This window comes from Plectropomus leopardus, chromosome 16, assembly GCF_008729295.1.
Source record: "Plectropomus leopardus isolate mb chromosome 16, YSFRI_Pleo_2.0, whole genome shotgun sequence".
Classification (NCBI taxonomy): Eukaryota; Metazoa; Chordata; class Actinopteri; order Perciformes; family Serranidae; genus Plectropomus; species Plectropomus leopardus.
The window spans coordinates 8,069,108-8,213,286 of NC_056478.1; the positions used below are offsets into that span (position 1 = coordinate 8,069,108).

Consider the following 144,179-nt stretch of genomic DNA (forward strand, 5'->3'; position numbering starts at 1 on the left):
TATATATGTATATCTGTATATATATATATACACACATATATACAATGGTGAGCTGCACATGAAATGCATATATGATAAATTCCACACATGTTTATTAATAAAAAAGAACTGGTGATTAGGGTAAGTTGAGTACTTAGGTTACATTAAGACATTTTTTTTTTTGTTGTACAACTTACAAATTTTATGGTTTAAATATGCAAATGAGGCATTGAATTTAATTTTATGTATAGAAAAATTGCCCAAAATCTAAAACTTGAACAATGCATTCATAAACTATGGTTTTGCCATAGACTGTATAAATAACTCATTAACTTTTAAAAATAAATAAATTAAATAACCAGGCATAAAATGAAATCAGAGACAATATCAGTAACATATCTAGTCGCCTTTTGGTATGGGTACAATGCAAAAAAGGTGAAGAAATGTTTCTCAAAATTATGCACAGAATGAACATTTATTTTTATTATTATTATTTTTTTTTTCCCCAAATTTTTTTGTCAACCTAACAGTGTAAAGATAAACTGGGTAAAATCTGTGTATAATTTTAAACCTCCACCACTAGGCTTCCCCTCGGCCTATCGCTGCGCTCCGTCCTGCTGACGACGACACCCGGAAGCACCGAGCTGCCGCGGCTTTGTTTTGTTTTGGTAGTGGGAGTTCAGCGGCAGACAGGCAGAGGTCCGCCCGGCAGAGACCCGCTCACTAAATGGGGAGAGCCGTAACGGGGATGGAAGATGACGAACCGATAGCTGACGCCTGTAAAATGCCGAGTTTTATCAGCAGTTTCGAGGAGGGGAGGGTGAGACTGTCCCGCAACCTGCCGACGGAAACTTCCTTCACGGACGGTAAAGTTGAGCGGCCGGTGAGAGATTTGAGCCGCCGCGTCAGCGCGTCAAACTCCCGGTTATCTCTGGACGGAGGGGAGTCAGAGGAGAGGAGCACCGAGGAGGAGGACAAGGATGCGAAGGGCAACAACAACAACAACTGCAACAGCGGAGGAGGGGAGAGGAGGAGGGCGAGCGCGGTGGAGATTTTGAGGAGGAATTTCGGGGTTTCAAAATCTCCATCTTTGTGTTTGGACCCGGACAGCGGCGGAGCCGGGCTTGACAGCCGAGAGGGGACCGTTAATAACGACGTCTCTCACGGTCACGGGAGCGAATGTGGCGAGTGTGAAAAGTCGGAGAGAGAAACGGGCGACGCCGGGACGAAAAACGAGCACACCCCGAGCGACTTGACTTCGGATGTACAAGATTTTGTAGCCGTTACATGTCAGCGCCGTCATACATGTGACGGTGACACGGTCACTGCAGACGACTCTTTTAACGGCAAAGAGCACGTGTACTGCACTGTTTACTGCGTCGCTAACGACAGTCACCGAACACAAATCACAGACGATGAAACGGTCACGTTTGACGCACCAGAAATGGACCCGGAGGTCGGACGGGACGCGAGTTCGAGTCCCGGACCGGCCTTGTATACGCTGGACGATTTGGTGGATCCTTTCGGGGACATGGCCCACCGGGTGTCCGTGGAGCAGGCCGGTGCAGAGACTACGATGCAGAGTTGCCGGGTGTGCCTGGAGGAGGAAACCATCGCACCCCTGCCCTGCTGCAGGAAGACCGTGTGCGACGAGTGTTTGAAGCTCTACGTCAGCTCCCAGGTTTGTAGGAGGGAGGGAGGGGATGGTTTCGTGCTGCAGCCTGTCCCAGAACCGGGCTATGCTGGGTCAGTCAGCAGCTGGTTGAAGTGTCCTTACACACACACACACACACACACACACACTCACACACACACACACTCACACACTCAGAGTTTCAGTTTTCTCTGTCACACTTTTTAAGTGTTATGTTTGCAGTCTTATCTCCTCAAGGGAGGGGTGTGGTTCAGATTTCTGGGAACTATTGAAGCTGGCGTTCAGTAATCTGCCACATGTTTTGATTAAGGGCCTAAACAGGCTCTCTGTTGTATATTAAAGGAATACTACTTCCCAAAATGATCATAAGCATTATATGATGCATGTTACCGTACATGGTTGGCGATAAAAGAGGGATATGAGCTCATTTAGATCAATACGATATGATCTGATTCAGTTACTAGAAATCAGTATAGGAGTTGACTGATATTGGTTTTTCAGGTCTGATACAGATTATTTGTAGTTAAGGAGACCGATAACGGCTATTTGGAACCGATATGCATTTAAATTAAATTGAAAATCCTTCTGTCAGTATTTAAAATTTTGAATACAACAAACTCCAGCATAAAACTTTGTTTAAATGCCTTTAGTAAATCTTTGATCAAAACTGAAACTTTCAACATCATATACAGCAAGCTCCCAGCAACTTTTTTATAAGGTCAAGTGGAAATTTAAATGACAAATAAATAAATAAAAAGAGCTCCCTGAGCTTTTAAACAGTAAAAGTTCCTGCCGTGATTACACTTTTTTTGCACTTTTTAATTAATTGATTTTATCAGTGATCATGAAAATAAAGCGCCAATACAGATAATCATCAAAATCCTGACTATCAGCCCCGATATTTGGCCAGGCCGATAAGCAATGGATAAACAGAGTAAGAGCAAGAAAAAGAATAGAGGAAGAGAGATAAAAAATGAATGAATAAATAAGTAAAGGTGACATTGCATAAAAGCAAGTCTGTAAAAGTGAGTTTTAAAGAGTGATTTAAAAGATTTCACTGATTCTGCAAACCTTATCTCATCAGGCAGGTCCTTCCAAAGTTGAGGGGCCCTGATGGCAAAAGCACGGTTACCTTTAGATTTTATCCTTGACTCTGGATCAACCAGGAGGCCCCAATCTGGGGATCTGAGGCTGCGCGTTGGCTCATAAGGGGTCAGCATTTCAGAAATGTAAGTTAGGGCATGAATTTTAAAGTCAACTCTAAAACAGACAAGACTAAAAACCTCTCTCCCTCGTTGACCCGGTGTTCGATGATGATCCACCAAATTCTGAGGCAATGCTGATTTATGATTCATATGATAACATCGTGAGAACAATCTTCGTGTACACGGATTCGTAAAAACAACCGAAAACACAGTAGTATGCATGGCAGGCCAGTAGTTGGTGGTGTAACTTTGTAATGACACACCATCGAAGAACACCGTGTGCAACTGCGATGTCACCGTTCGCACGGTAACAGCACATTGCCAGTTAACACGGCGACAAAGGCCAAAATGCAACAAAAAGTTAAACGTTTCATGCAAGAACTTTTCAAAGTTTGATGAAATTGTTTATGTCACAACTAGCCAATATCTGCAGGTGTGCTCTGTTTTTCTGTGAATCCATGTCAACGACACGTGCTGCACTGAAATTGGGATGGTTTGAGAAGTGCTTGCATTTTGCTCTGTTTGGCTTTTTCAACAGATTTCCCCGTGTTTTTGGAAGCACATATTTAAGGAAGATTTCCTCATCGAACAAAGCAAAAGTGTGTCCTTCACCTTGGCTCATTTTTTTTTACATTATTTCCTTCACTTCCTTCCCCAAAATGCCTCTTGTTGATGTCAGAAACTTTGCGGGAGCATCCCAGCGGTGTGTTTTTGAGCGGTGTGTTTTAGGTGTACGCAGACATCATCACCATGGCAAAGTAATTCTTTAACTTAGTCACAATATGTTGCAATAGGGGCACAAAATATTTTGTGGCTACAGTGTTTTCTGTAGACACAATAAGAGCTCCTGCTCAGTGATACTGGTGATGATTTACACCTATAAATTAAGGAACTGAATAATAGATGGATGAAACATTTACTTCACTGTAGCTGCTGTGGAAACAGGTACTCCGAGCTAAAAGGCACATCGATAATCGCTGCTCCCTAACAAAGCTTAAGTGTTTAGGGGTGGATTTGTCTTTAAGTGCCTTGAACTGGTACCATCCTCTGATCACTTTTAATAAACTGGTATGCTTCCCCTGTTTCTGTTTGTTCAATTTTGGGAGAGGCTACTATCTGAGGTCCTTCCTACTGCTACTATAATATGCTTTAATCTGTTAAGACAAAACAGTTTTTATCAGCCTTTCACTCTGCTTTTTATCTACAATTATCTTGCTTTGATAACAAGGCGTGAATAATCGCATAAACACAGAGACAAGCAGACTCTCCGATAAGCGCTCGGAGAATGAGATAAGGGTCATGTAAACTATCCTGCAGAGGCGGATTATATTTTTTTCCATCAATGTACTGCAAACCTTATTTTAGCACACATGCTTGGTGTTAACCCTCAGTGGGAACAGTAAGTGTTATGCCAGAGAGATCAGAGTATATGGTAACAGATAAAGACCCCTGGAGGGGATTTAGTAGATACAGTAGATGCAGCAGGAGAGTGAACGCACTGGTTTGGTGCTAACAGTGTTGTTGTGCTGTGGATTAAACCAGTAACTCAGTTGTTGTTGTTGTTGTTAACCTGCCTCCTCAGATCAAGGCAATAGTTTTAATCTTATTTTAAAAGTTGTAAACGGGAATATAGTAGCTGACGATCTAGAATTTTTTCTGCCTCAACATAAGATATAAGGTGTTTATATGTTTAAATTCACTGGGAAAAATGAGCTTCTCTACACTAAAGTCCTGTCAGATGAGCCCGAGCGCCCCTTCATTGACACCACCTGTCATGTTCCAAATGTTGGTTGTTTGAATGGATTATAAACAACATGTTATTAAAAATATTATGTCTAGAGTCTTAACCATTTATCTATTACTTTTAGCTAACAAATTTAACTGCTTAAACTTAAAGGCGCACTTAGTCCAAAAATCAAAAATATGTATTTTTTCTCTTGTAGTGATAATCAGTAATCTAGATTTTTAGTGTGAGTTTCCGAGTGTTGGAGATATCGGCCATAGAGATGTCTGCCCTCTCTGAAATATTATGGAACGAGATAGCACTCGGCTTATGGAGCTCAAGGTGCCCAAAAAATTTATTTGAAAAGCTCAGCAGTAAGCATGGGCAGCATCGCAGTATTACTTTATACCAGGGTAGTAAGAAATCTCGACAGTGTGATTTTAAACACCTGGAGAGGTTGTATTTAGGATGTTTTGGATGCAGTGTACCACGCTGCATGCATGAGCAGTGGCAGTGTTTGTTGTCGCAGCTGCTGCAGAGCTTCCTACTGTTATTACTACTCTATTGCCTCAATAAAAGGCACATACTTCACTCATCTTTGAAGCCGTGCAGCTACTGCATGGTCAACAACATGGACATGCAGATGTTTCGCAGTAAAATGCCTTGAGTCAGCAACTGAAGGGATGCTTTCAACAGAAACATTGTCAGAGGGCTTTTATCTTGAAACAGAAACAGGAAAGGTTGAGTAAAACAGGTAAATTTGTATTTTGTCATGCCTGTGACAGATAATCAAAACTGCAGTGAAAGGCAGTATAAAGTTGATATAATTATCAAAAGACCGTTTCCATGGTGTATTTCTGCTGGAAAACAACGTGCGTTATGCAGAAAAAATCAGCGAGACTCTGTTTCTCTTGGGAAAAAAAGGTATGTGACACGGAAGCCTGTGTTTCAGTAAAAGAGAGAAACATGAAATCAGAAAGTGTATGTTTGTCTTTCTCGGTTTAATAGGAATAATGTGTAAGAATATTACCTTTTGTTAATATCTCATGTACATGAAGGTATGAAAATATAAACTGTCCAACAGCAATGTCTCTTTCCAGAAATCATGACCCAGCTACTCGAGATAATCCACAGACCTTTTTGTGAGCAGTTTCATGTAGGAACTATTTCTTTTGTAGTGAACTATTCCCCCCAACCAACCATATCACGGCACAGAAGAAAAACTTTTTTTTGGGCGTTTTGAGCTCCACAAGCTGAGTGCCATCTAGATCCATTATACTTGAGAGAAGGCCGACATCTCTGTGGCCGATATCTCCAACACTCGGCAACTCACACCAAAACAATCTAGACTGATAAATAGCACTACAGGCAAGAGGAAAAATATATATTTTTGATTTGATAACTATTTCAGTTTATGCTACTTGTTGCTAATGAATTAAATTGCTTATCAATGACATTAAGGTAAATATGCTTTCAAATACCTTCAGCTAACTCACTTGTAAGTTGCTCACTTGTAAACTACTTTTAAATCGCTCTCAATGGGCGATTCTCACAGCAGACACTTTGACATGTCAAAAAAGCACAGGTGCAACTGATAACATTAGCGATGGCTCAGTTCCATTAAGTTTCCCAGTAAGAAGTTCCAGTTAGCTAGCATGCACAGCACCAGGGCCTCCCCTGAGTGGAATGCAGCTTCTATTATACAACATCTATTGCAACATGTGGCGTTAAGCCGGTACAACTTACAAAGGTTGATGGGCAGCTTACTGATTATATGGTCAAATATAACCACCAGTTTGCAATCAAATCAGGCTTTTTAGTTTTATCCCCATTACAAATATGCAGTAAGCAACAAAAGAAGAAATGACCCTTCCAAAAAATGAATAGAAAAGTACAAGAAAAGTACCTGAAAATTTGTTTAAAAAAATCCCAATAAGAAAATGATCTGAAAAAAAGTGCTTAAAATTCTAGTAAATTCATAACAAAATTTTAGATATGTAATGATTATAATTAGAGATATAGTTATTCCCCTGTTTGTTTGTTTGTTTTCCCAAGACATTTTTGCTTAGCTAATTAAAATATTTCACTAAATCTACTATTTCATGCAATTTATAGAACATTTTTTACCAAGCTCCCCATAAACCCTTTTTCCTCATGTTTTTGAAAGAAAACGCACCAATTTGCTCAGGGCTTAAAGGTTTAAATACCTGAGTGATGGCACTCCATGTTTCAATCGAAGGGTTAATCAAGTCAAAATTTTCTTTTTTGTTTTTCAGTTCTGTTTAGCTGAAGGTCACTGAGGTGCAAATACTCCTGGTTAGGGTTCACTGCTGCAAGAGTTGCAGCACCACAGTGTGCACAAACCAGACGTGCTTTAACTACACTATATCGTCTTTATTTTGCAACTGTTTGTTTGCTTGTTTACTGTAAAAATGAGTTCCCCCTGCATAGTTCCTGCTTGGTGCATGTCTGAAAGGAAAGAAAATGCAAATTGATCTTTTTTGATTAACAAATATTGTGTGCTGGGACACATAGTGTGTTTGAAATTGGTTCACAGGCCATGATTGGCCCCCAGGCCAGACTTTGGACATGCTTTTTCTTTGCTGCTTTAATTGTGCAATGGCTTTATTTTGGCTTATATTTCCACATTTTAAAACACCACACACACACACACACACACACACACACACACACACACACACACACAATGACAAAATGCCTTATCATGTGTCAGTGCAACTGGTCTCACTGGCTTTGATGGACTGAACATGTGGGGAGGAAGAGAAGGTGACAAAGAATATGTGAAATGGGGAAGATAGAGTGAGAAGAAACTAAAGAGAAAGAGATGCCCTGAGAGGAAACAGACAGAAAGAGAGCAGGATGTTGAGAATGAAGTTTGATATGTACTCCTTGTATCCAAGGTCACGATGGATGAGATCTGAACACACACATTGTTTTTTATTGAGCCCAGGTGACAACTTAAAGGGATACCTCTGATTTTTTCATTGGTACTTATTTATAGTCAGTTACGTAGAGTAGATGGCGGTTGGCACGCCCCCAGTTTGGAGAAGCAGGCAGGAGTCCGACACAGACGCTAAGCAATGTACTGTTGAGGAACATGCTGAACCTTTTGAAACCTGAGCAAATTGGCTTGATTTTTTTTTCAAAAGCATGGGAAGAGGGCAATGAGAACCTTAACAAGGAATGACCATAAAGTTAGAAAATTCCCTGAAAATTAGCACACAAAAAATAATGAAAAGTAACACAACAAAACAGAAAATTACCTGAAAGAAGTGCTAAAATAAAACAAAATAATAAACATAAATAAATAAATTAGAAATTATTAAACTTTTTTTTTTGTAATCTAGTTCTAAATGTATGATTTTAGTAATTATAAATACGTTTTTCTTGATATTTTCCCCTCCTCATCTGATCATTTTCAAAAAATTTTTAGTCAAGTTTAAGGTCATTTTCTTGTCACCTTTTAATTTTTTTTTCAATTTGTGGGACACAATATGAAAGAAACCCATCGTAGAAAGATCCAAACTGTGGAGCGGCTAAAATTGCAGGATATGTTGTGTTACTTTCACTTGAACATGTATTCAAAATCTTTAATGTGCTTGATTCGAGTTAAAATCAGATTTTTGTGGTGTTTTTTCTAGGTGCGAGTAGCCAAATCCTACATCAGCTGTCCAATCCCAGAGTGCAGTGGCTACCTGGAGGAGGGAGTGGTGATTTCCCATTTAACCAGTGATGACGTGGCAAAATACCGTTACTTTTTGGAGCTAAGCCAGCTGGACTCGAGCACCAAACCCTGTCCTCAGTGCAGTCAGTTCACGTCTCTGAAGAGCCACAGTTCCAACCGCACTGAGCACAAGTACAAGGTAAGATAACCAAACAAAACAGAAGGTAATACATGACAAAATTTAATTCCACCTTCAGCTGATATATACCTTTAAAGATCCGGTGAAATTAAAAATACATTTCTCAGATTTAATCCTGTTTCCCTTTGTTAACTGATTATTCGTCTCTTTATATTTGCAAAAATATATGCACGACAATCAATATCAGAGTATTTTTTACATCAAAATCTCTTCAAACACTTTGAAATGTTTGAAGACTTATTCTGCACTCAGAGGCGTTGATAAAAGTTTAGCCAATCATGTGATACTTGAGGCAACTAGTAGCTAGCCACAGCAGTTATACAAAACCAAACTTCACCATTTGTGGATGTAGTAGCTACCTGAGCAATGTGGAGAGGAATGGGAAGAAATGTGTTTGGAAATCAGTGTCCAAAATCTTTGTTTTCTTTTCAAAAACAGTGTGGCTGAGATCTAATTCATTTATCTAACAAAAATGTTACACTGGTCTAGTCATTTTCATACATTTTGTTGCAAAAAAAATCTTTAAATGGAAACAGCAGTTGAGCCCTTTAATACATTTGCTTTTACACGTCCCTGCTGATTTGATAATACCTTTGACACACCCATCACCCACGAGAAGACATATCTCAAAGCCCATACGCACACCCTTTTGAGGAAAGATGTCGTTTATCGCAGTTCAGCTTCTCTGTAGCCTCGTATTGCTCCTTTTTAGTGTACTGAACAAATGCAAAGTATTTGATTTAAATTTATCTCGTAACTGTACGTAGCTCAAATATCTCCGTTCAATGGGAAATACATCACAGTACAGAAGCTCTCCTTCACTGGGACTTTAAAAGTAATGTTAGCATGGTTGTCCTGTCTTCTGTCCCTTCTGTAGATCCAGTGTAGCAATTGCCAGTTTGTGTGGTGCTTTAAATGCCACGCACCGTGGCACAACGGGGTCAAATGCCGCGACTACAGGAAAGGAGACAAGCTGCTTCGAAGCTGGGCCAGTGTCATAGAGCACGGCCAAAGAAACGCCCAGAAATGTCCACAGTGCAAGGTAAGAATACGAGTTATTATGAACAGCTCGGGCCGAGGAATGCTTGAATGTGGCCGCCTTGTGAGACGGGTGTGGGTGAATGGAAAGAGGTCTGACTGATGGAGGGCTGAATCAATATAGATGAATAAATCAATGGAGGCTAAGAAGCATGAGAGCAAGGACAGATGATGGATGGGGAGCTGTAGAAGAAGTAGATGGACGCTCAGAGTTTAAGTGCATGTAGAACAGCAGGACAAAGACGCATAGACAGCGAACATATTGAAAAACTAATGATGCCTCTGCTGCTGCACAGAACCGAATCTGGTAGACTCGCTGGCATCTCTCTCACAGTCATAAAACAAGCCTGCTCTCATTGCGACCAAGTTAGTCCACACAATATCTAATTTGACTGTCAGAAGATGACTAAAGCAAGACGTAGATTAAGCTAATTACCGGTATATGGGAACTGTTCGCTCGCAGCAGCAAACACTTTCCATCTGTGTTCATCACACTGATGTCCCTGAATTTGTGCTCTGGAAGCCGGGAGAGAGGATCGTGTTTGACTGTGACGCCAACAAATTGGTGTCATGCTGCGTTTAGCTGGAAAAGAGGCTGAGAGCAGCTGAACTTAATGCCCAGTTTATAGTAGTGCTGGCTGCTACAGCAGCCAAACAGCAAAGATCCATTAAGTGAACTGCTGCATGCATATTGCAGCGCAGCTCAATAGAAGCTGAAGCATATGCTTATAGTTTACAGATTGCATTTTAGTGCAGCAAAGACTGGACTGTTTTACAATGAACTGACCTGATCTTGAGTCTGTAAGGAGAACATAATGATCTATTCAAGCTAAAAGAGTGAAAGATATTCTCATAATTCCTTTTATCAATATATGCATCTTGTTCTTGCCTGTAGATCCATATTCAGCGCACAGAGGGATGTGACCACATGACATGTACGCAATGTAACACGAACTTCTGTTACCGCTGTGGAGAACGCTACCGACACCTGAGGTTAGAATCTTTATTCTCTCTATCTGCCTTCTACTCCTTTTTCTATATGATGATCTGATTTAATAATAACGCTTTTTTGTTGTCAGGTTTTTTGGGGACCATACATCCAACCTCAGCGTGTTCGGATGCAAGTATCGTTATCTACCTGATAAACCTCACCTGAGACGGCTGATCAGGGGGTCGGTCTGTGGTAAGTTGGTGTGAGAGGAATCTTGATCTGTTCTTTCTTTAACAGTGAGAAACTTCTTAACCTCAATTGTTTGAGAGTGTTTTAGCCGTGCTAGCTGCCGCCCCTGCTTAAGAGAACATTATTGATCCGAGACAAAACTGACTGAAAGGTGGGAATGCGTACTAGTTTTGAATTGGCTGTGAAGAAAATGAACATATGAAAGCATAATTGATTATAAAAGCTTTTCCCGTCTCTCATCTCTTCTCTCTCCTGTGTGTGTGTCTCACACACCGACTCGAGTCCTCATGCTTATCTGAATGCACAGATTTGATTGGTTGAGTGGTAGGGCTGTACCCGACTCAGAATTATTCCAGTCAAATAGGATTTGGCTGTTCAATACAAATATGTGATGATTAGTTTTGTTTTCCATGCAAAGTTTTAAAGTTTGAACAGTCTCCTCAGGACGTTCAGTGTGACAGCGGCATTCATGTCATTTAGTAAACAAGCAAACGGCGCAAAAGAGAGATCAAAAACATGCAAAAAAAATTTTGCCGACACTAGATATCAACAAAAGTCAAAGACTGTATCTTATTAACTTCTCGTGAACTGTAAGTTTACCACTTTTTCTGCTGCTGCAGCATGTCTGCAGCTGCAAAGAGTAAGAGTCAAGAGCACTCACTGTGCAGCAAAATCTGGGTACCAAATCGTCCCCACAAGTACACTGCACACAAAAAAAGACTGCTAGACTTGAAGCAATCTTAGTCGACTGACGGTCTCTGACTGATGATTTGAGTATCCAACTTTCAAGGGGCAGCCCTACTGAGTAGTATCTTATAAGATGATTTACAGTGTGTGCAACTGGTCAGTGAGTTTCCTGGTTGCTAAACTAGTGCTGTGAAGACTACAAATGCTATGGCTGTTTGAATAGAAACACACCGTCAAATTTTGATAGCTTTCAGTAGTTTAATCATTACAGTTCCTGGTTCAGATAAATGGCATCTGGCCATTTTAAATCACCTACTGGCTTGGACATCGTAGAGGGTCTGCAAAATGTGTGACATAACCATCATCAGCCACAGCTATAATTTGTTTTCAGTGCGATTAGGCACCGATTTGTCAATGCCAAATTAGACACATTGATTAAATTGGCAATAAACTATTGCTGAACTTTCTGATGTATCCAAAGTGCCTCAGCGTGCTTTATTTTTTATCAGTGATTTCCTGAGTTGTCCAGAATGACCCAAAATAAATCAGTGATATCATGTTGTCCTCATATTTAGATTATAATTGTAGAACAAAGAAAACAATTCCCATAGAAGTAGCAGTGGAATAGTTTTTTTCTTAAAGCATTGGATAAAATCCTTAAATCAAAATGTGTTGTTGCCAGCCATGTCGAATCAGTGACGGACATGAGTAAACACTTCCATATTTAACTCTGTGCTGGCACTGAGCGAAAGCTTTATAATGAAGTATGAAAGCAGCGCATATCAGATTACGTTCGTTATAATTATCCATTCGCAGTTATGAAATTTATGCACCAGCAAGCCTGCAGGAAGCTGAACTCTGATAGATTTGTTTGACTCTGCTCTCCATGACAGCTACAGCGAGTTACATCAGCAGGGTGCCTGTTGAACTGAGAGCTAATTTGTCCCTTAACGAGAACCACTTAGCCGTTACAGCTCTTGTCGCTGTCTTCATGCCACGGATTGTTGGCAGCACATATTTTGCATGTAATAAGGGGCATCTTAATGTGGATGGAGAATTTTCCCTAAAATCTGCTCGGCAATCAGCGTCCTTCACAGCCAAATCAGTGCACTGATGGCCAAACATCTTGAATTTTTTTTTCTTTTGTAGCGGTGCACATTAATTTTGGATCATGCAATTTCTACTCCATCAGAAAGGAACATTTATTCATTAATATTGATCATTAATTGGCTCCCCTCTCTGTTTGTTTTCTTCTGCAGCCACCAAGGTGCTGATAGCTCCAGTGGTCATTTTGCTGGTCGTGGTGCTCGGAGCTCTCGCACTGGTGATAGGTAACACAATTACACACATGAACACACACATGCACATCAGTCACACTGCAGCCTCAGAGAGAGCAGTAAACAGATAGCAGCTAAATGGTTTGACGATATGACAGATATGTTCTCCCACACAGCAAAGCAGGTGCACTGTCTATGCAACAAAACTAGGTCAAAACCTTGTATATATCTATACCCCTGTAGCGTTTATTTAACGCTACAGGGGTTTTAATTTGAGGCAGGAAGAGGCAGTATTCAATCAGACACCGACTGTGCCTCGCTGTAGCGGTCCAGCCCAAAAATTCATGTAAATACATCTTAAAATGAAGAGCAGTATACTTAGAGACACTCATAGCTGCTTTCGTCTGCAGCTCTTCAGCTCCTGTTGGTGATGTACATCATCGCGTCTCGGTGGAGGCTGCGCAGCCATTGGCCACAACTCGAGCCAAATACTGCCAAAAAAGATAGTTTGTAAAACGTGCTGTTGGTGCTGATAAGTCGGTCAAACCAAAGAATTGCTCCTCCTCTATTTCCAGGTTGTTACTGAGGTGGCGGGACAAGTTCTGTCATTTTATTTCCTCGACATAACAGAAGCAGCAACTGTTCCAACGTTGTTTGACATAATATTCAATAACTTTACTATTTAGGGCTGCAACTTAAAAATTGTTTTATCAAATAATCTGCCCAAATTGACGTCTGAAGTTGTTTCTTTTGTACAACCAAAAGTCCAAGACTTAATTTACTATCATAACTGACAAAGAAGCAAATTCTCACATTTAATTAGCTGCAAATGTTTGACATTTTCGCTCAAAAATGAACGAAAATGATCATTTGATTCTCAAAGTAGTTGTCAATTAATTTCCTTTTGATTAACTGATTGAATAATAGACTAATCATTATTGCTCTATTACGCATACATTTTAAGGCTTGTGAGTCACACAGACACAGCTGTTCCTCTAAAAAATGATTGAGGTGATCCTCTCTTTCTTCCATCCAAAACACTGATTTCGACTGCGGCTGACTAGTTAGCAAGCTAACCTCACTCACAGACTTTTACTTTGATAGAACTACCCTTGCATGCTGTGATCGAGTCAAAAAAACAAATTTTTGTGACATGAGAAGTAGGATTTTATAAACCGTTGTCTTCTGATTTTGCTTCATAAAATCTCAAAATATGTAAAAAATCTCCTTTTGATGGTTAAATAATCTCCTAAATTCCTCCTCTTAAATTCATCATGATAGGAATCCAGGTCGTGGATCTCACATGCAGTGAAACCACAAAATGTACAAGAAAGCCATCCAGAAAATGCCATATATTCCCACTTCAGTTTGTAAACCAAAAAGATTATCATGTTGTAATATTTTCATTGTTTTCCATGTATTCCACTCTATTTTTTTCAACACTTGGTATAGCTAATCTGATGTTTTCACAGGACAAAAAAAAGTCTTAAATTTAATTTGCCTTAAGCTGTATGAACCCTGTTATATTAACATGCATTTTCAGTGATAAATCCTCACATAAGAGAAGTAAACTCTTCTTGTTTTCAAAATGCCAAAGCCGTAGATCCAGATTATCACTCCTCCTGGGCTTTTTACTTCCTGGAACTACATTTACTAGTAATATCATGCAGCTGCACTCTGCGAGCACTCTGTCAGCCCGTACTGTGAACTACTGATGCCTCGGCTGAACTGTAATTAGTGTTAATCTCTTTCCCGTGTCTGTGCGTCTGACAGATGATCCGCTGCGGGCTAACATGCCGTGATGGCAGATTCACATTTATTTTCACCGTTATTAGAATCAGTGTTGTGCTGCTGCTGCTTTCTGTTTCCGCTCAATTTATTTCACGTATGCCAAATCTATGTGCTTTAAAACAGAATAATCTTATCATCTCTGTACAGAAAACTCATCAGAGCTTAACGTTAACAGATAATTCAAGATTTACATTATTGAATAGTTAAAATTAGTATGATTAGAAACACGGATAGTTCGCTTAAATCCACCTTTCCTCTTTTTCCTCTTCATTTCTACAACCTCCTCTCTTGGCTGCAGGTTTGGTCGTTTTCCCAGTGTACTATGTGTGTAAGCGGAGGAAGAAGCAGCGCACACAAGGATCCGGACGCTGGATCTGAAACCTGCCCTGCACTTCATCTCGACCACACACACACACACACACACACACACAGCTTGAAAGACGACGCCCACATCTCCTCAGGGACAAACACGCCAGCCTGAGTCATTGCAAATGTCTGAGGGGAACATCACAAAATTAACAATTAGTGACGACCTTTCAGTTGGAAGGAAGTTCATAAACAAATAAAGCGAGGCCTGGATAATCACACGTCATCGCGCCGAGAATATTTGTGTCTCAGCGGCGCATTGCTGCAAGAAGAATGCTGCATATTCAAGAGAAGAAAAATGTTAATTTAAATAGTGTTGGAATCACCTTAAAGGGACAGTTCACCCCAAAATAAAAAGTCCATCTTATCTTTTCTGTAGTGCTGTTTATCACTCTAGATTGTTTTGGTGTGAGTTGCAGAGTGTTGGAGATATCGGCCGTAGATATCTGCCTTCTCTCCAATATAACAAAACGTGATGGCACTGGAGCTCAAAGTGTCAAAAAAAACAAACTCTCACCAAAACAATCTGGACACATAGAAAGCATTGAAGTTGAGGAAATATATGCATTTTGCAGTGAACTGTCCCTTTAAATCTCAATTAAATTCAACAGCAGAGAACTTCCTGCTGGCCACCTCTTGTCCCGGACACAGAACAGGGAGTTTCAGGAGTGTATATTTCAAGCTTTTCATTCTTCTGTCACACATTTAACAAATCTAAAAACATAAAACAGACGGATTCAGTTTTGTTTACACGTGCGCTTTTTGAGAACGTGTTAAAAGAGCGAACTTGGAGCTCGTTTTTTGGCCCGATACGATGACATGCTTTTGTGTGGATGGAAGATTTTAAATGTGTCGACAGTGTCGGATACTGGAATTTTGAATACTGACAACAGGAGGAGCTCACAGATGAGTAACGGATACTTGTGAGGAAAGAAAAAAGCTAAAAGCGCAATATGGAATTTAAGGGCCAAGCCATGATGGAAAAATTTGTTCTCACGGATGCAACAAAGCAGGACGCCGAATTTGTTCAATCTTTATCTGTTGGAAACTCAATTTTCATTGGATATTGAAAATTCCCACTGCAATTCGGAGTGTTTAACAAGCACAAACGAGTCAGAATAATATGAAAAGACTTAACTTGACGGGATGGAAGGATGATACCTAAATATTTTTCAACCTGGACGACTCTGCCTGATATCAAGTTTTCCGAGAAGTTTTGAAAGCTGAGTCGTGCATCTTAGAGTGACACAAAGGTCACACCCACATTAGCTTTAAAAAGGGGTCTTGTTTGCAAACACATATTGTAGGGATGTCCCGATCACGTTTTTTTCCCCTGATCCCGATCCGAGTAATTTGATATTAAGCGTTTGTGATACTTGTATTTACCTGGATAATACAGCTGCACGATGCACAGTTCAAGTACTTACATAATTCATAAAATCAATCCAGTGTGCTTGACAGTTTAATAGCTCTGCAATGCAATACAAAAAATATGCGCGTCCAAACAGTTCAATAATATTTTTATTTTAAATTTTTGCGAAAAAAAAGTAAAAGAAATATATTTGTATGACTCTTATCACAATTCCACACTGAACATAAACAAAGGGTCGGGTGGGACACATGCTCAAAATAACCGATCCCGAGCAATTAAGAAATGGATTGATACAATACGGATCCTTCCAATCTGACCGGGACATCCCTAACATGTTCATCCCTGTGACCCCTAAATGAAATATTGGAAAGTGAAATTTTTAGCCTTCATTATTTTCTGTTCTCCATCAGCTCCTCTATCTATCTTCCTCACTTTTTTCGTCTCCTCTCCTCTCTGCCTGGTTGAACAGTGGCTCACACACCCGCTCTGCCAGGCAGGTTGTCTCTGCTGTGCCCACACTGTATGCCAGTATCTGCATCATCAAAAAAAAAAAAAAAAAAAAGCTGCTGTGCGGCAATTGTGCCAAAACAAAACGCTGAATGTGGCAGGACAGACGGTTGACCCTGTCCCTTTGTTGGATTGTTTTGTTATTGTTTTTAGGGGCTGCCTGTTGCAGAGGTTTTGGGTGGTAATGCTGTCGGTGTGTAGTGGAGTCAGTATAAAGAACCAGAGGCTCTGAAAGATTGTAGGATCATGCAGAAGATAGTTGAAAGCTGCTCAGAATTAAAATGACTGAACATGCGAATTGTACCTGTTGCTAAACAGGACGAAGTATTGAAGGTTGTATTTTTCATATGTAGCCTGGGTGGTGGTTTGCTTTAAAGCTGAACAGGGTGTTAAGATATATTTTTTTTAGGAATGAGTTTTCATCAGGCTGCTGTGCACTGAATATGTGGTAGATTAAATTTGGAGTTTAAAGGACCAGTGTGTATAATTAAGAGGGATTTATTGATAGAAATTGAATGTTAATATAATAAGTATGTTTTCTTCAGTGTATAGTCCCCTGAAAAGCATCGTGTTCTCGTAACCTTAGAATGAGACATTTATATCTACATAGGGAGCGGGTCCTCAAATATGGAGCCTGTCATGTTGCACTGCCATGTTTCTATGGTAGCCCAGAAAGAACAAACCAAACGCCGGCTGTAAATGGGGTCGTCTGCATTTTGCATCGGTCAACATAGGTAGCAGCCTCTCCATGCTGAACCAAAAGACATTCGAAAAACGAAGATTAAAGTTAAAGAGAAACTGCTTCTTTCTGTGTTTTGGCCGGTTTAAATAATTGGGCTTGTTTGTTTTGGAAAGGAAGAGACCTCTGCCCATACTTTGACTCCTGGTTAAAAACCTCTTGAATGTCTTGATCTTAACTTTTCAGAGATAAAAAGGTGTGCAAACATTTTCAGGTGCTGGGCTAGCCTGTCCGTGACGAGCCGTAAACGCCGGAGCAACACTGATTTGTAACGAGAAGCTGCCTCATTCAGTGTTTTTATGGGTTTTAATAACGAGGCGGTTTGTTTTGGAGAGGAAGAGACCTCTGAGGACAATTTGGCTCCTGGTAAAAACCCTTCTGAACAGTGAACACTGAGGGAATTTTAACCAAAGGTTGCGATTGGCACTCGCTAGAGCTTAAAGCTAGATGCCTCTAAATCCTACACAGTGTTCCTTGAAGTGTTAGGTGACCAGGTTTAAAGAATTGAAGCAGAGTTTGGTTTTGTGTCTGATTTTTGCAGTGATAAGAGGACGCCTGTCTGTCTGCCTTGAGAGTTTGGATATTGGCTTTTAACATGCACATAATTCTCTTATGCACACTGGCACATTCTGCAAGAAAGCACACACTCGGCACGCTGCCAGGAAACAAGAGATTTTCAAGAGCTTTAAAGGTCGTCACCTGGCAGCAGCCAGCTCGCTGTCCTTCACTTATCCCTCTATCTTCTCCTCCCTGCTGTCAGCCCTTAGGTTGGAAAATGAGTGTACTCCACTGGAGCTGCATCTGCCGCTAGTTAGACACAAAAATGTCCAGATTGGATGATTTGAAGCCTCTGATACGTGAGAGTGACACCTGCGGTGCTTGCTGCAGTCAAGTACAAGTGGTTTCAGCATCACTCTGATTACTTGTTGTGTGTTCATCTCAACACTTCATGGAGCAATCTTTCTTTTGCACCATCATGAGACATTTAAAGAAAAGAAAAAGACAAGAAGAAGCACAAAATATCTGCACATGAGATGCAACAGCAAGAAAAATATGCGAAATGATAAAAAAGTTGTGGCCTCCATTGGAAACAAAATCTGTAGAGGTTACCAGTGGAATATATCCTGATTGTCACAGCACAGTTCATCACTGAATCGTCGTAAGGCATGAAGGAAAAGCAGGGTTGATGTTCATGCATGTTGGACATCATAAGCTTGTCTTTATCCCAGGGATCTGACATGTTTTCTACATCTGGGAGTTAAATAATACTGTCAAGTACAGTCAAACTGTACCTAATTCTTTAAGGACAATATATTGTTACACACTGCTTTCAGTAGGTCCTGACTCTGGGTTTGAATCCGCTCTCAGGGAGTTTGTTTTTTGTTCACTGTACCCAGAGCCCTGCATCCACATGAGCTGCGCCACAGAAATCTCAGAGTCAAAATGCTTCCTGATGTGTTTGCCCAGAGCTGCTTTGCAAACATTTCTGGAAGTAAAAAAGTAAAATTAATGTCAAAAGAGATCCAAATATCTCAGCCATGCAAACACAGTCTGTGTTTCAGAGCATGACTAGGCTGTTTTGTGAACGCTGCTTAGGGGTCAAAAAAGTGTAACAAGAAAATGTGTATTAGTAATACAGCACTGGGAAATTAAATGTGTAATTTATGCGCCAAACAAAAACACTGAAACTGTCTAGTTTAAGGAATACCACAGCCCCCAAATGATAATTTTTATATCAATTACTGACCTCATGTTACATTGCATTCTTGAAGAAAACTTTGCTTTTCTTGCATGTCTCCACAGTGAACAAAGAATCCAAAAAACAGGAAATTCTTCATGAATCAGTCATAAAACAATAGCAAAACTATTTTTCTGTTAACAGACTCTCACACAACTCATGCAGTTTGATCCAAGTCTGATTCATCCAGTCGTTTGCTCAGCGCTTCCCAAACAGACAGCCCTTTCTGACAGGGAACTGAACTAAAAGTGATCGTTTTCTGTTCTTTCTTCAGAGCCAGACTTCATTGACAAAAACAGTAATTTTACCTCACTGAACACAGGAGCTGCTGGTCTACTGCTGCCTCCATTAGTTAGTTTCTTTGTTTTATTGTGTGACTTTGGTGAATCTGGACTAACCCTTGAAAACACTGAAGTCACACAATAAAACAAACTGACTAATAAACAGATCAAGGCGGTAGACCAGCAGTTCTTGTGTTCAGCAAAGTAAAATGACTGTTTTTGTCAATGGAGTCTGGCTTTACGATTCAGTTCTCCGTCAGAAAGAGCTGCCTGTTTGGGAAGTACTGAGCATATAACTGGATAAATGAGATTTGAACCATGCTGTACGAGTTGTGAGAGTGTTTTTATGTACGTTTTGATGTAGTTTGTTAAACTTAGACCCCTGTGACTTCAATTCATCACAAATTTTCTCTGTTTTTGGATTCTTCGTCACAGGCATGCGAGAAAAAAAAGGTTTTCTTGACGTTAACATAAAATAGGGTTAATAATTGATATACTAATGACCATTTTGTGGGTGAAGTATTTCTTAAACATTTTTTCCCAGGCAATATATGTGTACATTATCTAACTGCTCAGCTAGTACTACACTGACATGTTGAACTGCTGCATTTTTGTTGCTTTGTTTGAAATATGACTGAGTGTGTGATGGACGTTTGTACTTACCGTTGTCTTCGGCACAGAGATGAAATGCTTTTGATCTACTGCGGCACATAAAGTACATTTTATTATTTCCATGGCATTTTATCAGAAACCCCGCTGGAGTTTGCTGAACTGATTACTCGATTAATAAGTCCATCTCCAGAGAATTTACAAATTGCATTTTTAAAAACTGACTAATAATTTACATAAATAATTAAGTAAGATTTAGCAATATTCGCTCAAACAAAATAAGCAGCTTCTTAGGATTTAAAGTCAGATGTATTTGTCAGTTTTGCTGTCAGACAGTAAATTTAACCCTTTGGCACCTGAAATGACAGCAGTTTTTTTGTGCTGCATTCAGAAGCCTTTTACCAGCATTTAAAACTATGAAACCTGAGAAATTTTGTTCGATTTCTTGTAGAAACACATGAAGAAAAATGTAATGAGAGACTTGGCAAGAAATGTTTCACAAATTGCAAAAAAAAAAAAGAATAAAATAAAAGTTAAAGGTGACAAGGATATTATTTGAAAATTGGCTGGGGGAATTATTAGACATGATCAAACAAAAAAATGCGAGGAGAAACTATATTTATAATTCTCTTAGTTATATATTTCAGATGATATTGAATGAAAAAAAGAAAAACTTTCTTGAGGTCATTTTTTGTTTGATATACTTTTCTTCCTTTTTGTGCTTTTTTTGGTAACTTTCTTGTAACTTTTTATTTCTTGCTAATTTTTGGACTATTTCTTGTAAATTTGCTCATCGCCTCATCCCATGTTTTTTTTTTATTTTAAGAAATCAAGCCAATTTTCTCAGGTTTCAAAGGGTTAAATATGAACTTGTTCCACTTGCTCAGCAACAGGAAAAAATGTAAATTAATAAGGGACATTTCAAACCCACTTGTGGGTTCTGGGGTTCTTATGGTATTTAAAATAAATACAAATTACAACTATTTAAAGTTGGATGTCGCTAATTTGAAAAACCCAACTCTCTCCCCAATGCTTAAAAAAATTTGAGCAAAGTGCCCCCCTCCTTTTTTATCACCCCCTCCCCTCTGATAAATAACCAACAGTCCCTTAGGCTCCCTAACATGATCATGGCAACCCCAAATATCTGATTTCTTTCGCTTTATTTGTGTATCAATCGTGTCAATCCACAGATTCACTGTTGAGATGCCATGTGGAAATGCCATCATTGTTTTGTTTTGTTGTATTTTTACAGATCACTGTCTTGATCACATTTCTGGAAACACTACGCAACATTTTTGGGTAAAGCTTGACATGCAAAAAAAAGTGTTGCTCTATATTTTGGCCAATGATTTTCCTGTGCAGGGGCGTATCGGCTGGCTGATGCCCCCCGGCCTTTTTGTTTGTGTGACAATCCCAGTGATTTCGGCATAAACATGCAATAGTGCCTTCACAGCCATTATAGATCAGGGTTTGCCAACATGCGGTTCAGGGCCCCTGTGTGACTTTAAAGATTACAAAAGGGGTAGAAATCCATCACAGCCTCTCCAAGTTATGCATTAAGTGTTGCAACCAATGTTATCTGTGAATCTGTTGCCCCAAAAACACAGGCCCTTGATTGAGAATTTGTGTGTTAAAAAGCAGAAATGAAATCAAACCTGTAACATTTTTCAGGTAACCACAATACAGGGTGTCAGCTACATCCCAAATACTCTTATAGTTTTGCACAAGTTTAACTATCACTTTATTTTGGCTTATATAAACCTCACTCTTTGGACTCTGAAGATTAAAACGAGGGATCAGCCACGCTGGTTCCGAACATTCGATGGCAAATCGACGCAAATGATTATATTTAAAAAAGGTGTGTCATTTTCCTCAAATCAGATATGTAGATAGGGACAAAATGTCATAGGTTAATTTCAACTCAGGAGGCCTCTAAATATTTGTTCAACAGTAAAGTCAGGATGTAAACTTGTTGGGAGAAGGGGAACATTTTATGTCTGTACGCCACTTTATTTTGAAGGGTATTTTCATTCAAAGAAATGTCTTAAATTTGATTACTGTGCTCCTTGTTTGCACTAAAACAGATTCTTCCACCTGCTGCCACCATTAAAAATGTCTGTTGATATTATTATTATTGCTCACCTAGCCAGGCACAACCATTGTTTTCATCTGAGGATCTGATGAAGAATAAACTAAACTGGGTCAAATGCCAAAAAAATGTCCTGTGTTGACTGTTTTATATGACATTGACATATTATTACACTTGACATATTTGTTAATTTTTGATTTATTTGATGTTTTGTAGTCACCGACAGTCTATATATCTGTATATTGATTAACCTCTCCTCTCGTTTGAAGTCACCGTTGTCACTACAGGTTTACGTCAGCAGGGGTCATACATGCTCTGCAGGATGCAAATCACTAAAAGGTTAATTTTTTTGTATAAGCAATTCAAATGCAAAATTACATGTATAGTCAGGGAAACAAATAATATCATTGTATCAATTAAGATTAACTTGCAGATTGATAATGTAAACATAAATAAATAAACACTAATGATATATTTTGATTAAATAATGAAGATACCAATTCCAATTTAATTTCTTCAGCTTTATTTCTGAGAACACTATTATTATTATTATTGTTATCATTATTATTATTTTTATTATTATTATTATTATTATTATTATTATTATTATTATTAATAATAATAATATTATTAATATTATTATTATTACATTCACCATCAATACATCAGTACTGTGCTAAAGTACAACTTTGGGCCATCTTGCACATGTTGTCAAAAATGATCAAGCAACAAACTAAAAATTAAGGAAATTTAAAAAGATAACAGCATTTAGAAGGTCTAGACTGATCCTTATGTTATGGTGATGTATGCAAGACAAAATTATCTTATTATTTAGCTGGCATTGCATTAAAATAAACACAAATACTAGAGAAAAACTTTTAAACAGGTATGATTGGGTACATTTTAATTTGTTTATATACATTTTACCAAGCAGGATCTTGAGATTTTCTTTTTTTATCATAAATTGTATTTAAAGATCGGTGAATTAATTTTGGTTTCAAAATAAACAAAATGATAATAATAATAATAATAATGAAGAAGAAGAAGAAGAAGAAGAAGAAGAACTTCATCAAGCATGCAGAGAAAAGTCCATAGCGCACTAAATTAAAAAACAAGCAAAACAAACAAACAAAAAACAAAACAGTCTATGTACATTAATACAATAGATACATAAATACATTTTAAAAAAGGAAATATACAACAATAGTGTAAGTTCATCTTTCGCATTAATTTCGACAGTTTGACCAACATTCAATATGTTATATATTTCCAGATTGTAAATAAATACATCCGGTAGGTGAATCAAGCAAATTGAAAATGCGCGAGCCCATTGGCTCGAGCTCCAAGCTCCGCCCGGGAGCTGGCCGGCGCGTGACATCCAAGGAAACCGGAGTTAAGGAAACACAAACTGACCTAACGGCCGGTGCTGCGCGTGCTGCCGTGTCTCGTCTCGTGTCGTCTCAGGAGGATATTTGGGAAGCTCACCTGGCTGTCGCAGATGGAGACCAGACAACAAGGTGAGTCCGTGTCGCTTCATGCTGAAGAAACGCGCTCATTTCTCAGGCAGAAGTTAAAAACGGGCGCTGCGTTACTTTGCTGTTTGCTGTTGATCTGATAATGAGGCTGCACACGTCACTGTGTGAGACAGAAGCAGAGGAGAGAAAACAAAAAGTAAACTGCGGGGACAATTTGGGGCGATAATTTATTGCTTGATACGGCACGTGCTCTGAAATTACAGCCAGATATTTAAACTGGCACGTGTCATTCCTTCAGTTCAGTGTGTCTACTACATTTACAAACGTGCCATTCACGCGCTGCTTTCTTGGCTCTTTCTGAGGACATTTCTGATGCCGTCAGGGTCCAATAAACAAATATCCAGACATGAAGCCTGAACAGGGGGCCAGTGTGCTGCAGGTTTGTGTTGCTGTTTATTCAAGACATCATGGAAACTGACCGGTTTCCTGTCTCAGTGATGTCTAATGCATGAGTTTTCAGGTATTTTATTTTATTACAAGATCAAAAAAGCACACATTTTCTATTGATTTGCTTTGATTTTCGTTCCCAGGAGGTCAACTGTTTCACATATACAAAAACAAAACAACATTTAACAAACCAACAAAACTAGGGATGCACATTAATATCAGCACGTATCAACAGATAATGAAATATTGGCCCCAGCCCAAAATGAACATTTAAGCAGATATGACAGGCTGATAAGATGATCTTTTAATTATGCAACACAATTAGTTGAAATTAGGGTTGCAACGATACAAAATTTTAACGGTATGATAATTGACTCAGGAAATATCATGTATACAGTATAACACAATTCATTTTATTATCAGCAGCAGCAAAAGTTTTTTATTTGGTGCAACAGATGCCTTATATTAATTGAAGAACCATATAACCATGTTTAAAATTTTTTTAGTATGTGTATAAACTCTGACAAGCAGTGGAGAAGAACAGCAGATGTGATGCGCAAGTGAGATTCTCCATCCGATTGCATATTTTATCCCTACTGTAATATGATAACCATCAATTTTAAATGAAATTGTGGTTCGTTGTAGTCGCTCTGATGCCAGCATAGAAATAGAAATAGAAAATTTAAGATATTTTTGTCCTTTTGCTTTATCTGGCTGTGAAGGACGTGAAGTCTCTTATGTTGTTGGATTTTATTTGACCATTAATAGATAATGTGATAATTTTGATGTTTTGAGGCTGACAGTCTGCACTGCATATTATTCTGATGTGTAAACTGAAATATTTTCAATTTGATGATGCTTAATTTATATTCAGAGCAGATTTCACCTGCAGATGTTTGGTACAGGTGGTATTTTAACTTTTCTTTCAAGCATGTTGCTGTTAAATTCTTTAAAAAGTGGATAGACTTTTTTTTTTGTGGTGCCTTTCACAAGTACTCTCGCTTTCTTTCAAAACCATGGGAAAAAGGCAAGGAACAACTTGGCACGAACTTTAAAATATATAAATTTTATTTATATATTTAAATTATTTTACAGAATTACTATAATTATTAAGCACCTTTTTTCAGGTAATTCCCTTATTCATTTTTTTCCCTTCGTTTTTTTTTTGATTGCCAGGTAAATTTCTTGTACATCTTACTTTTTCTTTTTTTTTTTTTTTTTTTGCCATTTTTTTTATAATTTCTTTAGTTGCTCCTTGCTTCTTCCCTTTTTTTTTTTTTTTTTAATTTGCTCCCGTTTTAAAGGGTTGATTCAACCAAGTTTTCTCTGAGGGATGGGAATTTGAATGTGAAAAAATGAGACATGAACCTGTCCGGTAGAGCCATGACTCCCACATCCGTGAAGTGGGATAAAGGTGATGTTTGTTTATGCAGGTAGTTAACTGCATTCCTCAGCAAATGTTCACCTGTGGCTAACTGGGTGTCGGCCGGGCTTTGAGTCCAGAGTTGGAGGTCAAAAGGCTCTTTGATGATGATTTGTATTTATAACGAAAATGAATGCTCCCCAAAATACACAAGATGTTTATAATCCACTTATTTAAATTATAGTGCATAAAGCATGGACTGAAATGAGTTTATATACATTATGTAAAGTATTGCTGCTGTTTGTCCGGACTGCAGGTAACTTGGCCTCTAGTTAGCTTCAGTCGATTTTGCAGCCATATGACCATCCCCAGGCCTCTGATTTAACACGACCACATGACCAGCGGGCCGAATGGGAGTCTTGTGACTGAAGGTATTTCACCCCAACAACAGGAAGGGGGGAGAGAAACGGAGGAAAGAGAAAAACGAAGGGGAGTGTTCAAATATATATGAATCAGATTAAAGGCAGGACAGCCTGTTAAATCAGATTTGCCACACGAGTGCGACGTTATTAGAGTTTTTATTATGCTTTTTTATATCATATTTTGCTCAATGTGGCCGACTGCTATAAATCTTCAAGATGTTAGGGAAGAGCTTTGAAAACATGGCAGCACAGGCTAAAGATTTCAGGGAGACACAGGGGACATAATGCCCTCAATATTTAGGACATGTGTCCCCGCAAATAAAAACATGAAAGTAGCAGAGAACGTTTATTTTGACAAAATTAAAATTTTCCATCATAAAATGATGCCAAAAAGGGCTACCTCGGTGATGGAGCCTGTATGTGTATTAACTTTAAGCTTTTGTTGTTTATTATTTTGTTTAGGCTGCTCACGCTCTTTTGGTTACTTGTGTTTCCGGCAGGCGTAAATGGCACCACGTGTGTGTGGTTTCACATTATTTACCTGCTTATTCACCGGCGTGGTGGCACTTTGATATAGAGAGTGATTTGGCTCTGATATTTCCTGTTGGCAGTCACGTCAGTATTACGTTTCATCTTGTTTTGCTTTAGTTATTCCAGTTGAGTCTTTTATTTAAAAAAAAATCTTTCAAAGGGTCACAGTTACGAGCCTCAGAGGAGCTTTTTTATGCCTCTGTGCCGGCTATAGCTGAAGCCAGAGCCGTCGTGTTTTCGGGTCGTCCGTCCATCCATAGATCTGTCCGTGCGGCACATTATTGTAAACCTGATATCTCAAGAACACCTGAGACAATTTCTTCAAATTTAGCACAAACGTCCACTTTGATTCAAGAGTGAAGTGATTAGAAACTGGTGATCAGAGGTCAAAGGTAACTGTGACCTCGCATGACATGTTTTTGACCGTAACTCAAGAGCCTTGGGTGTCCGTTTTGAAACTGTGCTGATGATTGTATAGATTGTCTGTGTGTGTGAAGCATCTTTTTTTTTTTTTTTTTTTTTTTTTTTTTTTTTTTTTTTTACAGATATGGATGTAAACTGTAAGTGCAACTTGACCGGTCATAAAACCACGTGGCTGTGAATCTAGTCATTGATAGTCGCTATATTTGATGCAAAAAATATCACCAGAATGCAACAAATTAAGTGTTCATGTTCAAAATTCCCTGCAGGAGAATGCCAACCCCCCAGTTTCATATGCACCCCCCCAAAAAAAATGTTGAAACAAACATACTACCTCACATTAGCGACGTTTTAAAGATGCTTTTTCTTTAAATCAATCTAATGCAGACTTGAATGATATTGTATGCCACATGTCATGTTTATGTTTTACGCTGAAATCTGTGACCTTTCCTCCTTTGAAACGCAGAAGTTAACCAGAGGAAGTCATTGTTAGTGAAAAAACACTGGCCTTATGCCGCTCGGCTTCCTCCTGCAGCGTCCGTGTGTGAGTGTGTGTGTGTGTGTGTGTGTGTGTGTGTGTGTGTGTGTGTGTGTGTGTGTGTGTGTGTGTTGTGTGTGTGTGTGTGTGTGTGTGTGTGTGTGTGTGTGTGTGTGTGTGTGTGTGTGTGTGTGTGTGTGTGGCGTAATGAGACTTCATCAGCAACCAGAGAACTCGGATTGCTCAATAACGTTGGTTATTGTTGCTTAATTGTCACAAAAGATCTCATTGTTATCTCTGTGTGGCACAGATTTGCTCCCCGGCTTTTTAAAATCGCAAAAATCAGCTAAATCCTGTTGAAACAGCTCCGAGAAGTTCACATCTGAGCCACAGAGGGTCAGAAGTCAGACTTCCTGTTCCTGTGCAAATGCAGACTCAGATAATCTGCCTGTAACGAAACAGAACTCACTGTTATCAAGTTACCGACTGGGCCGAGACGGACACTGGAGAGACACAAAATCCATTAACAGTGGTGTGTGTGTGTGTGTGTGTGTGTGTGTGTGTGTGTGTGTGTGTGTGTGTGTGTGTGTGTGTGTGTGTGTGTGTGTGTACAGTTTATAACCAGTTTTCTTGTCTCCTCTCGCCCTGCTGCCTTGCTCTGCTGCAGAGTTGTACTCTGATGTTCTGAGTGACGCAGTGGTGGACTGGGGCAGCATGGGTCCTGGAGAGGAATGGGTTAACTCAGCCACACACGAGGGAGAGCAGGGTAAGACTCAACTCTCCCAAATGAAAAATAAAAAAAAGACATAAATCCACACTGAATCACAGGCTGGTAAAGTGCTGCTGTACGTCACAGGAAGTGACATCACAGCACGTGTTCAGCGTGTGACATCAGAAGGAAAAATGACGTCGCCAGAAAAAAAAAAACACTTTTGATTTTGGGTTAAACCAATTAACGTGCCACAAACATATTGGCAGTTGCCTGGTTGTGAATCCAGCCTGGATTTGAGGGTTAATATAAAGTATGAATGGCACAATGGAGACACTGTGTGTACACAAATACATGTAAACAGACAATAAAAGAATGTGAAACAGCATAAAATAAATAAAATAAAATTAGCATATTGTAAATGATTCACTAATGACTTCTCCAGGAGCTCAGACTTCCTTAAAACTCACTAACAGCATGATATTCCTGTATTATTTTCATTATTTTTGTCAGTTCAGCTTTAATGTCATTATAAAAGGACTTTCAAAATAAGATGAATCAAGCACTTTCTGTCAACTGAGATCGTCTTCAACTGTGACTTCGCTCAGGTGTGAATCAGAGCACGTTTAACCCCTCTGGCGAGAAGTCGGTTAGAAGGAGCTCACATGGTGACGACTTGGCTCCAGTGGCCCAAAATGGGGAAAACGTGACAGAATGGGGTAAAAGCTCACCATCAGGGGACGATCGGTGGGATCAGACATCAGTGTCCCACTCTGACAACTGGGTCATGTCCACCACCTGGGACATGCAGCTGAACAGCACAGGTGAAGAGGGATGTAGAGTAGAGCCCGTAGACAATCTTCGGTTGAACATTTACTCTCAACATAATTGACCTCTAGAAACCTGTAGCCACTCTATAGATACAGCTGAGGACACTGAGGTCATTGTGTTTTACAGGGTAATTTGGGTTTTCGCAGCCTAGACGAATTAAATGCTACAATTTTTAAATTTTTAAAGGCAGATTCATGTATTTTTTTGGCTCCATTTTTTTCATTTTGACTACTTTTATCCAGTAAATAAGCAGGTGAAAGGGCACTTAGAGTGCAGATCTCCGCCAAGGATTCATTATTCATTATTTCCCCGACAGGATGTCAGTCTTGGTAGTGCGGATTGGGCTTCAAACCAACATGTACACCATGTTGGGCCTGAATGAAACAAAACAATTAACACACAGTCAACTAAATAAAGAAAAAAGAGACAAATCCAGATTTTGAGATTTTTTTTTAATTTTTAGAAATTTGAGACTTTTTAAAATGTATTTTTTTATATGATTATTTATTTATTGTAATTTTATATTGTTTATATTGTTATATTGTAATTGCATTTTATTATTATAATATTTTTTTTAATTTAATTTTAGAGGCTTTTTTTGTGTGGTAAACATTTTTTGTGTTTTGGAGGAGACTTATGACCTCAGTATCTGAAATCCTGGCTTTTCTGTATAAATGTCCTAGACCTAAACATGTTAGCTGCTACAGGAAGTTGACACATAAGCAAGTTTTGAAGCAATGTGACAAACTCAATCAAGAATAATTAAAAAGAGAACAAAAGCACAAGATGATATTTAACAAACTGACAAAGTTGCCTGTTCACATTGCTTTTAAATGTTGCCTGTGTGTAACGTGACCTGAACATGCTTGTTGATACTCCCTCCCCCAGAGTTCAGTATACAGAGCTCGGGATCTGAGCTCACTCTGTACCTGATTTTATGCAGTGAACCTTGACTGGGATCATTAACTTATTTCAGCATTCTTCACATTCCTGACTCTTGGCAGCGCTGCAGCAGTTTATCAAAGTAAAATGCGAGGGCTAATCTTTCGAAACTGTATTTATGTTACATGAGACTCTCACAAACAGTTCTTATAAACATCTCTCAGACCAGAACCACAAGAAGTGAGCTGGACTTTGAAGCAAATTTGACTTATTGGCCAAATCGTGTAACCAAAACTTCCAGGTTCATCACATGATGCAATTGAGCCCAAAAACATTTTTTCCCATAGACTTACACTGGAAAAAAAAGTAGTTGAGTTTTTGTTTTTGAGCACATCAACTCTAAATGACTAATTTCATTTTTGACATTTGATTCATCTGGTCTGATAAAACTTTGAAAGTCTAAAAGATGAGAATTCACTATTTTTTCATTAAAATAAATTTTAAACATTTTTTTCTGTACACTAATAAAAAAAATAGACATTTACCACATTTATTTCAACACATTCCTTTTTTTTCAATGTTTGTGAAATAGGTTTTGCTATGGGGGCATGTTGATTAATTCAACACATCTATTAAATGTCAAATTGACCCATTAAATATGAATTTACATCTTAAAAATACATTTTAAATTTTATTTACAATTTTTACAACAGGAAACCTGAAAAAGGAGAGAAAATTTTGCTAAATTTAGCTCCAATATGGTTATAAAATAGCAGTTGGAGTAAAAAACCTAACAGTGTTGATGGTTATTGTTGTGTTGTGGATTTGTGAGTTATTAGCATGTTCATCTCTGACGTGCATTTCATGTCTGCGCTTTACTGAAACTGCCTTCCTCCAATTAATAGTGAATTCACACCGGTAGAAAATATTTAAAATAGTGCTCTTCCCTGCATTTTTAAGATCTTCTCGTGTGTGTGTGAATGTGCTCTGAGTTCCCGCTGCACTTTAACAGACTTGAAAGGATTTCATCTTAGCCACAGGGGGTCTAAAAATCTGATTGTCCTGCTGCTGCGTGTTGTATGCAGAAATAGCTCCCTGCTATAGAAAGGCCTTGTACTGGTGTGTAGTGCTGCAAGCTACACTTGTGTGAAATGTGCATGTGTTTGCTGCATGTGGTGCTGAGCCGCTGTTATAGCACCTGTCAGTATGTCTTTTTTGTCACTAACCTTTTCCTCACCTGTCTTATAATGCTGCCTCATCAAGAGAGAGGGCACCTCACGGCAGGTACAGTACTCCTTCAAGTACATTTTATGTGCAAAATGTGCAAAAGACGAACATATCGGCATAATAACCTGCATGTATTTGCATTTCTCTGGTTGTGTGTACACTGTCGTCCTGCTGTTGCCTGGTGCTGCTTGGTACCTGTCTGTCCTGATTTGCCCTTCTCAGATATTCTGCAAAAAATGCAAGACCGCAGAGCCTGTAATCACAGATTGAGGAAAGAAAGGAAGTCCTAAAAGCTGGAAATGAGTTAGCATTTCAGCATCTCCAGTTCCCTTGTCAATGGTTTTTTTGAATGGGTTTTATTTAGATGCAATAAGGTAAGAACATCTCCTAAAGACTGTTTTCTGAATCTATCAAAGGTATTTTCTATATAAAACTGTCCACAGTCTTTATTTCCTCTGGGAGTATTTTGTACATACTGTGCCTATTATTTTAGAAACTGTTTTAATGGGAATATACATTCAAAGCAAAAAACACAATTTGTTTAATTTTGTCTCCACTGAAATCCAATATTGCAACTTTTAAAGTCAATCTGCTCTCAGAAACTGCATCTTGTTTGTTTGTGTGTGTGAGGCAGTCTGTAGTGTCCATCAGCAAGATAATCCTCATCACTTAATCCAGATTAGAGCTCTGCAGCCGGTCGCCACAGATTACATAACTGTCAGACAGAGACAGACAGACAGATACTGTGTGTGTGGACTCAGACGTCACACAAACAACAAAAGGCAAAAAGGGCACATGCATTTTTTCTGAAATATCTTTAGTAGATCTAACTCGGAGAAACAAAACAGCGAAGGTGTGACGCATCCTCAGAGGAATTCCTCTGAAGATCTTTGAGATTAAATTTAAAGTTGAAACAGTTAAAGCAGGTGTAGGCAGACATCTGGAAAAGACAAAAAAGGCTAAATTTGACAGTACCGATCCTCCTGCAGCTCTCCTCTCTCTGAAGCAGAGAACACACTGTAATTTGAACAATTTAAACATTAACGACATAAACGTGAACTCAGAAATAATGACAAATGATGGTGTTTGATTCCAGGAGCAGATGCATATTTTTGATTAAATGATGGGAACCAGAATATTTTAAAAACACATCAGACAAAATATATATATATATTTTTCAATTACTGTGGATATTAATGTTAGCTCAATTTTAGTGGAATCAGTTAAAGATTTGAACTTTTTTGTTATGTTTTGCCTTTATTAGACAGACAAAGCGTGACAGGGAGAGAGAGGGGATGACACAGCAAAGAGCTGCAGGTTTGAGTCAAATCTGCGGCTGAAACGGCGAGAATATAGCTTTAGCTAATTCATTTCATTCACAGATCTCTATTTCTCGTTTGTCTGTCTGTGTGTGCTCGTAACTGTTTCACAGGTCACACCGAGGTGTGAATGATCATTTCAGCATCCTTATGTGTTTTTGTATGTCATTCAGGTTTCCTCGACTCTGAGCCGTTGAGAGAAGCTGACGAAGATTTGGCGTCAGAGGTGAACTTAAACAACCCCAGCATGACGGAGGAGGAGAGAGAGGAGATCCAGCAAGAATTAATTAAAGTATGTACACACACTCTCAATCACACACTCGGAGGAAGAGTTGATGGTGTGAAAACAAGTCAAGTCAATTTTATTTATAGAGCCCTTTATCACAAAACATGGTTTTCCTCAGAGGGCTTTACAGTGTACGACATCCCTCTGCCCTTAGACCCTCACATCACTCAAGGAAAAACTCCCGAAAAAGAAACCCTGTAACGGGGAAAAAAAGGAAGAAACCTCAGGAAGTGATCCCTCTTCCAGGACGGACAGACGTGCGATAGATGTCGTAAATAACAAATGAAAGAAAATCGTGGCAAAAAAGAAAGAGAAAGAGAGAGGGAAGGAGAGGGGGAGAGAGGCACAGAAATAATAGAAACAGATGCATGTCATATTACAATAACAATAGGTGAGAAATTATTAATTGCACTCTATGATGATGCTGAGGGTGATGATAAGAGTCTCATGCATGGTCACAGCAAGATCACAGCATTTGCACAACCAGGACCAGACCACGATCAGGGTGAGCGGGGGGCACAGTATCAGCACAGCCACAGCACGAGCACAACCAAAGGCAGGGTCACAGCATCAGCACAGCTATCACCACGGTCAGGCACAGCCAAGGTTACGGCCAGGATCCAGGAAAACTATAAGTTAAAACAGTTAAGTATCTCTTCGTCTTTTTGTGTTTGTCCAGCTGGAGGAGGAGATCAGCACGTTGAAGCAGGTTCTGTCGTCCAAAGAGAGGCAACATGCAGAGCTTAAACAGAAGCTGGGCATGACTTCTCTGAACGAACTCAGGAACAACCTCAGCAGAGGCTGGCACGACATGCAGACGTCCACAGCGTAAGTACAACGGATACTTCTCAGATTTCAACCGTTTTTGTATCAGAACTTTGTTGGCAGTACGTGTAGATGACCTGTAGCAAACTCCCTCCGTCTAACCAGTGCCTAGATATCCCTCCTCCCTCTGGCAAAATTCTGCTGAATGATACAAAATTCTGTATTTCAACATCTTCACATCACCCGCTGCCACCACCACGAACACAAAAAGTATAGACGTGGACCAAGAGACTTATCCAGTCCCTCCTTCTCTGAAACTCAGACTAAATCCGATCAAACTGTACAACTAGGCAGCGCTGTTTGATCGGAAACAAGATTAGGTTACTGCATTAGTTATTTGTCATTTAAAATGTTTTCAGAAGCGTATTTTAGGACCGTTTTAGCTTTGCGATATGGAAGTGGGCCCCATACAGTCAAACAAAAACTGAGATCAAACTGTAAAACTTCAAATAAAAACCAAGATTTTGTCACCACATTGTATATTTCTCACCTCAAAAGTTTTACTGTTTTAACTGTAATACGAGATTGTTTCTTGCCAGCCAGCCGCTGTTGTTTAAAACGGAAAGGGACGCATCACGTCACCTACCAGTGAGTGTGGTGCATTTTGTAGTTGTTTTCTACCTCTTGAGCAAAAGTGTCCCTTTTCTCTGGTTATGTAGCACCAATTTTAAAAGTATTTGAGTCTGTCCACTGCAGAGACGGACTCCTTTTATCAAAAGGCCGTGTTTCCAGCAGTGAAATACTTCTTTAATGTGTATGTTTCTGTGAAACAGCTAAAAGAGAAAGACAGAGTCTGCAGGTTCGACTGAGGAGCTGAGGAGTGTGAGTTTTTGTTCACGGCACATGACAGAATGGCTTTTCTGTTTGCAGTCAACACGAATGCCCTTTACAGGACACAAAGAGCATGTGGTTCTGTTTTTGAACTCCAAACTGAGTGTCTGTTATAAACGCAGATATCAGAAACCCAATTAAAAACCCATAATCCTCTGCTCGAAGCTGCACAGCATGTGCTTGTTATCCTTGCTGCCCTCACTGTAACAGACGTCGTAAACCTGATTAAAAACGCATCAAATCGCTACACAATGCTAGAGGCGATCATTGACCCCATGGAACAATTAGGTGAACATGTCCGGATGATTTTTACTGTATTATCAGCAGTGAAAAACATCAAGTTTTTCCCCAAAACAGGATATTTTGAGGGTTTTTTTTTTTAGTTTGCAGAGAAATAATTTCTTCATTAGACCGTCTGCAATAAGCTCTTACCGTAGACACCAAGAGACAGAGGAGAGCAAGGCGATCGTCTCCAGAGGCCGCGCTTCTTATCCAGTTACACTTCAACCTGAAGATCACTTTCCACACATCGCCGGTCTCATCTATAATGAACCAGTGTGGCCACAGGAGTGTAAAATCCCAGAGAAGCTCAGTGGATGTGAAGTTGTAATCTATGATGCCAGTGTCAACAAAAAAAGGTTGTGTCAAGTCAAGGGAGTTTGATTTATATAGCCCAGTATCACAAATTAATATTTGCCTCAGCGGGCTTTACAATCCAGAGTACAACATCCTCTGACCTGTTTTACCCTCAAATGGGATATTTTTAAGCCCCCCCTCAAATAAACCCCTTTAATGGTTGGTCAGACCAGTTTAATAAAATGACCATGTAGACAATCCATATGAGGAAGCTTTAACACACTTTTTTTCCAGACAATATTTAATTTAATATAATTTTATTTATTTGCACCATTAAAAACAGTAACAGAAAAAAAGGTGCCGGACAGGTTAGAAACCCAAATGTGCTTATAGAAACACCTCAATGAAGGTAATATTATAAATGAAAAGTAATGCATTAAATTAAAATACTTTGATGCAAGCAATAAACAATGGGGTCAGCAATAAACAACAGAAACATCAAGACAAATTATGAGTGTGTGTGTGCATGTGTGAGGTTATGTGTGTGTGGACATGTACGCATAATTAGACTGTAGGTTACAATATACCAATCAGCTGTATTAATATTTTTTAATTATATAAATTGTAATTAATGTAATTTTTTAGAGTGATCAGGAGAAAGAGCGTAATGTTGATCCGTAGTTTGCTCAGATAAACAGTAAAAAGCCTGTTTCTTTATTGGGCAGTTCAATGTTGGTGTGAAGGAAATGTGTTTGTGGTGGGGAAAAAAAGGGTGAAAAGCCAGACTGTTAAAAATTAAACCACTCAGTGCAATACTTTAAGTGATTATTTAAACAATGATTAAGCATTTTAAATTGAGGTGGCTTTTATCGCGTGATTAGGATGGTGATTAGTGCAAAGTGATACAATTGGTGTGGCTTATGAGTCTCAGTTGCCACCAGGAGGCGATCGAAGAGTTTTAACTTCACTTTTGGGAAGCTGCCATCCATTATTATTATACATCTTTATTAAAAAGTCTACGTCACACACACACATTCAGTGTGTGTGCAGTGTGTGTGTCCAATCATCCACCCGAAAGAAAACTTTGTCATGTGTTTGTATATTTATATTAACTTGTTTGACCTCATCATTGGCATTTGTGCACATTTCTATGAATACTGTATTAAATTCAGCTTGTGTAGGAAATAGTAATGACATACTTTAAATGCACCTTTTATGTGTCTTAGCTATAAGAAGACATCAGAGACGCTGTCCACAGCAGGACAGAAGACCTCAGCTGCTTTCAGCACACTGGGCAGCGCCATCACCAGGAAGCTCGGGGATATGAGGTACACAATGATGTCATATCTTCATTATTTAGGAAAAAAATATGTGTTGACTGATAATATATCATGCAAAGAGTGTGGACACAATTCACCCTGTCTGTTGACAATTTAGTCCTCTGTGTCCCTGTGAAGGGGGGCAAATGTGTCTTTTGCAGCTGTGATTGTATTTCACTCATCATAAAGCTCCATCATCAACACATTTGCATATCAAAACCTGTCATAACTCAACGCACCCATTCACAACTGATGCATTTCCACATTAATCTAAGTCACAGACGTGTTTTATTTGTCCCTCTTTCCGAGTTTTTGCTCTCTCCAGCTCAGGGGGAAATTGAGATTATGTAATTCCACATTAAGCTGCTTTCTGTGCGAGCTGAAGGGCCAGAGGCAAAGTCTGTCCTCCTCAGTCACTTTCTTCCTCTAGTTCTGTGTCTGTGCCTCTCTGTCGCTCTGCGCCGCTCTGTTTGAGACACCCAAAGACAACATAAGTGTGTGAGCCGGCCTGCGTTGTTGTGTGAAACAAATACAGCGTTTGTGTGTTGTGACAAGAGAGAGCTGGAGAATTTGGGTCTGTGTGACTTCATGCATGTGCAGGAAGAAAGCACAAGGAAAGCTGTTTAAGGTCAGTGAACAAAGCAGGCGGCAACACGTCAACACGCAGTATATGTCGAGCAGAAAGAGGTCAGAAGACTATGAAAGTGTAGTAAATTTAAATACAGCTCATTTGGGTGAGTACACATTTACACTTAGAGGCTTTTTTGACTTTCTCTGTTAATTCATCACAAGGCATAACAGAAAAAAGGGATTAAAAACACCATAATTCAGACTGTAATGTGTTGACAGTGGCACATACTGTAAGGACAGATGGAGTATTGTTAGGTGTGTGTCCTCTGCAGCTTACTGTGTGTTTTTGGAGTATAAAGTTCAGAACAGAAACAGTGCATTATCTTTATTCCAGCGTGGTTGGTCTCGAGTTTCTGTTCCCTCGGAGGTATGTTAGTGTGGTTTATGGTGTGCAGAGGTTTTGGTTTGTACACACATTAAGCATGTTTTTATTTATTTAACCACTTTTTTTTTTATTTTGCTGTGGATGTTGAAGTGTGTTCTTGCATGTTGTCCTTATCACATAATTGCTCATCCTCAAACAGATTTTTAAACCGAAGTTTAATTCTCAATAAATACAGCATATCATTATTCGTGTATATATCTATATTTATCTAAATCTAAATGCTTGTAATTTTTGTTCAGTGAGAAATCAGATTTTAGGACAAAATAATGCTTTGCACATCTATTGCAGAACAGGTAAATAGGAGAGGGATGAGTAGGACATTATTTGCACACAAACGTTTGCACGCTGTCTAACTTGCAAAAAATTACATATTTACTGTGATGTTTTGGTAAGTTGACCTTCATCTGGTTAAAAAACATGATGATGGTGTAGTTACTAAATGTTGACTCTTTATTTTTATATCTGCTGTGTTTGTGTATTTTCACGTAGATATTTGGTTTGTGTGCAAAATGTTTGGAAGCCATTGACTCTTACTGATTTGAGGCCTTTCTTTAAGTGAGGGTAGATAATGTTGGGTACACACACTACAGGATTATTAATACGATTTTGGGCCTGATTCCCCTCCACAATTGTTGGCAAAGCCCTAATCTTTTTTTGATGGGTTTAAAGATCATCTTGCTAGATTTTTTTTTTATATGCGGTATGTTAAGAGTGTTACTTTTACATGAGCTTGTGAGTTCATCCAGCCCGCACTGCAAATATTAAAGATGTTAACGATTTTTGATAAAATATATCCCATCATGAGGCGGGAACCTTGAGGATTGCCTGCAGTGCTACTGGTCGCAGAGGGTTTCGTCCCCTCCTGCAAGCATTTTAATATGAACAGTCCATGTTTACACCTTACTTTTCCCATATTTTGTTATTTTTTCTTTGGCATTTTTTGTAAAAGTAGTTCAAGTACCAACAGCTAGTTCTCCCTGCCTGTCATCCGTCATGTTTATTCACTCTACAGTCACGTTTGATGGTGTGATATTTCCAGTTTTAAGATTCTGGACTCAAATCATTGCTCTCCTTGTATCACTTTTCATAGACATTGGCCACAAGGTGCTTTAAAAAGGCATTTACAACAGAAAAGAAAGAAATGCTTAGAAAGTGTGTGTGGTCTCACATTTTCAACATCGGTTAAGATTTGAAAAATCTCTTTGTGTGTTTCAGGCTTAAGTTTGTGGGTTTTTTGTGTGTTCATGATGTTTAACTGTAGTAGAACATTTTTTATTTTGTTTGCATATCATGTGTACAAGTGAGATGAAGTTTTGTGTAATACAGTCTAGTTCCCCAGGTGTCACGCTTATGTACACCTCCCCTCACAGATATCAGTTGGCAGTTTACTGTCATAGTGAAAATGTTTTATACAAACATCCGTTTTCTACTGAAGTGAAGAAGTGTGACTGTCTGTGCCTGTTTGTGAAAGTATCCTAAAAAATGTTTTCCATTTTCCTCCATGCTTCCCAAGGTCCAACTCTATAGGGTAAGAATTACACCACCGATTATGTCACATTATGACATATTTGCACTGCATGGTCAAATCATCTCGACTTGCTCTTGTTTTAGTTTCTCATTAGAAAAAGTTGTGGATAGTGTCTAGTAATATTTTGGTACCACTGATTGATCAGAGAACCGTCACTAGGGCGCCACACGACATCCTGCAAAAACACACCATTTTTCTACCATCAGTAGCAACCACTCTTTTTTTTCATTACTAAACCAGATTTTAAATAAGTCAGCCTGTAAAACTATGATGTAAGCCTGATAATTTGATAGCAGTGATGCCTCCATTTGGTTGTCCGTGTTGCGTTGAAGATGATCTCATGGTAGTTTCACGCGGTGAACAGCTGAGCACCTCGTACCCAAGGTGAGTAAAGTCGAGTCCAATAAAGTGGCGCTGCCGTGCAGCGTGCAGCGTAAACGAGGCAGTGGTTGTTCTTCATTAACTCATTCGATCTCAGTGAGATCAGCTGGTGACGGGTCGGTACAGCGAGGACAGTCAGCTGAGTCTGTTGGAGTAAAAGCCGCCGTCGTGCTGAACTGCAGCACTCAGTTACGTCTCAGCTCAGATTCAGATATAATTGATTTTTAAACCAAAACAATTTGTCTTAATGAATCGTGTCAACAGGTTGTCATGAACTTTTTCAGTCCAGTAGCATCAAAGTGCTAAAACTGAGCCGGTACAGCAGAGATCCACAACTTACTTTCTTTAGGGGCCAATTTTGGGGCCAGTTGCAACAGCCCTTTACATGTTTCTGCGATTTAACGACATTTCTCAGATTTTAGGACATTTCATGGATTTTAGGACATTTCTTGGATTTTAGGATGTTTCTTGGATTTCTGGACATTCCTATTATTTTAGGATGTGTCTAGATTTTAGGACATTAAGGGCTTAGCTAGGGCCTCTGTGGGAGGGTGCTGGTGAACCTCCATTATCACATTTTTGATAAGCAAGCTCTATTTTGAAGCTTTTGTATGCACTCTGGCCCCTTATGTATACTAAAAGTACAAAAACATTTCCCAGTGTGACTCACTTTATTTTTATAGTGAATTTGAAAATGGTTGGGGGACCACAAGGCACCTTATTGGGCACCAGATTTGTCCCACTGGTCATAACTTTAGATGAGTATCACTGCAGTAACGAGACTGTTGTAGGCTGTTTTTTTAAATCTTTGAGTTGAAATGATTATTGAGCCCTTTATGATATCATACCATTGATGTAACATCATTTTGTCTGAGTCGATATTGAGCCGTTACTTGCTCAATTTCTCTTCCAGTAGAAGAATCGGCTTCCCTGAAAAACTTGTGCATATCTTTCACATTTACTGGTTCTCGTATAGACTGACTAATGAGCACAGTGTCAAAGGAAATGCATAAAAACACAGATTTCTCCAGCTAACTCAGGCTTTGCATGTGTGTGTGTGTGTGTTTAAGTGTGTAAATCTGTGCTAATCATTAACTCCTCTCTCACCACGCTCTCTGGGGACAGCTACTCTATCAGACACTCTATGAGCATGCCCACCATGAGGTAACCTCTACGCTTTCTTGCTTTTGTGTGTGTGAGAAACTTTTTTTGGTGTGTTTCATGTATCGCTTCCACATTTATTTGGTGATACTAAGAAACCTGGAAAAAAACATTAGTGATGTTTTCACATGCTCACCTGCTTACACCCCATATTGTCTTTTTCAGTGCCCTTTGCTACCTTTAAGCACATTATGCCAGTAAATATTGTTATTTTTCACAGTTAGGTTGAATAGTCTACTCTGATCGGTCATTTATGGTGTTTTGTTGTTTCTGAATAACTGGCAGATACTATGGATGCAGGTCCTAGATGCTTAGTGGAAGCAATAAAATCATTATTAAATCAGTATTTTGTGTCAAATTATTGATTTCTTTAGTTAGATTTCCTCACTGTAAGCCTCATTGTAATAAGTGAGAGGATGATTAAATAATTTATCACCTTGTCAGGGTTCGTTTTGCAATAATGACCTGCTTGCTGTGAATTATCCCGGAGTGTTTATCCCAAATAATAAGGTCAAAAACTATTGTTATAATACTGTTATTTTAGCAGAAAAAAATGAATTTGCCTGCACAGTTGTTTCAGAAAGTAGACAAGCAAATTGTTTTCTTTGTTCAGTTTTTCTAAAATAATAAAGTAAAATGTCTTTTCGTCACAGAAACTCTCCGAGCTTCAAGTCTTTTGAAGAGAAAGTGGAGACGACAGTGTCCACCATCAAGGTAAGGTGCTCGCTGTGGCCTCATTTTTCACTGTAATAAAATGAATAAATAAATATATCCTGCACCTCTGTAGAAACAACACAATCATTGCTAGAAGCAGGAAGAACTAAAATTTGGCCTTTTTATGACACACTTATGATGCCATAAATCATTAAAAAAAATGTACGTCAAATTTCTTTGATCGTTTTGAATTTACCCACTAGTGTTGGTATAAGTTTCAATTCATTATCACATGACGGCTTCCCAGATGTGCCACAGACCAGAGAATTTAACGATTAGGGTATCTGGTTTGTGCAAACTGTTTATTTTTAGCAACATTTTAAATGAGACATGTAGAATAAGGTGATTTTGGTAAAGTATCACTATTTTTGATTTGGTTACATTACCTTGCAGAAGCATTTGTCACATATGATGTATTCCTTGACTGTTGGAAATTTGAAAATCTGATCATTTCAGTTTTTACAGCTTCTGGCTATGATGAATGATGTAACTCTTTTCAAAAAGAAAACATGTCTTTCAAACTCAGCGGTGGGTTGTGGGTTACATAAAGATAAAGATAGACCAAAACACAGTATGTCAGCTTTTAAATCGTCTCACTGAAGAAGCATAGCTGCTGCTTTGGCTACACCTAGAGGGGAGCCTTATAAATGAAATGAAATATTTCAAAGCATGAAAATGTCATGCAGGGTATATTTTTTATTATGTCTACTATCAAAGAAACAAGCTTGTTAAATAATACACAGTAACTGCAGGTCGATAATTGACTATTTGCTGTTCCTGGTGACAGAAATATTGACATTAACACTACTTATAGCATGTAAGTGATGCACATTTGTAGAGGTTAGCTGTGGAGGCCACACACAGGAGCAGGTCAGGCTGCTGCCTCTTAACATTATAAATGTCAGTGGAGCAGAGCGAACCCAACACTATAATCTGGGTAATTGCCAGCTTACACTCTTGACTCTTGCTGTGAGCCTGTTAGTTATTTATGTTCACACTGATCCTGATGCCGTCTGAGCAGAAGCAGACTTCCTTTGTCTGTACGTCGCAAAGACCACCGTGCAATCCATGAATTATTTTACCACAGATCAAAACACTAAAATGCTGCAGACTTCTCTTCTACTTTAAAGTTTTAATATAATTTCATGAATAACAGGGTTCTTTTGTAGAAAATCAAACACTTCTGAGAGGGGAAAGTATTTTTCAATCTGGACCCAATTTTCACGTTTTTGTGTCTTATGTGACTAATGTGAACAGCGGTTTTTGAAATTGGTCCTTTACTGAGCGAGGGGGCTGCAGCCAGCAGCAGCAAAACAGGCTACAGTGTAACCACTTGGGACGTTTATGCAAAGTCAATGTACGTCCACTGGAAGTGCATGTTTTTGTCACTGACGGGCTCCGATTGTTTTACAAATACATTTGACGACATTACAGAAATGATCCCTACAGAGATCGTTTTCTTTTTTTGTTGAAGAGAAAGATCCTTTTTGTTTAACCAGAAACATCCCCAAAATCGCCATCACCAAACCCACCAGACTCCATTTAAATAAACATCAATTTTATCATGCTAAGACACACTACTCAAAGTCGACAGAAACAAAAACATCACAAAAACAATCTTGGTTCATTTTTCCAATGTTTCAACAGTCACCAACTTTGCTTTGGTTGAAATAAACCCTTAAAATTACGGCTTATTTAAATGGAGTCTGGTGGGTTTGGTGAAGTTGATGTCAGGCTGTCTTTGCCGCCATGTGTCTGATGTGCAGCACAACAACCTTCTGCAACGACATAGAGAGGCACCAAGGAACCATTCAACAATGATAACACATTTTATGATGCATTTTTCTGTCTTTTTCACAGACAAAGGTTGGAGGTACAGGAACAGGAGGCAGCTTTGAGGAAGTCCTTTCCTCCGCAGCAAACGCCAGCTCTCAGGACACGCCCACTAACAACTTGACGGACGACTCCGAGAGGCCGTGTTAGACCTGAGCCAACACCATGAGGTCGGACTTAAACCAGGAACTGCTGTGATGCAGCACTTTATCACATATTTACTCAAAACTCTGACTGAAATGTTACAGAATACTTTTTTTCGATCACGATTGTGATCAAGTCTCCAAACACTTGGATGGGTATTCCTGCAACTCTAAATGCTTAGATTTGGTAGAATTTGGATGTTATTTCTTGTTTGGGCCAAATTTACCCTAAATTTTCTACAGTGGCAGTTGTATATCTTCATTTTGAAAGATCAGGAAAGCTTAAATTAAAAAAAAACACATACCTTTCTCTGATGATCTCGGGACCAAGAGAGAAAGAATCTGTTGACAGACTAGATTACTTCACAAATTTTAACATGAGATTAGAGCTTGTAGATATTTTATTTTTCATTTAGTTGGATTTAACTATAAAGACAACAAATATCACCTTCCCTCCAGTTACCTCCAAAACCACAGATGGTCATTCAATGGGGTTTAAGGGGAGATGCCTTAATAACACACACAAAAACAGGAGGATGAGCAGATTCCAAACTAGCTCCAGGAGATAGACTGATCCCAAACTGTGTATTTCTTTCCCGTTTTTCTTCTGTCACTTAAGCTGAGCGTCTCGTGGTTTGGCTCGTGTCGACATAAATCACAGCTGGAATTTATCGGTTACTTATTTTGCCATGTAAAAATGTTGCTACAGCAAAACTCCAAAACTTTCATACCAAAAACTTCACTTTTATGTTAATATTAAAATTAGCTGTTTGATAAATATTGACTCTATGTTACACCTTATACTTTTTACTAATACATATAAAATATGTGTATATATAACCAACGTTCATGTGATCGACCCAGAAGTTCTGGGTAAAACAAATATTTGTAAACTTAAAATCTTATAAATGATTTTACACTAAAACACAGGATATGAAGATTTTGTTACGTCACCTGAAAAGATTTTTTTGTAGACTGACTTTTCAAATGCAGCCATTCAGATAAATTTTTGAAAATCGTAGCTGACTGTTACACACATTTTCTGCTGCTGGAGCCCTTTGAATGCTGGATCAAACTTATAGCAAGTGTAACTAGTCTGTTCATTCACACGGAAGGACATTTCTGCTGGTTGAAATCCCCATTTCATCTTTTTAAATATTTTGGCCGGACGAAGATCCAAGTAGGATCGAATCGTCTTGAATAAATTTATGTGGCATGGAGTGAGTTTGCAGACGTTACCTTTCTTCCTACTGTACTTTAATAGCCTTGCACCTATGTGATGTTCATATTACTACCCTCTTTCAACATGTATAACTAGTCTGAGCATTTACACTTAAGGACCAGCAATTCTGTTGGAAGAAATCAGACACTGTTTATTTGCGATGTTCAGTGAAATACTGACTGGCTGCCGAGAAAGATGGAAGTCACATTAAACTTTTAAAATATGGCCTGTGTGGCCACGACATAACTTTGCCATCAAAGTAATGTTCTGTTTTCAACATATGATCTGTTTTGTGTTTCTCATATTGTCTTGCTGTGGTTTTAGCAATGCCACCGGATCATTTCACACTTTGTCGTCTGTCCAAATGTATTTTTAAAAAATTAATGTCAACATTTAAGTACTGATGCATCTTATGCAGCAAGAAAAGGTTGCCAGATCTGACCCGTTACCAAAAAACTGAGATAATTTAAAATTCATTATAGTACATATATAACATTTGTACAATGTGTTTGGAAAAAAAACGAAACAATCCAGCATCAGTTAAAAGACCTCTTCACACCCAAAGACGTAACTGTGACATTCAAATACAATAACATGTTTAACGTTATAAATAACTGCTTTTATGGTTGATGGATTGATATTAAAGATCATTTAAACCAAACCAAATATCACAGATGACTGTTTTTACAATAAACACTGAAAACTGTGACTGAGCCTGTTGAAACTGAGATAAAACAAACCAGAAAAAGCAGTTGTAAATATAGTAACATGCAGCAGAAGTTCTATGCAATGTACTGAAAAGTGATTTATTTAAAAAAACATCTTCATCGGACCACTGTTTTCTCATTCATCAGCAACACTCAATTCCTGACTGCACTGTTTTTACTAACATAACTAACATTTAATGTACATTGTACAGTAAGACTACATCTGAAAATGCATTAACACTATTTTCTGATGGTTCAGCACCATTGTTCCATTTTTAGGGATAATTCTATCAGGTTATACCTGCAAAATAATATATATCATCTGTCAAAATGTATTTGTAAATAGACTGGAAATATACATTAAAGCTTGCTGTGTGCCAACCCCTGTGTTTGATTGGTTCCTCCTAAGGTGTAGTTAGCCAATCAAACACGGGGGATGGCACATTCGAATTAGCATGAAGAGAGAGCTATAAGTGAGTACGGCTGGCCGTGCTTTCCAAGGATAAGCCAAACAAATATGGGGGTTGGCACATTTAAACTAGCATAAACACAGACCTATAACTGATAGGTTGAGCAATTTTTTTTTAACCCTTTGAAACCTGGACATGCTGGCCTGATGTCTTTGAAAAACATAATAAGAAGGCAATGAGCACCAATAGAAGAAAAGAAGTAAAAAGAACAATTAGATTGCCTGAAAATTAGCAAATAAATAAAATAAAATCTGCAAAGTTAAAAAAAATTTTTAATATATTATTATGATTATTAGGGCCTGAGCACCGAACAGTGCGAGGACCCTCCTGGAATACAAGAAATTATTTTTCTGCCAGATAAATTGCATTTTTGGAGGCTGCCCCAAAAACTCATGAAACTTGGTATGCATGTCCATCCTGAAAAATTCCTTATTTTTGTGGTTTCTGTTTATCTAATCAGATGAAGTTTTTAGTCTGTTCATCTCACTTTAGTCATTTTTATTACAGTAAAATAAAGCAAACACTTTATTTTCCTCATACTGTCTGTGCTTGAACGCCTGTATTCACCCTCTGTCCGAAACACTGTTCTAGCACCAGCCCCCCTCTCAAAAAAGCCCAGTCTGCTTCATAATTTGCCTCATAATTTGAAACTTCATTTAATATGAACATCAGACACTGTAACATTTTATTAAAGACAAAAAAATGAAGGGAAGTTGATCCCCTTTAATTCAGGTATTTGTATAGATAAAAAACAGCCCTTTCTACATGGACATCTAAATGGATTTTGACAAGTTATTGCATTTGTACATTACCTGGCAAATTTTGCATTCCTAGCAAAACACCTTTATTATAGAAAGTGATGCTCTAATCTCCAAAAACAGTGAATTAAACTAATGGGCTAAAATATCTGCATGCACACAGATATCTTTGTGCCATCATCCTCGGTTCTTCTGTAGCAAATTCCTCAGAAATGAGGTGACGGAGGGAACAGATGAAACTCCCAAAAATACAGTTTCCCACTGATCCTGTGATGGTTGTGCGTCCGTCTGTACACACACATTTCGGGTCACAGTCAGGGAGTGTGTGAAGTCGTATGTGGCTGTGAAGATAGCGCGTCAGTCATCTGTGCTGTCCCAGAATTCTTTGCTTCAGGTGATTTATTCATGTGACATTGTCTTTCTTCATTCAAAGAGCCGAGGAGCTGGAGCACGTCAGGGTGGTGGAAACGACCTAAGAGAAAATAAAAAATGTAATTATATACAATGCAAGTAAAGACAACTTATTATTTTGATATACTGTATCATGCTGTATATATTACAGTATATATTATATATATTTTCATACTGGACCAATTTCAAAACTCTTGTTTCCATTAGCCTGAAGTTACCCTGTCAGTGGTGAGATCCAGTGAAGAAGAGAGAAAAGAGAGACGACATGAAGAAGAAAACTTACCGTCAGTGGAGTCAAAGAACTCCTGCAGTCTTCCCGGCGTTCCCTCCAGCTCCTCGTACTCATGAGCCTGCAGGATCATCTCCAGCAGGTCAAACTGTTTCACCAGCCGGGCCTCTGGACTGCTCTGGTTTTCATACTCCTGCAGACAAACGTGTTAAAATGAAGAGCTCTGAGTCGATTAATGATTATTCACGAGTTACAAATAGAAGAGAAATACAAAACTAAAGAGACGTACTTCCCAGAGTCCGTAAATCTCCTGTTTGAGTCCCTCCGGCAGGAGAGCAGATAGATGTCTCATCGCCTCCTGAGAGAAACGTGACGAGAGAAATTAAAAAGGCCCAAAACAGCAATATGTCATTTTTTTGTTTTTTACAAACCATCGTGATGCCACCTGACCAGGTTTAATTTTAGGAAGCGTTCACACACTGCTCACTTGCCTCTTCTCTCCTGTGTTTCTCTGCTTTACTGACGTTGTCCGATGGAGCGATATCTCCCACAATGCACTCTGCCATGTCATGAACCAGAGCCAGCTTTATACATCTAAACTCAGCAAGGGGGAAAAAATTGTGATTTATTCTTTAAGCATCTAGTTGTTAGTATTTAAGTTTTTTTGCAACTAATTATTTGGACTGTACCGCACAAGCAAAGTGAAAATCTGACGAGTATTTATGTTTTTCTGAATGTTATGCAAAAGTCCCATTCATTTCAATAGCTGAAGGCTTTAACCCTTTGAAACTTGAGCAAATCAGGTTTATTTCTTGCAAAACGTGGGGACAAAATTAACAAGAAAATTGTTTTTAAAAAGTTACAAGGATATTGCGAATAAGAAGAAGAAGAAGAAGAAAAAAGAAAGGTAAAAAACAAACAAGAACTGACTCAAAAGAGTGCTGAAAATCCTTTTTTTTTCCCTTTGATATAATTTCAAATATATAAAATATTCATTATATATGTTGTTTTCTTGACATTTTTCCTTTTCAAAAATATTTTTCACATCTTTTCTGGTCACCTTTACTATTTTCTTGCAATTTATGGGACATTTCTTGCCAAGTTGCTCCCTGCCTTTTTTTCCAATGTTTTTGAAAGAAATCGAACCAATTTGCTCAAGTTTCAAAAGGTTTAACAGCTTGTAAAAGACATCTGAATGCAGCCCAAGAAAACTAATGTTTATCCAGGTCTCAAAGGGTTAAATGAAACCACAGAGGATGGAGTTCAGAGGTCAAACTGGCTTCAGTGGAATTTTAATCTCGTGAAGTTGCGTCCAGGTCGGTCTGTAAACTACCTGTCCTTGTCCACTGTGGGGTCGGTGATGGTCAGTGACATCATGGCCATGCGGTACATGTGGTCTGACACGCTCTCTGGCTTCTTCACGCCCCTGTACACCCAGCCGGTCCGAGGGACCCTCTGCAGGCGGGTGACCACAACACGTCAGCGGCACGTGAGAGTGAGACAGTTAGTCTGTGTGTGTGGATACTGACGCTGTAAACTGATTTGTTAGGTTTTGTACTCGTGATCTCAAAGATATGTATTTGAAAACTTTATCATATGTGAAACTTTTAATAAATACTTAATTTCTTTGAACGAACAAGCAGACAGGTAAAACCGCCGCCGCTCTTAAGTTGCAAAAAAATTGTTTTAAGGTATATTTATAGTTTTTTTAATTATTATTACTATTAGTTTAATTTCAGTTACATTCAACAGTGAAATTGCTGGTTTCAGTTGAGTTTGTATTAGTTTTGGTATTATTATTATTTCCTACATTTATTATAATGTGTTTTTTTTGTGCTAAAGACAATATTTAAGAAGTTAAAAATAGGAATCACAATACAAAAACAACACATTGTTATGGTAATTGTCTCTGTGTCATCTAGATATCCTCGTTGAATTTGACTAAATGTATGTTGTTTATATAATATATATATATATATATATATATATATATATATATAATACCAACACTAATAAAAAACTCAACTAAACATGCAAATTCACTGTTGAATTTAACTGAAACTAAACTGAAATTGAAATAAAATTATGAACAGAAATTAAAGTAATAATAATAATAATAACAATAATAATAAACACAGACACTTTTTTCTAAATTTTTCCTTTTTATTTTTTATTTCAGTTAACTGCAATATTTTTTAACATATAATTTTATTTTTTTAATTTATTTTTTTAGTTTAGTATTACCTAACCACAATAACCTTGGTGTATGTGGTGAGTCACACAGCACAGTCTGAGTGTATTAACACCAGCACACCGCTGCTACCCTGCAAAACAATCCCTTCATAAAGACATAGACTGTAGTTGTTTTTGTAATCAGGACAATGAAACTACTGTTCATGTATTTTGGAAATGCCCCAGTACGGTGACATTTTGGAAAGACTTTATTCGATATGTACAATCTCATATCCTGAATAGCTTTGCTCTTATGTATGTGGATGTATTATTTGGATTCTACAATGTATGCGGCTCTAAAAAGAATGAATACTAATAATTAACCTGCTTATTATTTTAGCTAAATTTCATATCCATAAATATAAATACACTTCTAAAAAGCCATTACTTAAACTGTTTCTATTGGAGTTACAGCAATATTCAGAATCTATTCGGACCTCCTCAAGCCCCAAAGCTGTTAAGACGCTTGACTATTTAAATTTATTTAATTGTATTAACTGAAAAAAAAGTTTTATTATGTATTGATTTTTGTACCCCTGGGATATTTTCTGTATTATTATAAATTCTTTATACTGTTGAATTTTGTAAACCTGACATACTGAATGCAGTGTATATTGATGAAATTACAATAAATTGTGGTTAAAAAAAAACAAAACAAAAACACCAGCAGCAGCAAAGCAGTCTGACAGGAAAAGCTACGCACTGGGTCTTTTAATGTGTTTTGATTCTTATATTCGGTCAGGGACCAGAACCGCAGAAAATTATCCAGAGTTTGGGCGTGAGTCTTACTTTGAGCTGTCCGATAAGTTTCATAAACTGCAGCATTTTGCTCATGCCGGCTGATGTCTCCGTGGTGGTCGCCATTGCTGTCCGTTGCCCCGGAAACCACAATGATGATGTAATGATCCAAAGCAGCCGCTGGGTGGCAGCATAAACAACACAACGAGCCAGAGTGAACACTGATACCTCCACACTACACTTATATCGTCAGTGTGTTTTGTAATATTTTTATTATTATTGAGGTTTTGTTTTATGCTTAAATGTAAAGTGTCGCGTTCTCGCTTTGAACACAAAAATTTAAATTCGCTGCTTAGAAATAAACTGCAGATGGCAGTAACGGCAACAAGCGCTAATTTGAAGGCACGAAGAAGAATCTGTTTAACCGGAAGTGAGAGAAGCGGGAGATTGAAAGACGGTAACAAACTTTTTGTTGCGCTGAAGTCACCCCTAAACATTTGTCAAAATGATGAAGAAGGCGCCCAAGTTGAAATACATTATCAAAACGAAAACGAAGACCAACATAAACGTGAGGCCGACGTCAGAAGCGATGGTAAGTAGTGCTAACGAGCTAACGACGCGGTTGTTTGTGACTGTTCGCTTTGTTTATGGCTAATGCTAACTAGCATAACAGACAAAATCCGCTGATTTATACAAACGTTTTATTTCTTCGCTTTGTCTTAGATTGAACTCCTGACTCTGCTGTTTCTGAGAAGTCTCGCTGAGGAGGCGAGGGCGAAAGCTTTTGAGGAGAAATCTGCGACAGTCAGAGCTCATCATCTCAGAGCCGTCTCCAAGGTTAGTTCAAAAGCTGCTGAGCTAAAACCAGTCTGTTTTTCTCCGTATCTGACTTTTATGAACGTCAAATCAATATCAGTCAAATATAAGATAACTGGATTTATCTCTTAGGGACTAACAATGTAACCGGACAAACGTCAAACATGATTTAGGCTAGGTTAGGTTTTATTTTTGCCACAATTGAAAACACGCAAAATGACAAAAATAACACAATATACAGAGTGCAAGCAGGGGAAAAACCCGAGTAGGCTTATTTGAAGCCTGCAACCACAAAAAAGGGTTAAAATTTCACAATGTTGTAAGAAACACGGACGTTAACACACAACAATTGAAATGACAACATAAAAATAAAAGTAATGCAAACTGATAACTATATATATATATATATAAAATTATAAAGTTATTAAAATAAAAAAGAGTGAATGTGTAATTCATATAAAGATGCAAGCATGTGTTAATATACAATATAGATATTCATATATAATTAACTGTGCAAAGGGCAAAAGAAAATGGTTCAAAATTTGCATCTTAAAATCCTTAAATATGTGAGTAAATAAATAAATATGGATCAAGCACCCACAATAGTTCAAGCATCAATCTCAGATGTTATTCAGTGGCTCTACAATATTGTTTCAAATGGTCAAACATAATCACAGATTGCAAACTGTATCTTAGGTCTACATTGCAGGTTTAAATAACCTCTGATCAGTGCTGCAACTGTTGTTTTCATCTTTGATTCATCAGACAATTATTTACTTGATTAATTGTCTAGACTATAAAAAATGTCAAAAAAGACACGTGAGACAGTTTTTTTTGTAGACATGAAATAGGGAAAACATATTTTGTTATGGTTGTTTCAGTGTGGAAAAGTTTCTTATGACTGTATTGTTATATGAAAACTAAAACATATAAGAAGATAGTCCCAAGTTTTTGAATACTTTTTAAGTTAGGGTTTTGTTGCACTGTTTTATTGTCATCATCTGTATTAAAAACAGTTGAGAAATGTTGTATCTTCTGAAAATGGCCCACATCTTAATGACTATAAATAGGCAGCAGTGGCAATAATGTCTATTTTTTTCTTTTACAATTTATGTTTGAGTATCTTAATTTAGTTTTCGGGTGGCAGTAGTTTGATCTTGTCTTGGCTCAGGAACTGGGTGGCGGCTGTTTTTAGTCCGGCACAGACCGGCCAGTACGGCGTGTGGTCTGGTAAATAAAGAGGTGCCAGTTAATACCTGGACACTGCCAAGCATGGCCTAAGTATAAGACATTTGGCCCCAGCGCACAGATATAAAAAAGGCCCCACCACGTCTTCTATATAGTAGTTGTGGTTTAGCCACCTTGTAGTCTTTTTTTTGTGATGAAGAACAGAGGGGGGGCCCTGAAACTTTGGGCCCCATTTAGTAACCCATCTGTGCTGCCAATGTGTCTTTGAGCAAGGCACAGAGCAGTTAGTTTTTTAGGGGCCAATGTAGCCCCATCTACTCTAGTATCATCCCTTCACAACAACTGCATGTCTGAATAACAGCGCAGTGAGAGAAAAATATCAGAGGGATAAAATTAATAAAATTTTCTTCTGCTTCTTCTTCTTCTTAACTTACAGTAAGTCTGTTAGTCACGTTTTGGTCAGAGATGATCAAAGATCATCTCTTGTTAAAGACTACAGTGATTGTCAGGCGTTTTAAGATGCTGCCTGGAGTCTAAATAGATTTGTGTTTAAAGGCGGGTGCATCAAAAAAGTTAAATGAAAAACATAGAACGTGTTGGAAACAACTGAGCCAGTAAATAGGAGGTTGTTTAGTAGGGGTGCTCAATCAAGATCATCGAGATCTCTGTCCTTTTCAGTATGAATAAAAGTCCTAAACATTTTATTATATCACTTTAGCCAATTTCATATAACATTTCAAAACAAAAATGATTTTTGATTGAATGCATTTGTCTGAATTTAGTCAAATTCAATCCAAAATACAGAACTGAAACACACATTTTTGCATTTTTGAGATGCTAGTATTTAGTGCTGGTATTGCTTCACAATAATAATAATTTTATTTCTTGAACACTTTTTTTGATGTCTCCATTTTGAACAGGAGACTTACAGAGGTTGTTTTCTGTCTTTATAGAAAATTCTGAAAAAAGCGCGGGGATGAGGACAGCCATGTGCGTCAGCATTAATTTCATGAACATTTTTCATGAACGATTGCAGCAGTATTTTTGCTGTTTTATGATGTATATGTTTTCTTCTGAAATGTCCTTTTTTATTCTATCTCTTGTGTATCTCTTCTGTCATAAATTTTATGTTCTTAATTAAATTTCTGTGAATCTTAAAATGGCTCATATTGTAGACCTCTCAGTCCCAAAATTTACAGTGTGAAACATTATAGCTCGCTCGATAAATCACGTCATCACTGCTGCTGCCATCAGGTCAACAATCACATTAGAAAGTGTCAAAAAATACAGCAAGACAAATAATACAAGCATGGAAAACAACTGTACTGAGTATATTAAACTTTGATCTCAAAGTTGTGGACAGCTCAGCATGCGTTAGTACTTCCAGATCACTCCGGCCCCCGTCTCTCTCTCCTATCATCCGTCATGCTCAGCCTTTTAAGCTGCATGCTTCACAGCTTCTTCACTGAGCCTCCTCCCAAATTCCTCACTTCTTCACGCTACATAGATTATCTGCGTGCTGAGATGCTATCCTGCTCATACCTTGTCACTGCAGGGTTCTTCACAGACAGACTTTTACTTTCTGAGGGTGTGTGAGTGGTGAAAAGGTCAATTATATCTTATTTCTTGCCATGTCTTTTTGATTTTTATTGAAAATATTTTTTTTGGTGCATTTTCTTTTTGGTGCATTTTCTTTTTGGTGCATTTTCTGCTCCAGCAGAAGCCTGATAGCAGGTGGTGACCTAAAAGCTGTTTTTATGGTTTGTAGTAAAATGAACTGTTGACCAATGTAAAGGAATACTTTTCTCCCAAAATAAGGATTTGTATATACTCACCCCATGTTTCCTTGAATTTGTGTTATCAAAACGTTTTTTGCTCACATGCCTACATGATGAAAGAAGAATCCAAAAAGTGTGAGTATTCCTGATGAATTGGATTAAAAGGGGCCGTCTGAGGGCATAATATTTCAAACTTTTCTCAAGAGATTAATTAAACAAAGGTACAAATTACAACGGTAACTTTTTTTTAGTCTGTGGCAGAGAACAGCGGGATGACTGCAGTTAACAGTAAGAGAATTAGAAAGTGCAGCATGAGAACGGAAACTGTTTCAAATATTCAGAATCAAGAAGTATCCATAAATCCATATTTTTGACAACACTAGTATAATCCAAGTCCAGAATTGCAATTGTAAATATAAAAAGTCTTTATGCAGCGCATGTATTTGAATTTTAGATCACATGAACATTATTACAGGTGTTTGTTCATATGGTTAAAATGGTCCCTAACCTAAGTACTGTCGTGGCATTCTCACTCCTTTGCTTGCTGTCCTCCATCTTAGTCATTTTTTCTGTTTGGCAGTGAAGACATTCCTTGGCCTCCAACGGTTATTTTCTTGATGAATCTGATCCGGCGCCCCGCTGAGCGTAGCTTCGTGGTGTTTATGTTCCCAGTCAGGTTGAGGAGGTGTTACTGGGTTTGTGGAGCCCCACCCATCTCACCTTTGAACCCTGACACCTGCCCTGCTGGTCTCTCCTTGATTCACATATTTTCATGGCCGAGCCTTCTAATAGTGATAATGCATTTGCAAACATTTTAAACAATCTTCCAAGTTTCTACCTGGCAGTTAACATGTGTTAATGAGGATAGAGTTAAACTTCTTCCCATTCCCCTGTTGGAGAAATGTGCTCTGCAAGCACAATCTAATCTATAAATCTGCTGCTTGCAAATTGATGGATGATATCGCTCTGCAGCAGCTGGCTGCACCTCCAGAGGTGTTATTCTATCGTCCTCCTCTCTTGATTTTGCACTTGTTCTGGGGGGATTTGAGAAACACTCCTCTTCCTCTATCAAAATAAAGAAATAGTCGTGCCTCGCCTGTGTCTGAGCACCTGTTGACAATTTAAGCCAGCCAGCGAAGCCCCGTCCAGCTCGTCTGTCTGGCTGTGTGTAACTTTTAACTCCGTCTCTCAGATAAATCAGCTCCAGTGTAAAATCTTGCTGTAAAGCCCCCGCTGAGTCCTCCTTTGACATTTTTCCAGGCAAGCCCAAGAAAGCACGGCAGTCCGTTCTGGCAGAGATGTTATTATGATAACTGGCTGTTCCTTCCTTAATAAGGAGCACATGGTTTCAAGTGTGTCCCTGTTTCTGTTCAATCCGAGGTCTAACAACAATATGACAATGTTTAGAAATAAGCAAAAGCAACAAACCCACATTTTGATTCTATAAGATTTGACAGGCTCTGAAAGGATTATGGCGTGAAGCAAAGAATCATAAATCCCACAGGGAAACCATTTCCAGGAAGGGGAACACTGGAGAATTCAAATCTGTTTTGAGAACCACAAAGTTCCCAAAACAGCCGATAATACACACCGCGACGCCAAACAACAAATTCTCTGGAGCTTATGGCTTTTATCACCTTCCAGTGTTTTTGTGGGAATCTCACATCCTCTCTGACACCTAAAGCGCTCCAGTTTTCTTTTCTCATTGGGTGGTAGTCAAATCACCCTGTGTTTGTGGTTTACAGTTTCTAAATCCAGTCTTCACAGATAACACGAGGTGCCCATTCATGGCTTAAGTTGAACTAAATCTAAAAAGTGTGCACACTTTGGTAATTTCAGATTTTCTGCAGTGGTTGTTTTGTCTTTTTCCATCCCTGTGACTTCATCCAGCCTGTGAAAAGCTGGTGTTGATCTTGTGATGACATGCCTCAAAAACATAGCTTCACTTTTATTGTTTTAAATGGAACCAAATGAAAAGATATTTTGTTGTCATGGTCACACACACACACACTCACCCTATTTGCCTTTCGGCTGAGCGCGTATGCTTTAAAGATGGGACTAAAACAGACGTCTCTGTACTCAGTGTTTTACAATCACCTCTAAACAAGCAATGTAGTTGACTAAATGTGAAAAAAAAACTGTAGCAATTTACTCAATAATGTATAGGTCAGATATTTAATTGGTGAAAACATCAATGCACGTCTGTATACAAATTGTGAGCTACAGTCAGTAAGATAATATTGTCACACATATTTATATGTCCCAACAAAATGTTGGAATACTTCATCCACAAAATGACTGTTTGTATATCAATTATTCCTTGAACATGTGAGGAAAACTTTGTTTTTCCTTGTATACCTCCACGGTGGATAAAATAAAATCTAAATTCTGTGAAAATTCACGATGAATTTAAGTAAAAGGGCTCCACATTTAACAACAGCAAAACTATATCAAAACATTTGTTACCAAACTCTTACACAAGTTGTACAATATAAAAACATATCTACCTTTTCTTCCTCAATTAGAAAAAATCTGGAATCTATGAAAACGCAAATATTGTTTATATAAAAAGTTTAAACTACTAACTCAGGGCTGCAACTAAAATTTATTTATTATTGAATGATCTGCTCATTATTTTCTCAATTAATCAAAAATCGTGAAACGTATCCTGTGTAATTTCCCAGAGCCCAAGATGAGGACTTCAGATCGTGTCATATCCGACCAAGAAGTCCAAAAATACAAAATCTTTCATAATATATGACCAAAGAAATCATAATATTCTCACATTTAAGAAGAATTAAATCTGCAAACATTTGGTTATTTGTCTTTAAAAAATCTACTAAAATGATTAATCAATTACCAACATAGTTGCATATTAATTTTCTAGTTTATTGTTGCAGCTCTACAATATTCTAAATCATACCTAAGTAAGTTGTTTATTGGACCACCAATGGTGTCGAGTTGTGATGTCATAAATTCACGCCTCTATCTATGTGTCAAACTCAGATTTAAAATGAGCATAAATAAACTGTCTTCCTTGCGCAGCTGAATGTAAATTTTGGTGTCAAACTCTGCAAAGTGAAGGTCAAGCATCTGCGTGAAGTAACAATAAGAAAACATATTTTTAATGAAGGGGGACTTTAAAACCCCCAGACTAATAAACTTATAAATGTGCGAATAAATGTTGAGTTTGCGACATGTCAGGATACATTTCCATCAGGTTGGAATTTAAAGTGTTGCTCCATTTCTGTGAAGAGACAGTGATGTGATAAAAGATCAGGAGGAGTGTCGTAAAGGACGGCTAAGTCAAGAGAGGAGGTTGGGAGTGTGTCTGTATGTGTGTGTGAAACAGAGACAAGCCCACAGCAGCTCACCCAAACTTACAATAAATCTGGGTTGCGACTATCATGATGGTTTCTCTTCTGTTTGCGTTCTTCGTGGCGTTCTGCCGGCTTCAGTGATCTCATGGAATGCACGTTGAATTTTTCTTCAAGAAAACGTTTGCACTCGAATGCTCTCTCACCCAGACTGCAGCCTCTACATGGGTCCATTTGAGTGAACTTTATTTTAAAATGTACATCGTGGGATTTTGGATGTGATGCAAGGCATCGATGCTGCACTGAAGGAGAAGGAAAATGCGATTGCCATCAATAATTTGGATTCTGCACTTCATGAATCTTACAAAAGGCCTTGATGACGCAAGACGTGAGTATTCATGCACATCATATCTTGTTTGACATGGCTTGTGTGAAATGTACCTTATCTTTTGCTTGGTTTTCTGGTGGAAGATAGTAAACAGTAGACAGACACAACATATGGAGACAATAAATGTGCTCTTTCAGCTTTCAGGGAACAATGTGGTCATAGATTTCCATTGGTTTTACCCCCTTGCACATTATGAATTGCAGTTTGGCTCTGTCTGTTGGCTCATAAAAAAAGCTGCCCGTAAAATTTCATCCTGCACAGAGCACATGAGTTTTGCATTCTAGTTGCACGAGCTCAGAAAGAATATTAAACTCACTCAGCGTTTTTATAGGCAGAAGCACACATCTCATATCTCCTCTCCTCAGGTAGCTCCTCCGTGAGCAGACTCTGTCCGTCAGGTTGTGTGACCTGCTCTGCCCTGAACGGCTGTCTGTCCTGTAAACCTCGTCTCTTCTTTCACTTGGAGCTGGACGGGATGCGGCAAAGGGGCGCCTGTCTGTCCACTTGTCCCCGGGGTCACTATGGCAAGCGCTCTCCGCACATCAGCGCCTGCACCAGTGAGTACTGAGGGACACATAGAGGAGTGCTTAAAGGGACACTTTACCCCAAACTCAAAGATACATTTTTTTTCTCTCTTATCTGAAGAGCTATCATGGTTCCCACGGTCATGGAAAACCTGGAAAAGTCATGGAACTAGTAGAAAACTTTGTGTGTGTGTGTGTGTATATATATATATATATATATCTTTTTTCCTAAAATCTTTTAACAATTTCTGAAGAAAACGTAAAAATATGTTGCCGATTTTTAAAGAATATCACAGGTTTGGAAGGCCTTTGTCTTATTTCAAAGATTTTTTTAAAAAAATGTATTTGTGGCATTTTTTATAGAAAACTATAATTAAAAAATTTTAGGAAAAAGTTGGACATTTCTATAGCTGATGTCCTCAACTCGCACAATCTGGATCCATAAATAGCACTACAGGTAAGGAGGGAAAATGTATTTTTGATTTTTGGACAAACTGTCCATTTAAGTCAGCGGCTCTAATGTATCGGACTCTCCAGGGTCAGGCTTGAAATATCTTTTATGTAAACTGAAAACTTATTAAAGTAAATATCATTTTACGCTGACCAAAGTTTATTTTCATCGGCCTGCAGGGTGTAAGGAGGAATGCGCCTCCTGTTTCAGTGAAAGTTTCTGCACACATTGCCGCCCAGGTCACTTCCTGTTCCGCGGAAAATGTGAAAACAGCTGTCCAAATGGGCTGACGGCAAACGCAGTACTGCGAGAATGCACAGGTGAGGCACCGTGCAGCATGTTGCACAGCACAGTTTGCATGATATCAGGTAACTACAGTGAGATTTTTTTTGTCTGTTTCAGACTGTTCTCCAGGCTGCGAGTTGTGTGTGAGGAGGAACATGTGTGTGAGATGCAGAGCAGAGCTGTACTTTCTCCACGGCCAGTGCCATCAAACCTGCCCAACGGTATTCGAACCTGATGTGCAGCTGATGCAATGCGTCCTCCCCGGTGAGAGAAATTCACTTTCGTTGACTGTTTCCTCACACCTGAGACAAATACATTGCTTTACGTTTTCATCTCTCGCTACCTCTGAGTGTCTTTCTCATCATCATGTCTCTCCTCAGTGCACTGTGAGGTCGGAGGATGGACATCTTGGGGTCCATGTGTTCGGAAAAAGAGCAAGCAGGCCTTCAGGAGGGGACAGGAGACACGTATCCGACAAGTTCTGCAGCATCCAAGTGTTTACGGTGACCCCTGCCCTCATGTGTCAGAGATCAGGAAGTGTGTTGTCAAAAAGAGACTGAAGAGTCGACCCAGGTTCTAATAAGTTAAAAGGGAGCCCCTTATAGACTTTTAGTTGAAATTTCAGAGATATTCAGATTGTTATTGCACATTTTATATTGGTTGGTTAAACTATTATGTATTAAACTATTGTAAATTTTAAAGATGTAGTCATCTCAAGTAAAACAGATTTTTTTATGCAGTCCAACAGAATGAACTTTTCTGCGATAAGTTCAAGTCACTCTATTATCATGCTGTGGGTAAAAAGATGGTATGTATTGTTTGAATTTCTCTAAACCAATCAAAATTGTTGTGGGCGGTGCTAAGCCAAGGATGCAGTGACAGTGCCCTTGCAAACAGTATCAAAGTGACACACACCCAGTGACAGGGCTAACTGTTAGCATCACACGGCATACATTACCCAGCGGTTACTAACGAGTTTAATGACAGAGTCGAGCTGCTTTGATATTGGTGTGAGTTTGTTAGGATTGTTTAACAGAGGTTGTTGTTTCCTGTAGCGAAGGTGATTTTTAAAAAAAAACTATAACACCCAGATGGTGGAAGGAGGAGCACTATCTCAGTGTCATCTATATTTTTTTCCCAATGCATTGTCTACAGAGCAGCTCCACACTAAATACTTGATAAAATCAAAAATTTAAGGTTTAGCACTCTATCTTTTGGATTTGGGAGAGACTTATTCAAAGTTCATTATCTTTTTAGACTATCTTTGACCAGAAGAATAACAAGTATGAACTTTTGAAAATAGCTGTTGTTCTCCTGTACGACTATTATAATATTTTGGTTGTATAGATATTTTCTGGGGATGCATGATGTTGGATTCTTTTGCCAATATCTGATATCCTCTCATACAACAACTCATTGAGCCGATAATCAATATTGATATATCCACCTAATTTTAGTGATCATCAAGTCTATTCTGTATGGAATTAACATCATATTATGCATACTCCTACCGTAACAGCTGCAGATGAAGATATTAAATACAATGCTTTGCAGTGTATAAAATATTAATTAATTGTGCAAAATAAGAAAAATACTTCAGCTTAGGGTTGATGTCTTGTACATGTTCACTTTGTCACCTTAAAAATAAGTATGTGATAACGGCAGAAATCAGCACGTTGGTCGATTCAGACATTTAATTTAAAGCTAATATCTGCCGATATCGATGATGTGCCGTTATCGTGCATCCTTAATATTTTTAGCCTATGGTGTGGGTATTTTGCACCATAATGAGTCAAATTATCATGACACAATAATATACATGTATGGTACTTTTAATTAATATGGCCACATGCTTTGACATAACCACCGAAATAAAATAAAAAAGAAATCAATTTCCATAGAAACAGCCCGTAGACTTATAGTAATGTGATCAATACCTCCCCCAAAAAGATCTGCCTTACAAAAGAAAAACATTGCTCTTTTTAAAATGAGTGAAACTTGCATTTTTATTTTTTAACAAACACGTGGTCATAATTCATAACAGAGGTAATGCGCGTTACGTTCTGTGCGCAGATCTACAAATCATGTATACTGCACTGGAAAGGATGTGACGCCGATCCAGGAACACTGAAGTCAGTCGGACTTTGACCGGAACCCTGGTCTGACCACAGCTCAGTCCTCACTTAGCGTACATAACTTTATAACCAAAAATAAATGCAGCTTTATACATTTCTCCATCTGCGCTTCTGCTGAGGACGCTTCTACAGATATCACACTGTTCAGGTGAGTGTTTGAATACAGATGTTAATAAAATGGAAGCTCAGTGACAGCTAACATGCTAACATATGCTTACAGCAGCTGTCAAGTTAGCGTTAGCATAACGTTAGCTAGGTTAATGTTACCTTGACGTTAGCTTTACAGTATTTTAGTCGTCGTGTTACTTAACATTAAATAGACGAGTCTGTAATGCTACTGCCAGTAATATAGGCTTAATTTACAATCTAATGCAACTAGAATATTAGTGTGTTAGCTAATGTTAGCTTAGCATTGCGTTAACTGTCAAACAGCAGGAAAGAGGCCTCTGATATAACTCGTAATAAGCTGCAAAGTCACGGATGCCAGCCAGTCCGCGCTTTCGTAGTTACGTTTCCTAAATTAGCATTGTTTATAAACTGCATTTAATTTTAAAATGTTTGCGAAAAGCGTATCTTTCTGTTGTGCTTGTGCTTGAGGGTGTTTCCAAAACTATCAACAGAGCAGCGCATGTCAAGTGGGGCACCTCCAAATATGCAGTCACGGATAAACAATATGTTCACATGAACTAACACATAGGCCATGCAACACAAAGTTAGCCAGGTTGATAATAAAATATATATGTAAATTAGATATTGGATAATACAGTAAAAGCTTGTTTAAATTAAGTTTAAGTATACGAGGTACAGTTAGATGATACAGTCTAAGTGTTGCCAGGCAGACCTGTTGTGATGATGCTGTGTTTCTCTTTGCAGCATGGCAGGCTGTGGAGAAGTTGACCGCTCAGTAAGTGCTCTGGCTCCCTCTAAGCTAATAGAGGAGGTAGGAGACACTTCAGCTACAGACCCCTCAAGTTCCTCCTCCACTACCCCGGAGTGTGCCATCTGCCTGCAGAGCTGCGTCCACCCTGTTCGCCTCCCGTGTTTCCACGTCTTCTGTTTTCTTTGTGTGAAAGGTGCTTCCTGGCAGAGCAAGCGCTGCGCTCTCTGCCGACAAGAAGTCCCAGAGGACTTCCTGGAGCGGCCGGTTCTCCTCTCACCTGAAGAACTGAAAGCAGCAGCTGCAGGGGTGAGCCGCAGTGGAGGGACCGGAGGTGGTGACTATGCATGGTACTATGAGGGGCGCAACGGCTGGTGGCAGTATGATGAGAGGACAACCCGTGAGCTGGAGGAGGCCTTCGCCAAGGGCAGGAAGAGCACAGAGATGCTGATTGCAGGGTTTCTTTATGTGGCCGACCTGGAGAACATGGTGCAGTATCGGCGCAATGAGCATGGACGCAGACGCAAGATAAAGCGGGACATTGTAGATATCCCCAAGAAGGGAGTGGCAGGACTGAGGTTAGATCCCGAACATGCCCCCATCCCTGCAGCTGTCATCCCAGCTGTGGCAGAACGTGTCAGCTCAGCTGATGGATCGGACACTGACGGCCAATCACAATCTTCATCATTTGCGATTATGGCATCTCTTCCCCCTGTCAGACCTCCGACACTCCTGGGGCGCCATCTCACTAGTTCCCCTCTTCCCTCACCCTTAAGTGTGGAAGAGTCTTTCTCCCAGCTCCTCATCAGCCAGCCCGAGGGCGAAGAGGTGGAAGGAGACGATGAGCTGCACACGTATGAATATGCATCCGGCAGCAGTGAGAGTGAGGAGGAGAGGGAGTGCGACAGAGGGAGAGGAGAATCGATGCCACAGAGGAGACACATGCAAAGACCGCTAAGAGAGAGCCAGCCAGCCAGGATGCCTCCGAGGGGTGGGCCCTCCAGTTCTGCACTCAGTCTCCGCTCACGCAGTCCTGATGGTCAGTGCACTGTGACAGAAGTGTGACAGCGACAGGACAGTGGTTTCTGTTCTACAGATGACAGTGCTTAAACTTTAATCAGGTCGGCAAAAAAGTTTGAAAACCAGTATGCATCTTTAAAGGTCCCATGAAATGAAATATACCTTCTTCATGTGCTGTTTTGTCATTCTGTGTATTTTGCCCTATCAATCATGTGCCAAATACAACCCTAAAATGTATTTTACTTATTTTTATATCAAAACATTCTTGGCCTATTCAGATGTCTCCATACATTTGAGTGTATGTTTCATGTAGTATTGCTGAAATAATAAAACATTTGTCATTTCATGGGACCTTTAACACACAAATTAAAGCCTTTTGTTATAAACTTCAAAAGCGAGTTTCAGCCAGCAATATATAATGCACACAGTGATAGTTATGCATCGCTCTCAGCAGCAGGTTATGTAGTGAAGTATAACAGTCTTGAGCCCTTTTTACACCTTGTATTAATATGCGTCCTGGCTTATTTGGTCACAAGTGGACCACTCTGAGTACAGGTGTAAGTTCCACATAGCCCTTCAGTTAAATCAAATTTTACTTAAATAAAGGCAGTAAGTGTTCCTATAGTGTGACAAATCTCCCACTGGTTAAAAGCAACAACACATTTGGTCTTTGCAAACTGAAATGATTCACTGGTTTATTTGCATACAGAGTGGAGAAGTGAGATCTGAACACATGTGGTCATTTGAGACGCATGTGGAGAGGCGTCTAATGCCAGCTGTAGAATAGAGCTGTCCACTTGTGACTGGATCACCCAAGTGACATGATAATACCAGGTGTAAACAGACTGTTGTTGAAGTCAAAGAAAGTTGAGAAACTACAGCAGATTCTTGGTAAATATTGGCCAAAAACTATAATTTGTCACTGCCTTTCCATCGGTTTGTGACATGGCAATACAACCTCTTTTGAAATTATCATAATTTTTCTTGTACTGGGATCAGACACTTCAAAGGTATTTAAACCTTTGAAACGTCAGCAACTTGGCTTGCTTTCAGTTGAAATTACAAGAAAAAAAAGGCATTGGCCATCTTGGCAAGAATTGTTCCGCAAATTGCAAGAAATAAGTGGATTTGTTAAATTATTTTTAAAGAAGCAAGGGAAAATTGTCCAAAAGATACTTAGAATTATCATAACATTTAAAACTATTTTATAGAATGATTTTTTAAGCACTTTTTCTATTATTTCCTTTTTTTCTTGTTTGTTTTATTTTACTTTGTTGATTTCTAATTTTCATGTAATCTGCTTGTACTTTTTACTTTTTTGCTAATTTTTTTTGTCATTTCTTCTAAAGTTCCTCATTGCCTTTTACCTATGTTTTTGAAAGACATCAAGTCAATTTGCTCAGGTCTCAAAGGGTTAAATTACACCGTCTTTGTTCTCTAATCTTTAGGTTAATGTGGCTGATTCTGTGATGGTGTAAAAAAACAAATCAAGCTTAAATGTAGCAGCTTATGTACCAATTACATAGTGTTAAAACTGCTCACTTTTCCCGCTTTGCTGCGTAGGTTTTTTTGAAGTTCAGGACCTAATTAATAATATTCAAACTGGAGTTTGTGTGTGTGTGTGTGTGTGTGTGTGTGTGTGTGTGTGGGTGTGTGTGTGTGTGTGTGTGTGTGTGTGTACGAGGAAAAGAGACTGTATTACCTGTATTTTAGTGTGAAAGTCTTGTTTTAATAATGCTGTGTGTTTGTGTTGTTGTGAGCAGGGTCGGGTGCTGAAAGCTACTGGCAGAACCACTGGAAAGTGTTTGGCTAAATACGTAGAGGGACACATTTGGATTTCTATTTCTTGTCGTAGTGCTCTCGATAGAGCTACTACCAGGGCACTGACACGTACTTGGACGATCTCGAGCTGTCCTCACGCACTCTGTTCCGTTTTCGCCTCAGCTGCTATAATTTTAACTGTCAACTCATCACTGTTGGTGTCTTAATGTGTGAATTACCCAAAACGTCTGTCTGTGTGGTGTTGCCTCTGTGGTGTTTTGTCAAGTCATTAAATATCTATAATTTAAAGTGTTGGATGATGCGTCCTTTTTTTTTTTAGTTGAGAACTATGGGTAATAATTTAGATTAATGGGAAGACTGGAAACAAACGTGGCATTGATCCACAGGCCTGTCTGCAACATTTGTCCTGATTTTAAATGCAATGTAGTCAAAAAGTCCACTGGATGGAGCTGTTGCACACATTAAGCTGTGCTTCATGCCACCTGATCTCAGGCTCCACACAAGTAAGATGGTTGGAAACTTGCCAATAAGAGCAATAACATTCTTTCTCAGTCTTTTCCGACACACAACAGCAGTTATTTTTACAGCTTCGTCGCTCTGGTCTTCTCTAATACTGCTGATAAAAGACACTGGGAGTGTTATAACTTGCTGTTACTGGTGCTGCACAAAGCATGGGATTGTGAATGTACAGGTTTGTTTCAGGTTTTCCAAAACCAAAACTACTTCCACCAGTGCGGCTGCAGTGTTTGCCAGCTGAATAAAAGCACAGGCTCAGTGTGTGCACATGGTTTGTGACTTGAATAAGAAACACGTCTTAATGAGCCAAACTCTGGCAAGTAGCTTTGTAGAGCTTCCATGTAACTTTGTAACTTCGCTGACAAGAGCAGTGAAATGTTGTCTGGCTAAAGATGTGTTTTTGTATTTTCGATGCTTTAAGTATAATTAACATCTGCAGACTTTAACCCTTAGGGATTGTTTGGTGTGTTTTACATGTTTTACTTTCTTCATTTTTGATAATCTTGGCCGTGTTCATGCATATGGCATACATGAGATTAGCATTGCAAAATTTTGAATAATAGTTTTCATGGGAAAAATATTTGTCCTATTTTTTCAGAATTCTGATTTTTTCATCTGAATTATCTTAGACTTTTAGACTCTATCAGCTTAGAGGGAGCCAGAGCTCTTTCTTAGACTAGATTATCTTGTTAATTAAAAAAAAATAGAAGGATTTTTCTATGAAAACTTTTCAGAATAGGAAGATAAAACCCTTATTAATTCCAAAAAAGGGTTGCTGTTTTTCTCGTGAATGCATTATGCTTCTTTACATGTAGATGACAAGTTCTGAAATATTTGGTGGTGATGAGTCGGACTAAAGTTTCCTTATTGTGTTTAGCGATCCAAGGTGCCAGTGAGCATGCTGATTGTTTTGTATTTACTTAAGTCCACTTATCAGTAATCAGTTACCAATCAAAATATCATACGCGACGATATATGTGATATTTTTCCTATATAGAGCTCAGCAGCTGGACTTCTCTGTTGTATCCAGGTAGATCAAGAATATGTCACATGATAGAAAGGGTGAAACTTTAGCTGGCATGCTATGAGACACAGACAGATTAACATGTCATGGAAACATACTGTATTTAGATTGAACCTGTATAGAGCTGCATCTGTCCATGTGAAGGACAGTTATGTTGCGTCTGAGTTAAAAGAGGACAGATATTGAGTGTGCGTGATAAGTCATTGACTGCTGCTCTGCATGATGTGGCCAGACGAACACACAGACAGACTGACAGGAGACAACACTACTATATGTTTTCAGACACATGGCTGCCCTTTAACTCCCTCATACGTGCGATCATATCCTGCTCAAATACCTCGTGTAGTCTCGTTCTTCACACTACAGAAAATACACACGCTGTCTCCAATCCCTCCACAAATAGTCCTGTCAGACCCACATCTTTCGGCACCCCGAGGCCCGCAGCATGGCATTGTTGTTGCATGGATTATTTATGACCTTGTTTTTATTGAACAAGGTCAACTGACTATGTAAATTGAGTGTTTGTCTATTTTATTCTGTAAAAAATGGAAACATGCATGCATTTTTTGCAGCTGTTCTTTTTTTGTAACACGTTTGGTATCTGTGTCAGTTTTTATGGTGCAATTTTAATATTTGGATTCTTTGCTGCAGCTGTGCATGTTGCGTCTGTGCGTTTATGTACAGTATGTCACAAGTATTTCTAACCATAATGCTGAGATTCACAGACGGGGTATCTCACTCCTGCAGGAGCCAGGAATGACCTCACTCCTACTGTAACCATCATCGACCTAACACCATTAGAGCCTATCAAGTGACACGCCTCGCTAAGCTCGCTGCTACTGAACCATTTATAACATCGATGCGTCACATCATTACTATGATGACTTCTAAAATCATAAAGTTTATATTATGAGTATTCTCCTTAACTATATACAGTAACACATGACTGCACAGTCCATGTTTGGACTGTATCCATCATATCTGCTATCTAAAGGAGACTGAATGGTGAGATATTAAATGGAATTTGAACCTGGAATTTGCTTCACACTTTACGCACCACTTTATTACATACACTGACCTAGAGATTAAAAATAGGCCTATTCCTTAATCTACAGACAGAAATGTTCTGCAGGAGGTACAAGATGGTCGACTAACGTCAGACTTAAGTGTCAAAATCATGCTGGTCGACTAATGTTTTAGTGGCAAAATCATGCCATAAACACAGTTAGGTTTGTTCAGCTTAGTTTAGCATAAAGATTGGAAGCAGGCTGAAAAGTCTGTCTTACTCAGCTCAAAGTTTTAAAAGAAATTTGTGCATCAGTACCTCTACATTTTGGTATCTAACAGATTAGAACTAGTTTGTTTTGTTGCGTAAAAACTGCAACTTGTGATTTTAGAGGGAGCCCTGTGGTGCCTTTGCTGGTGCAATATAGTGACAGGCTGCCACAAAATACAATTCGGCCAATAGGCACCTTTCAAAACACTCAAGGACACCTTACAACAAAGAGTTAAAAACAAGCAGCAAAACATCCATCAACCTATACAATAAATTAATATAAGACAAATCATTGTCATAAACAGTAGGCATACATTCATTATAATAAAATCATCATCAGATGATATCAAAATATATGTCACTATAAAGTCAAAGTGAATATAGCAGCTATAAATATACGTTAACAGCAAGTGAATGGTCCATGGATAGTGAAAAATGTAACAACAACAAAAATGAGGTTGAGTTATTTGTGTTATTTTGTTGTCAGGACCCCTGCAGGCACCTGTGGTTTCCCTTTTCAGACAGAGTAGTCAAATGTGCCTCCAACACTTTCTCCCTCTATTGTAGACAAACAGCAACATGTATGACTTTATCAGTCAAAAGCTGAACTGCAACTCATGCCATAATTTGAGTTCAAATATGAGCACAAAATGATACTGCAAAAAAACTTAAACATTCATGAATTTGGATTTGAATTGGTGGGTTGAATAAGTTTTGCAGTAGCTAAGTGTACCGTATGAACCGGCAACTAATGTGTAGACAAGTGATGGACTGCTTTAATGATAAGTAGGCTTATCAGGGTATTTAGCGTGCTCATTAGCATGCTCATTGTCGCCTTGAATCACCACTGTAAAAATAAATAAGGTCCTCAGTCGGAAACATGGCCACCAAATAGTTCAGAGCATTTGTCACCACACGTGCTTCGCTGGGGTTTCTACGTTTAAGGGGGCGAAGATTTGACAGTTGCACCTTCTCCATTCCAGCCTGTCAGTCAGTCCTGTTGGGCAAAGACGCTGAAGAAACATCTGTGTCTGTTGTTCCCTCAGCCTGCCACAGTGAAAACAACCCGCTGACCCCAGATTTAATTTACATTTATCTTGTATCGTTTGTGTCTGGTCTGCCTCATTCCTGTCCAGCCAATGAAAGGGCATGAAATACGGCAGGTTTTTGTCCCTTTGACCATTTAACACACAAGTGTGTGTGCATTATGTAGACTTTATTGCAGTCCATTAGTCCATGTAAACATTGTTGTCTTTGCAGCCCTTTTCTTGCTTTTTGAGATCATTTGTGCCTCTTAAAGTAATTTTGTGTCTTTTTAGGGATTATTTTGTGCCTCTGTTTATTTTGTGTTCTCTCATGTTTTTCAGTGTATGTGTGTGTCATTTTGAGCCAATTTGGAGTTTATTTTAGGTAATTCTTTGTCTTTTTTGGTTGCTTGGTGTCTCATCTAGCCTGATTTGAGTTTTTTGTAGGTAATTTTGTGTCTTTAGTGGTCATTTGGTGTCTCTTTGTAGTTATTTTGTTCATCCTCAAGGTTGCTTTCTATTAATTTGAGTCATTTTGGAATTTTGGGGAAAATTTTGTATCTTTCTTTGATTGTTTGGTGTCTCTTTGAGCCTGTTTTGTGTTTCTTTTAGGTAATTTTATGTCTTCTTTAGTCATTTTGCATCTTTTTATAGTTATTTTGTTACCTCAAGGCTGTTTTTTTTTGTCTTTATGGTTGTTTTAAGTGGCTACCTGGTCATAAAGTGTCACTTAAGTGACACTTTGCAAGTGAAGGTCAGGGGGCCCCTGACACTTTGGGCCCCTGCGCCCAGTAAACCTGTTCAGTAATCCATCTATGAGAGCTGATAGCATGGCAGTAGACTTATAGCCCTGTTGTTGAACACACTTTATTCCTCTGTGCTAAAAGTGCAAGTGTGTGTGTGTGTGTGTGTGTGTGTGTGTGTGTGTGTGTGTGTGTGTGTGTGCGTGCGTGCGTGCGTGCGTGTGTTGTGTAAGGTGAACATGTTTGCATGGGCCACAGGCCAGACGGCGGGGCCATGTAGCCGCTCCCAGCTGACCGCTCCACTGAAACCAAATTAAAATTGGTCATTCGTCACACGATAAATAGATCACTATAGTCACCTCTGCCGGGCAACACCAGCTAATCCCACGAGAGCACCCTGCTCTTGTTTTGAAAGCCGAGCCTCACGGGTTGTCTTACAAAGAGGAGATATTCGGGCCCCATTCTATTTTAATGGAGAGGGCTGAAATTCTCAAGAACCCCTTTTGGGCCCTACCGGCTGTCCTTGATGGTCCCACCTCTCGTCCTGCTACACTCATCATCCGGCATTTGAGATGGCCGTTTTCAATGGATGTACGCAGACACACTGACAGTTCGGACATGTGGACGAAGATAGAGCGAGTAGGACCGTGACACGAGCTACAGTCCAGAAGACGGGCCGTTTTGTACTTTGCAGATAAAGTGGATGAAAAATGGAAGTGCAGAGTGGTGGGATTTAAAGTACACCTGTGGTCTAACAGGATTGACTCCTGAATTCATAATTTAAGCCGTCAACACTCCCAGCAGATGAACAGGAGTTTAAAAATTCCATGTTATTGATACGTGTGTTCAAGAAGAACAGCCTCAACAACTACTGCAGCTTTGCTTTTATTTAATATCTTTAAAGGGACAATTCACCTCAAAAACAAAAATACATATTTTCCCTCTTACTTGTAGTGCTATTTACCAGTCTAGATTTTTTCGTTGTGAGTTGCCGAGTGTTGGAGATATCAGCTGTAGAAATGTCTGCCTTCCCTCAATATATTGGAACTAGATGGCATTTGGCTCGTGGTACTTAAAGTGCCAAAAGATAAATGTGAAAAACTCAACAGCAGTGTCTCTTTACAGAAATCATAACGCAGTTACTCAAGATAATCCACAGACCTTGTTGTGAGAAGTTTCATACGGGAACTGTATTCTTTCTACAGAAGTACATCTGCTGATCGTATCACCGTGCAGAAGGAAGCGTGCATCTACTGCTAGGTAGCACCACTGAGTTAGCTAACTTCACTGCTCAGCTGAGGACGACATTAATGTGTTCATCTCCCTCTGTCTCAAACACAAGCCTTTCGTCCATGAGTTGATGCACGTGCGCTTCTGATACGGTTGGCAGGTGTAGTTCTGACCTTTAATATAAGTCTGTAAAACTGCTGTAAAAGTCTTCATTGGTTAGCTTTTAGGGGTATTATTTCAAACCATTACTTTATTATACAATTTAAAACATTTATCTAACATGACATGTAACATCAGTTAGTGTATTCTGGATTTAATGTTGTCAACTTCAATCAGGTACTGAGTTCGTTAAGATCACTGCTGGCATGATACCTTTATCTTGTGACAACACCCTGTTGCCCCCCCCCCCCCCAAAAAAAATAACCCATTACCATTTATTAGTGTAATTCCAAGATATTAGTATAGTAAACATTTAATTTTAAAACAACAAATTACTGTAAAATAAATTGTTACAACCACTGCCATTCTTGGCAATAAAAAAAGGAACATTTAACATTTAAATTAACCTTTTGAAACCTGACTAAATTAGCTTGACAAAAAAATGGGAAGAAGGCAAGAGGCAATGAAAGAAAGAAATTACCCAAAAAAATTTATAAATTAATTTTAAAAAATTACCTTAAAAAACAACAACAAACAAAAAAATTCCAACAAAATAAAACAAACAAAGAAAATGAAAAGAAAAGAAAAAGAAAGTTGTTTTTTAAAAAAAAACAAAAAAAAAAAAACAAAGGCAAACAAGATTTGGAAAAAATACTTCAAATATTATAATAATTTTAAAAAAAGATACATTTCTAAATTTACTAATTTCTTGCAATTTGTGGAACATTTCCAACCAAGCTGCTCATTGACTTTTCCCCATGTTTTCAAAAAAATCACAAATCAAAGGCATCTGAAAGCAGCATAGGTTTCAAAGGGTTAACTTTGCTATAACATCACAAAGGTCCTTGGGTAATTATTGTGATTAAGTGGCACGGAAAGGGCCTGATGCTTTATGTGTTATGTGACCTAATATTTTAGCTGTGGCAGAGACGGGCTGTCTACACTTGTTGCTAGGCAGACTTTAAAGCCTCTATTCATCTAAGGACAAGCTCGATATAACTTCTATACATGCGTGATTATGAGTGTTACATCTCTCTGAATGAGCCCCTGGTGGCTGACTGACATAATGTCTTCTCCGCTGTCTGAGGCATGTGTGAATCTCACACTCCGTCCTGCCTCCTCCCGCTCACATCCACCTGTCCCCTGCCCTGTGCCCTCTGCCCCCGTGCTGCGTCTCTCTCCTGACGAGCCTCTCATCCATTGGAGCCGGGCTCCGGGGGTCCACACTGAAATCCTCAGCATGTGTCAGTTGCTACTGCGACGGGCTCAAAATAGATTGTTAACTGCCGCTTGTATGTGTGAGTGTCTCACAAAAATGTGGACAGCAGAGTGACAGGACCACCCTGTTCCAGGGGTTAAACATGAAGGGGACCAGACGACCCGAAACTGAGCTGTTTTATAGCTGTTTTACAGGGTTCCTCAATCCTTCACTTTGCATTATACAGGACAGTTTCTCTTGTTAAATATTAACAGTCCGGAGACGTTTGCATGTCTCGAACAGCATGCATGTTAGTGTACTTTCAAGTTCTACAGTGTTTGCATTTTTCATCCACTGTTAAAGGATGTTCCCTCGGTGGCATCCACCTGCAGCGGACATGTGAGAGCGCGGTTCCGTAAACAAACTGAGAGGACGGACACCTGTTTTGCAGCGATGATGTCATGGTACTCTTTGAGAGGACAAACCTCTGAAATCCAAGAACAATTTAGTGTACCTCAAACACAAGGAGCACCCTTTCATTGTATCTCACAGATATAAGATATTAAATCATAACTAAGATTCTAAAGGAACAGTTCACCACAAATTTAAAACACATATTTTTTCTCTTTGCATCCACTTAACACCGGCATTGATGACAGAATCATTGGTCATCGGGTCCCCAAGAAAGCAGCTCAGCATTGCAGCCAATTTTTTTTCTGGTGGCCTCTAGTGATATTGCAGCAAAAAAATACCCTGCAGCCCAAAAAGCATTTTCTGCATAGACCACCATTGTATTGGAGACTTTTATAAAACTCTTGACACGGCAATTCGAACTGCAAACAAGGTCAATTATGACTGTATGACTGTGAAATTTGGAGCTGAGGCAATTTTATTTTTGTTCCTCAAGCTGAGAAAAACGATTTAAAACTGTGATGTCATCACAATGTAAAGTTTATGAGCTGGGGAAACACTTCTGCGCATATTCAGTGGTCAGCATACTGCTGAAGTAAGCTACAGTGTAATATCTGACACGCTGATCTTACTTAATATTATCTTTGAAACCGATTGCCTTGAAAAGGAAAGTAAATGTAAATATTAATCTTGATTTGTGTTTACTTTATATCCAGCTGTTAAGTTTACTTAAAATTCACCTACATTTACTTAACTTTGTTAAGTTGTTGCAACTTGAAAATAGCCAGTGAAATTACCTTGTTCTTTTTAAGTGATTGCAACTTCAATAAACCAAGTTGTATGACAGTTGTATTTTGACAAAAAGGATTTTGTCAATGATGAAGTTAGGAGATCTATGAGTTCTGTTTTGTTAACATGTTTAAGAAAATACTAATATAACTGAATAGTTTGCAGCCGGCAGCACAAGTTGCTAAAACATAGAAATATTGATTTGATTAAACCTGTCATTAAATTGAAGTTGCAGCAACTTCACAAAATTAAGTAAATGTAATTACATTTCACAGAAACAAAAGACTAATAGTTATGTTCACTTACATTTTCAAGGCAATCAATGCCCTCCTTTTTTTGTATAATCAACTTATCACATTTTTCAGTGTAGAAACTTTTTTTGACACAGCGCCAGACGAGCTATTGCATTGGAATGGATAGGCGCTGTATTGGCATCCAGTATCTATGTATTATTTTACATCTATGGTTGTCATCCCAAACCTGTCAGACACTTGTTAGTGGGGCACAGTTTAATGCAGTCATCTAGTAGAGTATTAAATGTGAGCTATTGGAAGTGACGATAAAAAACTTAAATGTTGCTAGGGGCAATAAGGGCTACCATTGGTCCACTTTTTCAGCAACTATGGCATGGAGCTCCTTTAAGGTAATTTCATACTGCAGCAAAATGAATGTGTCTATTAGCTTAATTCCACCAAGTTCAGATATTTTCAATGATCTAAGACTCACTGTGGCTCACTGTATGGTTTTTCCACTATTGCAGGTCAATATATCTCCTTTGGAAAAGGCCTATTTATAACATTGATGTCCCAGTGTCTCCTGCTAATATTAAATCAGCTGTGCGTTGCAGTTTGGTCTCTGTAAAATAACGACTGATAAGATTAAATGTGGAACATCACCACCTTGCTTTTGGTTGCATCATGGGATGCAAAATCAAATGGGTGTCCTCAGATGTCTGGGCTGGTGTGTGCACAAATATGCACACACACACATACTCAAGTAACTCATTCAAAAGGTCAAATCAGCACCCGTACCATGATCAAAGTCATGCAAATAGATGCAGCTGGGACCCAGATGTCATAAATAAAGCAGCAGCGTTTGCAGATGATGGTACGTGTGTTTGTGCAGGATTACTAAAGCATATTGCAAAAAGTTGTGTAACTCGGCAAAGATTGTTCTCCAAGTCTTCTGTGCTGTGATGCAAAACTATTTTTTGATGGTCATCGCCTCGTACGGCGTCGGAGTGGGTGTGATATCTGCTGACGTCAGGGGAGCCATGGCTAAAGTTCAGCTGTCTGCTCTTGTGTTCTCTTTCTTTCTCTGTCATTCGTCTGTCATGAATAGCCTGTACAGAGGAGGACATGCTGTGCCAGGCTCTGCCATGCTGTCTGCAGAGAGTGTCCTCTGTCAGGGAAAGAGAGGAGAGAGCATAGTACACGCCAACGAATGTGTCTTTGGTGTGTATGTTAAGCAGTCAGAGAGCACAGGCTGCAGCTTGCCAAGCAGGAGGCCCGATGAGGACAGAGGAGTGATGGCCAGCGGGACGCCTTGTTAAAATACCCGCATGCAGCCCAAGTAGGTGTCAACCTGTAAGATGGGCTCTGATTTACACACACACAAACTGAGAGTAGAACCTGGAAGAGGAAAGAAGGGAGAAACGGAGACATTTGCAGAGAAACAGATAGGAGAAAGATGTCTAAAAACTAGTAAGGGTAGGATAAAATGAATGAATAAATGAAAAATTCTCATCAAATTAACTACTGGATAGAGTGGACAAGAGGACAACACCAACTGAATCCCCAATTTCAGGTCATTTGCTCGACATACATGTTCGATGATTCATTCGGAGGAAGAAATAGCGTTGGGCAAGATGAAAGAAAGAACTATAGAGATAGAGAGAGGAACCAACGCCCCCCTCCCACTCTTTATTTATACTCCCAAAGACAGCAGGGTAAGATTTCTGGCACCAAAACACACGTCACGCTTACTATTTCTGTCTGAGGTGCCACATAGCATAGAGAGGTAGGGTGACAGGGCTGAGGCATCACGGGGCCAAGGGACTTCCGCACGCCCGCCCAGCCTTTATGTGACATTTCACACTTTTCTACCACCTCTGCCAGAACAGAGAGTGTGTGAATGTGTTGCAGAGCGTTTGTGTACAGAAAATGTTTTTCTGGCGAGAAAACTGCATTTATGCATGTATAATTGAAGTTATGTTCTTCGTGTGTGTTCGTGTGAAGCTGAGAGAGTGTGTTTCCTCACCTTCCTCAGAGCAAGAGGTGTCAGGGGTGCCTGAGGTTGTTGATGCGGTCTTATGAGGCGAGAAACACAGAGCATGAAAAGTGATCCCTAATGGTACAGAATCACCATGTGTGTGCTGCACACTGGATATCCTGGTAACGATGGCGCACATAACTTCTCTAGTGTAGGTAATACGCCAACTACGGATAAAAAAATCCAAACTATCCCTTTAAAATTTACAAAATCCAAGTGCTGTGTCATACATCAAAAATCTCTGTCTTTATAGACAATCTGTATATTGTCACAAGTTTTAACCAGTTGATGTGTTGAAGTTGGCGGATAGTTAGCTCATTTGCAACAGCAACTGACACTTCTTGAGCTGCCACTGCTCTGGCATGCAGTGAGCAGCTGGTGTCGGATATCCATAGGCTTGACATGCAGTAAATCATCAACACCCCGAAATATGAGCCATCGTTAATGGAACAATGCAATGCTGCAGCAGACAGAGACAAGAGTCTTAAAGTCAAAGCACTGTCATATTTATTACCAAGAAAAAAAAATACATTAAAGGCATATCATAGTCATTTGTCACAGCTGTTATTCGAACATCTTAAATATATTACTTTAACAATATGATACAGTAAAACACACTGTTGTTGACAGTTAGCAGGCTGCTGCTGGGGGCACAGTTGCGACTTAATCGACTCCTACTGGTGGTCAGGTTGAATTTGATTCAACGTGGCGACCATGAGGACGAAACACATGCACCCTCAAACTAGGGCTGCATGCAAAATCTCATTATACAGAAAACACCTGAAATTCAATACAAAAAAAGGATAGGGAGGGGAACTGCAACTAAGCAATATGTTAATGTGTTGGCAAAGATTTCAGCACAGAAGAAGCAAAAAGCCACGGCAACACTGGAGAATGTTGTGGATGTTTTTTTTTGTTGAAGATGAAATTAAGCATCTCTTTGCAACTCTCTTAAAGCACTTTGTTTCACAGAAAAGTCCTTACTATTTACACAGAGAGAGGGTTTTACTATTGACATGGAAAGGTATCACATAATGACGGTCTCAGTCTGAAGAGAATAGGTAACGAGAGGCCGGTGCTTCAGGGCGGGACTCGGGGTTCTGGTCATGGGGCTAGGGGGGCGAGTCAGGGGGCTCGGGGGACGGTACATTGGGCCTGATGGCGTGGTGATGATAGCAGTTGGGGTGCGGCCGGCCCACCTGGATGGAGGTCTTTGGTTGGCTGGCCGCGCAGGACGAGAGAAGCTCTTCTTAAGATTGGCTGGAGACAACTGGGCTGAGTGTACCTGAGCAGAGGGGGACAGTTTTTGGTTACTTGCTGTAAAATTTACGTTTCAGTTGAATAAAAAAACGAAGCAAACGAAAACCTACCTGCTGTGGTTCCTGTCTGTAAGCTGTGTTTCCTGCTCTGGGACTGGAGCTGTACTCATGTTGGATCTCCAGCATGTCCAGCAGCTCTATAAGTCCTTCATCTCTTACTCGGCCACAACCTGGCAACTCTTGCCCCGCTAATGTGCCCCTCTGGATCTTCTGAGCTCCAGAGGAAGCACTTGAGACCCTGTAGTCCATTTTGGGCTCCACATGTTGGGGCGCAGGCTTCCTCGCTCCATCTCTGTCTGCCCCACTGTTTGCCCTGGGTCTAACTTTTGGGCTCCCTGCCACCTGTGATCTCCTCTGGGACAGCTGAGGACTCCGCTGGGACCCTTTAGAACTGCTGTAGCCTCCTCTGTGATCCTTGTGGTTCTGTCTACCAGAGTCTGATGCTGACCCCCATTCTTGGCCGGGCTCTACTTCTGCTGTCAGCACGTCGGAATCTACTTGGCATTTCTGGGTAGGCACGCGCATGGGCGCCCTGCCGCCGCCTGCAGTGGCTCCCGGAGCTCTGCGCTGACAGCCAGGGGTGGGGCACTTTGGCTCTGGAGCCAGCCCCTGATGGGTCACCACCCCTGATTCAGTGAGCGTTTTACCCTCATTTTCCTGAAGCATGGCGCCAAACTTCCTTAGAACAGAAGGGCTGCCGCACTTCCTATCTCCCAGGACGCCAGGGCCAACGGACTTCCTGTCCATGGCAGGAGATTCAGCGGCTGTGATTGGGAACTGTGAGCGTGGTTGTGCAGTAGGAGCATCCCTTTGTCCGAGAGGGGGCTTGGCACCTGTGTTTTCTTTGTTGGGGGAACACTCTCTACGAGCGGAGCTCCTCATGTGGGACACTTGGTTCTTTCTGTTTTCAGCCTCCTCAAAACTGCCCAAAAACTGCTCTTGACCAAGCCTGAACCAAACCAGAACATAACATAATATTACCAGGAGTTTCCCTCTATGGAGCCCATAATGTCCCAAAAGATGATACTTTTTAATTTTGTGCATTTATTATTTTTCCCACAACATGATAACTTGTGGAAACAAGTCTTGTTCCTACAAGATCCTACAACAACTTCTTCCACCTGTATAATTAACTTGTTCCCACAAGATAATTATCTTGTGGGCAAAAGTCATTATCTTGTTCCCACAATATAATGACTTGTTCACAATAGATAATGTCTTGTTTCCACAATATGACTTGCTCCCACAACATAATTATCTTGTTCCCATATGATATAACTTGTTCCCACAAGATGATGACTTATTCAACAAGATAATACCTGGTGCGGACAAGATAATTCCTTTATCACAAAATATATTAACTTGTTCCCACAACATAATAACATCACGTCTCATAACAAGATAATTATTTTGTGCATGCAAGATAATCCAGTTGTTCCCAAAAGATTCTAACTTGTTCCCCAACATAAAAACTTGGCTGCAAAAGATACAAAATATCGCCTTTCAGGACTTTTGGGCCTCTCTGCACATAACATCGTACTACAAAAAAGTTCATGAATGTGGCTTCCTGTGTTCTTACTTTTCAGTTCCAGAACTTCTTCTGATCTCGGATCCCGGGCTCACCTTGATTGTGTCACTAAAGCGCTGAAAGAGAGGGGAATAAGATATTTAAACAAACATCCATATCGGCCTCCGCCTACTATTTTTAAAAGCTTTAAATGAACATGCTACTTCAGGATCACTGGCAACGCTCCGTTCACTGTACCGTACCAGAACTGAACCTCAGCTAACCCCTGATCATCACTTGATATAGCGCAGCTAAAACTACTCTGATCTACTGTACTTTAACGAGGTTGTGCACGTGGCTGTGCACATGGCTGTGCACGAGGCTCTCCATGTGGACAAGGAAACAGTTTAACGTCTTGGCTTTCTTCTTGACTGCTTTGTCAGGAGTTAGGAGCAACCGCAGTGAAAGAATGTGAAACTAACTCCTATCTGGTAACTTGTCTGTGTAAGCAGACTGGAAGGAACCAGCTAAATGTAATCAATATGTTCTGACTGAACCCCACTTTGACTCATATCACGCCCTCATATCTGGTTTCCTCCGATGTGCAGATGCCAACAGAATGAAACGTAAGGCGGAGAAATTCTTAGATAAGAGAAACAAACTTACCACATGGCGAGCTCCATTGTTCTTCCGGCTCATTTGCTTCCCCTGCCCCAAGTAATCCTGCAGCAAGTCTCCAATCTCTGAGTTGGCGTGGCAGTAACCGTAGCCATTTTGATGACTCACTGGGTAGCTGTACCCATTGGGGCCGTAGTTACAGCCGTTACTATAGTGATTTGGCACAGTTCTAACTGCGGCATGATTCTTGCTGTGATGGCCGGACGCAAAAAGGCCGTTGCTGTGGTGGCACTCCAGCTCGCCACCATTTTTCTGGTTGTCTGTAGTGATGTCGTTTGCTCCTCTGCGGGCCTGGACTTCATTGTACAGCTGAAAAATAAAAACAAAAGAGACATGAAAACAACTTCCTGCATACACAGATGTCAGCAGCAGGACGTGTATTTACGCAACAAACAAGTCTTATAATTATCACAAAATTGTTGCACATCCTAAACTATATTTATCATCAACACATTATTCCACTTTGCACAACCATCTGTTTCCCATCGCAACCTTTGATACTCCTTTAGTATCCACTTTCAGACTGTGTGGGTGTGAGAGAGAGAGTGTATGTCTGTCTGCACATCACAGTTTAATTAGCTTGTTAACATTTGTCTGTATCATTGCTCCAACAAGGCCATGAGGTTGAGTCAGTCGGTGCACTGCCAACAGTTTAGCGTGGTGCACATACGCGCGTGCACACACTACACAATTAACACACACTCTAGGGACTACGGGAGCACTTCTTAACCTGGAAACAAAATCATTAGCATGTTTGTACACCCTAACAAATATGTAATATTTGTGTTGCAACACAAACCAAAACTCTAAATAAATCTTAAACTTTTTTAGCTGTCTTATAAACAACTCTATTGTTAAAGTTGGAGAACAGAATTGAACATAACTACAAACTCCTGACTTTTACTGACATATTTCTGCGTCAGTGTGTGTAGTATTGTTCACTAGAGATCAATCCCAGCAGGCACCAGACGTCAGAAAGATTTTGTAATCTGCCGTTGGTCAGACTTCAAATTTTGGTTCGGGTTAATTTTAACTGCAGTTCATTCATTAATTTTGTATTTTAGTAGTTAACATTAGTTAAAGGGACATTTTAAAATATCGAGATATATATTGTGTTTCACAATATAGTCTTAAAATATTGCAATATTATTTTAAAGCCATATCACGAGCCCTACCCTGCATCGTCAATTTACTCCACTAAGCATGTGTGTGTTTTTTTTATTTTAATAAGATTTTGGTGACTAGCTTGGAGGAGAAAGAAAGAAAAGTTGATTCATCACATCACACTAACAGCAGTGTGTAAGAGTAAAGTTTAAAACACTGGGTTGCCACCCCTTAAAAACCCATTTTCACACATTATAAGTCAAATGATCCACTCACTGACCCAAACTGTCCACTAATCCACATCAAGTGACTGTATTTAATGTGTCATAATTCCAATACAATGTGTGTTTTTAGGGAAAACTGCAGCTTTTTTAAGGCTCCAGTTTCTATCTGATTTAAACATTTTTTCTAATTTTACCTCTTCGATTTTTCTCTGAATGTCCTGCAGCTGGTCCTCCCACTCCTGCATCTCTGAGTCAAAGTTGTCCATCAGCTCCGGCCTCTCCTGCCCCCAGCCACGGCCGCCGTGTTCCAGCCCACGCTCCAGATCAATGGCTGCCATGACGCAGGCCGCTCGATACCCAGAGGCCGCTTTAAATGGCAATTTCCCCTTTCTCCTGTTTCCTGTCAGAGGTCAGTGTCGAGATGGAGGGATCGATGGCCTGCAAATACTGTAAAGACAAATACATGTCATTTTTTTCACTTGGAAATCTACTTTTTTCTTTAGACAAGCCTTTTGACACAATGCATTACCAAGGTAGACTAAAACACAGTGCAGCACCATTGGCAATGACACCTATTTGAGGTTAAACTGCATTTGAATTTGTCTTTTTTTTTCTTGTCTCTGCTGCTTAAATGACTTATAGTGTTTGACACTTTTCACACTTGCAAAGGTCAGATATTTACAGCCTTCTCCTTTCACATTCTTCAAAATTCTCAGGCATGTAAGTCTACCTATGCAGCACGTGTGGACAAGAGTGTTGTATGACAGCTCTTGGTCACTTTGACCTCCAGGCTGTCTCTGTATGTCGCCACATGGGGAAGAAAAACTTACATTTAGTGTTTTTTTAAATGCAGGATCAAAATCTCAAATTATTGCAGTGTCATATCTCAGATGCAAAGACATAGATTTTGGTGGAGGAGCAGTAAATATGTGCACTGGTGTCTCCCGAACAACATGAAGGTAACAGGACTTTTATTTTGACAAAAGCAAAGACCTTTACACCACATCTGATGCAGAAAAAGCACAAATTGGTGCATAAAAATTCACCAGAATGCAGGAAATAAAGTGCTCAAAGTGTGTCCCTGTTTGATGTGCCCACCCGCCCAATACTAAATCAAAACCAACACTCTTGCTCTGATCCATCCCAAATCACTGTAACGTTCATTAACCGCATTGTGTTGTTGTGTCCCAGTGGGGGTGCTAATTGCCTAATTAATATCGCAGTCCCCTGGCTTTGTGTTTGTTGTTGTTGCTATCAATAAATATGACAAGTATCCCGGTCGAAAGTGCCCGAATGTACCAGCCGCTTCCCTCCCACCTGTGATGTAAGAGTACAGATATTAATAATCTTGTAGCTATGCATAGTAAACTGGCTGTGTGGCCTATGCACATGGGAGAGTGAAAGAGAGAGTGCATATATATGTCAGGACCAAAAAGAACTCCAAACTTGATTAAAATAAATAGATTCATTTGATTTTAAATTAAATGAAAAATAAACAACAATTTAACAATTTGAAATTTAAAAAGAAAAAAAAATCACAGCTAGGCTAAACATGACAACTTTGGACTCAGGCAGCTTCATGTTTTGGCATTTATAAAGTTTAAACTTAAATATTTTAAGCCTATATTCAGTTCAAAATTACATTTTTATTAAGAAAATAATATTATAATAATAAAATTACCAACTTGCTCAAAATAAAATGAATAACTATGATTTTAAATAAAAAAAATAATAATTAAAATAATTAAAAGAAAATCACCACAAGGCTGAACATGACAGCTGTGGATTCAGGCAACTTCATGTTTTGCTACTTATACAGTCTGAACTTTTAACTTTTTAATATATTAAGCCTAAATACAATTAAAATGTATTTAATTATTTAAAACTACAAAGGACAGCTAAAATGCAGGTTTGTAAATACATGAAGTGAACCATAACAAATGACCTGCTAGAATACACCCTGACATTGACATATAAATAATCACACACAAAATTGCAGCATCAGTGCTTTAAAATCTTCCCATATAGCACTAAACCGTTAAAAAAATATTGCAGCTGTCATTATTGCCCCAGCAATAAATAGCTGTCCTTACCTCTTTCAGAATAAAAGTTTTCTCTGCTCCAGAATAAATCCTCAGCCTACTCTGCGCGCGCTGCAACACATTCACTCCCCTCTGCTCCCAATTGTCAAGTCCCCTCTCTCAGCTGCTTCCTCCTCTCTTTTCCTCCTCAGTGTTACGTAAACCCCCCGCGAGTTGGATTTAAAGGGCCCCCGTCCTCCTATAGTCACGCCTCTGTGTCAGGGTTAAGTCCTGAGCGCAGAGATGAAGGGTAAACAACTTCTGTTCCAGCCGGGGTCCCCAGCCTTTATACCGCTCCCCTCTGTTTACGTGGGTGCGCCATTGGAGCCAGGATCAAATATCATAATGTCAAATTTATTCCAGCATTTGAAGTCTCGATGGGACAACTGTCGTCACCAACATCCTAGCTATAATTACCGGGGCTCACGGAGAGAGGGAAAGTGTTTACATAGCTATTTCAGCTGCTGTGATCTCCCCGGCCAATGGGCTTCTCTGTTGCTACTCTGCTTTAGGATGCGTGGGCAGATTTTGTCTTGTGACCAGGCCCCCCACTGCAAATCATTTTTCCAAGGGGTGCCAAATGGGTGTGTGTGACACAGTGAGTAATAATGTGTCACAGTCAATAATATCTTTATTGAAGGATGTCACGGAAAGGAAGCGGCAAGGTGAATGGCTGGCATGTTTGGCAGTCATTTTTTATTATTTTAAACGTCAGTATTAATGGTTTTAATTTTTTTCTGGCATTTACAGGGATGTTAATAGTATTTGAGGACATCGGGGCTTAGCCCAGACTTAAGTGGGGGGTTCAGGGGGATCCTTCCCCAGGATTTTTAGACAAGCTCTATAATTTCAAAAAAAGCATTCTGGTACCTTATTTCAACATGTTCTCGTCCCAAGTCATCACATATCGTCGCTTTGTCAGCGGACTTTCTCGTCTTCATATTTCACTCTACTTATTCTTCTGCATCTGCTGCTGATGCTCCCAGATGCTGCAACAAACACCAGGATGTCAACAAAAGCACATGGTTAGGATTAGGCTTTAAAAGCATGTGGTTACGTTTTAGCAACAAAAACACATGGCAACCAACGGCAGGACGTTTACGAAAGCAAATGGTTGGCTTTAAGCAACAAAAGCATGTTATTATGTTTGTTTGGTTTTTTTTAGTCATTTTGAGTTTTTTGGTTGTTTTTTCTATTTTTCTTTTATCATTTTTAATTTTAGGGTATTTTTTTTATCTAAAAAAATAATAATTCTGCATTTTTAGGTTGTTTTTTTCTAGGTTTTTATAACATAAATTTTAGGGTTCGTCTTCTTCTGTAATATTGATGGGCTGTTTTTTAAAATAATTTTGAGTTTTTTGGGTGTGTATGTTTCTTTTTCTTTTTTCAAAAAGATTATTCTGCATCGGGTACATTTACATTTAATACTTTAAGTACATTTTACCTGATTATACTTGCTTATTTAAGTACCATTTTCAGTGCAGGACTTTTTTTCACCATGTAGTATTAGTACTTTTACTTCCTCCACCACTGGTTACTAATTATATTTATTCAACTACAAGTATGAACAGGATGACAGATTATTAGATCCAGGGCTTTTAAAAAAATCATTAGGCTTGTGCTTATGTATGAAACATACATTTAGCCTACATATTTGGATCCCGGGCTGTTTATAAAATATTCAGGGCTGAAGCCTCAGACGACCAGGCATAACGTCGCCACTGGGCATTTATGTTTCAAAGAGCAAAAAAACCCCTCATCTCAATGACCTACGGTAACCTGATCCCGTGACTGTGTTCTTGCTCATCCTGTGACGTCTGAAGACAGTTGCTACCGTTCATCTGACACACCATCAATTACTAATGCCTGTCCTCTAATCAGGAGTCCTGCTGGGAATTTTGGGGGCCCCGCTCGGACAAGATCTGACATTTGGCACTGATCATCAGAATTCCTTCCAGTTTAAAGCCCGCCGGGATCATCACCATTATTCCCTCCACCTGTTGTGTTCCCTAATAAATGATAAATCCTTCACAAGTTAAAGAGAGGGGATAAAAACAAACTTTATCCTTACTTTACCTTCATGCAACAACAGCAGGACGGTACATGAAGAGTCGTTCTGGAAAACAAAGAGGAGGCGACTGCTGACATAACTCACAACGAGAGAAAATATATTTGGTGACAAAGTTAAAGCAGCAGCGTGGAGAAGTGATTTAGGTTTCCTCCCTTACACTGATGTGACCTTAAAGCTCAATATAAGCAGTACTAAACCTGACATGACCTCCGTTTCTGGATCATATTCTATCTAAAGCATATCCACCTATCAGGGTGTAACCCCATAACCTCAACTCGAAGGTCCACTGACAGAGGCTACGTCCACTGTCCTGTTGGCAAAATATATTTATTCATATTCTTGCCACGACTTAGTCGAGAAGATCAATACCACTCTCGTGTATGTTAATGTGGCAATCTCAAAAATTCGGTTCTGGTTGATTTGATCACACCTGTGGTTACTGGTGATAATAAATGCAATTTAACCACTTGAAACCTGGAGCGAAATCACTTTCCGTGAGCCTTTCACGAGTATTAAAACCTTTGAACCCTGGTAATTGGTGCGATTTCTTTTAAAAAACATGGGGAAAAGTCAACCAACTTGGCAAGAAATGTTCTAAAAATTGAAAGAAATTATTAAAAGGCGATGAGGAAAATGACCAGAAAACTAGCTCAAAAACATTATAAAATCAACCAAAACAAAAACAGCTGGAAGTGAAATAGGATAATTCAACTAAAACACAAGAAATTTGTGCTCCAGAAAATAATAAGCACTTAATGAGGACCCTAGGGTCACTGATTAGCAATTATGACTTAAATATGAATGCCAGAGAGCAGTAATAGAAAAAGAAAGAGAAAGAAAAAAAAAAAAATAAAAAAACAATGACAAATTGCCCTATAGGGATAAAAATGAGGTAGATTGTTTTGCATGTTATTCCAGGTTGCAGGTGCACAATGAGAAAAACGTTATAATTTTCTGGGATTTTCCATCCTGTTTAAACAGCTGGCACCTGCAATGTATTAAATGTATTAATGGTTCAAACATACATCCTGAAATTACCAAAATTTCCTCACACAGAGGACATATAACATGCCCTTTTGTTGACTGTTGTCACTGCTCCTTTTAAATGCGGTCCAAATTGAAACACTGGTGTTACTGAGCACAGATGCACATTGTAACTCACCTTCTCCAGGGTCTGATGTGGACAGTGATGTGTTGTGGATAATGTCAACTCCAGTGTTGAATCAAGTCACACTCTTCTGAATGTGACTGCAGCATCGGCAAGTGCTGAGCTTTTCCTGTGCTTTTTTTTTGGTTACCTTGGCAACAAATGATGCGGGGAGGAATGAAAAACGACAGAGCAAAAACAAACGAGGGACGATGTGTGAATTAAGGGAGGCGTACATCACAGAACAAAGAAGAGCGTAAAAAGAAAGACTAGTTTAAAGATGGTGGCGTAAGAGAGGGAGGAGAATAACACAAGTATGAGGATGAGCAAAATGATCGGCTGGAACATCTGGGCGGAGGAAGAGTGGAGCGGTGAACCAAGAGGTTGGATTTAGTGAGAAAAGGGAAGAAAGAGAATCAGCATTAATCTGTTTGAGACATTTTAAAAACAACTTATTTTTGTTTTTTAATTACAGTCTCACCGACAGCGGCTCCTCTGCCTCCCTGTCCTCGGGCCTCGGCACATCCAGTCTGTCGATGAAGGTCTGCAGCTCTTTCCTGAAGGCCTTCATCTGAGCGTTGATGCGATACAGCAGCTCATGCTCCCTGATCCTGCTCCCATCCTCCTCTCCACCCTCCTCTCCTCCTCTCCCGAACATCAGGTCACCGTTTGACACGTACACCCTCGCCTCTGAGATGATGGTGGCCGTGTCAGCAATGAGGCGGTCGATGGTCCGGACAAGCCTCTCCGCTTCCAAACGGATGTCAGTCATTTGCTGCCTTTCACGCAGGCTGCACCGGCCACCGGGCAGGAAGCGGGCCAAGGCGGAGGAGGCGGCGCCCTCTGGCCCCGTGGGTGTGTAGAGGCCGCGTGTGGGTGTCAGGCAACGGCTACTTCCGTTGTTGTTTCTGACCTCATCGGAGTCACTTTCCCCGCCTACAGGGCCCTCACGTTTGCGGTGTGGTGGGAGGAGGCGGGAGGAGTTAGAGTCTTCGTCACTCTCGCGGCGACCGCTCGTCACACCGCCGGCATCGCTCTCTGCGTCGCTGTCCCGCGGGCTGGGACGCAGGGAGAGGTGGGAGGCCAGGTCGTAGCGCTGCATGTTGGAGAGGAGCACGCGGTTTTCGTACTGCAGCTGCATCACCTGAACAAAGACAAAGAGATGTTACAGTAATAAGGTTTATCAAATAGGACACATGGCAACATGGCACTATGGACGGCAAAGTCACTTTGGTGATCCTTGACCTTTCCACCAACATGGAACAACCATACCAATTAGTATCACAGTATTTTTGCGTGACAATATCGTATCACTCGTATCCTTTTTTTTCATTATATAAAATATTAACATTGCAGATACAAACTAAACTTTTGGTAGCCTACTAGGATAATAAAATTAATTGCTGTTACAGTCCAGTAGATACATTTTGCTGTTATTAAGAAGTTAGATGAACAGACTGAAAACTTTATCTTAGATAAAAACTGAAGTTGACAAAGTTTTCCTTTGGGGACATAATTTGCATATTAAAAAGTAATAAATTGCAATATTTCTTGTCACAATACTCAGCATTTTGCAACACTTAAGATCGCAATAATACTGTATTGTGACTTAAAGGGGACCTTTTATGCTTTTTGGGTTTTCCCCTTTTCTTTATTGTTTTGTGTAGCATTTTTATGCTTATAAAAGTTCTCCTAAGTATTAAAGCCCAAAGTTCAAACCAAACGGAGCTCTCTCTCACAAAAGCTCCCAAGCTGCCTGAAACAGCTCGTTTGAATTTCAGTGTTTATTTCCGTAACTTGATGACATCACAATATAACAAATCGAATGTGCACAGAGAGAGAGCCAGCTGACCAATCAGAGCAGACTGGGCTTCTGGTGAGGCTGGACATAAGCTCAGACAGAGGTGCTGCAGCAGAGGGCAGTATGAGACACATGATGTGTTTGAACATCAAAGCATGTAAACCCCCAAAATACAAATATGATCCAGAAACGGCAAAGTAAAGACAGTATTATGGGCAAAGTAAAGACAGTATTATGGAATATTTTACGTTTTGTTTTGGCAGTTATTGGAATATCAGTATTATCAATCGTCTGGTCATACCTTGCCACTTAGGTCATTGATCTGAAGCCTTGCCGCCTTCAACTCCTCCTGCAGGACTTCTGCCTTCGCTCCATCAATCGCTCCACCTCCTGCAGCTCCTCCCGCTCCTCCCCCATGCCTGGCGCCTCCCTCGTGGGTGCCGGCTTTGAACCGTAACTTGTTCAGCTCGGCGGTCACTCTTTTGTTTTGGTCTTCAGCATCAGCCAGGTTCCTCCTCAGCAGCTCCGCCTCATCCTCCACCAGCTGCAGCTGCTGTCGGAGCTCCGTCAGGTCATCACCAAGGCCTCGCCCGGAACCCGGTCCACCCATTGCTCCACACCCAGAGCTCCCAGCGCCCTCTCCTTCACCACGGAGGTCGTCGAGCTCGGCTCTCAGGCCACGGTTCTCAACCTGTGGGGTAGAGGGAGAAAAACTCATGACTCCCAATGAGTTATTTCTTCACTAACGTACCCATGTAGCATCATCTGCTTTTACCTCTAACTCCACTATTTTCCTCCCGAGGATGTTGGCCTCCTCCTCCACCAGGCGAAGCCGCAGCTTCAGCTCTGATTCGCGGGTGGTGGGCGGACCCCCAGCTTCTCCTTTGGGATGGGTGCTGTCCAGTTCCCCATAGAATGAGCGGTACTTCTGCAGCTCTTGCTCCAGACGGTCCTTCTCTTTGTCAATCTTGGCCGTCTTCTTTCTCATGAGCACCGCTTCCTCCTTGATGAAAGCTAGCTGGCACTTAAGGTCCTCATTGTCCTCCTGAAGCAAAGAGCAAACACAGACTGTAAATACTGAAGTGAATTGAACAGTTAAAACCTAATCCTAAAGTTCACAAAGCTGATCTCTGCAATAAGACGTAAAGACGGAAGACTTAAGATTAAAGAGAAGATTTTGTGGCACAGTCTTTCTGAGCCAAAACGTTATCTATCATTGGACCAGGATGTTGGAGGTCTATTAAGTCTAAAGTAATTCCTGGAGCTCTGCAAACTCTCAGCTTTCATTAAAAATACACTTTTCTTTCATATGATTGGAGTTTCAGCCTGTTGTAGCCAGAGGTGACAGGCAAATGTCTTTCTTGAACATTATGTAAGGATGTAAGCTGCAGGATCTCTGTATTTTGTAAGTCAGTTTTTTGCTTTAAAATATAATTATGTAAATGTTGATTGTACAATGTAATGTCAAAAGAAGAATGTAGGACTGAGATTCAAATCATCAGTTGGAGACCCCTCAGTCAACTGAGACAGCTTTAAGTCAAGCAGTCATTTTTTGTTTGTTTTTTTTGCTGGTCAGTGTGCTGTGCATTGTACTTCTGGGGATGTTTTGGTCCCCAGATTTTGCTGCGGAGTGAGCGCTCTTGACTTTCACAATAGATGTCTTTCATGGATATTCATACCACCACTTCTCACAAATATTCACCATAATGGGCAATGGAAAAAAATGACAAGTGATTTCTTTATTCATCAAAACCCCTCACCTCTGTTGGAGTCTGTGCTGATTTTCCAGTCTTCTGGATGTCCTTGCTTCCTCTTCTCTTTTGAGACTGTTGAATTGATTAAATTGAAAAAATAAGACTTGAATTCTTAATGTATTTTTTTGCTTTTTTTCTTGTATGTATAAACAGCTTTTAGGGGAATAAAATTGGACCATAATTACATTTTTAATAGACATCTCTTAAGTCTATTAAGTGTTTACTTACCTCTTTGGTTTTGTCTAGTTCATTCTGCAGAGCTTGTTTGGTCACTTCCACCTCGATTAGTTTCTGTCTCAGTTTTTCATTTTCCTCTTCTGTCTTTGTGCGCTTCTCCTCAACCTTTTCCAGCTCGTGGTGCAGCCTCACAGACACATCCTTCGCTACCTGCATTTTATAGTTAGTGTGACGTCATTTTTTTATATTTTCGCTCCTACTGTGGTGATTTTCTTGTTTTAGCTTCACATTTAATGACTGACTATTAAGTTTTACTATCTTTGGGCATTGCAAACTCTTTCAAACAACCATAATGACTTAGAAAAAAAAGCAGTGTTTTTATCTGTGGCAGTGATTACACTGAAAGCTTGCATACATTAATGAGACTAAACATCCTTGGAACTGCTCCCAGACAGACCCAATGACAGCCGAGCACCTTCCCCTCCCCTCTGCACCTTCAGGTCCTGCTCCAGACTCCTGAGCAGCTCCTCATCGATCTCTCCCGTCTGGGCGTAGCGCAGCCTCTTCCTCTCGGCCTTCCTCAGACGGTACTGCAGGATCCGGCAGTTTTTATTGGCCCTCTCCAGCTCACGCCTCATCTCCTGCAGCTGACACGTGTCTTCTTCGTAGAATGTGTCCCTCATCTCATCCATCTCGGTCCTCATCTCCTCAATTTCACACTGGTGGGTGCACAGTGAAGATTATGTGTCACAGTTATGCTTTTAATCTCTGCTGTTGTGAGTTTTAGAGTCTGACTTTTGACTCCACAGAGGCAGTAATGGATGTTTTGGATTTAAGCCAAGTATTGTCAAAAAAGTGGTTTAAAATCATGATCTGAATTCAATGTGTTTTTTTTTTTATCGCAATGTCTTCTCTGCTGTAGATATTTCCTGCAACTGCCAACATACAAACATGCAAAATCCCACCCTTGGTTGTCCCTCATTTTAACACATGATAACATTGATCCTTGCAGATCAATACCAATGTGATCAATAACCAGTTAGTCATCTGTGGCCAGTGTATTTCAAACATGTCTTAGTTCTATGTCCTGTGGAGACATGGAGGATGTTTAGCAGGCAAATAAATTATTTACTTAACCCTTTGAAACTTGGAGAGACATTACTTTTCTTGAGCTGCATTCAGATGCCTTTCACAAGTATTTAAACCTTTGAACTCAAATTGGTTTGATTTCTTTCAAAAACATGGGAAAAGAGGTAATGTAGATGTGTGCATACATATATTTATACGGGTGCTATATAAATGTTATATGATACTTTTAGGGATTGTATGTACTTTACATATTTCTATATGTGTATATCTTTTACAATGTTAGAGAAGCCACACTGCACATGACACAGTGATTTTAAAAATTTTAAAAATATGTATACATATAGTTTTTATTGTTTTATCACATGAGATGTAGATGTGAGGGAAAATAAGAAAAAGACTAGGAAAAAATACAGTTACCATAATTACATATTTAAAATTATGGTACAGAATTATTATAATTAAGAGCATTTTCCAAGTCTTGTTTGCCTTTTTTGTATTTTCTTTTTTATTTTCTTCTTTTTTGAAAAAACAAAACAAAACAAAAACAAATTATCAGGTAGTTTTCTTGCACCTTTTCATTATTTATTGCTGATTTTGGGGTCATTTTTTCATTCGTTGCTCATTGCTGGCTTACCATGTTTTCAAAAAATCAAGCCAATTTGCTCAGGTTTCAAAGGGTTAACTGTGACACTGCAAACAAGATTCAGTCAACAATAAGGATGTTAATGGGCCCGCAGCCCAACAAAACATGGAAACATGTTATTTTCTGCCATCCAAAAATGAAAAAAGACTGTTTTGCGGTGGATTTTGGTTAGATGACACTCTGCATTTTTACACTTTTCTAAATAATCCCCAGCTGATTCTCAAGCAACGTCCTGCATAAAAATAAACATGCATCAAACCTTCAAATCTTCATTTTCCTCCAACAGTCTCTCCATCTCCTCTTCCAAGGCCTGGTCCTGCTGTGTCACGGACCCCGCCTCTGTGGCTTCTGCAGCCGGCTCCAGCTCTCCCACCGCGGCCTCCTCCGTCTCCATGATCCCCTTCTTGCTTTGCATCTTCGCCCCGCTTCTCCTCAGTCTCTTGTGGAGGTGGAAGTGGATGAGTTCAGCCTGTAAGCATCCTCCTCTCCACAAACCCAAACCGAGGCCGCAGCCCGCAGACTCGCCGCTCCTTCTCTCCGTGCGGCCGGCCTCCTCCCCGGGTCTCCTGCCTTTCTCCGATGAGGATCCGCCGGTCAACAAACGCTGGGAGGAGTCGCCTTTAAGGCAGGGCAGGCGCAAAGCGGAGCGACGGGCCGATGCTGATGAATCTGTCGGATCTTCCCCGACAGCATCCGCCCTGTTTGGTCTGACTACACCAGCTTCAGCACCATCCGGGTGAACAGCTGCTCCGCCGCGGCTCTCGGGCTCCCTCTCCCTGCCGTCTGCAGCTCTCAGACTCGCCCCGCTGTTTATGCTCCTTCCTGCGGCAAGAGGGGATCTGGACCTGCCTCGGTGTCTTGGAGCTCGCTTCCCTTCCTGGGCTGTAGCCGGTGAGGGAGCCCGGTGCTGCCTCCTCCTCCTCCTCCCTGCGCTATTGTCCCCTGATGATGTTGATGATGATGGAGGATCTGCAGCGCCGCCGGCGGCAGCCCTCATTTTCTGCAGAAATAAACTCCAAACATAGGCTGTAATTTCTTATTCATCATATATATATATAAAAATTAAGCTGCACAACTGCAAAACCAAATTGTTATTTCATCATAACCACAATTATATTTTACTATATTATAACGTTCATACAACTATATAGTTTGAATTTAGAGAAAGATGCTTCCTATAAACAAGCCACTAGATGCCGCTTTAGATCTCCTCATCCTTGCCCACAGTCTAAACTTTACAAAGGCCTGTTTGTTTTGTCCAGGACCATTAAATATTTACTGCATCCTGCAGAACCGACAAACGCATACCCGCAAATTTATAAAATAAATAGATAAATAAATAAAAGCAAAAGTCCAAACCGATGCATTTTCACAGAGAGCTCCACATAACTTGTAAATTCTTACCGCAGAGCAGTAAACAGAGTCGCTGACACACAGGGCACCACCAGGCACTGCAGGGGCACTGACCATATGACGTCAGGTGTACGTCAAACCAGGAAGGGAACAGCCACTCCTCCTGAGAAATCCCACTCTGGCCACAGATGTGATGAAGATCTGTCAGGAGCCCTGAAGACAACCTTCTCCCAACTAACAGCCCATCCATGCACCCCCACCGCTTTATTTCTGTCTCCCGTATTTATTGGCATGACTATGATTAACCCTTAAAAACATGAAAGAAGTGGTTTGATTTTTTTTCAGAAACATTGGGAAAAGGCAATGAAAAACAAGACATAGCACAAAGATTAACGTGAAATTAGTAAAAGTTTACAAGATAAATAAGCACAAAAAAAGAGAAAAACAAGAAAATGACCTAAAAAAAAAGTGATGAAATTTAAATTTCTCTGGGGACATACTGTAATTTGCAGTTAAAAAAAGGTAATAAAATGCAATATATTGCAATGTATTTTATCACAAAATTCACATGCAACACATTTAAAAGCACAATAATATTATGTTATTATGTTGTATTTTGGGGCCCACTATGAGGTTAGTTGCTTGTGAGGATAGAAGAGAATAGAACTACTACTTTTTAAATTTTTTTTTTTACCTTTTCTACTTTTGTGCAGAAAACGCAAAATGTGTGAATAAACATTCACCAGAACACAAGAAATTAAGTGTTTAATGCTTAAAAATTTCAGGCGGAGGAGCCCCAAACTGGGCTTTTAGTAGACTGCCCCCCCCAAATTAGCATCACCCCCTATTGAAAAGGTCTGGAACAACATAGTCTGTAAATACTGTCTTACCATAACTCATGTCAACATTTGTTTTACATTTTGAACAACATACGATAAGGAGCCTAGGTTGTCGTGTGCTGTAAAGCCCTCTGAGGAAAACTCTGTTTTGTGATACTGGGCTGTATAAATAAAATTGACTTAAAATGAGCGAATTTGAGTCATTCCTTCGGTCTGACGTCACTACGTCATCACGTCGGGTTAAAGTGCAGAGGTCGGGGTTAGCTGGTGTAGTAGAGTAGCTAACGTAAACTTGGGCATCGAGAGCTAATATAAAACAGCGCCGACAGACTGAGAAAGACCAGAAATTTGCTCGGACAGTTTTTTAGCAGCTTTTTAAATCCTTATATGTTGGGCGCGAGGGACTTCGCGGGGACACGGACGTGTGGAGGGAGTTTTATAGCAGCTAATGACGAAGCGGATCACGCAGCGTTAAGAGTTGTCCCGTTAAAGCGAGGAGCGCCGTTCAAAAGGAGATATCAGAAAGTAGTCCGGAGACTATTTTAGTCTGAGGAGAGAGAAGGAGAGACAGCACGCTTTTTGGGCCAACTAAAACAGCGATGTAAGTAGCCAACATCCGTTTTCCTCTAGCTACTCAAACCAATCCTGGGTGTCAGTTTTTGGTAGCGGATATGAAACATTAGCTTTGACAGCGCAGTGGTTAACATCACTTTATGTTTGAGCACAAACGCCACTTGGTTCGGAAAAAATCATGTTTTGTGTTAAAATACCAGGTTTTGGTGGCACAGTCATGGCAAGAAATGCCGCCGATGTCTTACTGACTAACTACATAAATAAAATACAATAACAATACAAATAAAGTATAAATAAACAAATCAATCAATAAACAAACAAATAAATAAAGCGCCCTTTGCCTATAACAAAAAGCCTGTGTTAAGAACTTGGAACATTTGATATACGTGGACATTTATTATTTATTTATTCTTTAAATGTAATTGAATATACTTATAATCTAGTACAGTTAGGCTACTGAAAAAAGGTATGTAATTAAATTACATATTTTCACATGTTCATGGAATGAACCATGAATATATGAAGTTAACCTTGAATGTATGAAATTAAACTTGAATGTGAGTGAATGTTTGCCTATATTTAAGTTTAAAACTTAAACATAGACAATGAAAATATGTAATGTAATATATGTAATGGCCCATGGATATATGAAATTAAATTTGAATGTATAGAGTAAAAGTTTGGAATATAAACATTTTTGAATATATGATAAATAGCAGTCAAAATATATGAAGTAGTGCACTCTGATATGAAGTAAATTCTGTGAATATTAAGTGAAACTCGAGAATGTCAATTAAATTTTATGTTATCAAATTTAGCATCAGCAACCCTAATTATAAAATATGTCACATTAAAATGTCATTAAATTCCAGTGACTTAAAAAATATTGGTGACTACAAAGGGGTTACATCCAAATATATTCTTTTCAATTAAAACTTTACATGTAGAACAAAATATTCTTTCTGCTGTTTTGCATGTTTTCGGTCAAGGCATGCCCTATATAGGTTTGGAGTCCATCCATCAATTCTAGTTTATGTAGAATTGACTAATTACAGAATTAATTGTACAAGAAAAAGCCACAACTTTTTTTCCTCCTCCTACCTTCAGTACATATACAAATGTATTTATTCTGAAATTTAAATGTTGTTACCGCCCCAAATACTCTGATATACAAAACAAATAAAATGTGGGCATTTGCCAGGGTCTTAATAAAAAAACATAATATTGCATAATGGTAATTGTAAGATTCAATGTCTTTGGAGCTTGACCGGACTAAAAGTTGGACTATTTTAGCCTCTTATACTATGAGTTTGACCATCTCTATATTTTTAAATCTGTCACTTGTAAATCCCCCCAGCTCATTTAAACAATGCTTAATTGGTGGAATTCCCCTTTGGGCATAAATCTTTTAAAACATATGCAGCATAAATGTGGATTCCAGTTCAGTACCTCTTTACAGTACAGGACCTTAAAATGAAATACTGTAAGGATGCAGATGTTACCTGGATGCCCTCATTTTAATTTATATTGTGCAATTCATGTAGTGATGCATACAGTATAAACAAGTACATTTACAAAGACAGTTTCTCACTTAAATTCATGTTTTCCCCCAAAAAAACTTGCTATCTATGAATTTAATACCTAAAATATTGTCTGCCTGTACATACCATCTGGCTCACCCACTTTTCCTCCTTCATCTAATGTCTTGTAAATGTACTGTAGCCCAGCAGAGGGTGCCCTCCACACATAAAACTGAGTCTGCACAAGCTCTGTAGGCAATCTGTCCCACACAGACGGAGAGCCAGTAAAACGCTGACTGTTTCCACTCTGTAAGGCTAGAATGAGCTCCTTAGTCATATAATTGCTAATGAGATGAGTGACGGGTCGGGTTTGCAGAGATTTAACCCCTGCAAACTAACCCTTCACCCTTTAACAAACTGGCCCTCTCACCCTGGGTGGGCCAGTTAGCGGTCACTCAGCTAATGGAATGATGGGCCTGTGCAGACGGGGACAAATTAAAGGAAAAACCTGAATAAAAGAGTGGAGAAATATATCAAGTACATATTCTTCCATGTACCAGGGCTCACTGAGATTTGGTGAGACAATGATGGAATAACAGTATATTGAATAAACCTTGAATATATGAAATAAAAGTCAGAATGTAGAGAATTAAAGTTCAAATATATATGGACGGTAAAATTACTGTGTGGAATTAAACTTGAAATATAGTGTGAAAGTTTGAATATATGGACTGAACCTGAAATATATGGAATTTAGTTTCAGACAATGAAAGTTCTAGTATATGGTGAATATATGAAATGAAAGTTGAAATGTAGAGAATTAAAGTTGTAATATAAAAAATTAACCATGGTTATATAATTTTAGCTTGAAATATAGAGTGAAAGTTTGATTATATGATGTAAACCTTAAATATGGATTTAAACTTGAGATACTGAATTTAAGTTTGAATATATGGAATGAATTTTGAATATATGTTATAAAGCTTGAACATAGGTATAGAAAAAAATGAATATAAAGCATTAAAGTTTGAATATATGAAATGAAACCTGAATGTATAGAATAGAAGTTTGAGTATATGAAAAAAAAGTTTGAATATATGACTAATGGCATTCAGAATATATGGAATTCAACTTGACAGTATTAAGTGAAACTTGTGAATGTTAAATTAAATCTGATGCCATCAAGTTAAATATCATCCATCCTAAGTAATAGAGATAATTAAAACCCTGGCAAATGTTCGAGCCAAAACTGTATTCAGTACCGTTTTACTGATGGAGAAATGTATTCACTGTTTCATTGTGAAAGTCTGAATGCAGTGAAGCTCGCAGGCCAGACAGTTCCCACCAATCAGGCAAACATTAATACAGACACACACTGTCAACCTTATGTGTGTCAAACTGTTTAAGTTTCATTCCATATATTTAAACTTTAATTCCACATAGCAAACTCTAATCCTACAAGTTCTGACTTTCATTCTATGTATTCAAATTTTCATAAATTATATTCAAACTTTTATGTTTTCTGTGTATCCCGATGTTTCTTCTATTTATTCTGACTTTCATTCAATGCAAGTTTTATTCCTTATATTTAAGCATCATTCCATAAAATCAAACTCACTCCATATACCCAAACTTTTTAATTCTAAAGCTTTATTCCATATATATTTAAGGTTTGTTCCATATAATATATTTACAATGTCACTCTATATAGTCAAACTTTCATTCTATATATTCAAGTTTTATTCCATATATTTAAAGTTCATTCCATATATTAAAACTGTTTCTCCATATGCTCAAACTTTCATTCTATATATTCAAGTTTTATTCTATATATTTAAGGTTTATTCCATATATTCTGACTGTCACTCCATATACCCAAACTTTTTTTCATTCTATAGGTTTATTCCATATATTTAAGGTTAATTCCATGTATTTAAGGTCCATTACAGATATTCAGACTTTCATTATATATTTTCTGACTTTCATTCCACGTGGTCAAACTATCTAAGCGTAGCATGTTTTTTAAGCACCAGTTTGTTTTATGCTACTATAATATCTTAATACAGTTGCATATTAGGGATGTGTTAACACGTACATCAAAGTGTACCTGCAGTAGGCCTTTACTAGTTAATCTTGCACACAAATATATGCCCAAGCTCTGTAGTACGTGTGCGCATACAGGTATGTGTATGCACATTCCTGCAGCAGCAGGGATGCAGGTTATAGTGACCTGCTCTAAATGCCTTTGATAGAAAAGCCTTGGCTCTTCTGCAATCCTCTTAGTCCCTGGCTTAGATCCCTCTATGTCCCCATGGAGGACAAATACTCCTCTCACTCATCTCATCCAGTCTATCATTCACATCTACACCCTGAGACCTCCTTCCTTCCACCTCCACCTCCACCTCCACCCTGATGCCAGCGGGTGCAAAGAGACAGGTGGTGGTGCAGTGGGATAAGATAGAGGGCTGCAAAGTAGTGCGTGCACTATACAGCAGATTGAAGGGAGGGGGATGTGGGAAAAAAGTGGCTAAGCATGAAAAACAGAAAGGGTGTGATATGAGCCTTTTGGACAACAAGGGAAAAAAGATTGTGGTTGAATAATTTAATAGATACCATTAGTGAATCCACAATGTGGTGAAAGAGCAAAGGGATGTTGTGTTTCTAATGAAGAAATGGATGTGGAGTGTGTGGAAAAATATGAGAGGGTGAGGTAAATACACAGCACAGATGCCACTTGGTTGTATTTTGTAAAAAAAAAAAAAAAAAAAAAAAAAAAAAAAAAATTATTTGGGGCCAGAAAGTGCAGATCTCTTTTGCCCTGACTTTTATCACTTGGAAGTATTTTAGAGTGACTTGCACAATAAATAAACCCTACATCAAAGCTAAATGTGAACTACTCCATACAGTTTGAGAGTTGCAGTCGCAACCTGGTGGCAGATTAGTAAAGGCTTCTCTTCCAGTGACCTGCTTTCCTCGGTAACTCATGGAGTGACGTGGAAATAAGCTCTTTTGGAGCTAAAGCCAATTTACCCCCAAAGATTAGGGCAGATCTGTCTGGACAGGCCAAAGACGCAGCATACCTCTGCCTCTCACACACACCTAGAAGAGACCTTTCCATCCTGCAGATCCTGGGATGGTAGGGGGATGAAGGAAGTGGAGGAACGTGGAGAGAGAGGAAATGGGAAGGCTTCGTCTCCAGATTAGGTTCCCAATGGGTGATCCTGTATGTTGATTTGCTATCGCGTTAAAGTAGCTGATTTTGCAAATAACTTGTGCTCACAAAAACACACATACTTGATCTATGAGGGTGGGGGGACATTGTCTTTATTTCAGTTACATGTGCAGCCAGAAGCTGTGTCGCTTTCATTCTTAAGACAATGAGATAACCGTTTGTTTTCTTTAAAAAAAAAAAGCTCTTTTCAGGAGGAGTTTCCCTTCAGTCCTACATGGCAGTGAGACAATATTGAGCTGAATTTCAAATCTTTTTCTTGCACCTCGGCTACGTTGCACAGCAAAAAGAAATAAATCTTGAGGACCCACAAAAAAATATTATAACAAAGATACCCACAAATTTCCATAAATACTAAAAGAAACTACAGTCACCCTCCCCCAACCAGGTTTTTTAATTTACAATGAACACAAAGAAAATAGTCAATCTGTAAATGCAGCACAGTTATATCAGTTAATCAGACGGCAGAAAAAGTCCATGACGTGTTGAATTGGTAGATTATGTAGATAAAGTAGATGGCAGTTGTGAGAATGTCATATTGAGATTTTTCCGTTCGCTAACTTTGCTCTAAGTGTTCGTAAACAAAACTTTGCCCCCCGGACCAAGAAAAAAAGAACTTTGGTATAAACATCTGCATGTTTTGTTGGTAATAGTTAAATTCATTAAAACTCAGAGCACTAGAAAATAAATTAGCATATTAAACACTATTTAAGCTTTCAGTTAAAACAATACTGGAATCCAGAGTACAAAAGTTGGAGGTGAATTTTGGTTGATAAGTTAGTGGATGCTGAGCAGCTTGTAGGTCCTTTAATAGTTTGGTCCTGTTATGGTCCAAAATGCGGTTGGACAGCAGAGCATGGAGCCTACATGATCAGCATCTTGCTTTTCTTGATATTGAAAAAAAAAACTGTTTAAAAGACAACCAACACCCCTCTCTTCCTCTCAAACCCCCATACAGACACAAACACACACTTCTACCCTTTCACCTCTCCAAGTTGGTCACAAATCACATCCTTCTATATTATCAGCAGGGATGATGAAGCCGGTCTGGTTTCTGTTTATCCCTTCCCTTCCCTACCCTCCCTCCTTCTCTGGCCCTTAAAACAACTGTCCTCTTTCCTTTAATTGCCACGCAGGCCCCTCCTCATGCTTTACTCCCTTTTTGCTCTTCCTTTCTTTTGCCTCTTCCCGTTATCCACTTCCTCCGCTTTGCTGTGACCGTTAGATACCGTAGAAGTGCCGTTTGCGACGGGCTTGCCTCCCTTCTGCGTGGAGGAAGGTTTGCGTCGGTAAGCGTGGTAATAGAAGTTGGCAAAGAGGATGATGAAGGTGACGGCGTAGCCAATCAGAGCCCACTGCATCCAAGCGGGGAACGGACAGCCTGTGTAGAGGGAGTGACCTGCATGGCCGATGGTCACATGGAACTGGATCTGTTAAACACACAAAATGTTTACACATGATGAAAAAAGTGTAGTACGCAATTCAGGAGAAAGATAGTTGATTGTTGGAGGCGGCTGTGGCTTAAGAGGTAGAGCGGGTCATCCACCATTTGGAAGGTTGGTGGTTTGATCCCACGCTCCTTCAGTAAATATGTTGAAGTATCCCTGGGCAAGATACTGAACCTCAAATTGCTCCCTAGCTGTACCACTGTTATGTGAGTGTGTGCGATTGTTTTAAGATCTAAGTAGCCACTAATTGACCACTAATTTCTGACATACATAAGTACATGTCATTTGTTGTTTACCAGTGCTACCAATAGTTAAAATGACGCCTTACATCCAACACTGAACCGTTTATGATCCCAACAAAGGCACACTGACACCAAAACGGCTTTACTCTGTCGTTATTAATCATTAGATAACGTTAGCCATATGATGCTTACAGTTAGCTAAGACCCATTGTGGTGTATTTGATTGAGTAGGCAGTTCAGTGTGCCAAGATGCCACCAAAACAATTAAAAGTGAATGAAGACGCCGCTTCATCCACATTATAGATATGGAATGAAATACTCCATAGGTATTGATATCACTTTAAGGGTACTGGTATTTCTACTGGTATCATCATTTTTTAAATGATACCCAGCCCCAATTGACAAAAATACGTGCCATGCTTTGGGTTGGAGCATGACAGCCAATAGAGCACTGCAGGGTGTTGTTTTTCTGTAGGCCAACCTGGAGCTAAACATTGCCCTGGTTCCCTCAACAAAAAGCCAATTGGATTTTTCCATTGGGGTTTGGATTGAAAATAAGCTCTGTGGCATACTAACAGGACTCATTCCTGCACCACTCTACTATACTCATGTCTACAGTTATTTACAGCACCCAAAACCCCCCGTAAAAACAAAGCCATAAAGTTATACCCACCATCTGAATAATGGTGAGGTATTTCTTCCACCAGAGGTACTTTTGCATCTGAGGTCCCAAAGCTGCCAGGCCATAGTAACCGTACATGAGGACATGGATGGAAGAGTTGATGGTTGCACCAAAAAATGCTGCAGAAACACAAAAGAGTTGAATTTGTATTAGATATGATGGAGATCATGTTATTACTAAATAGCTAACGTGAAACTAAATCTCATTTGGCACAAAGCCAAGAGCAATCTAAAGAATTTGGCAGCTGATTTGTCAAGATCCATATACTCACATTGTCCGCCGGGGACCCATTTGATGCCGATCCACCAAAGGATAAACATGGTGCAGTGATGGTAGACGTGGAGGAAGCTGACCTGATTGAACTTCTTCCTCAGGATGAAAAAGACTGTGTCCAGGAACTCCACTCCTTTGGAGATGTAGTACCACCAGAGAGCAGATGCTATCTGAAGACAAGAAACAGGAAGGAGTTAATTATTGCAGCTTGCGGTGGCAGATCTGTATGCGATACCATCTTTGATGGATAACAGCTTAAGACTGCACCTACAATGTGCAGACACTGGTGTAGTCTTCATTAGAGTCACTTGAAGGTCTGAATTATCAGCCCTTTAAAGCCTCTATCTAATTACAGTCACGTAGGATAGTTGATTAAAGAACTGAATAATTACAACAGCAGACAGCAGTTTATATCAAGGATATGCGAAATTAGTCAACTAGTTGATTTAAAGTTGCTACTATTACTGGTTGGCACCAGAAATAGTAATTATTAAAATTATTATTTTATTAACACACACACATTAAAATTACAGAATGTTAACAATGCAAAAAAAAAAAGAAAAAATTGAACAAACCCGGATAATTTAGCAAGTAGCAAGTTTGTTAGTCGGAAACTAAAACTAGCATGGCTTTACAGTATTTTTATTTCATTTAGTAATTTGTTGTGTTTTTTAAGACAATGTGAAATGCTCATAATTCACAATGCAGAGTGCCACACATTTCAGCAGCATTTTTTAATACGATTTGGTTATTGAAAAATGTGACCAATGACGACAAATTGCTTTTATAATATAAGTAATCATTTTTTGGACAGCGGTTAACCTTAAAAAATTATTTGTGCTCAGTTTTGACTGTTTTCAAAGGGTTTTTACTTTTAAAAGTTACTTTATAAGTTTAAAATGAATCATGAGGAACAGCCCCAGTTTTTTATTAATACATGTAAGAACAAGGTTTTTTAAAAAAAAAAATGACCAAAATACTAAAACACAAAACTAAATCTTCATGTTTTGCAGTTAAAAAAATAAAATTAAAGTAAATCATTAAGGTGAAAACATAGCGTTAAGTAACATCATACCTGTAGGATTAATAGCATAACGTGAGGGTAGTGTGCAGACTACTTTGTCACTCAGATATCATACATTTGAAGTAACTGTGTGATAAACCGTATATTTCCCGCAGTTATAGTGTGTTGACTGTATATTGCAAACGTGGTCACTATTAAACGTGTGTTTTCTCCATTCTAAAGCTGTGGTTTGTTCTACAGTGTATGTGAGAAGTACTCCTGACTCCCTGTTCAGGAAACACTCATCAAGGGAAGGTTCCACCTACAAACGTCCTCCAGTGAGAACAAACCGCAACATCAACAATGCAGACATCCCTTCCTGCGTACATTTCTCTGGTAATGTAAACATTTTTGATATGTGTTGATGCTACTGTTAAAACACTAGTGATGTCACAATATGCAACTGAGGGGTGAAACATTGACTAGCCCAAACGATACTGGATTTTTGTGGCTGATACATATATTGGGGAGTAAAAAAATTCCAATATTTAAATATTGGCCAACATTATTTATTTATGCAATGAGGCAATGCCATTATCCCTCAGATATGGTTATAAATACCTCTGACAAAGAAAATGTAATGGTGGCAGGGTATTTTATAGCTAAATTTGATTGTAACTGAAGCAATAAACTATATTGGGAATTTGATTATTCTAAATTACTCTAAGCGTCTCTTTTCTTATTATATGGTGCATATTGGACAACATATTATCCAATATCAATATATCTGTGATGGGCCAATATCGGCTGATAAAATCGCCCCACTAATACATCGGTCTGACTCTACTAAAAACATTAGATTTCAGCAAGTCAAATGTTTATTTTAGCACCTTATGTCTACTAGAGAAAGGAAAGTTATATTGACAAACTCAAAATTGTTGGTCTGGCTCAGCATCCCTTGATTATCTTTGAGAAATGATGCCAATAAATGGCCAGAGGTGACATACCTCAACAAAGCAACAAAACCAGGCTTTGTTTAGCTTGATTAGCCTCAACCTCTATGGTGTCTCTGATCAAATTAGCAAAACGCTTGCTGTACACAGCATACTGAGTGTCAGGATCCCACTCCCTGCTGATGCCTCACATCTGTATCCACTTTTGTTCTCTTGAACGTGCAGTTTTTTACACTGCTGGTAGTGCATCCCACCACATTGGGACATTTTTGTTGTTGTTTGGTAACAGACATAAATGACAAGGTGGCACTTTCATGCAGTACAAAATCAGTAAAGAGTGATGGACTGGTATGCGCTCTGTCTCTATACAGTCCACCCTGACTCTTCCTTCTACCGGCCTGATAAACACATGCACATAGTACACATGGTTGCTCTCTAAGCCGAGTTGGTGTGGCATCATGCCACCATGAAAGAGCAAGGCCCAAAGGGTGGAGCTAAGGGTGGAGTGTTACGGTGGTGAGACCGAATAATCCCGCCTATCTGAGTGCTGGCCACACCCTGTTTGTCCTGAAATCACGACAGATATAAACTCTTTCCTCCTTTAACCCCCCTGACAAAACTAAATGCACAGATCTCCTTGAGGTTTCCCCATGAAAGTTTGTGTGTGGCGGTGATGTGTGTATTGAAGGAAGCTTACCCTGACTTCATTGACATCATTGGAGTAGTTGACAGGCTGACAGAGGTAACTGTACCCGGCTGCTCTAGAGCCTAGTAGAAGCTGATGAGAAGAAAGAAACCACAAAGTCAGAAAGAGGCTGAGAGAAAAATGGCTAATATTTCCCAAGATATGGAAAAAGCAACTGCAGTGAACACATGTAATCCCTGTTGATAAACTGTTTTGCAAAAAAAGGATGTTTTCCCAACAAGTTTCGAGTTTTCTATAAAACCAGCAGGTTGTTAGGAACAGCTAAGAACTCTTACACCTCAGCGACTGGAGATCATTGCTTCAGCAGAATCTGCATACTGCAGAAACTGCAGGTATTGCAAATGCATATTCTACATTACAAACTATAAACAAGGTGATCAAATGCACAATTACTTGGTTGAGAAAATATATATAAGTAGGACTGTATTAATTGTTGATTAGTCTATTGATTATTTTCTCAATTAAGTGATTAGTTGTTGGCCTTTTTGTGCATTTTGTGTTAGTTACAAGCACATTAAACATGAATTATTAGCTGGAGTTACGCAAGCGTTTCAATAGTTTATTAAGTTAATGTTTTTTTGGTAACCTGTTAGACCTACAGAGTAAGGTTTCTGCAAGTGTACAAATATATCAACTACTGACTGAGTACATTTGCTATTTTGGGCAATTTGTGGCCAATTTGGTAATCCTATTTCGCTAATTTAATGGTCTGCCTCTGTGTGTGGGTGAGAGTTGCTGCTCAAGTAGGAAGCTGAGGGGGACAGGAGAATCAGGGCTCAACGCCTCGCTCCGTTTTCTAAATGGGCAAGTGTAAAATAGAAGTGATGTCCGATGTGAAGTTTTCTAAAAATAAATTGCAAGAGTTTCCATGTAGTGGAGGTTCGAACCAGCCGAGCTGTATGCCCAAGGCTGACTCACCACTAAGTGTTGAACAGGATGATTAGAAAAATTGGACGTACTGGACACTATAGAAGATTAATTTAGGGTTGACAGTGTTATATAGGACATAACATACTAAAATTAAATATTTACAATGCTGCGTATGAGAGATTTACTTTTTATTGCCCAGAATAGGGCTGGGCGATATGCCTTTAAAATAATATTGCAATATTTTTAGTCTATAACGCGATACACTATATATATATATATATATATATATATATATATATATATATATATATATATATATATATATATATATATATATACATATATATATATATATATTATACATACAATACAATAATTTTTGTTGTGCTGGTACAAATCGCTCAACCATACGGCAGTCTAATATAGTAAACTTAGTACTCAGTGGTTTTATGCCTGATAATGTAATGTGTAAAATGTCTCTGCATTTAATATTCAAATTTAAGTGTAAAGCCAAGATTGAATCATCTTGTTTCTTGCATGTGGCATGAGAGGAAATCATTCGGTAACACTGGTATTGGCTGAATTTATTAGGATCTTATTACGTAGTTTCCACGTCATTGCCTGCAAAAAAAAGTATGTATGTATTACTACTGTAATCCTTGAAGTTATATCCATGTGTTTACCTCTTTGGCGATGTAGAAGTTGAGTACCACCATGCTGAAGTTGTAGACTATGAGGGTCTTCCTGAGTACATAGGGCTGGCGGTCCTGCATGTATCTAGGCCCCGCCCACAGGAAGAGCAGGTACAGGCAGCTGATGGCCAAAGTGGGGACGGGAGATGACATCATTGGCCAGTTCTCCACCCTCTTGTCTGGAGGAAAAAACGGTTCATTTCATAGGTGAACACATGTCATGCATATGGTTTTAGGCTTAATTTGTACAGTTAGCGCCCACATAGCTATAAAACATACACACCCTAAACCTTTATCCAACGCATGACATTTTAGTGTGACATAAGTGTATCAGGAGAGCCTTGCATGACAATTACATAATTGCATTTTATAATCAGCTGAAGGAAAAAAATCAAGTGAAATCCAGTGCTTTTATAACATAGTTTTTCCCTTTTGCTTCTGTTGACATTATTCATGTTTACTAACCAGCCTTATTGTAAAGATGCAGGGACAGTGCACAGGATGCCAAATATAAGTTTTTTCATGTAACTTCCCAGTTTGACCATTTTATTTAAACTTTGGGGGTGAAAACAAACAGCATCTTAAAATTACTGCACAAATTACCTGTTGCTGCTTCCTGGTTCAACCTTGATCTGCCATATAAGTTATTATAAAAAAAAAAAAAAAAAACCTTGATATGTACATGCTGTGATAATGCATGTACTATCAAGGTTTTTTTTTTTTATTTAACTTTATTTAATACATTTATTATATTGATTATGTACCTTCTAGATATTAAAAAGATGTTAAAAAATTATACTACAAATAAAATAAATAAACAAAATGCAGGCAAAGGAAAAAAAAAGAAAAACTAAATCCTTCAGGGTCTGCTAAACAAATTAAGCAGATTTCAGATGTCTAAATAAATAAGTTTTGCCAGTTTTTAACTTTTGAGTTTTTAATTTTCAGTTGTAGTCAGGTATGTTTTATAAAAAGCACCTTTAAAAATATAAAAAGAAGGTAATCTATAAAGTCAAATCAGTTTATGTATATAATATCTTTACGGAAATAATAATCATAAAGTTAAGTAATATGTACATTTTGGTCACCGAGAAATAAGTAGTACTGTTTAAAATGCGTAATATACGGGGCCTTGGTTGCTGAGTGGTTGCACCACATGCCATGTTTCTGCAACGTCCCAGGTTCAGTTCCAGCCTTGGGATCTTGCTGCATATTATAGCCCTCACTCTTTCCCCTGTTTCCAGTCTACTCTTGTCATTTGTCAAATTAAGGCAAAAATCCCTTCCAAAAATGCATTTAAAAAGAGCTATTTATCAATATTTGCTAGTATGATATCTTCTTTAAAAATTAAAAGGTTCACCTGTAACTCAAAAAAATAAATAAGTGGAATGAAAATTTTATGCACTTATTAGATATGCTGACTTTTTTTGAACACTTCACGAAAGACAACATGGTCAAAGTGGACACTTTTCTGTGTACTCTTCTGTATCCACAGGTAAACAGGTGACTAAAATCTCACAATAACTCGTACTGTTTTACCTGATAATTTCTTTGACAATCGTAACCAACAGTCACACATCAGAAGTGACATGCCGTGTGTGATTTAGAAACAAGTGATTGTAAAGATCTTACCTGCTATAGTAAGGCCCCATTTGTAAAATTCTACAGTGTCATTCACCAGATGTGTTACAACCTCCATGGCTCTGCCTTTGGTCCTGATTATACTGTGGCAGGAAGAGAAAGACAGACGGAGAGAAAGAGGCAAGGGAGTCAGTGAAAGGAGCCACCTAAATTAAATTACAGGCCATACGTATCCTATCAGTGTAACTAGTAGCATGAGAAGATACTAAACCACTGAAACACAGCTGTGCCATAATTAGCTTGCAATTACTGACGTGCACATGTTCATCAGGCCAAAGATATCTAGACTGAACCCAAAGATTGCACTTGTCAGAAATAGGGTTGCAGCAATATTTAGGTTTCAAGGTATATTGTGGTATTAAAAATTGATGGTTATCATGCTGTGTACATTTACTTATCTACTGTATTGGAATAAAAAAACTGCAATTGCAACTGCAAAAAGATTGAAATGGCAAAATATGTGAGAATCTCACCTTTATTTAAGTTATTTTTAAAAAAGAAGACTTTTTACACATACTTTCATTTAAACTAGAAATAATGCCGTTGCAGTTACAGTTTGCATCCATCTCTGTTAAACATGGATGCTTCACACACATCTTCAACCTCCCCGCAGCACAGATGATCTATACAGTCAGCACAGTTTTAAGGTGGACGCCCAAGGTTCCTGAGTTATGGCAAAAAAAACAAGTTTTATGTGGTCACCTTGACCTTTGACCTTCAACCACCAGATTCTCATCAGTTCATTCTTGAGTCCTAATGGATGTTTGTGCCAAATATGAGCAAACTCCCTCAAGGGCATCTTCGGATATTGCGTTCACAAAAATTAGACAGATGCAGGACAACTGGATACGGACAACCTGAAAACATAATTCTAATATAGGAACGGCCTCGGATATTTTGGCACGAAGGCATAAATATAATAATAATATAGGAACGGCCTCGGATATATTGGCACGAAGGCATAAATATATATATATATTTTACATAATGTATATTTTTTTTAGTACTAAAGCATTTGTTCAGCAATTCATTTTCATTCATTTAATCCTTGCAATTATAATTATAATTATAATTTTATAATAATGTATACTCTCATACTGTGAAATTTTCTGAGAGGATTATTGTACCATGAAAATTTCATATTGTTGCAACCCTAGTCAGAAAACGTAAAGTAAGAGCCCTTTACACTGGGATTTGTATTAAGCCTTGTCACATTATATGATAAAAAATGAATTATACAGCACATTATGAATTAATGGATAAAGTTTGATATTATCCATAACACTCTTTGCTGCAAAAATCCCGAAAGACCACATTAGGCCCCTCTTCTCTAACATTATTTGAAGGAATATGTAACATTAGCCTTGACAAGATGTTAATGCACTTTCCATTGATTCTTATGATTGCTGGCCAGTCACAACAGTTTGAGATGATTGTAGGAAATTGGTTATTTGGTTATCTCCGTTTCTGATGCTTTAGATAAATAGATAGAGATACAGAGAGACTAGAGAGACAGACTTAAAAAATTCCTCTATTAACCTCTTTTAGTCTCTAACAGGAGTAAGTATGACATAAAAAAGCAAACAAAATTAGTAAAATGGTACTTCAGGAGAGATATGTGAACCTCATTGACTGTAATTAAGCAGCATTACATAACAAACACTTCTTATCCATCTGAGAGCTGAGAGCAGGTGTCTCCATATTTATCTATAATTAATCCGATGCATCAGATCAGCTGTCCTTTAAATAATTAATCATTCTGTCTGTGGTTACTACTGTCCACCAATGAGCATTTCCTGGCAGAAAAGTGCTGAGTATTTAGTGCAATATTGCACATGGGTGTGAGCACTAGATAATCAGCAGAATAGAATAGAATTTTTTGTGCAGGACTATATCATATAACAACACGCCCCTAGAGTTTAGTTTAGTTTGGAGTGGGCAGCAGAGGGAAATCTGATAAGAGAGGGTTAACCGGGTTTGTGCGCACACAAAAAGACAGGGGCGCATGTGTCAGCAGGTTTCGCTCGGACCGCTCAAGAGGCTTAGATTCAATTGATCAACGAGCTTAGATGTAGCCCTAAGTACAAATGCCCAACGACCCACAAGCCTGTTTGATGGTTATCTGCCTCCATGTGCTATGACACACTGAAAAACGCCTTGTTCATGTATTAAAATAAAAAAAAAAAATAGAGGATAAAACTTGCACACTATTAGAATAACACTGCTCTTGTAATTCTGCCATAATAACACATTTAAAAAAATGTGTTTTTCTAAAAACTCCCACAGCCAATAAAAGCATTTGCACTAATTTTATCTCTGGGCTTGTAGCGTTAAGGGACTGTTTGTTATTTATGAGAGAAAAGGGGGTGGTGCAAAAAGGGGGAGGCATGTCAAATATTCTTGAAGCACTGGGGAGGGACTTAAGTTTTTTCTTTTGGCTTAGGGGAGGGGCATACAACTGTAAATGGCTGTATTTTGTATTTATTTTACCACAGATTTTTTAAAATCACCCAAATTACAATATTTATCATACATAGAAACTGTAAAAACAGAAATGATTATTAGATTTTCAAATTTCTGATGGTCCTTGAACACAGTACGCGGGTCATAGGCTTCCAAAAAAAAAAGCACAACCAAATTTGAGTTTAAAATAGTTATATTTCATCACTTACTTCCTAATTTTGCACTGTTTGCACAAACTACCATGCATGACAAGATGTGCAAAAGCAAGGTTTTTTTGTCAATTTCAAGATTTCAACTATTAACTTTCAGAAATCACAGTGTAAGACTTTAAAATCAAACAACTAATTTATGCTGAAGGGAGTGTCATGCATTTTCTCCAAGTCACTCTGGGAGGATCACGGAAAAAGAAACTGTAGCTTCGGAGAGGGTTAAAAAAAAAGTCACACCCACACAAAAGTCACACAAAGAACATTCCCTAAATCAAATGTAATTTAAATGTGCCAGGATTAACAGGTGGATGGCTGCTCGGAGCGAATTAATAGTAAAAAATAGCAGTTATTAACGTTAATAAAGTCTTAAAACGATATGAAAAGTATCTCTCGACCATAAATAATTGCTTTGACATGGACATAGGGCTGGGCTCTTTTCCATCAAGGCTTATTAATTAAGCTAAAAATATATATAAAAAAGACTAGAAGCTTGAAGTGAGCTGTTTTTTATGTAAAATCAGTAATGGCATTTAGCATGTTAAAATTACCACAACCTAGCGCACACACTCAATGTTAAAAAGCGTTACTTACGTCCTCGATATTTAAGAGCGTGTAATGACATCCGGTGCAATTTAATGCCCAACTCCCCTCAGTTACTGCTTCGCTCCTCTTCTTTTTCTTCTGCTGCCGTCACTGCTAATTATTTTCTACGCCGCTCCGCTTATAGTTCGACATTAAACAGCAATTTGGCAAGAAACTAAGACAAGGCAAGTGAAAATCTATGACTAAGATAGGCCAATTATGCATTCAGTCCGTGCCGGCCGCTCAGCCGCATCATCTTCTCCCTCAATCTGCTGGACGCCGAGAAGCCAGATGGCATTGCGCATGCGGGAATTCACTCTGGTGTCTCGTGTGCGTGCGCGCGCGCTCTGTGTGACAAGACGATTACTAGGTGTTTCCCTTTATTATCAGATAAATAACTAATTAAATGGCACGTGACCCATCAAACTAACTTTTTTAACGATGCAAGCGTTTTTATATAATTCCTGCTATGTGTTGTTTGTGTATAGATGTAAAACTAATATTGCAACATCCTAAAATCCTTTATCTGAATCCATATTCTTTGTGGTTCTGCAGGTGTCTGCTGATAACATGTCAATGCCCGGGTTATCCCACTAGATGGGGCCATCAAGCTGTCATTGGATTCTCAGCTCACATGCCCTCCTGTTCATGAGAGATGAGGTTACTTTGAAGGAAGCCAAACTGACTCAGTTTCAGTAAGTCAACAATAAAGTTCCTTTTTCGCTGTAGCCTGCCCAAACATAAGCTGACCAGATTTTAGAAATGACAAGCAGGGACATTTTCAGCTTGGCGGTCAATATAATTTAATTGTCGGTGTTGTCATCTAGGAAATAAACTTTGAAATCTGAGCAAATCAGCTTGATAGGGAAGGAAAACAATAAGCAACAAAAGAAGATGGCAGAAAAACTTAACAAGAAATTAGTTAAAATGAATGAATGAATGATTAAATTTCTGTCACACAATTTTAAATATATAATTAGGATAATTGGAAACAGTTTTTCCATTGCTTTTTTTCTCCCCTAGACATTTTACAGCCTTGCTTTTTAAAAAGTAATTTTCTAAACACGGTAATTTCTTGCAATTTGTGGAACATTTCTTAACAAGTTGATCATTGTCTTTTCAGCCATGTTTTTGAGATAAATTTGAAACCAATTTGCTCAGTGTTTAAAGGTACTTTTACTTGTGAAAGGCATCTGAAAGCAGCACAAGAAAAGTGATGTCGCTCCATATATATATATATATATATATATATATAATATATATATATATATATGAGTGTGTGTGTGTGTGTGGTGTGTATGTATTGGTATGTATGTATGTATGTATAAAATTATACACACACACACACACACACACACCATACACACCACAATGCTTGTTATTGTTCTCCATGCTCTCTTTCTGGGCTACTTTTATATTGTTTTGTTTTATTTTATCATTTAGATTCATTTTTTTAGTTTAAATGGTTTTAGATCTTTTATTATTTTTTTCTGTGTATGTGCCAGGAATAGACTCATTTGACTACGAAGAAATACAAATGATTGCAAAGAGATATAAAATAACTACAACAACAGGCAAAACAACCCCAAATGATAAAAAAAAAAAAACCTTCACAAAATGATCTGAGAGTAACCCCACAATTACCACAACGAGACACAAAAGCACAAGAAGATGCATGAATAATTTAGATGCAAAACAATAAACCTTTTTTTTCTGTGTGTCTTGCTCCATTTAGGAGAGGTGGTGGGGCCTTTTGGGCATCTGTGTGCAGGGCTTCATCTCATTATCTTCCCGTCGGTGTGTGTGAGAGCAGATGAAAAGTGTCAGGTGAGTCTCAGTCATTTTAAGGGGTTGGCAGACTTGCAGTTTAACATGGGAAAATTTCAGGGGACAGCTTCAGTCGCGGACATGCCACCAAAAACGGGAACTGTCCCTAAAAAAGGCTGTGATATTGTATGTAACATATATAAAGTTAAAAGAACAGAGTGTAAGATTTAGGGAGATTTAGTGCCCTTCAGTGAGGATTGCAGATTGCAACTAAAAACTTCCCCTAATTAGAATTCCTTCAGTGTTCATTGTTCAGGAGGTTTTTTACAGTGAGCCGAATTCACCGCAGAGGTCTCTTTCTCTCCAAAACATCAACCAGTTGATTTAAACTGGTAAAAAAAAACCCTGAATGAAGCAGTTTCTCGTCACAAATTAATGTTTCTCAGACACTATTTTTCATGTCAGAGACAGGCTACTTACCTAGCACCTACTAATGTGTGTTCACATGAATTCTGATCCAGACATTCAGGAGGATTGTACTAGGATCCGAGTAATCCACAGAGATCTCCTCTGCTCCAAAACAAACGGACCCAGTGATTTACTCTGGGGAAAAACACAGAATAAAGTAGTTTCACATTACAAATTCATCTTTCTCTGGCACTTTTTGGTACGTGGGAGACAGGCTGTTATCTTAGCACCTGCTAATGTGTGCAAAACAAACAGACCAGGTGATTTTAACCAGATAAAACACAGATTAAAGCAGTTTCACAATTAAATAAATAAACGGAATAAAAAGAATTTAAAAAAATAAATATGAAAATGTGAATGCAGTTATCTAAAGCCATATTTGATTTGTTTGTTCCGGGGAAACATGGTGGTCTCCGTAGACGTGGACCTGCTCCTTATGTAGATATAAACACCTCATACTCAGGAAGGGAAATCACAATTCTTATTTTCAGGCAAATACACTAAAGAAAACATACTTATAATATGATGTTAATTCTCTGCTAATATATCCCCTTAAATCCTACACACCAAACCTTTAAATTAGACACTGTAGGGTTATCTTAAATAAATTGAATGTGGATAATACTACAGGTCAAGGCAGTTATAATGTAACTTGAACTGAAGGCTCATTCACACTTTTAAAAAACTTGTGTTGGAGGAAGACGTCCAATTGATAAAGGTCTGATGACAAAATTTTTTATTAATACGTTTTTTTGCATGTAATTGGACAGTGTGCATGAATTTTCTCTTTTCCCGCAGTAATTATGATGTACAAAAAAAATCAGTAAAACATGTTCAAAATAAGGTATATTCAACTAACATTAATTAGTTATGTTATATTTCTCTGACATTCTACGTGAAGTCTGAGTAAAGCGTTAACCATGTGTAATTTATGTATAAATCCATAAATAAAGTAGTAGCTTTATTTATGGATATTCATATAGTATACTGTATAGCTATACTTGCTCATGATAAAACAGCATAATGGGAAATAAGTTTCAAAACTTCACTTTTTTGAACTCTTCACTCAGATTTGGTCCCCCCATAGTGTTGCCTCCATAGCTATGGCCTATTTCTAAGTAAACAGGATGTGAACACAATGACATGGACACCTCTGCTAAATAACACTCTGCACAAAACCTCATTTTTCTACTGGTGTAAAAAATCCTGTCAGTTATCTGTCTGCTCCTCTCCTCTTGGCTGCAGTGTGGTTTAAAGCTGTGAGATATCTCACAGATGAAAGATGACGTACACTCTCTCAGTTTAGCTGTGAATTGGCAGCTGATATATTAAAACAAAGACATATAAAGACATCTATGTCATTCGCTTATTATGGCAAGGATAATAATTTCAAAGGTAAATTATTTCTGCACACTACAAAGAACACACTCGAGAAATTGCTTCCTCTGGCACAATTTATTGCACATTAGCCTTGATGGTTCAGTTCATGACTGCAATTGCACTGTAATTATGGTACTTGCAGTTATTTGCTCATGCAACAGAGAACCTCTCATTTCTAAAATTGATAATCTGACAGTAAGAGCATCCTCCCCATGCTGGTTAAGCCAGAAAGCAGTTGGTTTAAAAGAAGAAAGTTGATGCTGGAGAAGAGCATCATTCAGGCTGTTGCATGGGTGCGGTTCTTGTTTGTAGATTAATAATGTTTGCTTAATAACAAGAAGCAAATTGGGTCCACTTTATTGAATTAAGTTGACAAAGTAACTTAGACTTACAGATGTAGACATATTGATATACACTATGTCATATAGGAATGCATGATTTTGATATGCTGAACAACTCGTTTGGCCGATATTGATGCGTTCACTTTTTTCACACCTAAATTTAGTGATTAAGTCTCGTGTGTAATGGAATCCACATCATATTATCGGGATGACCATAAGTGGATGGAAATGTAAAATACAAGGCTTTTCAGTGTATGTTATAGTCATTCATTGTGCAATATAAGAAAATATATGAACACAGGCTTGATGTTTTGTACATTTTCATTCTGTCATTGTACAGAAAAAAATGGTTTTGATATCAGCAGAAATTAAAATGTAGGCCGATTCTAATATTTCATTTTAAAGCCAATATCTCTATCAAATCCAATCAGAAGAACCTTTTCTTCAGAGGAGCTCCAAGTGTATACTCTTATTGTTTAATTGCTGTTATTAACTCTATTTCTGCAATAACTTCACTTTGTTGTGTTTACTCAACCAACGTTTGAGTTAGCGCCTCGTTGCTCCAGGAGCCGCAATTACTGTTCTGCCTGCATTTTATGTCACCAACCACAACACGGTCCCTGCTGTTTATTTTATCCACTATGTTGCAGATCCCTAATTGGCTCTGATCAGATTTTAATTTCTGGAAAGTGTTTGGGTTGGCAGCAAATCCAGACTGATATGGGATGTGTTCGTAAATCTAATCTGACGCTACACTAAAATGAGAGAGCTGTTGTTGGAAGAAACGCAGCGTTATATTTCTACATGAATTAACAACGTGTCATCAGAAGAGTCTCACCTGGCTGAATGCCCACAGGTGTAAATTCTGTATGTTAAAATCTGCAGCTCAAACTGCTGCTTTTATCACTTTGCTATCCTGTGAGGGGTTCAGGTTGTTATGTGTAGAACCAGTATGATAATGACTAAACAGATTCCCCCATGAGGAGAAGTGCAGTCCACTTAATGTGTGTGTTGGAGAGTGAGCTTAGTCTTCATGAGGTGTTTACTTCTAAAAAAGGAGAGCTTTACTTCAGTGGTTTTTGTCAAATACACCTGCCTTCGTGCACACACACACACACACACACACGTTTATATCTGTGTGGTCCTTTGGTTTGGCGTATTCAGAATGTGGCAAATGCAGAATGTGAAGGAGGCACGTTGGCGGTCCCGTAATCACAAATGTCATGACTAGTCGTCTGTAGTTCCACTGACCACATCAGGGCAACCTGGAGGGTTGGGCTGGCTGCAGATTGCGGGGTGAAAAAATACACTTAATATTAGAACAGCCCTGAATAGTGCACTAACAGCAATGGGCTGCAGTGAGGCAGTTTCTGTTTAAAGCGGTACAGCTCATGTGACATCTGGAAAGTGATTCCCATTGAGTTTTGGTTGCTCAGATTTTTGTTGTTTAAAAAATATTGCGTTATTGATGCAGTGTTGTACAGGTGAAACAATTTCATGAAAAATATATAATAATGAAAAATATTTTTTTGTGTTTGGTGGCCTTTTTGTGGTAAAATATAGAGAACCTGACAATAAACCAAACAAAACAAAACAGATGTTAATATCAGCAAAGTGTTTCGGTGCTAGAGATAAATTTGTTTCTAATAGTTTAGCCTTCTGCTAACCGAAGCTGAAGGCTCACGGCCGCTGCTTCAAGTTTACGTTTATGTAGCCAGCGAGAGGCTCGTATCACAGTGAGTGTTTCACCTTACTTCGTACTGCTACAGACAACCTCGCCAGGTGGGGAGCAGGCATCAGCTCCAGAGCCAGGATCCGGCCAGTGTAAACCCCAGCTCCGGGGGACCACGCGGCCTCGACTCCTCGCTGGATCAGCAAACTTTCTGTTGCTGCCATTACACAGGTTAGACCCTGCAACAAACAGTGAGTAGCCAGTCAGTAGCCCTACATGTCAAACTATAATGCTCTAGGTGCTCTTGTAGTTTCAGTTTTGGACACTTAGGGACGATGTGTCAGTCTAGGCGTATTGCATACATTGTGTCAAAGGAAATGCACAGTTTCTGCATGGTAAATGCAATCAGTCCTTTTCATACTAAACTTAGAATCTAGGCAAAAAAACCCAACAAAAAACAGCATGTTTAGGTGTAGGTTTTTAGGTTTTGGCAACTAAAGCATGTGGTTAGGTCCATAACGAACGTCTTCGTTTGGCAATATTACCTAAATAACGTGATTGACTTTGGTTTGACTTGAGACTGAAACAGCGTTCTTCTGGGTGAACTTCTTGAGTCTGTTTGGCCCATCCACCTCCCCTCTTACCTATGTGGACTTGATTTTTATACTATGGTAGTTGCTCTGAGCATCAAAAATTGTCGCTGCAGGGTGAGGATCATATTGCTTCTAAACGGTGTCTCTATGTATCTATATTGTATTCTGAGGGCCTCAGACCAAGCGTCAGTATTTGACAAATTGGGAATTAGACCGGGTTGGACTGCTGCTGGCCACCAGCCCACTGTGACAGCCAGCCCACTGTGACACCCAGCGCTGGGATATTTGTGCTAGAAGAATTGGAGCTGCTACAGCTTTTGAGCAAAGGTCTGTTTCCTGAGCTGCCGCCTGCTAATATTGGCATCAGTTTAACTACTTCTCTGTGTTGTGAAGCTATTTAAGATAGCTTTATACTCTTTCAAATTTGTCATTATGGAAGCATGTTAGAGACATTTAGATAAAATGGCAATGGCAACAAATCTGTCAAATGCTTGTAGGCTGCCTGTATCTGAATGTGTTTGTGTGAGTGTGTGCATCAAAGGGACAAGGCAGTAGATTTTAAGTGTCATGTGATGATGACTGAACTTCCTGTTTTCAGCCTTCCCATTTTTCTTCCTTAGGCATCTTTCTTTTCTTTTTCATTCTTGCCCTGCTTGCTCTTTCTTTCACGTTTGAGCCCCTTGAGCACAAAAAAAAAGTTAACACCTGCTTAAATCTAGCGTTTTAATGTCACAGCCAGGTCAAATGACTCTGCAGTCATGGGTATTTATCAGCTCCAGCTCTGATCGGCATTGATAGAAACACAACATTCGGGCAAACACATTAATTTTATCCCCTTAACCTGCAAGATGTAATTATGAGCCTTCAAAAAACACCATCTGTCTCCACTTAAGCAGCACCAATACATGAATTCAAATTAGTTTGTACTGAGTTTGAAAGAAAGACTTCTCTTTTTTTTCCAAGATTATTTCTTTGGCTTTTATAATCATATATATAATTAATCATATTGAACCTGCTGCCCTTTGCTGTGGCGAGGACACAGTCTCTGTGCATAGAGCGCCTGCTCTACCAGGTGAGCTACTGGGTGTCCCTCTATGCTGCTTTCTACTTTTTACTAACCTGTTCTCTGGCCTGTCTGTGGCGTCCAACATGATACACTAAGAAAAAAAACAAACAAACAGAGAAAGGCACACTCGTCTGCTGCAGCGCCATGCACACAGCTCTGCTCTACTGCAATGGGAAAGCAGTCTATAGCTTATTTTACTGGGTTTACCCGTGTTTAAAAAACCTGCCTACACATATGCTACGCTAATTTTGGTGGAAAACCAGTAATGGTCCCTTATGTTGTATTTTTGCGGTTTGTAAAGTAAGTACCTGTTAATTTTGCACACTTTTTTTTATCACCCTTTATGGTCAGCATATTTCATTTTTACATCTAGCAGTGCTATTTGCAAAAGGGTAAACATTTTCCAACCAAGCAAACGTCAAGAGTGTAGCCTTCTCTTTTCAGCCCCTTAAGCATCCATCAGATATATTAGCTTATGATTTATGCTGGAACACGCTGTGCATAAACCACCAAAATCTCTGTAAGGGGAAATTTCCTTCTGTAGGGTACATTCACAGCCAACCACCTGGGACGAACCGTTTTCCACATACCTCTGGAGCAGTGCACTGCTGTAAAAAAGCCTTTTGGGAAATACCACTTTTCCAAAACATTCTAACAGTAAGGTGGTAATTTCTTTCACACGGGCCTCCTGTAACTAGGATTTCAAAATCTTGCATGATAAAGTATCTTTTTGCACATGCAGAAAAGTCATCCAACACTGGAAGATCGATCGTTGTCATTTGGGCGATTTTTAATGATGTGTGAGAGGAGCAGCGCAGATAGGAATAACTCAGTCAAGCTGTATTCTCAAAGTCAGGCCTCTTTTTCAGCACGTGCGGCCAGGAAATTACAGGCTTAAGGAGATTTGGCTCTTAGAGTGTGTATATATACTTACTTTTCTCAATGGTTTCTCTGTGTGTATAGACTGGAGGTGAGTATGCATGTGAGCTCATGTGTGACGACAGACAAATCTCTACACAATGCATATGCGCTTGGCAGGAGTAAAACACTGCGTTTTACTACAAGTTCATTTCAGGTGAAATATAGGGTATTATATTACTCTCACATGCAGAAAAGTGCAACATTTTCCCATAAACATCTGACTTCTTGCTCCTTTCATTAGAGCTCCTGCCCTCACTCAGGTTTCTCCAATTGCACCTAATTGCCGTGAGTCCTTTTCTTTCACAGTTTCTGTGTAATCTGGATCAAGTCCTTTCCACCAGAGCCGTCTCATATGGTTTTAATTTGAAAGGCATATGCATCAGGCTGATATTTAACTGGCCTCATTCGGTAGCTGATCCTTCTCTGCCTATAGTGGCTCACTAGATGTGGCATTAGGTCACAGCTTGTGCCGTTTTGAGGATAACTTGGCTTTTTTTACTGCCTCCCATAAAAGTAGGATTTCAGCAGCACACATACATGTTCTCTGCATGTGTGCGCGCGCACACACACACACACACACACACACACACACACACACACACACACAGTGCTGTGTCCTCATTTGGCCTCTGTGGAAGGGGAACCCCTCCCCTGCTGCAGTGTGCAGCCACAAGAACCCAGAGTCTGCATGCACAAAGTACCTCAACTCAGCGCTGATGGCAACTATTTAGCCTACTGTAGTACTGTTAATGTTCTTTCTCTTTCTTTCTTTCTTTCTTTCTTTCTTTCTTTCTTTCTTTCTTATTTCCTTCTTTTATTTCTCTTTCTTTCTTCTCTTTTACTTCTTTCCTTTTGCGTTCATCCTTCCTTCTTCCCCATTTTCCTGATTTTTTTTCTTTCTGTACTTTTTTCATTTTTTGTGTACACGGTGTCTTATTTCCTTTCACCCATTGTCCTTTTTCTATTTTTTCTGGGTTTTTGTAACATCTTCCCTTTTTGTGTACATCTGTCAGTCCTTCCTTCCTTCCCGTTGTCATTCATATATTCATTTATTTTCTGTCTTTTTTCTGTTTTCTGAACTTATTTTCTTTTTGTATTCATCTGTCCATCCATCCGTCCTTCTAATTGTCATGAATGTATTTATATCTTTTTTTTTTTTTAATTATTTACCTTTCACTTTCATCCTTTCATTGGTCCTTCCTCCTTCTTTTCTTCCTGTCTGGCCTACTGATTTAAAAAAATATTTTAGAAAAATTATTTATTTATTTATTTTAAATGTTTGGTTTTTTTTTTTGTTTTTTTTACATTCAACTTTTCTTTCTTACCATTGTCCTGAATGTATTTTTTTCTTTCCTTTTTCTGTTTTATTACTTATTAACATTCATCTTTTCTTCCTTCCTATTTTGCTGAATTTGTTTAATTTTTCTTTTTCTGTTCTTTTGCATCCTTTTTACATTTATCCCTCCCTCCTTCCTCTCTTCCTTTCTCTTGGATGTATTTATTTTTATTTAGATTTTCTTTCTTACTTTTTCCTGTTTTTTTCTTCTTTCCATTTTACAGTCATCTTCTCTTCACTGCTTATTTTTCTTTGTTTCTTTCTGCCCATAAATGCTCATTTAATTTTCCTCTCCCCTCTAAGCTCAAGCCGGTTTCTATTTATTCCATTTTTCACTCATTCACTGTGTTGTGCTTCCCGTCTTTCAACTCTTAAAAAATTTCATTCATCATCATCTTTCTGAAGTAGTTTCTCTTCTGTTTTTCTTTTTATTTCCTCCACATGCCACATGTCTATCCACACTCTTTTAGTTTGCTTTTGCTTGCATGCACACACACACACACACACACACACACACACACACACATTATTTATACAGTGTAGGTTGGCTGAGCATGCAGCGACGCCCTGTTTACAGTTACACTGAAAATGGAATATAATATTGCAGTACAACAGGAACAGACACAAACAGTACTCAGTTATAAACAAACAGAATCAGTCCAAGCAGTTATAGGCAGGTGTGGGGTGATTATTTAAAATGGTCTTGAAATTACAGAGGGGTATAAATGCTTTAATTTTTGGTGGCCTTGCAAATAACTCCAGTAGAAGTAATCTTCATCAAATCACTTTTGGTAAATGGTTCCTAAAACATCAATTAATCATTACAGGAAGATAAATATGAACCACAGTTCCTGAGAAATAAAGATGAAATGAAACAATAGCAATTTTCTGATAAGTGCTTCTTAAAATAAAAAATACCAGTAATTATTACATCTCGCATGCAGGGAGGGCTGACCAACCATATCATTTCAAATGGTGAGTATTATAATTATCTCCAGTAGTGAATCTAAGAGTCGAATGGTTAACTCAGGCTAAGGGTTTAAGTGTGGGGGCAGAACTAACTGCTTCAACAATCCTCCTCCTACGACTCAGAGAGAAGTCAGGGTACAGTTATGTAAATGACAGGGTGGAGATAACATTAATGCTAGCTGTTGGCTTGATTAGCACCAAGCGGCACCCTCCGGGGCTGAAAAATCAAGCCAAGGCAGAAGTGCCAAAAACTGCAGCTCTTTGAGTGTCCACTTGAGGTTGGCTCTGAAAGCGACAACGTTAAACTCAAAATACCCAACTCTACAGCAGAAATAAACATGTTTACAGCCTGGTACAAAAACAGTTTTGGACTCTGTAGTTAATTTCAACATTCATGACAACTGTACGAAGAATAAATTTTTATATTACTCACTTGTTTACATTCTAGTAAGATTACGCATATTTAAGGGCGGGCCCGCTTGAGTGACCAGCTGTATGTGAGGCGTTGCCACTGTCTTTGAGTCAGATCCACCCCTTGCTCTAAATATGGTCACTTCTGGCTCCAAAACACCAACATGGCAACGGCAGAAAATCCCAAAAACCAAGCAACCAGGAAGAGCAGCAGTCTTCGGGGCAAATTTTAAATCGTGGCCAAAAGTGGACATACACATGATGCTATGGGACCCAGAAATACTTTTTCCTGATGACTTAAATTGGGGAAGAGATGTCTGAAATCAGTGGATGCATTTTTGTGAGTGCCAAAACCTCAGTGAAATGACTAATTTCACTATCATGATTTAATCCATTCAGTTTGATAACGGAAAGTCCAATAGAGCCACAAGATGAAATTATTTGACTGCCATTCAAGATAGTGGAGCGCTGAACTGGAAATTATTTGCTCGGGCACACTTGGCCTTGCTCGGCCATTGTGTGTCTCCATTGCGCAAGACTTATGGGCCCAGTAAGGCGGAGAATCCAGGTACTTGCTTCACGTGCCACTGAGCAGCTCTCATAGGAATGCCTTCATGGCTGTATCCAGATTTTCGTAATACATCCATGTTCGAAACGGCAGTCCACAAACCAGTAGGTGACGTCACAGTATGTCCAACCGAACTCCCACCTGTCACTCCCTCACTCTTGAAGCTCTACTGCTCTGTAATAATATCTTTAACATTTGAAGTAAAATGCACAATACTGTGCTGTCAATGGCATGTCCAGACTTTTATCTACTGGGTGGCCCAGCTGGGGCACTGACTTATGCAGGGGTAGCAAGAAATACAACTTCTGCTGCGTCAGCATAGCTTTAATTTACCATTTCTGTCTCCACTACCCAAACCTCCTTTAATTAATAGCATTGAACTGTCTTACTTTCCTGTTTATAGTTCAGTTTAAAAGATAAATAAACCTACCAATCATAACAGGATGATATCACACAAATGGTACTGTTGAAGTCTGCGGCGGCTCCGTTCCAAATTAAAACAGATCTTCCTCTTTTGTGGTTTTTTGGCAGGCTAGACGCTACTCTTGCACATTACTGCCTCTCGGATTTAAGACTGAATTGTACCTATAAACAAAAGTTTACTGGTCAGAAAGCCAATCATAATGACGTGGCACCTGGGGTGGCCAATCAGATTTCAGGCCACTCCCTAGACACACCCCTGAGTACTGTATGTGTTATAAATTGTGATCCGTCATGGAAATTTTATTACAGGTCCTTAAAAAAGTCATGAAAAATTTATGACATTTTGTCAAAGAAATTGTGTGGGAACCCTGACATACATTAACAGGCATGTGTGTGTGTGTGTGTGTGTGTGTGTGTGTGAGTGTGTGTGTTGACCATTTTGTGAAAGTACAATCCATTTTGCAGGAAAAAAAAAGTAATAAATTCTAATTTCTCTCAATATATTAAACAAATTTAGGCAAAGTGAACATTGACAGATTGTAAGATCATTACCAGTGATTGCACTAAGAAATGGTCTACTGTAGTATTTTCATTACCTGTGAAACGACCTGTCAGTCGTCACTGATGAGTGCAAACCACAGACATAATACACAGGGAAATCTGCAGGGTGGCGGAGGTGCTGCTGTGTTGGGCTGCTTGGCTCGCTCTCCTCTTTCCTTGGATGAAATCTGAGTCTCGGCTCTAAGCTGCAGTCTCGGTTAATAAGGAATGACATTCTTTGTCCTGGCTTTGGCCATACCGTAACCTATGCAGTGATCCTAAAAAAGTGTTGCTTCATGCACTTAATGAAAGACAGGTTTGTAGAGTAAAACTGCTGGACACTCCAGATAATATTACAAAGATGGATTTTCCAATGAAATGGTGTGATGTGTTTTAGCTGACATGTTTTTATGAACCTCTGATACAGGAATACTCAGCTTGCTTTCTTTGGGGGCCACTTTTGCAAAATGACAGGAGGCCAGGGGCCAGTTGCAACAGCTCCATACATGTTTCTAGGATTTTTGGAAATTTCTCAGATTTTTGGATGTTTTTAGTATTTTACAACATTTCTAGGATTTTAAGATAATTCTAGTATTTTAGGACATTTTTAGGTTTGTGGACTTTTTGAAGACTTAGATTTTTCTAGGCTTTTAGCACATTTCTAGGATTTTAGGACATTTCAAGGATTTTAGGACTTTTCTTGGATTTTTGGATGTTTTTTAGATTTTAGGACTTTTCGAGGATTTGAGGACATTTCAGGATTTTAGAATTTTTTAAGAATTTTAGGATGTTTCTAGGATTTTAGGACATTCCTAGGATTTTAGGATGTCTTTTGGATTTTAAGACATTTCTCTGATTTTAGGACAGTTCTTGGATTTTAGGATATTTCTCGGATTTTAGGGCATTTCTAGGATTTTAGGACATTTGGTGCTTGGCTAGGACCACTGTTGGGGGTTGTGAGGGATCCTGCACTTGTACTTATTTTGATAAACATGAACTATTTTGATTCTGTTACACTCTTGGACCTTATATATACTAAAAATACAAAAACAGTTTCCAATGTGAATCACTTTATTCTATTATCAATTAGAAAATGGTTTGGGGCCACCTGACAATTTATGTGGGGGCCAGATTTCGCCCGGGGGCCATAAGCTGAGTATCACTGCGCTAGCAGAAATTCTCTGTAACCCTGTAGTGATGTCATTATGCTTAGTTCACAGAAAATTTAATCACACCACAGACACTGCAACAAATGGACCCGAATAACCTCCATGACTTAACTCCACTTGTAAACCACATTATTCTGCTACCTATATTATATTAACACTTTGTACATACTGTGAAGGACAATGTTACAAGCGCCTCATTACCCGCTTTATGAGCTCTTACATAGTGATGAACGTGCATTCTTACTGTGAGCCGTATTGCTGTCTGTGTCTGTAATGTCTGTATGATAATATTTTGAGGGAAAATATTTTTCTCCTTAGACGAAAGCTTGCTGGACGCAGTTACACTTTGTTCACTGACTTGGCATCACCACAGGAAATCTGATTCTCAGGATTTTTCCTCGCTGGCACCTGGTGCAGCCACTTATTATGACTGCATAATTTGTCACAGTGCATGGTGGATGGTGTGATGCAAATCCATAAAAAATAAAAACAAGGAATGGCTACGCAAAACAAGTTATTAGATCAGTTTTAGTGTTACAAGAAGTTTGAGGTGCCGCCAACAGAGAGGGTCTGCGACTGTGGCCTGGAAAGCAGGAGTCAACATGAGGCACTTCCAGCACGATGTGGTCACTAATTATATTTACAGCTGGTTCAGGACCAGCTCTGCCAATAAGCCCGTAATAGGGACATGGTTAATGGGTAGATAGGCTACACTGCTGAATTTGCTTGAGCTCTTCTCTCTGGTCTGTTTTTTGCTTCAACAAACCTTTCAGTCACACTCAGTAAAGATATATGAAAACGAGAAATCATTAATGAAAAGCTCAAAGCTTTATCAGTTCAGGTAGTTAACCTTTTGGAACCTGAGGAAAATGGTTTGATTTCTTTCAAAAGTATGGAGAGAACACAATGACTAACTCAACAACACATGGCCCAAAAAGGCAAGAAATTAATAAAAAAAAGTTAAAAAAAAAAAAAAAAAAACCCAAAACAAAACAAAACAATAAAACAAAAACTAAAAATGAGCAAAAAAATAAAAGTTAAAAAACAAAACAAAAAAAAACAACAAGAAAATGTCACCCCAAAAGTGCAGAAAATTAAAAAATATATGTATGATTTTTGTAACATGTATGTAGCATAATTTTAAGTATATGATTAGAATGATTATATTTTCCTGGACATTTTTTTGCCATATTCTTTGTCACCTGTTATTCGTCTGTCTTGTTTTCCCTCATGTCTTTTGCTGAGGTTTCATAAGGACAAATAGCTTGTGATGACTGTCTGCATGCAGCACAAGAGAAGTGATGTTGAACCAGGTTTTAAAAGGTTTAATTAGAAGAAATATTGTAAAAATTGCTCTGTTTTCAAATGAAACTGTGTAATAGGATTTATTAAAGGAATACTTCAATCCTCAAATTATCACTAGTATATCTGTTACTTTCTCATTTTTATGTTGAATTTGATAAGAAAGCTTTGTTTTTCTTGCATACCTTCTGCGCCGTAAAAAAAAAAAAAAGTATTGTAGCCTATCGTATCGTATTGTATCCGTTCATTCTGTATGGTATGGTAAGGTATGGTATCGTACCGTACCATACTGTACCATACTGTACCGTATCGTACCGTATCGTACCGTATCGTACTCTATCTTTTTCGTTTCCCTGGGAATTTCTTTGCAGACGGCAGTGGAAGATCAAGATGATGATTGCATAATCCTGTACATATTGATCTAACATAAAAAGAATAATAGCTAGAACGTTATTTTTTTTCTTCTGCTGTAGAAAGCTTGGATTTCTATCTTCCACATTACCCTGTTGAACAATTATAATTACTTTATGGTGCTACATTACCTGTGGTGCAAAAACGCTCTGTGTCGCTAGAGAAATGATAAATCCGTCACGTTTTTACATTGAGAAATCTTTTGGGTTATTGTGTTTGTATTTTGTCAAATCTAATGAAAAAAGTCTGATTTTCTATTATTTTTAATGACATAATTTCAGGACTTTAATCAGTAATTATTCTTTATCGACTCACATAACCTTGTAGGTTAGGTTTTACAGATTTTATATGTATGATGTATTTGAAAATATTTTAAGAAATACCATCACAATAAGCAAAAATGCCAATGTCGGCACTGGCAGACCATTTCCATTGCAGACGCCAAAGGGTTAATGCTTCAGGTCACCGAGTTCTTGGGGGAACAAAACAAACTATTGTCGTTTTATGAAAAAAGTCAGGCGATAATTGGTCTCTTTCCACTGTTCTTTAAGCACTGAGACCTGAGTCGGTTGACAGCAGGGAGCAGTGAAAGGAGCTGATTGCCTCGCTAAAGTGAAGGTGTGCAGCCTGTCACCTGCAGCTTTTCATCTATAAGCTCACTGTTGCTGTTCCCTCTTGTTCCTTTACTCCCTGTAATAATTCAGTCAGATCCACTCTCAACAAATGCCAAAAATGTCCGTTGTCCTGTTTTGTTGACACATTTTTTTTTAGCAATAGTGCTAATTTTACTGTAAAACATATTTCATTTCCACTTTTTAATGAAAGTCAAGTCATGGTTTGCCTGTTAAATGCTTTTGATACAAAGCTGCTGCAGTGGGAAATATTTGGTTTGTGTTAGCAGTACGGTGTTTGCCACAGAACAACAATGTATGTTTACTGGTAGCTTGTTTGGTTTTTTTGGCGGATGTCAATCGTCTGTGAGTCCCTTTGTATCATTCTGTGCCCTCTCTAAAATAACAGGTCTTTGTGGGTCTGTGAATGCTCTCCATGAGTTTTTTTTGTCGTCAGCAGTCACTTGCGGGGGGATAATTGATCTGTCAATTCGTTCACAGCTAATCAAGTTTCTAAGTAGCTGTTTCTAACGCAAAATTTAGACCCAGTCAAGTTAAGTTTCACTTTCAGTGCACGTGACATTCTGTTGTGCTGTCTCTGCCCCAAGTGCGCTATAAATAACCGAACCATATATATGTTTATATATATTCCAGTAGGGTTCTTAATGAACAGTCCAGCCTCAAAAATCTGTTTGTGGTGGCCCAACAAATAACACAAATAAATGAATGTGTGGGAAACCCAGCAGTAACTTTAGACAGCACTTTTTCAACAAAAGTCGCTTTTGACACAAAGTTCAAAATACTACTGTAAATAAGTGGTTCCCAACTGGTGGGTTGTGATCCAAAAGTGGGTCGTGGGTCCATTCTGAAAGGACTAATAAAAATAAAGATAAATATGGACCCCATAACTGGACCAGCTGGAAACCACTGCTGTATCTAATATTACAGTGCTTTCATCATTGTAAAAATGCTGCAATAGGATCAGTCGGCATTGTGTTACCTCATACAGAGATAGAAAGTGACTTAACAGGCATTTATTTAAAATAAAAATCTTCAATATTAATACTTTAATTTATTTTGATGTCCTAAGATGTTCACTCTATGTAAATGGGTTCTTTATTTTTTTGTTTTGTGTTATTGCACCAAACCAAATTCCTTGCAATAATGTTGAAAGTCAATAAAATATTGAATGTTGACTGGCCATCTACAGCTCCGATAATAATCTCAATAGCGTCATCACTAGTCCTTCCCTCCCTGCCTGTTAAATACCCTCATCTTTCTAACTCTACTCCCATAAAGCTGGTTTGCTGTCAAACATTTTTAAGTCTCAGGCTTACAGTAGACATTATATAACTGTTTTCTTAGGATGAGTAGTGCTCTCCATGACGAGTAAACTGACCTTTATGTGTAAAATTGGTGGTGTGCCCCTTTCCCAACAAACACAAATCAAATTGTTTTTCCTAAGACTCAATTTTTAAAAATTTCCTTCCTTTTCAGAGATGTTCCTGGAGCTGGATCACCTCTGTCTTGGGCTTCAAATATGCATCTGTGAGTACCTACCTCCTCCTGACACCTCGGAGTGTACTTGGTTTTGTCATTTTCCCAGTTTGACCACACTACATACTTTGAGCCCTCTTATATTAGTATGTAGTATGGAAATGGGACAGCATTAGTTGTAGGTAGGCACTGCAGGTAAAGCAGTTGGTAGTTAATCCCCTGCCCCAGAGAGCTCAAAGCCTCTCAGCACTGTCACGTTCTGTTAATGTTAATCTGAACTGGATGCACTGCCAATGGGCTGACCCACTGCCTGCGACCCTGCCACGGCTGAGGTCAGCGCCTGACGTCACTCGGAGAGGCAGCGGTGACCCGTGCCAGTGTGCTGCGCTGTGAGAATTACCGCCAATTACCTGGGTTTAAAAAGCCAATGACCTTTGATAACATTTTGAAAATGAAAGTTTTGAGTTGTTTGCCGTATAATTTAATAGTATACATATAAAGTAGAGTATATAACTATATGCGTATGTTTGTATTGGCTTAATTTGACTTGCTTAATAAGCAATAAGAGACCAAACATAATTTCTAAATTGAATTTTGTTTTGAAAGACCCATTGAGGTGAGTTTTTAATCCAGAGGGAAAGCAGATGTCTGCTGTTCTGTGTTCTGCTGCAGGACATTTGCCAGCTTTGTGATGGACAGTTAAGAGATGTATGGAACAGAGCGAGGCACTTTAATTTAGGACACATGCAGCAGCCACTACCACTTTATACCAAATGGGCATCCGCTCTGTGAAATGGCAGCGTCGAGGAGGCAAATGTGAAACAGTTGTTTTCAGGAAGGAATTCAGTTGTTTGAGTGGGTCTAGTTCAACAAATTACTGTCACTCAGAGTTGTGTGGGCACAATGTAGCCCATGTGTGCACTGAATAGACCTGGTATGTAGACATTCAACCCAATAGGCAAAAAAAAAAAATGGATTGTGTCTGCAAATAGCGGATACGTTGAAACTTTATGTTTCAACAACGCTGTGGGTGTGGGTGCTTATGTTTAGGCACAAAAACCACTTGGTTATGGTTAGGAAAAGCAAAAACACACCCACTTCTCCTGATACTGTTCTAGCAGGAAACAACGCAGTGTTTTGGTTAAATACGACTGCTTTTCGTTGCAATATCCCTGGTGGAAAAACAGTAACAAGTTGTGGCAAAATATCCAGATTGTGTCGCAGCACATACAAATACAAATACAAATTTGATGGAAAAGACCAGACATGGCTTTTTGTGTACTCATAAGACTGCAATGCATAACCTTAAGTAATATTGTATTTTATAATGCACGATGAAAGTAAAATAATCTGTTTGTGTGGACTTTTATGACCAAACCGGGTCTGTTTAAGACATCTTTTATATTGTATTGCCAAGTATAAAGACAAGCCAACTACTCATCTGGATCAACTAACTCAGCAATTACACTTGTAATCACTGAGGTCACCCATTATTTACCAAAATTGTCCTAAAATTGCCCTGAGTCCCACAAAGGGCCTGTGTCTCGTCATTGTAGCTAAGGCTTCAACATTTGTCATCTTCACCAACAATAGTTGCAATTCAAAAAGCAGTACAAGAGAAGGGCATTGTATTAAATATTTAGTCAGACGACGGATGCTACAATTATAAACTGAAAGTGTCGCGGCACAGGGGATCAGGAGTCAGATTACGCTTATAAGGTGACAAAAGTAGGTAGAGTTGATTAACAAGATGATGACGGCAGATTAAATGTTAAAGCAAAATGTTAAAGAGCCTCTTTTGGATTCTAAACCAATGCTAATAGAGAAAGTGGCAATGTTAATGAAGGAACAGGAGTTGGAGCTGAAGTCTTCCTCTTCATGCACTAGTCTCTATAAACAGATATCTGCATATGAATGCAAATGAATGCTTTTGTCAAATTAATAAAAAACAAAATTGTCATAAGATGATAGCCAATAGTTGCCAAGATTGCTTTTCACCCAACGCATTTCACATCATTTGCTGTCCATTTTCTTTTGTGTCTGCTCAGTCATCCCAAACCGTGTCCTCAGAAAACTGGGATGTTTACCGTAACTCACTGCATGTCTGTTTCCTTACATCTGCAGTCTTTGAAGATGATGTGATGGTATTATGGTCAATGTGTTTGTATGTGTCTGCATGTAGCTATGAGTGTTTTTGCACTTGTGTGTTTGTGCATATTTCTTTCTATGCATGGTTGTTTGACAGCACACATTATTATTATTGGCAGTTAAGGTGGGCTGTTTCATCCAACAGTGTGTCTGAGCTCTGTTTTTGTTTGATCAAAGTATGTGGTTGCCTGGTTGATTTGGAGCCACTTTAAAGACTTATCTCAGCACTGGACTGAGCTGAAGATATTCACGTTCTCAAAGATATAAAGTGGATCTTGAATACATCACGGACACAGTTTATCTTAATTGTCTTCGTTTTGTCACAGATAAATGTTCGCAACGTCAGAAACATGGAATATCTTAGCTCCTTGCCTCTACAGGGTTTGTACAAGGTGCTTGAGGTGCTTTTAGTACTTGAATTTGGCACTCAGAAATTTAAGCAACAGAATAACTTGAAAATCAGACATTTTTAACTTGGTCCTTCAGAATAGCGCTTGAATAAAGCTCAGAGGAGAGCAGATAGATAAATGATTTTATGAAACATATTGGAAAGATGTTTCAACCTTGAAAGCTGAAAACACCTGTACTTTCTGTTCTTTTCTAAGGCTTTATGAGCAGTATGAGCTCAGAAGAGTCCCAACAGGTTGGTAAACACCAGTAAATAGTCATGATGATGATTTATTAATCTGCAAAACACTCACACTGGAGCAGCAATTAGCATCATACTCAGAACGAATCAGTCATACTCGTCCATACCTGGGAATATGTGCACCGCAACTACATGTAGACTTAAGGGGATGTGCAGACCACAGACCTATATATTGGTGCGGACTTTGCCAAAAATGCAAATAAACAGGCAAAAAAAATCTGCCTTGTAACAACATAGATTGTAAACCACTGTGAAAGAATAAAAAAAATTGTGCTTAATTTCTGTCAATCAAGCTGCAATTCCACCTTCGACCACAGTGTGGGTTGCAATGACAGAGTGGTGCTGTCCATGTTTTCACTCATTGACTCCATGGGCAGTGGAAGACGCAAGTCAGTGTTATATATGAAGTATTTCTATACACAATGGGCACGGGCAGTGGGTGAATGAGACAACAGGCTTTGTCAGTCTCCACCAATGGCATTCTCAATGCCCATGTGTAATTTCAGATTGATTGGGAAATAGATGAGAAAAAAAGGATGCAGACAGACAGACAGACAGATGGAGTTTTCTTTATTATGGCAGCTGGTAGCAAAATAAATCCCCAACCTCACATGAGCACTGTGGGGTACACACCCACAAACGTCCCAAACACAGAAAATATGAAGAACAGTCAGAGGACAGAGTCTCAGCAGAAAAAAAACACTATTACTTTTAGTGGGTCAGAAGTGATAATAGACAGAAAATACCTCTGTGTGAGTTTTTTTTCAGTAAATCCTGGATAAAATACCTTTAACCCTTTAAAACCTAAGCAATTCAGCTCAATTTCTTTCAAAAACATTTGAGGACACTGTGAGGCACCTACCAAAAACATCGGGGGAATGCATTGAGCAACTTGACAACAAATGACCCAAAAATTATAAAAAAAAAAAAAAATTTAAAAAAATTAAAAAGTAAAACATTTCAAGAAAATTACCTGAAAATAAGCAAATAACGGAAAATAAAAAACAAAAACAAACAAGGCAATGACCTGAAAAAAAGTGCTAATTATTAAAGACTGCAATATGTTCTGTAACATATTTTTATGTACAGTTCTAATAATTACAAAATACACTTTCTTTTTTTCCATTTTTTTGATAGCTTTCTGATAATTCTCACTCTGTCCCTTTTTTGAATTGACAACAATTAAACCTTTTTGTTCAGGTGTCAAAGGTTTAAATACTTTTGAAAGGCCTGTGAATGCAGCACAAGAAAAACTGATGTCCATGGAGGTTTCAAAGGGTTAAACAAACAAAAGTTTGGTTTACATTCAGGGTTTCTTACCAAAACATTTTTTTGTGAATTCTTGAAGCCTAGTGGTTTTTCACAAAGAAAGATGAATTTGGAAATGTAGAACAGAACAAAAAAATCCCAGTTTTCCACTGCAGGATCTGGCCTAAGAGATTTTTAAGCTATTAACCATATCTAAGGCTACATACCAGATGTCAGCCTGCACTGATTTGAAACATTTGTTTTCATTCATAAGGGTATGTTTTCAGCTGGAAAGATGCCATGTGTACATTATGAGCACATACAACAGTTTTATGTTTTATCACTGTGCTGTTTTTATGTCTCTGATCCGGAATACAGTAAAGCCAAAAGTACAACGTGCGTAACTCACTGAAGGATTACAATTTTTATGTAGAAATGATTTACCAACACCAGCAGTGATTCAGCAGAGGGGAATAAGCATTTTTTGGCTCTTTGTAGAGTTAAATGTGCACTTCTAACGGGGATTTTTTGAAGAAAAGTGGCCTGTTATACAACCACAATTTTCTGTTGTGATGGATCAGTGCAAAACTGGTTGTATTGTTGCTTTTACATACGGTTTTGAGGAAGTCTTTGATGTTTGTGGCCTGTGATGTAATTTAAAAGCTTTGCATTTAAGCAGACATCATTAGGGTTTTGTCTTTGAATGGATAAAAAGGGCTTTAATTTGTTTATTCTCTCACCAGGGTTTAATTTTTTTGTTTGTGTAGTCATTTCCAGTTGTCCTCAGGCCTTTTGGATGCTCAACAAACACATTCACATTGTTAGTTTGATGAGTCACACTATGTTGTTCTTGCAGTTACACTTACAGTAACCAAAAAATATATGGTCTCTGGTGTGCATAGATAAAGGCAGGCAGAAAATGGGAGAGTGTGTGTGTGTTGGTCTGCGAGCTTGTTCATGTGTGTTTGTGTGAAAAGATGTTTGTTGCATATTTTCCAGGCCGTTGACAGCTGGTTGACTAACCTCACTCTACCATAACTCCTACCTACACACAGTAAATCTGTCTCCTAACATTTAATGAGAGACTAAGTAATGCTAATCGCTCACTTCAATTACTCCATATGTGTATGTTAATTGATCCTTCCCTGACCAGTTAACCAAAATCTCTGTTTTGGTTGTGTAATTGTGGCTCGGAAAAAGCATGATAAGCATTCTTTGGGGGGTTGAGTCTCATGAGTTTTATTTAGCAACAAAGAAGAAGATCTACATGTGAAAGGAAGTCCCACGAAGCAACATATGGGGAATGGTTGCATTTTAGGAAAAACACTGAATTTCTCTCTTGCTTTGAGCTTAGAGAATTCAAAACACAAAACAATCATACCATGTACAAGGGTATGTGCAAGAAGTCTATTTTTTACGGACTGAACAAAAAAAACATATTGCTTTTGTTAGTGAACTTTAAAATTACTGGTCAAACCGAGGCTAGCTGTTTCCAGTCTTTGTGCTAAGCTAAGCTAATTGACCGCTGGCTGTCGCTTCATATAAAACAAATAAGTGTTTCTCAAAATAAGTTTTCCTTTATTTCTTCCTTCAAACGTTTGTGCATTCGATCCATGTATATTTTAGTTGTGGGATATTTGATAGATTGCAGATGATGTAAAAAAATATGCAAATAATTATATAGTGCTTTGTGCTGAGAAACTAAAGCATGTGTTGCATTCAAAACATTTCCATATGTTGCAGAGTCATTGATGAGGAGCTAAAGATAGCAGCTTATCCTTAAAAACATCCTTAGGTAAGGTTGTGAGTTTCTGTTGACAGAACTGTGTGTGAAAAAAATTCATTCAGATGACTTACAGTTGAAGTAGTAATTTCTTTGAAACCTTTATAAGTTCTGAAAAGAAAGTAACCTTATCTGGCACACAGCCGTATGTTTCCCCTAGGAAAGGGCTGATTTTGATTTTCCTGCTCAAATGTTTTCAAAATGACACACAGCAGATTATATCTTACATCCAAGGAGCTCTTAATTGGACAATATTAACAGAAATTCAATTCAAACGTGTTCAATTTTCTTCAAACGTTTTTCAAAACCACAAAACTCCCTGTTAAATATGAAGAGAGACGGTATCAGCCACTAATACAACATATGCTCCTAAAGTTTGCAGCACAAGGAACTATTGTCTGTCTGAATTGAAAACGTACATGTGTGTGCTGCGATTAATGTTCTTTGTTACAAACACTCAATCCGGCTTTCACAACATCAGCCAATACCATTCCTGTTGAATTATTGATGAGGTATGAGACCTCTGGAAGACACAGCTGTCATTGAGGCGGTGGGTGTTGTTGTGAAACAAATATAGTTGCTTGGAGTTAGGAAAAGAGAGAAAAACTTGCACAGATAGACAGATAGTTTGAAGACTTGGCTGCATTCTTGGATTGATCCTCAATTGAATCCCAAGGCAGTGTTTTCTCACCAGACTTTGGTTTGATTGTCTTCTACACGTCAGAACATATTACCGAGATATACACTTCTTAAGGGAGATAGTTGGCGATGCTGTTGAATATTCCATCCCGTCAGCAAAATTTCACAATTATCAAGATTCAGACGACTCCATCGATGACACAAAATGCCCTTAAGGTCTTTTCTCAAAGGACCAAGGATGCAGAAATTCCCGCTACACAAAAACCACATGCCTACATACCCTCACACACAGACGCACATGCACACCATCCAGACACCCCTTTGAGCTTCCTTGGGGATGAATCATCCGGAGGTCTGATGTGGTTAACGGCGACCAGTGTTTCCGTGTTTGCTCAGATTCCGCCCTCACAGCCACATGGGACTCCATAGGTTGAGAAGCAGCATTTAGCTGAGTCATCACAAAGTTTCCTTCATTCCCATGATTCTTCCAGTGGTCGCTGACTCAATGAAAGATGCCATCTTTCTCCACTGAGACGATGCAGCTAGACCTCTGTCTTACGTGTGACATTTGAATATGTTTTTAATGACTCAGCATTTGCATTACCTGGATATACACTACAGATTTGATCGATGCAAGAACTTAGAATAGTAGTTCCCCGATTTAGCATTGAACTCCTACAACATTGTTGGACTCTTGATGGTTTGTTTTTTTTTAAATCATTCGAAATCACTGCAGCTGATCAGAAATATGGTGTTTATTTATTTTTGAATGAATTCTTAATTTACCTTAGCTTAATTCAACCTAATCTATTTAATTTAATTTATTTTAACTTGATTTTATTTGTTTTGATTTGATTACTTTTGCCTCTGGGCCAGGTGTTCAGATAAGCACTAAAACAGACAGACATAAAAGCATGCAAACAATTAAAAGCATTACTGAAAACATGAATGTAAAAAAATGGTTGGCACATTAAAAGCACCAGAAGAAGTTGATTTTACATGACAGAACATTAACAGTTACACAGTATGTACATCAAGGCACAAACAATAACAGGCAAGAAACAGTTATGTACAAGATGTAAGCATTAGCAAACAAGGCAGTCAGAGACAACAAAACACAAGCATTTGCAGACAGGGCACAGTTGAGCATGACAGTTTAGATAAAACATAATATGTGGATTTGTGTACATGAGAAATGCTTGGATGCTCCCCTGCGAGGCAGCCTGTATAAATGGGGTTCTGGTTGCGTTCTTCAGTTTGAAACAGACACAGAGGGACAGTCAATATATATATATATTTTTTAATTCTTTCTGAATGAATTTTTGATATTTTGCAAATATGTTTACCTTCAATCTGCTGTGATAAGTGGGTGCAACGCTGCTAATGGCATACCTTATTGTTAATTTAGTTGGCAGTATGCAGTGCATTGACTTAGTCAACACGTTAGTATGCAGTTTCCAACAAAGCCTCTGTCTAACCATCTTTCCATGTGTGATTTTGTGTGTATGTGTGTGTGTGTATCTCTCTCTCACCTGCACATACTCACAGCCACACACACACACACACACACACACAAACACATCCACTCACTCACTCGCAGTCCTGTCTGGAAGAGATTGTGCTAGAATAAGAGATGATTGAATGCATCACAGGCATCTGCCGTCACTGAAATTCCTTTATTCTTTCTGATAATTCACCAGAGCAGTAGTGGTATGTGCAGCTCTTCCATTATACAAACATGTCTGAAAGAGTCAAGGCTGTGACTTTTGAACCAGTAACTTTAACAAAACAAAAAAAATCTATTAGCGTTTCACTGTTTCACACTTTATCATCAAATATGCATTTCCAAATCCCATTAAAGATCCTAACTGGAAATAGGTCTCCCCTTTGATCAGTTGGCAGAGCGTGTGCCCGGGCAGCAATTTAACAGTTCAAAATGTGTGGGAAGCTTTGCAGTCATTTTCTATTTAGTGTGGCATGCAAATAAATGAAGGTAGCTCAGGACAATTATAATCAGCAGCCGTCCACGTCAGTAACTTTGATAAGCACTTTTGCAGAGTTTCTGCAGAGCCATTCTGGCATCACGCTCTGCACCTTTTTGCAGCATGTCAAGCTGACTTTATGATAAACAGTCACGTAGTGCTACAGGTCCAGGCTCCCCCAGTATCACCATGAGCCACATCAATCATTCGTCCCTAAATGAGAACCAGATGAAGCATATTGAAAAAATAAAATGGTCTGGAACATCAGGATCTGTTATTATATGTAGATCTTTTGTGTTGTGGTAAAATGGCTCGCCAAAATACCCCATTGTCACAAATTTGTGGTGGTCATGAGTATATGGACTACCTAAGGCAACTATTTTGGCTTAGGCCATGCCAGTTTTGTTTACACTGAATGAGAGAATCCAGGACTAAAAAGATGAAGCCCCCAGCTGTAAAAAAAAAAAAAAAAAGTAAAAGAAGTTGTTCTACTGACTCCCATCTTGTTTTAGCATTTTGTCTTTCATCCTCAACTTATCTCCACACACAAAAAGACACCTGTCTTTTTTCCTGTATACTCACTGAAGCAAAGAACAAAGGTAAACTTCTCTGAGTCAATAAATTATGTGTGTTATACTGACAGATGACAGCACAAATTGTGACTTTGTTGCTGAAGGAAAGTGAAGGCTGTAATTTCACAGAGGAGAGGAATCACCGCTACATTTTTATGGCTCTTCGCACCCGTTATCTCCACGTTATTTATGATTGTGTCAGTGCAGGGTACATGGGAGAGGATGGGCTATTTTCATCAGCAATGTAAAATGAATTCTGGAAATCGTCCTACCAGCAGGAAGGGGATGGCCCACAGTATATCACAATCTGGAAATGTCAACAGATCCTATGAAAAGACCAAAGAGAATCATGTGTTAGTCCGTTTCTCAATACTTTCATTCCTCACCGTGTGTGGCTCTCAGCCCCAAGCCCATTCACTCCTACTGAAGACATAAATCTTTAAAAGACTTTCTTAATAGTTTTCTAAAACAGATGGACACTGGTTTTTAGCAAACATTACTCAGATAGGAGGAAAACGATGCATTTTTTGGAGACTGTTTTAAGATCTTGCTTAATGTAATTCTTGTGAGATATTGAGTATTTACGACCGCAGGACAGTGTATAGCACTGAGTCAAAATAACTACAGTGCCCACGTTCATTGTAAAAAATGAAACATATCAAGTGCAAAGGTTGAGGTCACTAATTTAACAGTTTGTGGATAATAATGAAGGTCTGAAGTATGTAGGAATATGGGTTTGGGTACACAGACAGTAATAAGGATGATATTGTCACTGGGCAGAGATTTAAGAGGCTTTCAAATTTGAGTCGTGGCATTAAATTATTATAAACTACTCGCAAAATCATTCACTTTAAAGTCTGCCCGATTAACACGTGCTAAAACAGCAGCAGCTAAAATCGGACACAGTCGGAGCCGTGTAACGTTCCCAGCAAACTCGCACCAATGCAGCTCAACTCTGTTATTATTGCGAAAATAAAACACGCCTAATGGAAACATGTTGATTTAAAAAAAACTTCCCATTTATCACAAAAAGTTTTTATTGCACAAGGTGGTATTTCAGGCAATTTGAAAAAGCCATATTCTGCAAAAACTGTGGCCACTTAAATGAAACACTTTTACGGGTTTTATAGGCCACATGATTGCATAACTTAACGAAAGTTGAGTGGATCATCCAGAAGTTTTGAATCCACAATTCTTCTGTGAAATCGTGGAATATGACCTCACAGAAATCCCTCATACGTGGCCACTCCCATTTATAAGCGGCTTGCCTTTTGATTATCGCTCACATAACAAGCCCATGTCGCCTTCAGTTGGCAATAATGACAGCTAGTGCGGTGGCCGCTATAGAAATAAACCTGCTAATGTTTGGCCAAATTGAGCACTCGAGGACGCATGCCGATCCCTAGTCCTTTCATTTAATTTCTTGACAATGAGAAAAACAATATTACAAGCATTATCCTTAATTTATTATTTATGTCCATTTTTGATTTGCATCTGTGGCTGTACATCAAATATTTTACTTGAGTTAAAAAAAAGGGTTCCTTTATTTACCAGAGACAATTCAACATACAGAATTTATGATGTTATTTTCTTCCAATCTTTCTATCTTTTATGTGTGCACTCATCCGTGTGTCAGTGTGAGGCTAAATGGAAGAGCTGCAAATACTTTCCATTTATAGATCAAATGTCAGTTCAATGCTCACTTCTTGTGTTGTTGTTAACGTAAGACACAGCTGAAATGCAAAAAAGGATGTTTCCTTTTATGCACGTAAGATAATTTTCTGCCTATTTTTTCTGGCTGGTGATGCTTGAAAAAGCTGGAAGCACGGTTAAGTGTTGCACATACTTTACTTGCACAGACTATATTCAGGTGGAATTAGTTCTCAAAGTTTTCATAGAGGGATATTTAATTTGAGAGTATAAACATCAGAAGCATAATGTATATATGGAACTGATTTTTATTACAACTTAGAGAGAAGTAACGAAGAAAATCATGAAAAGCCACCAGTTTCCAAAAAACATTAAACATTTCAATAAGCAGCTATAATGTAATAAAAATATCAGCACAAATTGGCATTTATATTCGTCATAATGTTTGCAGTTGAAACTTAATGAGGCCTTCTGTTTTGAGGACCATTTTATTTGAATTTAAATGCTCATGTGCCATAAAAGCCAATGACTGTAATCAAGAAGTAAATAACTTTATTTTGTGGCACAACTGTATTGTGAACAAGAATTTTCATCGTGCCAAATGCATCCATTTTGGACAAAGTGTGTCTTGTGAGAGTAAAATGGTTCAGCAGTGATTTCAGCGGCTTCGTGTTTCAGATTGTATATTTGTTTTTACTGCCTCAAACATTAAAATGGAAAAAACCGTCTCTGCCTTTTCTGACCATGAATCATCTTTTATGTGCTCTCGTGCTTTTATTTTTTATTTTTTTCTGATAACCAATGCCGTCATCTGTGGAAGGTAAATCCCCCTCGTCTCTCTCACAGCTCTCTGTCGATGTTCTTCCACCTTCCCTCCTGCTGTGGGACAGTAATCAGTTAACTCCAGAGACAGGAGCTCATTTCCTTCACTTTCCATCTTTTTGAATACTCTTTTTTTATTCTTTTTTTACGACTTTGTATTGGATCTCTATTAAGTTTTCCATGGCTGTAACCGCACAGCACACACACTAAATCTATGGCCTGCAGCTTTTCACTGGCTGAGGTGTGTTTATCTGCGTATGCGTGCAGTTTTGTGACATCATTAGCAAAGCGTTAAGTCCTTGGAGGGGTGGAGGTATAATGAGTTTTGGTCCTGACCTGAGGAAAAGCTGTTTGCTGATGGTGAATTCTCATGCATCTTTGCGTTTCTGGGAATTGTTGTTGAGGAATCAGGCTGCAGCCTCCGCAGCTCACTCTGTCCTGGGATTGAAATAACATGCACATACACAAAGCTGTCAGGAGGAGGGTGAGGGAGGGAGAAAATTAGAGTGGAAAGATTAGAGTGTGATCATGTGAAATAGGGTCAAAATGTTGGAGAAACTAATCTTAGAATAATGGGTACACTGTAAAATCTGACCAGTTGATCTTACTTAAAATGCTCTTGAAAACCAATCGCCTTGATAAAGGAAAGCAGATGTAACTTCAGTATAAACTTGATTTATATTAAGTGTTAAGTGTACTTGAAATTCAGCTGTATTTAATACATTTTGTGAAGTTGTTGCAACTTAAAACTTAACATCTTTAAGAATATACTAATATGATTGATTAACAAACATTTGGAAGAATACAGATAAAAAGCACAGTTTACTTGGTTATTAAAAAGTTGTTAAAACAACAAAGTTAAGTAAATACAGCTACATTTTAAGTAAACATAACAGATATAAACTAAACATAAATTAAGATTAATAATTATATTTACTTACATTTTCAGGGCAGTTGGTTTCCTAGATTAAAAAAATTAATAAAAGCAATTGTCAGAATTTGCAGTGCAGATGTAGTGCAAAAAATACAAAAAAAAAAGTAGTGTTTCATGCGTTGTGCTTTTTAAGTACAACTCTGCATTCTCATCAGTTAAAGGGATAGTGTTGAACTTTTGAAGTGTGGTTGTGAAGCTAAGCAATGTACTGCTATGGACAGGGACAACAGCAAATGTGTATTTGCCACCTAAAAAAAAGTCCTACCTGAAAAAACAATTCAGCATTGTATGAAGATATATTTTTTAAAAAATGCTTTTCTCCCCCTTAATTTAAAAATAATTCCTTCCACATTACCTTTATTTTTAAAAGTATCTCCGTACACACTACGATGCAACACCAACTCCGAACACTTGCTGCATTAACTGTCTTCCAAAGTTTAATAAAATAATTAATTACAGTAATAAAGTGCAGGTTGACTTAACCTTTTTTTAAAACGACGACTGGAGATTTCATTCCCCTTCAAAATAAAGACAGAGTTACTCACTTAAATATATGAATGAGCGGAGCCAAAAAAATCAATAAATGAACAATCAAGTCATAACCTGTTCTGCTCATTACTGTTAACTAATAAATGTTACTTGTTGACCTGTTGTATGAAAGCAGTATCACACTTGAGGTTGTGCTTCTGTACTGTATATCCTCAGGGCTGTGATTTTTTTCGGCACTCGGCCTGTAGCCTTGTGCCTACAACCGAATCACAGCCGTGATGATAAACAGTACAACAGCACTCCCACTGGTGTTATATTTCTTAATGATAGGACGTCTTTGGTAGAACACTGACTATGATTAAGTTCCTCATACAACCACACTGCAAAAGATCCAAAATTTTCCTTTCGATAATGAAACTTAAACTAAAACTAAACAGTTTCCCACTAAAACCTGTGATGAATTCAAGTGCAAAACCTGACTAAACCTTTTCCTTCCTTTTCCCTGCAGACCAACAGCTGAGAGGAAGTGAGAAAAATGTGTCATTTTCTAAGTAATAAGACTCTATATAATACGCATGTCACCAAGGCAGCTCTCATCTTACTCTTGAAAGGAAACCGAACCCCGAAAAACAGCTGTACCCGTTTCCATATGCCCTGGCCCTGCTTTAACACTAACACGTCCATATCGTCTCTCTATATGAGTTCAGTCTGTCTCACCCTGAATTACCTTTGTCCCCGCTATCACCCCCTCTCTCTTCGTCTAACTTTCTTCGTCGCTCTCTTTCCTTTCTCCCTCTCCCCAGATGTCTGCTCACCAGCTGCGCTCAGATGGCTGAGAGAAGCAGACAGGATGGGTTTTTATCGAGCGTGCACACACACACAAACACCCCCGCAAAAACATACATGCACAGAGTATCACAGAGTGACCTGCCACAGCAGGGATCCGGGACTTTTGTCCCAGAGTTTAAAGATTTCTCTCTCTCTGTTCTCATTTTTTCCATGTCTTTTTCACTGTCCATGAGCACATCAATATGAAACAGATGCCCCTAACTCACAAGTGACTGCAGACAAACATGGGATATGGTCCGAGAAGGTCAGGAATTTGGCTGTTTCTCGGCTCTAATCGGATTAGTGTTCCTTTTTTTGTGTGTGTGACTAATATGAAAGTGATTAGACTGCAGCTTTTGGCCCAGAGAATGAGGAAAGTTTGTGGTAAAAACAGGGTTGATTGAATAAGCTTTGTTAAAGTATAGTCAGCATTTCTCTCCCTGTGTACTTAAAATGATTTATCCCAATGCTAATAAGAATTGTGCTCAAATATGTACTTTTGATGTATCTGTAGCCTTTTGATAGCTCTGTTTCAGCTTTATCATCATCTGATTATGTAGTGGAGGGCCCCACAGTCACCGCTCTCTCTCTCTCTGTGACACATGGACACACTGAGGTCATTGCATCACAGGGCTGCACAGTTCATGTTATCACACCAATGGGCACTTGACTGTCGAATAAGCTCCGCCTCCCCCAGTTACTGTTGCTATGCCTGTTGAGCTCTCAATTCTGACATAGCACATAATGCCATTTACAACAGTGCTGGAAGGCAACTAAGTACATTATTAAAATTCAGTGTACTTGTACTTTACATGAGTATATATATTTCATCTAACTTTGCATTTCTGCTCCATTACATAGACGTGGACTTGAGTCTGAGTCGTATGACTTGATTCACAAATTTGAAGACTTAAGACTCAAATTTATGAAATAAAAAAAATAAAAAACTTGAAATGCAAAAATGCGTCTGAACACAGAACAAGAAACCTGATGTTGACCCAGGTTTCAAAGGGTTAATGAGTTTTGTAAATTTCATATGTTATTGCTGCTCTGTTAAAATGGCATTACATTTGGTGAGGAGCACATAATGACTAGTTTAGGACTTGGGACTTGACTTTGGACTGGCCCACTTTGACCAGGGCCTTGATTTGGGACTTGAATGCAGAGATTTCAGACTTACCTTTGACTTACGAGACAATGACTTGTTCTCACTTCTGCTATATCTCAGAGATAAATATTGCATTTTTTACTTCAGCTATCAGCTAATTAGTCAGACATCCCAACTTTTGGAGCATACTGCAGAGCATTTAACAGACTGGTTGATATTCAGTCATTTACACTTTGGCTTTTGTTTTTTGTTTTGGAAAGGCTGAAAAAAAAGACAGCTCTTAAAACTCTTTATTAGTGCCCCATGCACACCACACTAACACATGGAGAAGACTCGTAGAGGATTCAAAGCCTGACGAGTGTGACTTGCCCAGAGTGGTTTGGACAGTTCAGGAGAGGGCTTAAGCAAACTGTCAATTGGCTTCCGTTCTCACATTTTACTGCTAAAAGGGCAGTGTTAAGTTTCCAGTCTGTGTTGTTGCCATGGTGATAGGAAGGACGGTATGATGTCTGGTCTGACGGTCTGACCTTGACCAAACCGTGACGAGAACCTCTGCGGGGTTTCCCTCCCATTGACTTTTGATGGTAACACAACAGCTGGGTTCGTTTTCTTGACCTCCCAGAAGAAAGACGGAAGTGTGTGTGTTTGTGTTTGTGTGTGTGTGTGTGTTTGTGTGTGTGTGTGTGTGTGTGTGTGTGTGTGTGTGTGTGTGGAGGGGGCATTGAAGGGGAGGAAAGAAAGGCAAAAGTCAGGTCACTGGGCGGATGGACTGAACAGGTTTCAGAGGATGTGAGAGACAGCGGGCCTCATGGGTAAACATAGCTCCAGTGTGAGATGAGAGAATACCTCGAAGAAAGTGGGTTCATGCACATCAGGAGCCGTTTCCCATGGTGCTCCAGTCCAATTCCTCCCGGCCATCACCTTGGATTTCCCAAGATGATAAATTCAGATCATCAGTCAGGACATGAGAGGGTTCCTGACATGAAAGAGTAAAGAGTTCGGTCAGATCCACAGCTTCTAGCTGACACTTTGCTCTCTTTCACGTCCACCTCACAGCTCTCTGTCTCAGCTTTCTTCTCTCGTCACCCCTGAACTTTGACCTCTGAGACCTTGCGGGGGTCATCTGAGAGCCGACGCTTGAAGGCCATAAATCTGTCAACAAGCAGATCAGTGAATTTAGCCTCTGGACTTCACTAACATCTAGCTTCTCAGTTTTTATCAATGTTGTCCACCAGAAGAGCGTTAATGAATTAGGAATGAGTTATAGGATGTGCGCTAAATTATCTTTGACTTGGCAGTGCTCACACAGAGAGAAATCAGAGAAACTGTTTCTGTTGTTTTCATGAACTGTATATGACAATCAGAGAATTAATATAACAGCAAACAAATATTTGCTATGTAAAGATATTGTGGAGTATTGGTGTCATTTTGTGTCTCTTTAAAGGTCGTTTGTCTTTTTTCCATTAATTTTGTCTATGTAGTTATTTTTTTTCTCTCTGAGGTAAATTTGTGTGTCTGACATCATTTTGTGTCTCTTTTTAGTTACTTTGTGTCTCTCTGATGTCATTTTGTGTTTCTGACATCATTTTGTGTTTGTTTTTGGTAGTTTGTGTCTCTTTGAGATCATTGTGTGTCTTTTTGTACTAGTAATTATGTGTCTCTGAGGTCTTTTTTATATCTCTTTTGGTAGTTTTTCTCTTTGTAGTGGTTATATGTCTCTTTGAGATAATTTTGTGTTTCCTTGTAGTTATTTTGTATCTGTTGGGGGTCATTTTGTGTCTGTTTGAGGTAATTTTGTGTTTCCTTTAAGTTATTTTGTGTCTCCCTGATGCCATTTTGTGTCTTTTTGTATTAATCATGTGTCTCTGAGGTCATTTTGTGTTTCTTTGATGCCATTTTGTGTCATTTTTGGTTGTTTTTGCCTCTTTGTAGATATTTTGTGTCTCTTTGAGGTCATTTTCTGCTCTTTGGTGTTATATTTTTGTCTCCTTATAGTTACTTATAGTGTGTGTATTTGTAGTTAATTTATGTCTTTTTGGCAACTTTTTTTCTCTTTGCAGTTCATTTGACCCCTTTTGAGCCTTTTTGAGACTCTACCTGGTCAGTATCTGGTAACTTGAGCGACATGGGGACCCACTGACACTTTTGGCCCCTGGGCCTGGGTCCAGTAGGCCAGTTCAGTAATCCATCCATGGTTTACAGTG

General features: G+C 38.9%; 8 protein-coding genes across 14 annotated transcripts; 5 read left to right on the forward strand and 3 right to left on the reverse strand.

Moving 5' to 3' along the window:
* Window positions 1-626: 626 nt before the first annotated feature.
* Window positions 627-15,125, forward strand: rnf217 (ring finger protein 217). Of its 2 annotated transcripts, XM_042503711.1 has the most exons (7): window positions 627-1,660; window positions 8,224-8,445; window positions 9,323-9,487; window positions 10,379-10,476; window positions 10,563-10,666; window positions 12,610-12,681; window positions 14,717-15,125. In XM_042503711.1, the coding sequence occupies exons 1-7, from the start codon at window positions 707-709 to the stop codon at window positions 14,794-14,796; spliced, it is 1,695 nt and encodes a 564-aa protein (XP_042359645.1). In that variant the 5' UTR covers window positions 627-706; the 3' UTR covers window positions 14,797-15,125. The 2 variants fall into 2 exon arrangements, with proteins under 2 accessions (XP_042359645.1, XP_042359646.1); XM_042503712.1 differs by lacking the exon at window positions 12,610-12,681.
* An 8,389-nt stretch (window positions 15,126-23,514) lies between these two features.
* Window positions 23,515-44,718, forward strand: tpd52l1 (tpd52 like 1). Of its 4 annotated transcripts, XM_042503408.1 has the most exons (8): window positions 23,515-23,636; window positions 27,923-28,021; window positions 32,397-32,515; window positions 33,189-33,337; window positions 35,968-36,069; window positions 38,589-38,603; window positions 40,799-40,859; window positions 42,720-44,718. In XM_042503408.1, exons 1-8 carry the CDS (start codon window positions 23,618-23,620, stop codon window positions 42,840-42,842), a joined length of 687 nt encoding a protein of 228 aa, XP_042359342.1. In that variant the 5' UTR covers window positions 23,515-23,617; the 3' UTR covers window positions 42,843-44,718. The 4 variants fall into 4 exon arrangements, with proteins under 4 accessions (XP_042359342.1, XP_042359343.1, XP_042359344.1 ...); XM_042503409.1 differs by lacking the exon at window positions 38,589-38,603; XM_042503410.1 differs by lacking the exon at window positions 27,923-28,021.
* A 1,187-nt stretch (window positions 44,719-45,905) lies between these two features.
* Window positions 45,906-49,734, reverse strand: hddc2 (HD domain containing 2). Its single transcript, XM_042503682.1, has 6 exons — window positions 49,654-49,734; window positions 47,966-48,087; window positions 47,124-47,226; window positions 46,922-46,990; window positions 46,687-46,825; window positions 45,906-46,464 (listed from the first exon to the last, which is right to left on the reverse strand). Exons 1-6 carry the CDS (start codon window positions 49,726-49,728, stop codon window positions 46,307-46,309), a joined length of 666 nt encoding a protein of 221 aa, XP_042359616.1. The 5' UTR covers window positions 49,729-49,734; the 3' UTR covers window positions 45,906-46,306.
* Window positions 49,735-50,029: 295 nt separating this feature from the next.
* cenpw (centromere protein W) lies at window positions 50,030-52,766 on the forward strand. Its single transcript, XM_042504022.1, has 3 exons — window positions 50,030-50,194; window positions 50,326-50,439; window positions 52,560-52,766. The coding sequence occupies exons 1-3, from the start codon at window positions 50,108-50,110 to the stop codon at window positions 52,584-52,586; spliced, it is 228 nt and encodes a 75-aa protein (XP_042359956.1). The 5' UTR covers window positions 50,030-50,107; the 3' UTR covers window positions 52,587-52,766.
* A 3,975-nt stretch (window positions 52,767-56,741) lies between these two features.
* LOC121955979 (R-spondin-3-like) lies at window positions 56,742-59,001 on the forward strand. The gene is made up of 5 exons (XM_042504077.1): window positions 56,742-57,089; window positions 57,455-57,646; window positions 58,244-58,384; window positions 58,467-58,613; window positions 58,730-59,001. The coding sequence occupies exons 1-5, from the start codon at window positions 57,020-57,022 to the stop codon at window positions 58,927-58,929; spliced, it is 750 nt and encodes a 249-aa protein (XP_042360011.1). The 5' UTR covers window positions 56,742-57,019; the 3' UTR covers window positions 58,930-59,001.
* A 1,483-nt stretch (window positions 59,002-60,484) lies between these two features.
* LOC121955383 (E3 ubiquitin-protein ligase rnf146-like) lies at window positions 60,485-64,451 on the forward strand. Of its 3 annotated transcripts, none has more exons than XR_006106629.1 (3): window positions 60,485-60,632; window positions 61,358-62,482; window positions 64,145-64,451. XR_006106629.1 is itself a non-coding variant. In XM_042503317.1 (3 exons), exons 2-3 carry the CDS (start codon window positions 61,359-61,361, stop codon window positions 64,192-64,194), a joined length of 1,092 nt encoding a protein of 363 aa, XP_042359251.1. In that variant the 5' UTR covers window positions 60,485-60,632; window position 61,358; the 3' UTR covers window positions 64,195-64,451. The 3 variants fall into 3 exon arrangements, 2 of the variants coding, with proteins under 2 accessions (XP_042359251.1, XP_042359252.1); XM_042503317.1 differs by having other exon boundaries at window positions 61,358-62,400; XM_042503318.1 differs by lacking the exon at window positions 64,145-64,451 and having other exon boundaries at window positions 61,358-63,545.
* Window positions 64,452-79,985: 15,534 nt separating this feature from the next.
* On the reverse strand, window positions 79,986-91,492 carry LOC121955941 (protein SOGA3-like). Its single transcript, XM_042504037.1, has 11 exons — window positions 90,660-91,492; window positions 89,163-89,387; window positions 88,720-88,878; window positions 88,498-88,563; window positions 87,513-87,782; window positions 87,039-87,428; window positions 85,418-86,080; window positions 84,952-85,284; window positions 83,795-83,834; window positions 82,589-82,707; window positions 79,986-80,084 (listed from the first exon to the last, which is right to left on the reverse strand). The coding sequence occupies exons 1-8, from the start codon at window positions 91,395-91,397 to the stop codon at window positions 85,174-85,176; spliced, it is 2,622 nt and encodes an 873-aa protein (XP_042359971.1). The 5' UTR covers window positions 91,398-91,492; the 3' UTR covers window positions 79,986-80,084; window positions 82,589-82,707; window positions 83,795-83,834; window positions 84,952-85,173.
* A 7,547-nt stretch (window positions 91,493-99,039) lies between these two features.
* elovl4b (ELOVL fatty acid elongase 4b) lies at window positions 99,040-106,493 on the reverse strand. Its single transcript, XM_042503261.1, has 6 exons — window positions 106,416-106,493; window positions 104,775-104,962; window positions 103,213-103,293; window positions 100,558-100,729; window positions 100,278-100,405; window positions 99,040-99,344 (listed from the first exon to the last, which is right to left on the reverse strand). The coding sequence occupies exons 1-6, from the start codon at window positions 106,480-106,482 to the stop codon at window positions 99,066-99,068; spliced, it is 915 nt and encodes a 304-aa protein (XP_042359195.1). The 5' UTR covers window positions 106,483-106,493; the 3' UTR covers window positions 99,040-99,065.
* Window positions 106,494-144,179: the final 37,686 nt, after the last annotated feature.

Bases quoted from the DNA above. Each gene is read 5' to 3' on its own strand.
- hddc2 (XM_042503682.1), bottom strand. From the start codon at position 49,728: ATGGCGACCACCACGGAGACATCAGCCGGCATGAGCAAAATGCTGCAG. The intron at 48,088-49,653 runs GTAAGACTCACG...ACCCGCCTGCAG, and splicing joins AACTTATCGGACAGCTCAAA to AGGGTCCCTCGGACCGGCTG. The intron at 46,991-47,123 runs GCAAGTGAGCAG...CGTTTCTCTCAG, and splicing joins AGAAACACAGGAGAGAAGAG to GAGGCGATGAGACATCTATC.
- tpd52l1 (XM_042503408.1), top strand. The intron at 33,338-35,967 runs GTAAGTACAACG...TATGTGTCTTAG, and splicing joins GACATGCAGACGTCCACAGC to CTATAAGAAGACATCAGAGA. The intron at 40,860-42,719 runs GTAAGGTGCTCG...TCTTTTTCACAG, and splicing joins CGACAGTGTCCACCATCAAG to ACAAAGGTTGGAGGTACAGG.
- LOC121955383 (XM_042503317.1), top strand. From the start codon at position 61,359: ATGGCAGGCTGTGGAGAAGTTGACCGCTCAGTAAGTGCTCTGGCTCCC. The intron at 62,401-64,144 runs GTCAGTGCACTG...TGTTGTGAGCAG, and splicing joins CCGCTCACGCAGTCCTGATG to GGTCGGGTGCTGAAAGCTAC.
- rnf217 (XM_042503711.1), top strand. From the start codon at position 707: ATGGGGAGAGCCGTAACGGGGATGGAAGATGACGAACCGATAGCTGAC. The intron at 1,661-8,223 runs GTTTGTAGGAGG...TGTTTTTTCTAG, and splicing joins AGCTCTACGTCAGCTCCCAG to GTGCGAGTAGCCAAATCCTA. The intron at 8,446-9,322 runs GTAAGATAACCA...TCCCTTCTGTAG, and splicing joins GCACTGAGCACAAGTACAAG to ATCCAGTGTAGCAATTGCCA.
- LOC121955941 (XM_042504037.1), bottom strand. From the start codon at position 91,397: ATGAGGGCTGCCGCCGGCGGCGCTGCAGATCCTCCATCATCATCAACA. The intron at 87,783-88,497 runs GTGAGGGGTTTT...TCTTTGCTTCAG, and splicing joins CAGCACAGACTCCAACAGAG to GAGGACAATGAGGACCTTAA. The intron at 85,285-85,417 runs GTGAGACTGTAA...TCCTCCGCCCAG, and splicing joins AGGCAGAGGAGCCGCTGTCG to ATGTTCCAGCCGATCATTTT.
- elovl4b (XM_042503261.1), bottom strand. From the start codon at position 106,482: ATGGAGGTTGTAACACATCTGGTGAATGACACTGTAGAATTTTACAAA. The intron at 100,406-100,557 runs GTGAGTATATGG...GTGTTTCTGCAG, and splicing joins ATGGGTCCCCGGCGGACAAT to CATTTTTTGGTGCAACCATC. The intron at 99,345-100,277 runs GTGGGTATAACT...TGTGTTTAACAG, and splicing joins ACCTCACCATTATTCAGATG to ATCCAGTTCCATGTGACCAT.
- LOC121955979 (XM_042504077.1), top strand. From the start codon at position 57,020: ATGCGATTGCCATCAATAATTTGGATTCTGCACTTCATGAATCTTACA. The intron at 58,385-58,466 runs GTGAGGCACCGT...TGTCTGTTTCAG, and splicing joins AGTACTGCGAGAATGCACAG to ACTGTTCTCCAGGCTGCGAG. The intron at 58,614-58,729 runs GTGAGAGAAATT...GTCTCTCCTCAG, and splicing joins GATGCAATGCGTCCTCCCCG to TGCACTGTGAGGTCGGAGGA.
- cenpw (XM_042504022.1), top strand. From the start codon at position 50,108: ATGATGAAGAAGGCGCCCAAGTTGAAATACATTATCAAAACGAAAACG. The intron at 50,195-50,325 runs GTAAGTAGTGCT...GCTTTGTCTTAG, and splicing joins GGCCGACGTCAGAAGCGATG to ATTGAACTCCTGACTCTGCT. The intron at 50,440-52,559 runs GTTAGTTCAAAA...CTGTCTTTATAG, and splicing joins ATCTCAGAGCCGTCTCCAAG to AAAATTCTGAAAAAAGCGCG.